The sequence below is a fragment of the Perissodus microlepis genome, chromosome 8 (genome assembly GCF_051167445.1).
Source record: "Perissodus microlepis isolate ML-2025 ecotype Zambia chromosome 8, ASM5116744v1, whole genome shotgun sequence".
In the NCBI taxonomy this organism is placed as follows: Eukaryota; Metazoa; Chordata; class Actinopteri; order Cichliformes; family Cichlidae; genus Perissodus; species Perissodus microlepis.
In genome coordinates this window covers 6,098,665-6,238,809 of record NC_140468.1, presented here as the reverse complement: position 1 = coordinate 6,238,809, position 140,145 = coordinate 6,098,665, and the positions used below count along the sequence as shown (strand labels likewise).

The window sequence follows — 140,145 nt, the reverse complement described above, 5'->3', positions numbered from 1 at the left end:
TAGTGGCAAGTGGTCTCCCATAGACTCAACACAGATCACGGTGATTGGTCTACAGTGACCTGAAAAGCACTGGCGGAGCTATAAGTAGATGTGAGTATGTTTGAGCGTCTGAATAGGAACATTCATTTTTGCACACCATCACTGTCATTCCAGTGAGCTCACAAAGGGTCATTAACCTGACAAGGTGGAGTCAAGCTCCAAAAGCTAAAGTATTTGGCCCCTACACACTATTTTCAACGGAAGCATCTGGATGGGGCCAATTTGATCTCAACCTGAGTGGAACCTAGACAAACCCACGCACGGGGCCCTGAGGACGAGTGGAAAAAAAAAAAGAAAGAAGGAGAAAAAAAAAATGCTGGCTGACCACTTGTGTATGATGGAAAAGGGAAATAATAGGTGGGTATGGGTGAAAAGACGCCTTCTCAAGTACAGGATGTTGTTGTAGCAGGTAGCCAGTCATCCAATTTCCTGCTTCCCAAAGAAAACAAGAGCTCGAGCATAGGAGTCCTCAGACTTACAATGGTGGGCCTATGCTCAGACTCCGGCCAACCAAACAAAGCCTTCAGAGGTTACTGCCCTTTTTGCTGGTCTGCAGGGACCGGAGTTAGTGAGAGGGTGGGATGGTTGTTCCACACACATACACAGAGTTGGGGTCAAGTGTTACTGTACGTCTGACCCCTTTGGGCCCCCCGCTGCAGCTGCTGGGGGGGAATTACTCCAAGTCGATCCCGTGCCCATTTCCCCCCCCCCCCCCCGTTGCTTAGCCTCTATTAGGGTCTATTATTGTATTAGTGGTAATAGCAGTCAAAATAAACCATGTCCAATTGTAATGATAGTATTAATATCAGCAGTGTAAACTAATGAAGCTGGAATGTTGTTTTTTGACCATGGTGGTTCCTTTTAAATACACTGGGGTGGCCAAATTTATGGATTAGATTTAATTTGGTGGTGTTGTGATTGTGGGATTTTTAGCCTTGCCAAAACACCCAAGCAGTCAGAATGAAATAGGTTTTCCTTTCCCCTTCGATCTGCAGGAGAACAGTTCATCTATACCTTAACAAATATGTCTAAACATATTTTCTTACACTGCTGTTTTCCTCTACGCCGTGTTCTAGTCTTATTTATATAATACGACTTGTAGATGTGCAAATTGAGAGAACACATTTCTAAGAATATCACTCCAATGCTGCATCCAGCTGACAGTCGACCAAATTGAAACCACCAAAAATAAGGATGGATGGTGTCCCAGAAATTTCTCCTCTGCTGTGATTATAAAAGCAGATTCAGTTGCAGGAAACATTCTTGAAATAACTCCTCTTCTTTGAACACAACCTTCTCTGTGGGCAAAGAGCAATAAGAAAACATTCGTCAGAGTTTGAAGCAGTCACTGACCTCACCCTCAGCACTCAACAGGCATATTCTTAACTTTCAACATACGGAAGGTATTGCCACTAAAAGCACAGATTACCAGAGATTTCAGCCAAATGCAGAATTTAAGCGAGCTCTCCAGCAGACCACGTCACCAACACAAAGCTAAAAATGTTGCATTTATGGACAAATTCAACATGCAGCTGTACTACAACATTTCCATTTTTACAGATTTCCAATTGTGAGTCATTCAGCTAAATGAAAAAAGATGGCTCACACCTCAAAACTTTTAAAAATATAGGCGATGACAGCCTAGTAGTTATTTAGTAGTTATTGGATTGAAGCATAATTCAGTTCACTGTCTATAATTCAACATTATCTAAATGATGCAGAAGGGTTACACGACAGACTCTTTTTTGTGTTGTTGATTTTTTGTAAAGTGGACATTTCAGATGTTTTTCCAACTGACTTTGATCATTTTGTTGTGAAAAGCCAAGAACACTATATCACCAGAGCAATACTAAAGCTAATTATCATTTTCATATGCATTTCAGAACTTAAATCCAAGTCCTTATTAGCTTTTTGGAGATCAGCAGAAATCTTTTTGTATATAGCAAATAAGTTGTTTTTTATTCAATTTTATTTTCTATTAGTTTTTTTCTTCTCTGGGGCCTCTTGTTTATGTTTGTGCTGTTGTCATCGGTCCACAACTTCCATTTGAAGTGGGAAGTCAGAAATCCAGAGTTCCCAGTCAGAATTTTTAGCCGAAGCCCCCCCCCCCAGTAGTATTTCCCACTTGAAAATTTGGAGAACCCACATATTAATTTTACCACTGTTGTGTATTCGTCCATCCATCTATCCCTCCTTTGTGGGCCCAGCAGTCTAAGCAGAAAAGCCTATACCTCTGTCTCTCTACCCGCCTCTTCGAGCTCATCCAAGGCGATACCAAGGCTTTCCCATGCCAGATAAAAGATATAATTCCTTTGGTGTTTACTGGGTCTTCCCTGGAGCCTCATTCCACTAGGACAAGACAGGAACACATCACCCAGAAGGTATCCAGGAGGCATCCTACTCAGATCTCCAGGGAGAGCCCAGCCACACTTCTGAGGAAACTCATCTCCAGCATTTCTATACACAATCCTATTCTTTCAGTCACTACCTGGAGCTCATGGACCGCAGGTCCCAGGAGGTTTTGAGTCAATAGCTTCATTGCATTAATTTGAGACTATATACACTAGTTTCCAGCACAAAGAAATGTGCATTGTGCTGTACTCCAGTGCTACTGGTAGATGAACAGCTGTAGCTTGCTAGGAAGCAAGAAAAAACTATATTGACTATATTGCTTTTCTGAATACTATTACTACTTGTGATGTCACTCCCAATACCTTCATCTTCCCAGGTAAAAGGAACACAGCAAAAAAAATATAACAAACGTCTTGGTAGTGAATTGAAACCGAGTGGCAAACAGAATTAAAACTAACCCCTATAGTTATTGTGAATAATCACACTGTTGTCTGTGATTAAGCTGGCAGCAAAGTACGAACATCAGGCATGCTCGCTATCAAGCACTGAGGGAACACGTACACAGCTAAGCTTTTACTTGCTCTTAGAGGCTGCAGGGGCCTTGACTTTTTTATTCAAACATCCAACTCAAGACTCCAAATGAATGTAAACTGCCTTAAAATATACATTTTCTTTTTGTTTGTTTGCTTGTTAGTTTAATTGTGAAGATGTGAGCAAATATTAAACTATCATCTCAACTTGATTCTTTAGGAAGCGGTGCACTCTCACCTGTGCTGCACAGAAAATGTTTATTTTACAAACCCAGCGCTCTGATAGCCTCCGGCAGTTCTTGGAGGGAAAACACTTGATGGATCGCCGGAGGTGTGAAGGTCAGCTCTACAAGAGGTGACCGTAGAAATTAAAGCATGTCCTTCTCCTACTGGTCCCTGTGATGTGGTCCATGAGCTCCATCTGCACACTGTTATTGTGTCCAGGCGGCACCTCGCGGGTCACATCAAAGAGTCTTTCTACTAAATTTGATAGGCTGATAAGGAAGGACGCTGCTGTGCAACCACGAGGCAGTGAGAGTTTAAGATAACATCCCAATGGAATAATATTGAAGTGGTGCATCTGACTGAACATGTGTCTCTGCATGTTTAATATATAAATGAAAAAATGAAATATCACTGGTTATATTCTGGTGCCTAATTGTCTTTGACAGACTTGTCCAACAGGACCTTGGGAATGCTCAGCAGACAGTCTTCTGTCTTTAAACTCTGAGTCTTGTTAATTCTCATCTTTTTAAATATGACAGTAAGAGTTTCAACCAGACATGTGCATGTCTTTCCCTGCATTGGGCTGCAGAAGATGACAGCACGCTGGAGTTTGTCAAAAGAAACGGACCCATGAGAAACTCAACGTAACAAGGCTGTTCTCCTTTCTTCCCGGATGTCTGCGCTGCCTTCTTCTCTGCACTCCTGCATCAAGTTACCTTGGAGTAGCTGGGAGCAGTGGATATAACATCCTCTTTTTCTTTTCAACCTTATTGTTAATCTGTTTCTCTGTTTAAGCCTCTCTGTTGTTCGTGTCTGGTTTTTTTTTTTAGCTTCTCACACATGTACAACCAAAACCACCAAACAGCAAGAACGGGAGGAGGAAGTAAGCACGTCTTCCGCACATCCTCCCAAGACAGCCGTTGTGTTGAAGGAGGCATACAAGCAGCGCGTGTTTGCTTGTCAGTCTGTACCTGAGGGTATGCGAGCAAGCCCTACATGTAGACTCATGTGTACTCAGTTGGACGAAATCAGCAGTGGACACTGATTCAGCTTGCCTCCGCTCATCCTTCTCTCCCAAGCCCCTTGTCTCCGGTGATTAGCGACTCCTACAGGAGCTATAAATCTCAGATTTCCATTTCACAATCAGTCAAGACTGGCCAAAACTGAGGAGCTGCACAACGTTAAATTATCTGAGACTTCCTGCAAAGGCTCCTTTTGGATGTTGCATCTTAAGCGAAGTGGATACCAGAGCCTAAGGTCATGGGATTCTTGTCTATGGCTCCCCTTGCTTGGTACTTTTGACCTGCCTGGTTTGAAACCAAGAAATCCAGAAGCAGTTTAGCTCTGAAAATCATCACACAGAGGAATACTCAATCATAGTGTTTGCTAAGCAAAGAGAACATAGAAGGCCTTGTTCACCTGAAACCACACAGTAACAAAACCTGGAGAGTGAGGCTTTGCTGTTTAGCTCAAAGACATCTGCAAAACTAGTAAAACGCAAATTCCATTTTCAGATCTGGCACTACAGGACATCTCTGATCTTTTTCAAACCGCATCTGAACAAAAAAAAACTCAGTTATGATGGCAGTACCTTACAAATAGATTCATAAAACCAACCTCCCACTTCTTTGTGTCTTCTGTCCTGTGTTCAAGATGTCTTGGCTAGTAGTGGACCATAGTTTAAGATCTCCTTCATTAGACCCGAATAAATTTAGTGCTATACCTGATCTTTATAAAAGTGTGTTCAAACTCACAGAAAAACTGAATTTACACTGAAAAAGATGTGACTGAAGACAAGCATTTTACACGTTTCTTCAGATTTTATCTCCTCAATTAAAGTTCCAAGATACAACAAATGCTTAGTTAGCATAAAATGTACATTAAACTGAGTAGTACTAACCAACTAGGAACAGTGACCATATAGAAGTACACTGCTGTGTAAAAGTCTTGAGCGACGCCTCATTTGTTGACTTTTTTCCTTCCAAAGACACAGACTGTTTTTTTCTTTTTTTCTAATGGTCTTGAGCAATAGTTCTTGTTTTTCTTTGGAAATTGGCTGCTTTTTCTCTCATTTTTCAGTGAAGTCCTTGTACCTTATTTTTTTAAGAAACTTGCCTGCGACCTATGAATCATTCATGCAAAAAAATGGCACCTTGCTCAAGGGGTGAACTAGTGTTGTATCTACACATATGAGAACCATTTTGCCTGTCCCATATAGTCTTAATTTGTTCACATTTTTTCGTTGAACCTACAAAAAATTACCAAAGATAACACGGCTACTTGCCAAAAAGTGGCATATTTCAGGATGGCTACGTGCCCTTAAAAGGTTTGAGGAGATAAAAGAAGTGGCAGGCCTAAACAAAAGTGAAAAAGTAAGTCGTGTCATTAAAAAATAGGAACAATATTCAGCAAAGATCTGACAGAACCTACAACTCTTCAAATAATCTATCTACTGTTCACTAAAGCCTAACCAGAAATGATCTCAGTGGAAGGGTGGCTGTAATGAAGCCATTCGTAAGAAAGAGAGATAGGGAGAGTTATCCCATCACACAAAGACCAGCCTTTGTCCTTTAAGTGCAGGACAAAGATGTTTTGAGGATGTGGATGCTCACATTTTGGACTGAGAAAACAAATGGTTTGAAAGAGGAGTGAAATATGCCATTTATGTCCATCGTGACTGACCATTGTTGAACAAAGGTCAGCCAATTACAATGCAGTCTTGGGCCATGTCCACACTAATACGTTTTCGTTTGAAAACGCCTCTTTTTCTCTCTGTTTTGGACTTCCGTCCACAGTGAGACGGCATTTTTGGTCAAGGAAAACTGAGCTCTTTGAAAACGCTCTCCAAAGTGGATACATTTTGGAGAGCGTAACCGTAACCGCAGGCTTTCGGAAACAATGATGCATTTTAGTCATATGATGTAATCATGTGACCAACTAAACATAAGATAGCAGAGGGAATTATACAGCAGTTTGCTCTCAGTTTTGACAGCCCTATTAAAGATTAATATCAGTTTGTACAGGCCCCAGATAGCTTTTCTTCAAATTCTTTAATTCTCACTCGCTTTTGCAACTTTGTACTTTTGTGTTACTCGCAGCAACAACTCCAACTCATTGTCAAAAGATTTAAAAAACTTTTCCTCGACATTTTGCCGCGACGTCTCAAAGAGCTGGAAAGTAAATAAACAGCAGACATTAATAACGCAGGTCGAATCGTCTTACGTTTCACTCATGCACAATACAGGAACGTAAGCGTTTCAGTCGTTTCAGGGTGGATGAACAACTGTTCTGAAACAACTGAAAACCATAGTGTGGACGCAGAGCGTTTTTAGATGAAAACTTATCTGGATTAGTGTGGATGTAGCCTTGAGATCCTTTCTGAGTCACTTAGGCCCCACTCACACCTTGCCTCATGCGTCCTCAATAGGCCATATGATGGGCTGGGCAACAAGTGGTTTCACATTAACCCCCCCCCATGGTAATGACCCATGCCTTTTTCTAAATCTTATCTGACCAATAGTGGGTCAACAACCCTAAGCACTCCCAAATGGTACAAGCCCCGCTAGGAGTTGAATACCTGGTACTCACCAACATTTGTTTTTGGAATTGAAGAAGCCTCTTGTGCAAGAAGTGAAACATCTTAGCAAACCTAAAGGGGTGCAAGTGTTCAAGACTACAATGAGTTGGATGACTGGAAAACTGCAGACATTTTACATGCTTCAGTAAATCCCAGCCCCTATTTCCAATTTTCCAAAATACTTCACAGTTCTGTGAATGAATCAGGTTTTCCAGGGAGAAATGGGATCTCGGTGTTTGGACATTTTATAAGGGTTAAAGTTTCAGAACCATTTTTTTAAACTACCAGGAACTTCATTTCAAGCTAGTCTCAAAGTCATATTTATGTCACATTATTGCAGCAAAGTTCTTCCCTGAGTCCACTTGCCATAAAATCTCATTTGTTAACAGCTAAACCTTATAAAATGCATACCAGCCCTTAACGGATAGAGGTCCATAGAAAAGCATATCAATCAAATACATCAGCAGCTTCTTGCTCTCCCTCCAGAACAGTAGAGTTTGTCTTCACAGTAAGCCAATCCCACATCTCGAACCCCTAAAACTCTGGTGCAGTCAGCAACCCTCTCCATCATACACAGAAGCTCATTCAGTCATTGTGACGAGGTCTCCATTCATCTGCTTACCTCACAAGTCACCTATCCAAACAGCCCGGGTTTGAAGTGCTGGGGAAATGGTCCTGGAGGCAATGGCATTGGCCAGCAAAGCAATCATCCATCAACACCAGGGCTCCCAGAGTGCACTGGGATCAGACTGCCGTCATAAAGGTGACAGGGCCGCCAGACAGTCAAACCCAGGACAACAAAAACACCCGCGTCTCTAAAGATCCAGTGTTAGCATAGTCTCACAGAAACTTCCAAAGATTAAAGCCAAAAGAAAAATCAGATGCAAGGCCCAAGGAAGACTTTCAATCAGGTTGCTAGAGCTCATATAAAAACATACAAACATTCTAACCACCTGTACTGATAAGATTGCAGCCATGTAGCTGTAACCCGGGTTAAAAGCTGATAATAATCTACCCAATCCCAGACCGTTCCCACAAATATAAATATTACGTTTAGGCGAGGTTATTTCCCCTTCATCTCACTCCTTTCGGCCTGTTTCTCAAGTTGCTGCTAAAAAGAAGAGAAGTTTCAACTTATTCTTCTTTTAATGTGATTCTTCTATGTGAGTTATACTGACATATATTAATATTATAGCATTGCTAATAAAGTTCCACTTGTATATCGGTTGGTATGACCTGTAAGCTCTTCTTCAGCTAATTTCACAAAAATGAATAATTTTATGTCTTGAAAAGTCTTAAAGTTTGCAAAAACCCTAAGTTACTTTATTCAGAAATCTTTAGCTAATACATTTATCAAAGCTTTCAATGCCCCCAAGCAGAACAAACAAACTTACCAGTTATAGTGATGCAGCTTTAATGTCTAAAACATTCCAAGTATTGAAATGATGGGTTACAGGAAAGGTTGCTGCCTTAGCCTCTTAGGACTACTAATAACGGCTTGTCCATGCACAACCAAATACTCCTTTAACACAATGGGTTAATAAATATCATGTAATAAATGCAAGTGAACAAACAGAAATCTTCCCCCTTGCCTAAAGATTCTGCACATGCATACAATTGCCTCTATATGCATTATATTGTAGTGCAAAGACTCTACAATATTAGAAAGAAACCCCAACAATGAGACAACATGAAGTAGCATTTTTTTACTACTTTTTCAGACAAAATAACCACTGGGAAATATATCGCTAATAATATGAAAACATTTGACTCCTCTTATTTTAACTGATTTAATATATTCTTTACTATTGTTATATTTTATAATTTTTTACATTGTGTCTGAAGAAAGAGTCCTTTGTCCCAGCATGAAAAGGTAGAATTTAAACACTCGCTGGCTGATCAATAAATAGCACTGTTATGGAGTATCAGCTGCACATTTACTACCTTCAGTAAATTCCAGGGATTTGGGTTTCTATGCAGAGTTTTAGGAGCAAGATGGCAGTTTTCTACTACAGTTGTTATAAAAGAGATGACTTTATCCAAAAATGGAAAGCCTGTGTGAGGCTCAAAAGAGCATGGTAGCAGCACAGCATGTGTTTGGACAAGTTGGCTTTTAGAAGTGCTCGAGGTAGAGCCTGTTTTTTAATAAATGTCAGTAGTGTGAAATCTTAGAAAAGCTTAGACCTGGTCTAGAGTTGCAGAAAACATCTGTAAGCATCATTGACCACATGTTTAAGCCAAATTTACTTTCAGATAAAATTTCCCAAACATCTGTTTCTCAAGCAGAATTTTTTAAAATCAACAGAAATGTTTACAAATAGTTTTTCCTCATAGGTCTGCGGATGATTTTAGTAAATGTAAATGAAGCCGCATAATGAGCCCAGCTCTACTTGAAGATATACATACTCCCCACTTCTGTCTTCTCTGCATTTTAATGATCTGTGGAGGTGTCGTGAGCCAACAGTGTGAATGTTCACCTGTGCCAGCATACTCAGTCTGGACTGAATCCAAACCAGCTTTGAGTAGAACCAGAAATTAGCTCAGCCGTTGTGAACCAGGATTTGTAAGAACTTCTCATCCATCCAATCCACCAGCACCCATCCATCTCTCCCGCTACCCATCTCTCCCCCACCCCCAAGTCCCATTGGCCCTCAAGTCTGAGCTGTATGAGCCTGTAGTGTGACAACGTGTGTATGTATTGCATGGATATCTATGTGTGGGTGTGTGTGGCTGGTCTGCATCTCTGCAGGTACGTGTGTGTGCAAAATGTGCTCTGTGTAGGAGCCTGGCATTTGTTATTCTCTCCACAGCCACACTGTCTTTCATCAGGGCCCTGTCCTGCAGCCCACAGACTCTCAGTATACAGTTTCACAGTCTTGGGCCCCTGTCTGCTGTAGCACGTGGGTGGATGATTTCTAACACATGGGAACCTTGGGAGCCCACGCAAAGCTGGAACAATAGAGGACCTGTCAGTATGCGGGCAGTGGAAGAGGACGAGACGGCAGGCGGTGATGATGTCAGAATCATTCACACCCTCCCACACTTCATCTGCCCGTCTTGGCTCTCAGTCAGAGGGATGGATGCACGCATACAGAAGCATCCACGAGTGCAAAACAATTCATGATAGTAATACTTAGTCCTCGATGATCATGCATACCATTCATTCACTGTAATATCTTCCACAAAAGGTGCTGCATATTTACACAAGTGTACCAATCAGTTATGATTGTTTTGTATATTTCCTTAGCTCTTATATCTCAGTTTACTTTCTGTTAGATTTCAGAGTATTTTTACTTTTTTTTTTCAAGGGTTCTTTTTTTTAGTTCATTGTTAATTCTTTATGTTTTTATTGTAGTGGGGGTTGTTGGGCATTTGTTAGCGGCAAGATTTAAAAAGTTTGGAACGGATATTGCTAATTACGCTTCACTCCCGAACAATTTTATTTTGCTTTATTTTGTACATTATATTTTTTCATATAGTTTTAATTTTTGGGGTTCTGGGATATATGGTTTCCAGAAACAACAGCCTACTGGCTTTGGTGATGCTTTAAATTTTCTGTTAGTTCCATATGTAGTTTTAAGAAAACCAAACAGGGGGTCTTTGGACAGGGGCCCTCTGGTGTCTGGCAGTGAAACTTTGTCAGCAGATCCTTTGAGTGGGGCCACCTTACCTCAGTTTTGCTTGACCGGACTTTTTTTTAAAATGGTGAGATATGAATCCTACTGGTTGAGGCCTGTGTCAATGGGGAGTGCTGGTGTTTGTGTTTGGTCTACAGTAATGTTTAGGTAAGGTACACGTCAGTAGTAAATAATATCCACAGGACCATCAGGACCCAGTGTTTCAAAGCAGCATTGCAATGTAATAAGATGGTAAGTGTTATTCACTTTACTTGTCAGTGGTTTAAATGTGGTTTCAGAACAGTGTACGTACCAGGTCTATACACTGGTTTGATACACTGATATTTTCTTTTGATTATCAGTAACTTAGAAAGCCTTTAAGGATGCAAAATGTTACCATTTTGCAGAGACTCGTTCAATTTTAGATATTTTAACATATTTTAGATGTTAGATTAATCTTTTTCCGGCATGTCTCACTTCAGAAGCAGGAAAAAGCTCACGCCTCGTGGTTCTAATCAATCATTATTAATAAAGAAATTATGAATGTGAAGTTTTAGTGGAAAAAAGGTTGACATGATTGCATCAGCAAACTCACCTGCAGTGACTAAATGCCTGACAAATGCCTGACAGTTTAAGAGTTGTAGCTCAGGTGGCAGAGCAGGTCAGCCACTAATCAGAAGGTCGGTGGTTTGATCCCAGGCTGCCTCCTGGCTGCATGCCAAATATCCTTGGGCAAGGTACTAACCCCATGTTTGCCTACTGGTGGTGGTCAGAGGGCCCGGTGGCGCCAGTGTCCGGCAGCCTCGCCTCTGTCAGTGCGCCCCAGGGCAGCTGTGGCTACAACGTAGCTTGCCATTGCCAGTGTGTGAATGGGTGAATGACTGAATGTAGTGTAAAGCGCTTTGGGGTCCTTAGGGACTGAGTAAAGCGCTATACAAATGCAGGCCATTTACCAAGAACTGCTGCTTTAATAAGGTTTAAACCAACGTTGTAGACTGCAAAAAAAAAAAAGTACATATCTTTTTGGTCCCTTACATAAAATTCTTAGCTCAGATCCAGAGATCTTGAAATAAGAAAACTGGGAAGCCAAACAGAACATCTGATTATTTTTTTCACTTCACTTTTTTGTTCCAAAAAGATGGAAATTTGTTTACGTACCTCGAGGAACCTTTAGGTTTATGCTACAATGAGACTAGAAAAGTCACGTAGCAATGCAGGTGGCACAGATTATGGCTTGATTACTCTTGTGATTAACCCATCAGGTGCCTCACACAATGCCTGAGAATGGCTGTTTACCATTTTTCCTGTTTGGTCCCTGATGAATGCAGAAGCTGAAGCTGTGGGATTTGATTCAACAGAACACTGACCAAATAAATAAGTTTATGATTAAATCTATTATGCTGTCACTTTATTTGAAGGCAAAATTGAAAGCGAGCCCCTTGACATCCTATTGCTGGGGTCTAAAGATTCTGTAAACATGTCTGCGTAGAGGCCAAAAAGTATGTCCCCATATGTTTGGGGTATGTGTGTGCACCCTGTATGTACAAAATCCTACTTAAACTCTATAGGATTAGGCCTCTCAGACCAGCCGTTCTCCAGCTGCAGACCTCTTGCACGCCCAGTGGATAGCAATCTGCTTTCCTGTGACACCTCCGCCTTTTTAAAAGTGAGACCCGACACTTCATCCCCATGTGGACAGTGGATAGTCTGTATGTTAGCAAGTTGGCAGAATGAGCAACAATAGGGTGGCAATTGTCTATGGGATTATGTTGGTACAGGCAGGGTAATAGCTAGCTACTATATGCCTCTCTTGTTACATCTTCCTGCTTCTTCCTTCACCTCTTGAACTGGAAAAAAAAAGATACTTTTTATACTTTGGCTCCATTTCTCTGTATTGTCTGGAAGTACATTCAGACCCAACAGCAGAATCCATCCTGCTTATCTGCCAAATGAAGAAAAAACAATGTGGTTAAAAAATGGAAGAATGTAGGTGGATTGCATGGATAATGAGTGGAGTTGCTGACTGTTTAGAAGTTTAGAGTCGCAGAGAGGGAAAACAGGACAGTTTCCAATGGTCTGCTGGAGTCCAGAGAGGCCACAGCACACGCCAAACACCAAGAGTGAGGAAAGCAATCCATCACTGGACAGGAGGAGGAGATGGGGAGGGTGGAACGAACGTTGGGCCAAACCATAACAATATATGTGTGTGTCCATTGTTAGCTGGCCAGCGTCATTGTGTGTTGCTGGTAGCCCCACGCCCTCTGATTCCAGTGGGAGTCAATAACTTCAGACAATCCCAAGAGGGGGGCAGAAAGGGTATCTGTGGGAATGTACAGCAGGGAAGCCTTTCCATTCATACACAAATATGCCCGGTAATGGGAATGCCCTATTTAAAGCATTTCTTTTTTAAAAAGTGGGAACACCTTTGAATGCTGTTTACTAACTACTACAGCTGTGAATAAAGAGCCCAATGCTGAACACTGCATTTCCTTTCTTTCAAGAGCAAATGCTGCCTCCCCATGTGGCATTAAAACTCTTATCAGTCATCGTGCCTCTTTATCTAAGTGTTGTTAATTGGTTTACTTCATCTGCCTCTTCTTTCTGTTAATCAATGGTTGTGTGTACAACATCAATTATGAGAATAAATGTTGCCCCAGTGAAAGGTTTTGCATTATTTTAAGTCTTCATATCTTCAGAAATATATTGAGTTGGTAGGTGTGCAAACCTTAGAATGATTCTATACATATGGGAATTCTGAAATTCCTCAAGGCAGCATCCCAGGCCCCATTCTCCTTTCCCTTATCCACGATATTTACTGATATATCAATTACTTTATAAACTCCAGTAGAGTTATGCTAAACCATAGCCTCATGATAGTCTTTACTTGGATTAGCTAAGTCTAAATGCTTAGATTGTGGGGAGAATCTATTTGCTTTATTTATATTTTACAATATATAGATAACCTAAGGCATATTGTGTTTGTTTTGAGTATCATTTCTTTGTAAGTCAAATTGAAACACAGAAGAGGAGATTTATAATAACTTTCATTTTTCAGAATTGGATCAATCAAGTAAAGCTATTGAGGTTACAAGTTACAAGGTACACAGCCTCTGACAGTCATGGGATCCTTGTTTGACAGGTTGTTTTGCCGATCAGCAGGCTATCTGGGCCTAACCTAAACAACCCGGGGGTTACTTCTGTGTTTGTTTGACTATTTGCTCTGGGCCAGGTTAGCGCCCTCCCCTCTGAAAGCAACATAAGCCATTACTGCAGACCATCTGTGGACACGGGTCAGTGTTGACTTATGGCTTTCTAAACACCATGCAGCATCACCCAGAGGGAATCAGTCGGGGCAGCAGCAACACAAGTGCAGTCAATAAGAATACATCGTGGCTGCCCTTACCTTCTAGTGCTTTCTAGTCTTTTGAAAAATATTATAAAGCTGAACTCTTCAGTTTTAAACAGTGTCTCAGATGATATAAAAAATACTTTGACACTTTTTAGTGCACTGATGAGATGATGAAATATGACGAAATATGAAGTTTATGGAACAGAGGCAGCGATTTGGCACACCAGACAAAACAACTGGATAGAAATAATTTTTTGTTTGCCACACTGAGTGTCGGGTAAACAGAAAAGTAGAGCTGTACACCTGCTAAAGACGGGCATTTTCACATATACATATAAACAAGGCAATACCTTACTGATGGCATTACACTGTGGCAAAGGTTTTGCATTTCTTTAGCACATCTGCATCTCTACCCACAGTGCTTCAGCAGAGTGGTCCCGCACAAATGAGGAAGCACAGTGCATTGTTTGTCTCACTGCAGCCGGAATCCACTGAGATTCAGATCCGGAAGACTAACAACACGCTTACTCATTAGCTTGTAAATCCTGATTGTTTTTGTTTTTTTAAAACAGGCAATCACTTATTAAAAAAATCTTGGACCTAGGCACTGTAAAAGGAGAAATGTATACCAGGAAGTCTTTGGAAAAGTATTTTAATTATTGTAGTTACAGCTTGGAAATAATCTCTTTAGGTCTCAACACTTCCTACTGTCAGATTGCTCGATTATTACGGCCATTTAACACCACATCAAAAACAGCGGTGCATAAACCAAATACATGCCAGAAAGTTGGGCACCAGCTGGTGTGAAACCAACGATCTGTATCCTATTTCTTAATCCCATCCCACAGAAGAAAGGAACTCTCACGGAGACTGCTGAACACCCTCGCCTTTCTGCAAAACACCTGGTGAAGCTGGTGGCCAAATGTGCCACCTCCATATGGTACATCATCATCACCAGCTTTCAAAGGCCCCATAGTCAGTATTCATCACTCTGTCCTCTTCCATCATCTAGTTTCCATTGCCTGACTCGCCGCAGGTCTGTACACACAAACGTTCATAGACAGGAAAGCTACCCTTACATGGATTACATTTAAGTTTGCCTCTGTCTGAAGGGGAAGTCTCAGCATCCACAAATGTCGACTGCCTTGGCTGTAAACCAATTCCTGCCAGGCTATCACCTTTCAGCCCCCCAGCCCCTGAGTTATTACAGTGCGGCTGTTCACAGCAGCTCCAGCCCAGCGTGGTCTGATGTGGTCCGGTCCAGCGCTGAGCTCTGCAGTCAGTCACCTCTCTCCTCGGCTTCACAAGACGTCTCCAGCCGAACAGTGAGCTGAGGGCTTCCGCCACAGGTGTCTGAGACTTTCTTCTCCTCCTCCTGTCAATCCTTCTCCTCTTTGACGAGCTCTTTAATTCCCTGTCCTCTCCCTGCCTCGCTCCCTCCCACGCTCTTTTTCTCACTCTCTCTTTCTTTCTGGGTTAGTCACAAGCAGTCCAGATTGTTCTCATTTAGTCTGGCGAGTTCAGGGCTCCTATCTCACTGCAGGCCTCAGAGCTTGCTTGCTCGCTGTCCATCTCTCTGTCACACAAGCATACACACACACGTTCCTTTCTTCATCAATCCTTCTGTTGGTTTTACAAGTCTGAGCAGCTGGTTTAACCACTAAATCTCTGGGGATTTGGGATAGTTATGAAGATAAAGCTTGAGGAAAGTGATAGAGGGAAAGTTCAAGGTACATTACAATGAGTGGTTTTGGAGTATGCATGAGTTGCTGGGTAAGGGTTTATATGGAAGTGAGTAAAATTGACCCTTAGAGTAAAATGTATGAACAAGTTGAAGTTGAGTTTGGGCAGATATCAGCAGAGTGTGCAAAAAAGGCAGAAAACCTTCATTTCCTCTAGGTTTACGCATCAGCACAGAGCTCTGTCATAAAACCAGCACTTTTGCCAAAATGCAAAGCAAAATGATCTTGCACCACATTTGCCGTCTATATGCGCATGTTTTTCCTATTACAGTAACTTCGGTGGTTTTATTCTATGTCTAACCTTGGAGTTACCACTTCAGAGGATCGTGTCTCAATGTGTCATGCACCACCATGCAGTGCCATCTGACAAACTTTCAGCTTCACAGATATGTGGTTTAAACTAGCCTTCCTGATTAGTATTATCCCTTGAAGAAACCAAAACTACAGGATGTTGCATTTTTTTTAATGCTCTGTCTGGTGAGCTTCCTGTTCTGTTTCATAAATATTCAGTATCTCTTTGGGTAAAATTTTTTAGTAGTTTTCAAACAGTAAACGTTGCCCTTTAACCAGGTGAATAATAGATGTGTAATAGATGTGCGTACTTGTGGAAAGTGATGTAAACCTGCATTCTTTCCTAGAGCCAGAAGGGGGCGACTCCTCTGGTTGCAAAAATATGTTTATTTGAGACCATAAACGACTTGACTTCCTGTTTGATTTGGCAGCAAATACTTTCCTGGTGAGTTTATGGTCTTGGTTACCAGTTTTAACTCTTACTGAATATACCATGACGTTTATTTTGTGAGTTATGGTTCTATTTAAAGTATATAGACCATAAAGTATGTTATGCTCCAGAGTGTGGAATGATTGATAAGTTCGTGCTGGATTGCACCTCATATATGCTCCTCAATTCTGCAATTGTGAACAGCAGGGTACACCAAAAGTGACGCCACAATCGGCGCCACGTGCCATGCACTGGTGTCATTTTGGCTGGTTGTGTACCTCTTGGCACATCGGGTTATGCAACATAACTCCTGTTATGACTATAAACTGAAAGTCTTGAGTGTTTTTTTCAGTGTCAGTGTCTGCCATATGTGGGTGCAAAAGGTTTTGTTCACGTCAGCACTTTAAAATGCAACTTTACAACTGGTATTGCTGTGTTCATCTTTTATATAGAGGCTATGGCATTACAATATGTCGAGAAGTTCATGTCTTACCAAAAATAAAAAATGCAAGAAGTAAAGGGGACCATTTTCTACTCAGATTTACTTCTGGCAGGCTTCTGTCTTTTCATTTTTCCTTCTAGAGCCTGCAGACAGTAGTTTTATATTAATTTGCTCTGCAGACTTAAACCCATGCAGGAAAACTAGTTTATTTTACACAAGAGCAAAACATCGAGTGGATTTTTCAAATTCAACTGCCTTAGCATAGACATACCAGCCTGGTATCCTGGGAATTATACAGATATTTGCTGATTTCACAGCACACAATTCAGTTGCAACCTCCAGTCCACTTACAGGGAGTAGTGTGTGCTGGTGTTAGAAGAAGAAAAATAAGAGTGTAAAACTTGTGGTAGTTTGTAGCAAGCTTGAACTAATTACAATCTTCTCCAGACCTTTTAGTTGCCTAATCTAAACTTCAGATTTGTGCCATTAAATATGGGACATTTTAAATGATATAGAGTTTTGTAAAACTTTCCAGTCGCAACCTTCTTCCCAGCAATGGTATTTACCTTTACGCAGTTCTGCAGCTTGCATGACATTTGCAAAATAAAGACAAGTCAATAAAATACCTAAAACTGTCATTTTTATGTGTGTGTTGTTTTTTTATGCCAGTTTCTTTTATTTCCTAAACACCAGCTGTGGCACTGCAAACACCCATAAAGTCACCTAAGCTCTGTGTAATTTCCCTCCGACACCATCAACAGAAAGTGAGAAAGTGAGAAGCTGTCCAGCACGGTAGCACCACCTCTCCGTCAGCTGTCCCACTGACTGGGAGGCCATGTTGTTTGTGCTGTGTAACTACCACTGGTGAACCAAAGCACCAGCGGTAATAAAGCCCAAAGATCACAGCCTTGAGTTGAATATTTACCTTAGACTAATCTGACCATGGTTTATATCATCCAAGCTCCGAGGGTGGATGGAAACAGACATGTCTGAGGAAGAGGAGGAGGGGGACTGCAGCACTCTGGCACCTCGTCGTGACCCTTTGTAAAAACCAGTAGACACTTTGAGGAAACCTGATCAGCAAGGAAAACAAGTATGAAGTCAGATCTTTATTTAAGGTAGTCAGCAGGAGCACAGATCATTGATATCCAGAGGAGAGGAGAAAGGAGGAGGGGGAGAAGGAGGTGTGGGAGGGTGGAGTGCCCCCCTTCCTCCTCCCACCCACTCCTCCCCTCCATCTTTCTCTCTTCTGAGTTGTTTTCTGAATTCCTGCCAGGAAAGTTTAATGGCTGTGGAATTTGGACAGGAAAAAAGCGGCGCTGGAAGTTTCAGAGGAAGTGGGGATTTGTGCTTCACGAAGGCAGCACCTCTGTTTGTGTTCTCCCAGCCTGAGAGAGCAACAGACAGAGGGAACGAAAGACAGAGGAAGCACGTCAGAGAGCTTTTCCAGTGAGCAGCACGGGCCTCTTGGGGAGGCAGACCTCAGACAGACAGGCCGTGATCATTTAACCTCTCTTATACATGACCACGCATAGAACAATACACAGACGCGCTGCCAGACACACAAACCGAGACGCTAAACGCATGCAGATGCACGTTCATGATGCACTATTTTTTTTAACTGCAAGCATACACAAAACCACACACATAAAGATTACACATGGTCATACACGCTTATCGCAAACCATTTACATCTCGCCTTGAACTGAAACATGATCTTCAGTGCGGGGCTCTTACATCCAAACGCAGTGCAGCTGTTTCTTACTGCCACCTCACACAGTAGTAGGCAGATCATTCATTTCACTTTCAAGATATGAAGACTGACAAGTGCATGACAAAAGTCCTGTTAGAAAAGTGTGTTTCCCTGTTTATTTTGCTGAATTATTTGTAAATGGACTACATTTATAGTTGTGGTCAGAAGTTTACTCATCAAGGTCCTGACATGCTAATTGGGGGCTTTTAATGACTTTGTTGAACTGTTCTCTTTCCAGGGTGGATTGATTGTACAGCATACATTTTCAACCTTGTAAACACTGAACCATGAAATAATTGCCAGAAATCTTTTGAAACTTGTTTGAAATTAATGACTATAAAAAAAAGAAGAATTGGGTGTAAAAGACTGAATTTATTTGGGATTTTCTCTCATCCACACGACGTCAACGTCTCCATCCATTCATCCAATTCAGAGTCACATGGGAGCCTATTCCAGCTGCCATACTATGAAAGGTGGGGTACACCTGGAGAGACTGCCAGTCTGTTGCAGGGCTAAAACCATATATACAGGCTCAAATATATACATACGCCCCACTAATATTTGGTTAAATGTCCCTACAACAAGTTGCATTTTAACCAATGCTTCTGGCATAATAGAGATAATTGTAATTGTTTGACAAGGAGCCGGCTTTTAAGTGTGGTTATTATATCTTCACCAGATTTGAGGTCTGGTTTTTGTGAAAGCCATAAGCTTAATGTTAGCCTTCTCGTTCTGTGCCAAAACCAGTTATAATGTGTTTTTGGGACCATTGTCCCACATGGTCCAAGTTTCAACCATCTACCTGTTGTGTTGAAACTTGGACCATTGTCCCACATGGTCCAAGTTTCAACCATCTACCTGTTGTGTTGAAACTTGGACCATTGTCCCACATGGTCCAAGTTTCAACCATCTACCTGTTGTGTTGAGGTAAAGTTAAAGAATATTGAGGTAGTCTTCCTTCTTCATTATTATCACCCCGGAGCTTGATGCCACTACGGCCGCGCTTGAGAGTCGGTACTGTATTCTTAGGTTTGCAAGCCTCACCTTTATTCCTCCAAACATCCTTTTGTCATTATGCTAAATAGCTCAATTTTTTTCCTCATCTGACTATAAAACTTTTCTCCAGGACATTTGGCTTGTCCATGTGAACTTCATGTGGATTCTTAGTTTGACTGTTGCGTTTCCAGCCTTGTGCTGCCTCCACTGTGTTGCTCATATCTAGTTACTCTGCCTCTGAGTCGGGTGTTCCCATGTTGTGGTTTTCCTGTTTCATTTTGATAGGCTGTTATCTCGTGCACATTGTATTTAGATTTGCTTCCCTTTTCTGGTGATCTCTGATTAGTTTCAGTTGTGTACCTGGTATTTCCCATTTCCCTAATTGCATTGTGTGTATTTATAGCCTCTGTTTCCCCTCTGTGCTTTGTTGCATACTTTGTCTGCCTGTAAGTTTTCCCTCGTGTATCACCTGTTTGGATTTACAGACTTAGTTTTCTGCTGCCTGTTAAACTTCTGCTACATCAAAATAAAGGTTTATTCTTTATTTATTAGCTCCACCCTACAAGTTAGCATTTGGGAACAGAAGTCTACAGAATCCCATCCATGACAATGTCAAATTAAGACACTGCAGAACCTTCAGAACCATTTATTAAAACATTTAAGTGTGCATATATGTATGTATTTTAACCTGGATGTATAGTTTTGATTTGAGAAAATCGTAAATAAATTTAAACTGAATAAATTACATTTGGAATAATAGACCGAAGTTAGAATCCCATCTAGGGCATGCATCCAGTATGCCCCCCACCCCCACGCTACACAAGCCTACCTCGGAATATGAGCAGGAAATAACTGAAGCGTGCAGACTTAGACGACGGCCGTATTAACAAGGTTCGTGTCAGGTGGTCCCTGGAACAAGGCATACATGGAGAGGGAATATGTGCAATGCATATCAGTCCTCTGAGGAGATGTAAGTCATTCAAGATTCACTTAAGGCAGACAAGACATTGAAGCTGCAGAAAAATGCTGTAAGCAACTTTGAACTTTTTCTAACCCTAAGTAGTTTAGTTGAGGTTTTGGAGAAATACGACAATAATATGAAAGGAAATGTGAAAATGATCTGTTCTGTGTGGTGCTTGAAATGTGTCTGCTGTAAAGAGTGAAATGACTTACCACCTCTCTACCCTCTAAATGCACACTTCTGCATCCTTTAAAACTGGAAAAATGTCCTTTGTGTATATGAACAAAAATCTATATGAAATCAAGCTGATTAAAAGAAACTAAGATAATAAGCTGAGAGACTGAGCTGATCCATGACTGGTGAATATCACTTATGCTGCCTACAGAACGTTTCTCACTCTTTTTTTGGTTTTATGTAATATGTTGTTGATTTATTTCCCTCAGAGATTTATGTCTCCAGTGCAGCACAATGAAGATGAATGGAATTTGCTTTTAGTGGTTTAAAACAATGAGAATTTAACACCAACAACTCTTTCCAAAAACAATGTCCTGACCGCTCTGGATAATCTACCATCTTTGCTGTGAAGAGTTGGAATACTTTCTACTGAAAGCCCCGTGAAAACAGCAAGTATTCTCTCTCTCTCTCTCTCTCTCTCTCTCTCTCTCTCTCTCTCTCTCTCATATATATATATATATATATATGGACCAAATTCAGCCTGGATTTAATGACCACCTGCACAAATGATCTAGCCAGTTCTCATCCACTGGGCATCAATTGTACCGCTTAGTAAAAGACACTGGTGTTGCTAATTTATGCAAGAGGCGTCCTTTGGCATGTGAAACACTTGTTTATGGCATAAATGACAGCGAGTGATCCTTTGTAAACAAGCAAGATTACTGATGTGATAGGGTGTGTTATAACTTAAACTGTGTTCCTTTCCTAACCCTAAGGAAGTAGTTAATGTTGTGCTTAAATATAACAAGTAAGTGGAAGTCAAAGTAACAGGTGAACAAGGAAAAAAGAAAAATGTGAAATGCAAAGGTGCCAAGAAGGATGCAAACCAGGCTCTCTTGTTTGATAAACCTTAAAAGTATGCCAAATACACCCTTTCAACCTCAAGTTACACACATTTTGTGAGAGTTTCACAGCAGCATGACAACCAGAGACCATAGAAAGTAAAGGACATTCACCAACTTTGTGTCACTGTGGATGAAACAACTGCTGGTAACATGAAGTGAATGGGACCCAAGTCGAAACCTTTTTTCAAATTCCAGCCAAGTGATTTTCAAGTCAATTGTATGTATATAGCACCAAATCACAACAGCTCAAAGTGCTATATATTGTAAAATAAAACCCCTACAATAATATAGAGAAAACCACTATAATAATAATAATAATAATAATAATAATAATAATAATAACTACTAATCAATTGTAGACTGGCATGACCCATTCTACTTTTAATTATCCTAGGAACCACAAATAAGCCAGCTGTCTGAGAAGTGCTTTATTGGGATGAGTTCGTACTATAAGGTCTTTCAGATTATTCAAGGTCTTCTATGTAAGGAAACGTTGATTCTTTATTCAGAATCACAATCAGAATACTTTATTAATCTCTGAGGAAATTATGTAAAAGCTGGTATGATTATTTATATTATGTTAATTTATGTATTTAACAGGGAGCCAACAAAACCCCAATCAAGAAGAAATATGCAGCATTTTGGATCAACAAAGGGTGTTCCAGGGTGCTTTTAGAACAACCTGATAATGAATTACAATAGTCATTCTAAAAATAATAAATGCATTAACTAGCTTTTTAGCATCACTCTAAGACAGGATGTTTCTAATTTTAGCAATATTGCACAAATGGGAGAAAGCAGTCCTGAATATTTGTTCCATATGTGTACTAAAGGAAACAACCTGGTCACAAATGACTCAAATTCCTCTCAGTGTTACTGCAGGTGAAGGTAATAATATCCAGAATAAGGATCTGATTACACCATACTTATAAGAAGCAGGAAATTAAATGGCATACAGGCTTTTGTATCTTTAAGACATTCCTCCAGTTTAAGTAATTGGTGTTTGTTATCTGGTTTCATTGATAGATAAAGCTGAGTGTCATCTGCATAGGAATGATAATGCATGCTATGCCTTATATTGTCTAAGGAAAGCATATGTAATAAAGAGTATTGGTCCTTGCATGGAACCCTGTGGAACTCCATAAATATTCTTAGTCTGTGAAGAGGCCTCTTCATTTATATGAACAAATTGGACTTTATTAAATATGATTCAAACCACCACAGTGTAGTACCTTTAATACCTACTGCATGCTCTGATGTCTGTAATAAAATATTATGGTCAATGGTATTGAAAGCTGTACTGAGGTGTAATAGGATTGGAGATTGGCCTTTAACCCTATCATGCCCTTTGTATCATATTTTATACATGAGATTCTGAGACCTCTATCTCATCAACACTATCAATACTTGCCATAGTTTCAAAATGTTATGGACAAAACTCTTTTTTTGTCTAAAGTTAACATTGTTGTTAACAAAAAGTTACCAAAAATGCCCAATTTATTAAATGTGCTACAAAAAATATATAATAAATATATAATAAAATTATTTCATACACAATATGATATAGCAAAAAAAATGTGGATTTTGTTATAAGGGTTAATAAACATCCCAGTTCCAAAAAAATCAGAATTTTCTGGCAATTTTTTGATGGGTTGGGTCTTACAGGGTTAAATTAGTTAAGACAGCTGAGTCAAGTAATGACTTTTTAATGATTTAATTGCTTCCATCTTAAAGGCTTATGGTATACAGCCCAATGAGAGTAATAAGCTGACCACATTTAAGATTGAAACAGCCACAAATGAAATCGCAGGATACTGTTAATTAATATATGACTTGGTAGTAAAATTTAAAGCCCTTTTAAATGGCCGTAACTCTTTTCATTTGTGTTAGAGACAAAATTGAGGCAATTTCGGGGGAAAAAAAAGAAAACAAGCTTTACAGGGATATTTTGTGTTTTGGGTAACATGAGGCATTCACAAGGTACTTCTGTCTGAACGTGGACAGAAAGAGTCAGCTCCTCCTAGAGTTTACCGTGTGTGCTTCACATAATTCAGATCGTCCCTGAAAGATGAAAATTATTTTATTACAGCCAAAATTACAAAATAAGTCCATAAGGTCTGGTCAATAAAGGGTTAATAGGAAAAGCGCTTGACAAAGCAGCGATAAAGAACGTGCCAGGATGAGAATGTAATTTATCTGGAACACAGAAATACAGTTTTTAAAATATGGCAGTTTCCCATTATAGGATTCTAAACAATTAATAAACCCTTGAAATGAATCATAAAACCAACAGGTAACCACTTGGACCACATAAAAAGCTTGCAGTGAAAACATATTAAAATCAACATGGGGAGACTTGCAGTAGTTTAATCTAGTTTGAATAAATGCATGCATGACACCTGCAGGTCTTCAAAGAAGTATTTTATCTCTTTCAACGTTGGTGTTCACCAGTTTTACTAACTCTATGGTTTGGCCTTCCCACAGGCTTTCAGAACCACGGCTCTCACCCATGTCAGCACTTAATGGCTGTACATCTGCCCGGCTCCCCATCCTTCACCTCACACTTCTGTGCAGAGACAGATGGGTAGACATGGGGACAGACAGGCCAGGCGCCCCCAGCCAGCCAGCTAGTCATTCAGTCCTGGAAAGAAGGCCTTGATGATGGAGATCACTGTATCCATTACACACTCACATTGCCTTGATCCCATACTATGGCACCAGCTACCAGGGGATTCCTTAGCACTCACATGGATGCACAGTTACACATACAAACACATACTCACACATGTGCATCCAGAGCCTCACATCCTCCAAATACTTAAAGAACTGATGGGGATACATCCACCTATCATCAGTCTGAGTCTTTCCAAAGGTACTTGGATGTGCATATAGAGGCCTCTTATCAGTGGATAAACTGAAGCACATGTCAGTCAGAAAGGTTTCTTAATGATGAAGACCCATGTGTGTTTCTTTGTTTTTAAATTACTTTGGGATTTGTTTTGTAGTTCTGGGAGAACTTTGTGGATCCTGTCACTGATTTTCTTTTTTTTTCCTTAAAAAGTAAAACAAATTAAATTTTAATGAACATTTTATTCAAATACCTGCACTCATTCCCATTTAAAGGTGAATAGGCTGCTTGACTTATAAGCAACAACTAGCCAGGCTGCTGTAGTTTGTGTGGCTGAATGTAGCGCAGCCACCGTTAGTTCCCTCCCAGCAGATTGTTCCGAATAACCAGGAAAAATGGAAGGCTGGGTGATGGTGAGGAGGAAGCATAGTCATAAACAGAAGCCCCCGGTATGCCACCAACCAGTCCACATCTCTAATTGTCTACCAAGGGCCAGAGCAGGTGACTTTGAAGGAACCCTGAAACTGCTGGCTGAGGGTATATGTAAATTCACCTGGTTATACCAATTAGAGGTCACTAAAATCAATATTAAATCAGTGTAACTTTGTCAAAACAACAAGTCGGTCTCTTTTCTCTGGTCCCCTCACCCATTTGGACCAGGAGTGACATGTTTAGCCACATATTCTCCTTAAATTGCTGGATGTCTGAGTGGTGTATAAAATAATGTGGGCTTTTTTGGAAACGTGGTCTTGTTATGTGAGATGCCATTTGGATGGAGCTGCTCTTATTTCTAGAAATCTGGCCAAATTGGTTAAACCCCCAATACATGACCAGAGTTGGGACCAGGAAGCAGAGCTGCTGTCTCACACACCTCTCTGCAGCTTCTCTCCTCCTGTTATCCCCCCAAGAGACTGTGACTTCATGAATTTCTTCACAAGAGATTAGATCATGACATATTAAAGGTATTACAGGTACTGCACTGCAGTGATTTGAATCATATCTATCTGACAGACTCAGTTTGTCCATGTAAATGGAAAGTCCTCATCATACACTGAGGTTAATTGCTAGGACCAGATCCTGCAAATTATACATTAGCAGAATCATTAGAAGACATAGCATACATTTTCACAGCTATGCAGATAATACCCAGCTTTATCAATCCATGAAGCCAGATGACACACACCAAGTTAGTTAAACTGCAGGAATGTCCTAAAGATCGTTTTCTCTTCTGATTTCAGATAAAACTGAGGTTATTGTATTCAGACTAAAAATCATCAAATGTATGGTGTCTAAGCAGTTGCTTACTCTAGATGGCACTACCGCAGCCTATAGTGACACTGTGAGGAGTCCTGGTATCATTTTTGAGAAGGCTACATCCTTCAGTCCCCATATTTCTTATTTCACAATCAAATCTCCTTAGTGATGCTCTTCGACTTGAGGCTTCATAACAGGACTTGACAGATCAATAGGTGTCATCACAGTGTCAAAGGTTTTATGCCATCTACGCTTAAAGGCTTTGGTGTTCACTCTAGTTTATCAGACATTTGTGTTCTTGTCACATATTTGTATTTGCACTTTCATTATCCCCTTTATGAAATCCAGAAACATGCAGTGCATGTATGAAACTGACTTAAGAGCCAAAACTCATGCATGGAATCACACAAATAACAGAATGAAGTGCAGTCAAAGGTGTAACAAATAATGAAGTCAACCTCTGGTCAAGTTTGTAATAGTGCATGGTGTTACGTTCAACACTTTCAAATACAAACACATCACAACAGGAAATGCCTGTCAACAAAAGTGAAATGACCATCATATAATGTGCCCTGTGGCATCACCTGTGAAGATAATGATGGGCGTTAATTCCACTTTGGGACTGCTGGAGGAGAAAGCTCCCCTGCTGGGTCTGGAACATGAGAAACAAACATTTGGCGCAAAGGTCTGGCCTAACCAAACTGAGAGCTCTTTGGGACGCAAGTGGAGGCTAATCTTGATAAGTAATAGAAACAGTACACACATCAGGAGAAATTTGTCATGAACGCAGATTATATTTGACACGTGGTATCCCTCGACTCGGAAAGTATTTCGTGTTCTTGTCTTCTGGTGGTTCTGGGAGCAGCTCCTGCTGAATAAAGCTGTTTTAAATTCCATATTCTGCTGGCAATGATGTTGTTTTCTACCCACAAGTAATTCCTTTGTCGTCTAGGTATCTGTTTTGATTAGCCATCCTGTCAGAGCATGGGGATCAAAAGATCAATCTTCAAACCTGCTGCCAAAAGAAAATTGTTGCTAAAATCTGGCATTACTCATGGTGGATGTATCTGCAAATAAGCAGACAGCATTCATCCCCCAAAAATTCATATGGTTTATATAAACCTCCACAAGAATTTTATAGGATTTATAAAATAGTTTTAAGAGGAGGTCCTGCCTATCATTGCCTAGTGCTCATTACTTGTAATTATAAAATACTTTTGTCTGATTCAGACATATTTAAGATTGCACTCAAACTGTGTTAAAATAAAGCATATTTATGTCACTGATTACTTTTGATTTGTCATAGATGTGTCATCTTTACATGGCACTGCACGAATTCATTTTACGCTATATATGAAGTCGCTTCACATAAGGCAGCGATCGTTTGTCTTTACATGACGTAGCGCGTTCCCAGCAGGTCTCAGAAACCACAACCTTAGTCACTGCATTCATTTCAAAGAATGATTAAGAAGGTAATAAATCTGCGGCCACAGCATGGGCTTTTTCCAGAGAAAATGGAGTCTCTCAGGAACTGCTTGACCATAAGGAGCCAACATGTATGAATGTCTGCCACACATGTTCAGGGAGACCGAGTATTAGGAGGACACATTGTTTTGTCTTTCACCCATCAATACTCAGATTAACTTTTGTTTGAATGTCTTCATAGACATAGACTTTAAAGGAAAGCACAGCACAGATTTGACAGATCTCGTGAGTCGCTACCTGTTTTAGCGAGTTCCCTGTCGGCCCACCTCAGACCAGGGGTTGGGGCCGCATGGTGGAACAGCGGCTGGGCTTGTTTACTCAGCTGTGGGGCTCCCCAGGTCCAGGGGAAAGAGAGGATGTGTTCAGGGTCTCATTAATCATGGCCATTTCGGAAGAGATAAACAGGCAAGGCCCAGCAGGGATGCTGCAGCTCCTGCCGCTGATCGGGGGGAAGGGATGGAGGAGAAGCGAACAGCATGGAAGGAAAGGAGGAGGTGTGGTGGGGTAGGTGGAAGGCCAGAAGGCGTGTGGATGGTGGGGGGGGGGGGGGGGGGGGGGGGGGACGGTGGACTCACACACTAGGGGATACACAATAACACTTGCGTTTTGGTTCCACATCTGCATGGCTGCACAGGCTTGTAAATCTACATTCCTCGTCTGGCCGGATGCAAACCCAGCGCGTGATACAAGTGGATGAACCAGCAGACATTTCTTTAGACAGAGTTCTTCTGTTTTTGCCTGGAACAACATTATTTAAATTCTTAAATATGTTTTTATGGATGAAATGTGTGTTTCATAGAAAACCAACAACATTAACTTATAGAAAAATCAAAAAAATCTGTGCCTGGAAAAGATAAAAGTTTGTCTTCGAGGTGAGCTATAGAATAAGTAAAAAGGGATGGTCCACAAAGGACTTTTTTTTAGCACAAAAAACCAAACAATCAAATGCATGGTAGAAATCAGATTTTTCCAGTCTGCTTTCACTGTGTACCAGCAGATGGGAGCATAAAAACCATAATCCTCTTTGACAACATTTTATTGGCTCCCTGGAACAGCCAGAAGGCCTGAGTCAGCTCATATTTGATAGAGTTGCAATGGAGCAAGGCCATGCATGGCTTCAGAAAAAAATTATAAGTTTAAAGTTCTTAAAATAACTAGAAGCCAGTGCAGAGACCTGAAGAAAAACTGATATGATCAAATATGCCACTTTTGGAGCTAAAGTTGTCCCACAAAGTTTTACAGAAAGACCAAACTCACAAACTAAACAAAAGAACAGCTGCAACAGCATCCCTTGGGTTTTGATTTCCTATTTTAAACCTTTGAGTTTTGGCAATTTGGCCATCACCATATGGGCTTTTTGGGTCCTGGAGTGGACATATTATGATACCAAGCAAGGTGCATGGAAAGACTCTATTGGTGCGTTGTTTTTAACTAACTGCTACTTATGTCTTCTCCCTTATTTTTCTATGATGCTCATATTTGATTTGAATCAGAATTTACCCCACATGACCTTCCTGACACAACCCCACAACCCAAAAGTCTGCTCATGGGTGTTTCCACCTGGTCTCAAACCTGTAATCATGTGTTAACCACTACACCGTGAGGTAACATTCCAGTAAATAAACTCCTTGACTAAAATTCCCATGTTATTTGTCACATAATAGTATTACCACATTAGAAACATGGATCATCTGCACACATCTCTACATCTGGTTGAAGAGTGATATTAGCTAAGGTGAAGCCTAGCACACAGTTAGTGACAACAACAGGAATCACATCCCCAAAATGTGCAGAATTTTAAGCTATTACAATAATTCAAAACAAAATTAGATAACTGTGACAAAAATTCACCCGGTACAGTTATTATGTAAGAAGGTCAGCGACACACTGCCAAAAAAGTCACACACTCTAATGGTTTGTTATTTGCTAAGCCTTTACAATGTAACAATATTTATTTCCATTCAGAGTTGCATGGATTTTTTTTTTTTTGCCAAGATTTTGTTTTGGTGATTGGAAAGTCAGACCACTCTGTAAATTCTTCTCCACACATCCCAAAGGTTCCCAGGGAGGTTAAAGTCTACACTCGATCATGAGGATGCTCTCTGAACCACTCCTTTACAACTTACGCCCAATGAATCCACTGATTAAAAAACCTGCTCTTTCAGTATACTCACATAGTGAGCTGACCTCATTATTTGGGCACATGATAATAATATGTTGCTCAACCTCGACTTCCACTTCAGTGGACAGCTCTTAACTTTTTGCTAAAGTTAAATCCAGGTGGTGACTTTTCATATTTTTTTTTGGCTGGGCAGTACACTATGGCGGCTTGTTTCCATATTACGCTATCCCCAAAAATAGGTTAATTAATTAAAAAGTTATTTATTGACTTAAAAAAATTTTAATGATGGAAATAAGCTTTCATAGTGAAAGAACCAGTCCTTCCATCATGTTAAGCATGGACAACGTTTTAATCATTCTTGGCTCTGTAAAGCGTCAAACATAGAAGATAATATAATCATTACTCAAGCCCACCCACCTGCCATTCAAACTTTCTGTTTGTTATTTTTGTTGTTTTTTTAAGCTATGAATCATGCAAACCTGCTCCAACAGGCTCCAAACATAATGATACTGAGCTGGAAATTCAATTAAGTTGTATTTATATAGCACCGGTTCACAACAGTCGCGCAAAGGTGAAGATACCACAGTATTAGGGTGAAAAGGCAGTTTTTCTGCTATGAGAAGCAATTGGGGAGGAAGCACTCCCTTTTAACAGGAAGAGGCCTTTGGCAGACTTTGTTGGAGGTGATGGGGGAAAAAAGAACATACACAGCACACCACAAACAACAAATAAGACTAAACTAAAAATGAGCATAACAGGCCCCCTTTAAAGTTGGGCTTTTGAACATGGGAGTGAGTGTGGACTGGCTTCCTGTGTTAGGCACCCTCAAGTGGCTATTCAAATTCGTGGAAATGTACTTTTTGGTACTTCTGCATTGCCACTTTGCTTTTTTAGCATCATCTAGTGCAGGATATGAGTAAAAGCTCCAATCTAAGACTGGTTTCTTGATTTTCTGCAACCATCAGAACAATATGTTTTCAATGCATGAACACAATCTGTACAAAAGTAATACTGGGGTTTGGCACCTGCATCCCCACTCCTTCTATTGCTATACAATATTAATATGTTTACATCAATCTGTCTGCTTAGAAATGACTGCTGTGATACAAAGCATGAGGTCTGTTTTATTTATTAATGGTAAAATCTGGGTTCCAAAGCTCTAACCACAAATATTGAGCTTTTTTGATATGAATAAAATATTCTCTCCACCGTTCCCCGCTAACTTGACTCTGTTGGCTTGAATCCCGCCAGATCTTTCCTTGTCTCAAACCTTTTCTTACTTCTCCACTTTCTCATTAGGAGAAAAGAATACTTTAATACTTGCATTCAACTGTAAGAAAAAGGCAGAGAGAAATAGTGCTTCTGTCAATCTGTCATGAGGACGAGACACAAGGTCACAGTACTGTGTTATTCTACACCCACAGGCTCCGAGACTGGAAAAAGAGGGACCTTGGTGAAACCTGCTCCAGCTACGGTCTGTTCCAAAAAATCCACTATTATTACCTGCTTCTCCTCTCTTTGGCCTCTATGCTTCCCTCCAGACCTCTTTCTAACAACCTCTGTTTATCAGAGGAGGCAAGATTTCACTCATCTCCTGGACAATATTTCATCAGTCTGAAGGAAAGAGGCAGACCAATCAGTTTGAGAGACCTGACAAATGCAATAAGCCAAAGGTTTATTTCAGTGTTCCTTCTAAATGGGTTTTAAGATATTGTATTACTCTGTTTATATAAGTCTATTTCTTAATGATATCGAATATGTAGATACGTGCATGTGTGTGAGTGTTTATGTACGTCTGTCTGCGCCCCCGTGCACGTGTCCTTGCGTTGGACACTAATTGTTCTTGATAGGCTCGGAAAAGTGACATCATTACCAGATTGTCTGGATTTCCCGCAGAGGTCAAACGAGTGGGCAAGACTGAAACACTGCTCCATGATGTGGTGAATGAAAGAGATATGAGATTAAAAAAAATATATATATATATATATATATATATATATATGTATATGTATATGTATATATATATATATAGATATATAGATATATGTAGGCTCTGCAGCACTACCATGATAACTTCATCAGTGGTGAATGTAACCAAGTCAGACACTGTGGATGATGGAATATTTCTGTTGACCTCAGACAGGGTTTGGAGTGTGCTACACCTCTTCAGGTAATATTGTCTCCAAAATAAAAATATTATCCAAAGCATCTAAAAGACAAGAAACAGAGGGAGAAAGAGGCCCCAATTAGAAGCAACCTCAGCTCTGTTTCTGATCTCCTGCTCTAATCACAGACTGTGTAAAGGCTGCATGTAGCCGCTATGATCTCACTTACTGGTTTCTGTACTCTATATATTTAGTTTTGGACGTTGCTGTGTTTGTTCTTTGAGGGTGGAGTACAAAGTTATCAGCATTTGTGACGGTCTGTACCACACACATATGTTATTTGTCAGATAATTCTACTGAAATGCTCCAAAAGACATCAACAGCACAAGTTCAAGAGACATTAAAGGAGGCCAAGAAGGACTGTCTTCTCCCATCTGTCACTCAATCCAGCCACACTGCTGATAATGAAAACTTAACAAAATCAAAATGGATGAGTTATGCAAATCCTCCCACATACAGTTGTTGTAGAAAGCCAGATATTTTAAGATGTTCATATTCATGGCTGAAGCTGAGGAGGGTAATATTGGAGTCTATGAGGATTGCCAGCCTCTAGTGGCCAGAGGAACCTTTGGCTCCAGAGGTTTCAGTTAGGATATTATGTGTCATATGAAAAATAAAACATCCAGAAAAGAGAGACAGTTTCAGGAAAAAGTTAGTGAATTACCAGAAATTACCAGGATTCCTGCACTGATTACTCAACTAGAGAAACACCATGACTACGCTAATAACAAGTACAAGTTGTACCTTTCATGTCACAGCGAGTGGACACACTTTAGGCTGGAAAAGTAACTGATCTTCTGTGCTAATGATTTATTTCCAGGATAACTGGATTTCCAATTAAGGATGAGTGTGGAGGCGTATAAATGAAAGCATGCAAAGTGTAGAAACTGAAAAAGTCTGATCTTCTCAAGAAAGAAAACAACTTTTAAAGACCCTCGGTGAAAGCATTATGGAGATGCAGGAGGCTACAAAAGCACTTCTTAACGTTGAGCAATACATATTAAGATATATTGTCTATAATTTCAAAATCATCACTACTTTCCCAAGTAATGATATACAGGGCATAACATTCAGTAATGAAAAAATAATAATCACAGAGACAAAAATGAAAAGCTAACAGCAACACGCCTGCAGAAATCACTTGCTAAAAAAATTCACTCTTAAGAAAAACACTGAGTATGAATGGTGTTAATGAAAGGACACCACAAAGGAAACCACTGGTCTCCAAAAAGGGGGGGAAAGTGCAGCAGCTTTCAATTTTGCAATAGACCACCTGGAAGTTTAACTACACTTCTGAGGTGATGTTCTGTAAGTACAAACCCTCAACAACACAAAAATACCAGCGAACCAAAACCTCATGATGAGAGGTGGAGACTGTAAAAGGTCCTCTAGCTCCTCAAAAACTGAGGAACCTTTTTGTTTTAATGATGGCTTTTTGTACAGTTTATGTGGGTCTTTAAATAAGAAAGCCTTTGACAAATTACTGTTTTAATCATCAATTATTCAAAAAAAAAAAAATAGTTTCGGATTTCATTGAGTGGCCTCTGAAAAATATTTTAAAAGCCTGTTACAATTTACCAATTTCTGAGCTGACAACTTTAAATATGTTCTTAAGTTGTTGATTAATCTGATTTTTTAAATCAACCAATCCTTGGATCAAAACATGAAATAGTAAACTACTTCTCTAAAATGTCTGAGATAGGTGGCTGTGGAACCACATATAAAGTATGACATAGATAATATGAATATACCAAATATCAAGCATGAATTATGACCTGTGGTTGGAAGTTATTAGTGTAATATCAGTTCATGTGTGAACACATGCAGGTGCATCAGTGACAAACACTAACTGAAATGAGTTTTATACACTCTTAAAATCCACAACTTGGACGCTTAAGAAAAGCCAAGAAAAACTTGACTTTTACTTGGCTTGTACTGTTGATTTATTTGTATTGTTTGATTTATTTGTATTATTATTTATATATTATTGTTTGTTTTTTATTGTTAGTAATATGCGAATTCTTACCTTTTTTTCTAGTTACATTTTTTTAACTACAAATACATTTGCAGCATGTTTCTTGTGCGATAATCATATTTTAGTCTGGATAAATATTTCAAAAGTAATACTATAAAACCAACATTCAAAACATCTCAGTGGGGAACTCAGTTTAAACTCAGTTTTGAGATAGTACTGACCAAAAACTACTTTTACTTTTAGAATTTAATTCAATTTCATGGAAGAAAAACAGTACAAGTAAAACATTAAACTGCTGAAGCAGCAAGGTTCATCTTCACCCGTGCACTACTGTCATCTAAAGGGGAAAAACATAAACATAGGTGCAGTTTGCTGTAATATGCTGTGTAAGGCAGCGCTCTTATTTCTGGAAAAATAATTCACTGACTCCACCTTGTGGTCAGTCACATCAGTCTTTGTTTCTTTGATTGGATACAAAACCAAACACATAGGGGACCACTGCTTCACAGATGCCTGTAGGATCATTTAAGCTGTCGTTAATTATTAGTTAGCATATTGACTTAGAAATTACAATGCACTCTATGAAGAATAAATAAAGAGAAATGAGAAATATTAGGTGCAAGTAACATTACTTCTTTTGAGACAGACATTTTGATTGAGAGGTGTAGAAAGCATTAAGGCCCTGCATAACTTCACAGGTTTTCTCAGGCTGGAGTTTTGTTGGTATCTGCATGAAAAAATAAGCTAGGTGGAACACCAGTGGATTAGTTAGCAAGAAGATTTGAACTTCCTTCTTGGATAAGCTGGTTGTGCAGAGATTACACGATCTATCTGTATCTGTACGAGCTTCCTCCAGCTACTCCAGCCTCTTACAGTCCAAAGACATCCCAAATGTACCTTGTTCCAACTTGATGATGCTATAAAAACCTATGATGCTGATTAAACGTCTAAAACCAGTGAAAAAAATGTCAGTCATAGTAAAAAAGCTTCAAAGAAAATCATCTTTTGAGGCCTCGCAGGTTTAGCACTGATTACATGTATACTTTTTCATTTAAATCACTTCTTTATTGATCTGCTTTTATGTGATTCCTTTGCAGATCATTGTTTTAAAATCTTATGCTTGTTGTCCTTTAGCTGTCTTGCTTATTGCCTACCTCCAGTCGTTCATTTATTTATTTGTATATTTTATTTTTGAGTGTGTGTACTTGTGTGATTTTAATGTTTGGCTTTCTGTTTAAGTCTACCTTTGAGTACCCTCAAAAGCAACCTGAGAGACTCTTTCAATCCTTCACTTATGAGAGCTTGCCCACAGCTTTTAGATCCATGTAGGTACTTTGGGCTGCTCCCATCTTTCCCAAAGGTCCCCACCAGATGGGATCAAAATGTTTCATTTGGTAGGGACTTTAAACCAGATGTCCTTCCTTTGCTTGGGCTGGGTTTTGTGTCTCCTCCTGGTCTCAGAATGGGGATATTTCATGTATAAAGCAAATTTGCTAATACCAATACCTCAAGGAACCACCAAGCTTTTAAAGTCCATGCATGTATACTGATTTTTTTATTACCTTACTGTTACCCCTAACTAAACGTTTTGTTAATGTGGGACACTCTATCTATCTATGCTAAATTAACAGCTTTTTAAATGTATCTAATAGAGTTCATAAAGTTAGGGAGGGATAAAACACAAACTCCTGCTTTTATTAAAATATACTACAAAATGCATGTTATAGTACTTACTAGATTTGTTTGCTTCTCTCCTCTTTGTCTTCTTCAAAGCATTAGTTCAATTTTTCAGTGTAACAGCCAGACATTGCTTTATAGGTAACTGACAAAAAAAAAAGATTTTAAAATTTAATAAATTATGTAGCTTCAAATACTTTTGATGAAAACAAATGAAAACGATACAACGACAAACAGGACAGATAATCATCTTGTCTTGATGCAAAACATGTAGTTAGCTTCTTTCAGTTATGAGTGATCGCAAAGGTGAAGCCCTTTCTGTCTTTTTTCTGGCCTTGATTTTATACTGCGTGGACTATTGCAACAGACTTTATGACGGATTAACCGACTGCAGTTGGTCCAAAATGCTGCAGCTCAACTTTTAACTGGCACATGCAGGCAAGACTACATTACTGCCATCATACTGGCTTCTTCTTCACTGGTTAACTGAGCAGTTTAGAATTGATTTATTTATTTTTTTTGCCTGTCCCGTTTGGCTCTTTTGCCATCAAAATTATTGTCTAAAGGCGAAGAAAGATGCCCAAAGGATTTACTTTACCAAATGGACCATCCCAGCCTTGCCGTAATGGTCTATTTGATTCACCTTTTATTGTTTATTTTATTTTTTTATTTTCACTTGCTAAATACGGGACAGACTTGAATGAGGAAAAGAAAAGGCAGAAAGAAAGAGGGGAAAAAACAGCGGAGAAGAGGGACGGGGATAAAGGCCAAAAAACAAAAACCAACAAAATAACCAGACAAAAAATACGTATATCAATCACCTGGATCACCTGTTGAGAAAGAAAAAAGAAAACAAGCATTTAACAAGGGATAAACAACATCATGATGATCTATGGGAATATAACAGTAAATACTAAGTGTTAAATATTATTGTGCAGCACGTAAGATCAACAGCGCACAGTGTGCTTTAAGGTAGGAGCCAAAAAGGGTGTAGTTTGTGTGTGTGAGCACCCGTGTGTAGAATGTGTTTAGAATTAATTTTAAATGGACTGGCACCCCACTATCTCAGTGATCTGTTGACTATACACACACCAGCTAGATCACTAAGGTCTGCTGACAGTATCTTGTTGTCGTTCCCAGATCCAGGCTGAAACACAGAGGGCAGAGGGCTTTTGCAGTAGCTGCTCCGAAACTGTGAAATAAACTGACCCTGCATATTAGAACCTGTCCTGCCTTTTAAAAGCTCATTTAAAACCCCATTTTTATTCACTGGTCTTTAAACCTCCCTTACAGCGCTTTGGTCAGCTCTTGTTGTTTTTAAATGTGCTTTATAAATAAAATTGACTTGACTTGAAATATTTTGAGATTGATTGTTATCTCAGCTGGTTCATATAAAAAAGACGAGTGAATAATGAAAAAAAGTGGTAATTCACAATCGATATTGATGTTTTCATAATGTAGCCCAGTTTTAATTCCACTGTTATCTTGGATTTAAGTGTATGTGGATATCTTTTATGTTGTGTCTGAGTAGTAGGTGACTCATACTGCATAAACATTCGTGTGCAAGCCTGCAGGAAAATCATGCTCTACTATAAGTAGCCTCACGGTGGCGCCTCTGACTACAATTTGACCTGCACTGACTGAATAACCGTTCAGGTCATCGGCCCCTGTTTCTTTTGAAAGGCTTATTACTGGAAACAGCCAGCAAACAATAACCAGACCAACATCATAGAGATGCTGAACATGTTCCACAATCATTAACATGAATATGACAGACTGGTCACGCAGCTACCACCATCCATCCTCCAAAAATATTTACTCAAACCAAACATGGCACCAGCAGTTTATCTCTCACACGCTGTGTTGCCGGGGGATGTCACCAATAAACCTTATCGTCTCCTCTCAGTTGATCACCTCTGCCATCTGCTCTTGCTCACATTTTGCATTGCCAGTCACTTGCTCAGGTAGCTACATGGTGTCAAAGTGGATTTAAGTAATCACGGTGTTGTTTTAATGCCAATCTTTTTTCCATTTCTTTGGCACTATATGTTGTGTTGACCTAGAAGCTGCACTGATAACTAGAAAGGAAAACACAAAGACTGCATGTCCACTTCTTCCTTTATATTAAAAGTGAAATGCAGTACTGTGCAAAAGTCTTGGGCCAAATTCTCATTTGTTTATATTTTGCTACCAAGAAGCCAGATTTTACTTTTTTATTTTAAAATGATCTTCAGCAGTAATTCTTGAGGCTTCAAAGTTTTCCTTTGGACATCATGGCTCAAACGGTGACCTGTAGATTATTTCAGCATAAAAAGAAACCTAACTCCTGGAATGAAACAGTGTTGTTTCTACACAGAAAAAGTAAAGAGCTGATTTTTAAATCATTTTGTAAGCATTTTATTACTAGTAGCATGTGACATAAAACATATTTCTTACTTTTCTTTAAAATAATATATAAAAAGTTTGACAGTAGATATAAGAAATATTTTTTGCACCAGTAAAGTACAGGAATCTGTAAAACATGTTGTAGGTCATAGTTTGAAGATCTTGTTGATGAATTTATGAACTATGGAATTACGACCTGTCAGATTTCCATCTGCCATGTAATACCACCTGGAAAACATCTAATTGGCAGCGGCTTAATTTTTATTTAGTATGACAATGATCACACTGTGGACAAGCATGCCTAGATAGAAAAACAGGTATGGACTGACCTCCCCGGGGCCTGGATCTCAACATTATTGAAGTGTTTATCAAATGCAAGGTGGTCTTAGCAAATATTAACATTCAAGTTTTTTGCCTAATGTCTGCATGTTTCAATAAACCACTGCACCCATTTCTCATTTTCCTAACAAAGTATAAAGAAATGAGGGATTGCTCAAAGACTTACAGTGGGGTAATGTATTAAATAAGACTTGAGATCAAGGAAAAGATAAGTTTATGTTACTTATAGGTAAATAATGTTATACGTATCTCATAGCCAGCTATCATATTTTATCTTTGAAATCAAATCTATGTATTTGAGTTTTGTTTTTAATTTTAAATAACAGCACTTATAAAGGGGGTATACCTGATGTTTGCTAGCTCAGCCACAGACATCACAGTGATATAACTGTGTAGTTATTTTACTACTTGGGGCAATGGAAATACACTGACTCACATTTTCAGCTGATAGCAGCAGCATTACCATTTATTTGGAGTCGTGTGTCTATCCACAGGCAAATAAAAGTCTAATCTTGTTTACGCTCTTCTGTTCTCCATTAACTCTCGAAGGAAAAGTCAGGTTTAGCTGCTCAGTTTTTAGCGACTCTGTTCTCCCGTGCAGTCCAACAGTCTTCCAGCCGATGATTTGGACTCACTGCTTTGATGTAGGCCAAGTTTCTTTTAGCATTATCAAACATCTCCTAAAGTATGACACACAAAGGGGAGTTGACATGCCCTGTCCAGCTAAAGCCAAAATAAAGGTAGCTGTCGCAACTGTTTTCAGCAGCTTTTTTTCAACCTATAAATGTACTTACTCTCTTTGCTATCAGTTTTTAATTCATCTGTGACAAACCCAACCCTAACCCTACTTCTACCTATGACCCTAGGCAATCATAATAAATCATTGTTGTTTTTATTAAATATCAGGGAACAGAAAATATCATTCTGACACACATCAAACACTAGATCAGTTTTTTCCAAAAAAGTCCATTTCGCCTTTCTCCGAAGTACAGGCTTAAGGTTGGGAGCCTGGGATTAAACAAGCCTAATTCCCAGTAATATCTCAAACTGTTATAATTGTTAATATCTCAGAAAAATATGAGGTGCTTTTTTTTGTTTTTGGAATAGAGACTATGCATTTAAATGACCCAGAACACCTGAGATCAAACTGAATCACTTGTGGCCAGTGAACCGAAATTGGTTTGAGACCCCTCCTTCACCTAGGGGAAGGGGTAAAGTATTTGTAGACCAATGCTTAGTCGTTTTAAATTCAGTTCTAGTTCTCTATAAAAATGACTCTTGGCTATAACGTGTAGTTTAATTTCTGTAGCTGTGATGCTGTTGAATATGAAGCTTACTGAGTCAAGCCAATCAGTCTTTCTATCTTTATCACACAATCAATTCCTATGTGAAACAGGACTCCAAGCCAGATCAATCGGCACGGCTGTCAAAACAGGTCCTCTGAAGATCTTAAATAACAAGTGCCTGAATGACTCATTTAGAATCACTTGTGATTATGCAATGGCAAGTGTAACCGAATAGCACAGGGAAAATGTTTTCACTGAACTAGACCCTCCCGTATCAGGTGTACTATGTGTCATAATATGGCGTTATTAGTTTAAGGGATATTGCAAGTTTGTTGTTTTTCACATGTCGTACAGTGGTAGGTCAAAAAGGGAGGTCACTTAGCAGCTATAAAGGCTCAGTGTGAGGCACAGTCCCACAGGATTCATCCAATGGGGACTATGAATATCTAGGACTGTCTATAATGACACGTTATTTCAGTTTGAATCAAAATAATGACTGGTACTGGCATCCATAACGCTAGACAGTCAGTGCAGGGTAATAAATGTAGTACAACTAAAGTATAAATCAGAAATGAATAAAAGTATATGCTTGAAATAATGGGTTGAGCATTCTTTGTCTCTGTTTACTTATTAGCTGCATCACCCATGAGAAACTAACGTGAAAGCTATACGATACACCTGCACTTGGATTATACGTACATGTCAGGAATGTGTGGGAAAGGCTGTGAACAATACAACCAAATGTATGGTTTAGCTGAAAAGGAGGAACTTAAGTTGTTGTTATAGCCATTTTCGGTGTACATCCTGTTCACAGTGGCTCAGTAAAATATCACTGAAGACATTAGGTTTCATCCGCTGGGAACTAGGAATATCTGTAGCCAACAAATGTCATGGCAGTTCATTTAATATTTGAGAGATTTTGAAGTGAACTGGTTAAAAGCTTGGGTAAAATGTTCCTATTCAAAAACTAAAAATCATAACTCAACTTCCAAAGTAGAAATAAAAGCAGGGTTTGACTTGTCTGTCTTGAAACATCAACTCTGTCAGTGCGCCCCAGGGCAGCTGTGGCTACAATGTAGCTTGCAATTGCCAGTGTGTGAATGTGTGTGTGAATGGGTGAATGACTGAATGTAGTGTAAAGCGCTTTGGGGTCCTTAGGGACTGAGTAAAGCGCTATACAAATGCAGGCCATTTACCATTTACCATAACTGCATCTCCCATGTGAAAGTAGCACTAAGGACACATGATACACCTGCACTTGTATTATACATATATGACAAGAATGCGTGGGAAACACTAACAAACCATGAAGCAATACAGGCTGTGAACAAAACAACCAGAAAATGTGTCGATTACCTGCCAGAAAATAAACAGGTTTGAAAATGTTATCCATAAATTTTGACTCATAAGCTTGTCAAAAAAAACAAACATCTTCTGCAATATCCTTAAAGCAAAGGTTCAATTTGTGAATAGTTGTGCTCGGTAACAATGAGTGGGATCCCAGTAAAATCCCTCCCCAGTGTTGCCAGTAAGGTGATTATGGAGTATCATTTCCTCTAGCTGTGGAAAGCCATTTTCTGGGTCAGTGGACCCCACCAAAGGACTGATTGAGTCTTAATAGGGGCTCCCTCAAGCATACATTTGCTCTCCTTGTATTTGAGACAATGGGCCCAACGCACCAGTTGAGCAACAACACCCTTACTGAGAAATGCTGTAACATCAGAAGAATAGAGCACTTAAGCCAACAACACAGCAATCTCATACAGCCTCAGCTGGATTTAAATGTTTACATTTTAAAGTGAATTAATGGAAGATTTTCAATTTTAAAAAAAACCTGAATAACCAAATAATATTTCGGGCATTTTGCTGAATGGTTCAAATGTCTACCTCCAGGTGGCAGTCAGTGTGATATTACCATATGGAGGTTGCTCCTAGAACAATATCATAGTTGCTCCAGAAGCATCAGCGCTTCTGGTCAGCGGCTCAAACTCATTTAGTCAACATAATTTAATTTTAAAGTAAAGATGCTTTTAAGGTTAGATAAAGAGTTTAGGATAAGGTGAAGGCAAGGGTGAGACTGGGTTTAAGTTAAGGCAGGGTTTCTCAAGAGGTTAGAGCCTCTGCAGGTGTGGCGTGAAGGAACAGAAGGAGTGAAACTGAGCTGAAAATATTTTTTAACCTTAAAAAAAAGTTACCGGCATTTATTTCCCTAGAATAAGCCTTCTTTATTGTTCATTTGTGATTTAAAGTAAAGAGGGGAAACGTGAACTTCATCACTTCTTAAAAATTGTCAATGCATTCATTTGAGAGCCATGCAGGGAGCAGATTGTGAAAAACAAAGAGTAATACTGACTTTATATACTTTTTGACTTTTAGTTTACATTTTTTGTATACTTACTGTATAGTTGGATTAGGTTTAAGTCTCACTAGGTGAAACTGGGACACATTTTTCTCTAGTGAAGTTGCCACAGGGTCACCAAGCCTTAGGAAACTCAACTCTTGGTTGGGTTTAGAAAGCAATCGTGAACTGTTATGGCTCCAGTGACGGAGCAGGTCAGTTCTCCCCTTTACTCTGAAGTGTCCAAAACACTAAAATCAGTGTTGTTCCTGCCATCCATGGCAGACCAGTGCCTTTCACAGCTTTAAATATGTTTTAGAAACCCTTGGAGGCAAATATCCCACATGTGCTTTTTCTCCACAAGTCACAAATTTATAACATTAAATGACCAGCATGGATTTCTGCTGGATGTCCTATGTAGAGGTTTACAGACCATTATCTTCATGTTGCAGCTATCTATCAGCAGTAATAGTGTTCAAAATATGTGGCTCAGCTGGTCAGTGGGCTTCTCTTGATGGTGTTTGCGGTGCTATTGGTACTATAGCTTAGCTCAGCTGCAAAGAAGACCAAAGTGAGAATACAGGAAAGGATATAATTTCTTTTTCACTTCAAAATTAAACACATAATTTTGCTTGAAATGTTTCCAAATTTATTAAAAATCAAAAACTAAAATATAACATTTACATAAGTATTCACAGCTCAGTACTTTGTTGAAGCAATTAAAGCCTCAAGTGTTTTTGAGTATGATGCTACAAGCTTGGCACACCTATTTTTGGGCGGTTTCTCTCAGTCTTCTTTGCAGAACATCTCAAACACCATCAGCTAGGATAGGGAATATCAGTACAAGTCATTTTCTGATCTCTCCAGAAATGTTCAATCTGGACCAACACCGAAAATTATCTATGTAGCAAAATATCTAAGCAAACAGACACAAACATGACATAATGAAAGTCATGATGTTGTAGGCAAGAAAACCATGACGAACTATCAATTCTAGAGCAGAGGTTAGATGATAGCAAACGTCATTTAAATATAAGATTTATAAGATGCTACAGTAATTTAAAAATTCAGATAAAAATAATAAGAAAGTCAAAAATAAAACATGCTGGTGCTTCTTCAGAAAAAGTCAAAAGACCACAACCCAAAAGCATTACAGCAAATTATTCAAGGTCTGGCTTTATGTCAGTGTGGCGAAGACTGCGTTTGACCTCTTTATTTTCTTCTCCATCTACTCATGATTTGCCCTCAGAAGCACTCACGCATGGCATCAGCAGTGGAGGAGGGAGGAGGAGGAAGAAGGGAGGGATCCGTTGCTCCCTGTGTAACGAGATTCCCAGCTAATCAGTGACTTTCCTACCTTATCTTTGCTATCAGGACACTCGGGAGGCCGAGTAACCCAGGATGAGCTGATGTCATGCCGAGATGGGTACAGAGGGGGAGGAGTGTGTGTGTGTGTGTGTGTGTGTGTGTGTGCGTGCATGTGTGCGTGCGTGTGTGCGTGCATGTGTGCGTGCGTGTGTGCGTGCATGTGTGCGCAACCCATCCATTTGTGTGTGCCAAGGCCATGTTTCAGACATAGTTTGTGTCTGTGTGTGTGTTTCTCTGAGATCAGGAGATGAGGTTAAGTCATATGACTAACGGTGCCCCCATGGACCTCATGATGTAACACAGTCAGACCTGGTGAAATGTGTGTGTGCGCATATGGTTCAAACCACTGTGAGGACATTGCTACCATGTGGGGACACTTTGGCTGGTCGACACAACGTCAGCGAGTGTCCTTTCAACAAAAGAAGCTGTGTGTGTGTGTGTGTGTGTGTGTGTGTGTGTGTGTGTGTGTGTGTGTGTGTGTGTGTGTGTGTGTGTGTGTGTGTGTGTCCGGCCAACACTGTAAGGGTTTTGTTTCATTTTGTATGCTGCAGTGTGCTCTCAGAGGTACTGTAAATGCACAGCCAGGCTATGCCTGTTAAAGTATGTCAGTAACTATACATGTCCTCAGTTTACTTTCAAAAGTAACTTGTTAATTCAATTCAATTCAATTTTATTTATACAGTGCCAAGAGAAGGAAGACAGGATAAAAGACATGCTGTGGAAGAGAGCCAGAGATTAATAACAAGCATGATTCAATGCAGAGAGGTCTGTTAACACATAGTGAGTGGAAAAGCCGACTGAAGAACACAAACCAAACCATACAATATTTGTAAAATTTCAACTATAAAATCACATGTACAGAAGTAACAAGTAACAGCACAAACTCAAAAACCAAAACTTAATAGGAAAAATGGCATACGTACCACTTCAGATAGAGCTGCTCTCATTTCTAGATATTTGACTCATTTATTAAATACCCCAAATCATGACTGTCCAGAGTTGGGACCAGGGAGCAGCGTAGCAGTCATACATGCTGCTCTTTGGATGTCCCCATCCCCATACAGACTGTTTCTGCTCCCATGAAACCAAAAACCAGCAAAAATAAAAGTAATAATAATTAAAAATTCACAAAGAACTATATGACATCCTCAAGTCCCCCAAAGGGTAAATCAGTTACGTGTACACTATTATTCATACATTCGATCTCTCTCTTCTAAGTCCTTCAGAGTTTCTATCTGATTTCTGACTTAATCACATTTCATGCTCGGTTCTGATAGATGAATTGTTGCAGGTGATTTTATGTACAGGTTGAAAATGACAGTCTTAACATTATTTATTAAACTCAACAAGCTACTCTCAAAATGTACCCGATCCCATTCATTGTTTTAATCATACTCTGGATCCTGTTCATATATACGGCATAGAACCTGAACAACCTGAAGTAGATGTCTTTCTGAACGTGCTGTAACTAAATTAATGGAAGTGACTCCTCCGCCGTTATCTTCTTCAATGCCACGCACACAATGCGGAGCAGCTATCTAAACTCTAAAACCACAGAGGTCGAATATCTTGTTAATAGAGTTACATCCTCACTGCATACAATTCTGTTTAGTGTAGTTCCTTTGAAAAAGAAGGCAACAAATCAGAGACGCTTGACTCCCTGATATAATGCTCAAACGTGAACAGATACGACGTAAGCTGAAGAGGAATTGGTTGAAAGATCTTCATTCAGCCTAAAAAAAGAGTGTTTTGTGCTGTAAAAACACTTTTCTTAAAGCTAGGACATCTGACTATTCCTCACTGTAGCTAGGCTGACAAAGACGTTCTGTTGAGCAAAGTATTCCTTTAACCTTAACTAGTAATGACTTCATGAATTTCTTTCCAAGAAAATGTAACCATTAGAGAAAAGAATATTCACAGCCTTCACACAGATGTATCCTTAAGTACAAACATTTTAATAATGGCTTTACTTGGAGTCTTTATTGAGTTTTCTCAGGTATCTTCAATAATTTCCTCGTCTAAACCATAAATGTGTCTTTTAGACCCCCATCCTAAAGACTGAAGTTTTATTATTAATTGCAGTTTTAAATATGACGTTGATCTTTATGAAAAGGCTATGTACAAGGTGGCAGCAATTAAACGATTACTTGAAAAACCTTACTTCATCAAGCTTAGCTAATAACAAATTATTTTCTAACCTTTTTACTTCAGAAATTCTTGTAAGAGTAGTTGCACAGGAACTGCACTAGTGAAGGTTCAACATTACCTTCTTGTGGCCTCTGATAATGCCTGCTTGTCTCTGACATCCCTGCTTGTCCTGCTAGACCTTAGAGCAGCATTCGATACCCTTGACCAGAGAATCTTACAGCAGACATTAAAACACATGGTTGGTATTGAAGGAAATGTGCTGCAGCTCTTTGAATCATATCTTTTTGGCCATAAATGGAAAGTCTTCTTCACACACAAAAGTTAGTCACCGAGTTCCACAGAATCCTGTGTTGGGACCAGTGTTGGTCAAGTTACTTGAAAAAAGTAATCGGTAACTAATTACTGATTACTTCCCCAAAAAAGTAATCCCGTTACTTTACTGATTACTTATTTTCAAAAGTAATTAATTACTTAGTTACTTAGTTACTTTTTAAGAACACGATTTACAACCTGAATAGGTGATAAAGCGACAGATCTGTCAACCCAATTCTACTTTTTCTGCATAATCCATCATACAAAATGTAATCAAATGGAAAAGTCTCTTTTTTTTAAACTTGTTTTATCTGTTTTAATCTTTTAACTTTATGCATCAAGCAAAAATTAAATTATATGCACCATTCTCTGACTTGAAGAAATTAGTTTAACATTTAAACCTATTTTCTGCACATTCCAGCACATAAAATAAAATATTTTTTGTGTTTACACTCAGTCTTTCAAATAGATGCAAGTAAAACAGAGCAGAAAGTAAATAAAATCAAAGACTAGCAGTCCTGTTGCTCTATTTTCACCTGTAAAGCAGGAGTGGGGTAGGCGGAGGTTTACCCTGGTGCAGGTGTGCCGCAGCGGTCAGTGGAAGAATCCACGAGTTTCTCTGTGAATTTCCCATTACGTCGTTGCGCACTCGGAGCTTGTTTAGGGTTTTTTTTCGGTGTAAAAAGTTTTCTTCCCACGCACAACGGACACTAATGTTTTTGTCACTTTTTATGGAATCAAACTCAAAGTAAGGTCAGTACTTCCACGCTTTAAACGCTGCACGCTCATACTCCTGCACTCCATATATTATCCATTGTTGCTCTGCACACAGCTGTTGTCACGAACGTCGCACTCGCTTACGTCACTGTCATGAGACATTCTCGCAAAAAAATCACGGTTTTAGTAACGCAGTAACGCAGCGTTCCTACGGGAAAGTAAGGGTAATCTAATTACCGTTTTTGCAATAGTAATCCCTTACTTTACTCGTTACTTGAAAAAAGTAATCAGATTACAGTAACGCGTTACAAGTAACGCGTTACTGCCCATCTCTGGTTGGGAGTAACGCGTTACAAGTAACGCGTTACTGCCCATCTCTGGTTGGGACCATTAATTTTTTTTATTATACAAGCTTCTCTTAGGCAGTATGATTACAAAACACTGTATATGTTTTCATTCCTATGCAGATGATACCTACATTTATTTATCCAGGAACACATATAGACAGAATTCAGCTAGTTAAAATACAGACATATCTTGAAGACATAAATACCTCGATGATCTCTAATTTCCTGCTTTAACTTCAGATAAAACTCAGGTTAGTGTACTCGGTTCTAAATATCATATCTAACCAGATACTTTAGATGGCATTACATTTGCCTCCAAAAACACTGTGAGGAATTTGGGAGTTTGGAGAAAGTTTCTTTGTTTTGTTTTGTTTTTAACCAGGCTCTGTCTTTCAGTGAGCACATCAAACAAATATGTTGGACTGACTTCATTTGCGCAATATTTCTAAAATTATAAACATCCTGTCTCAGAGCGATGCTAAGAAGCTAGTTTGTGCATTTATTACTTTTAGGTTGAACTGTTGTAATTCATTATTATTATGTTGATTTTAAAATTATTTGAAAAGCCATCAGTTGATCTAAAATGCTACAGCGAGAGTACTGACCGAGACTAAAAAGCGGAACCATATGGGAGGCAGAGGCTTTGGCTTCCAGGCCCCTCTTCTTTGGAACCAGCTCCTACTTTGAATTCAGGTGACAGACATCCTCCCTACTTTTCAGATTAGGTCTAAAACTCCTTTTTAGAAGTTCTATTCAAGGGAAAGACATTGAGATAGTGGACTCTTATAAGTACCTGGGTGTTCACCTCAACAATAAACTGAACTGGACTACAAATACAGACATCCTGTATAAGAAGGGCCAGAGTCGACTCCACCTGCTGAGGAGACTGAGGTCCTTCGGAGTCTGCAGGACTCTGTTAAGGACATTCTATGACACTGTGGTAGCATCTGCCCTTTTCTATGCAGTGGCCTGCTGGGGGAGTGGATGCACGAACAGGGACAGGAGCGGGATTGACAAACTGGTGCGGAGGTCTAGCTCCGTGCTGGGATGTCCCCTGGAGTCTGTGGAGGTGGTTGGCGAGAGGAGGATGTTAGTAAAGCTGACATCCATCATGAACAACCCACATCACCCACTGCATGAGTATGTGAGTGGGCTGAGCAGCTCCTTTAGTCAGAGACTGAAACACCCTCGCTGCAGGAAGGAGCGCTTTCGCAGATCATTCATCCCAACAGCAGTTAGACTCTATAACTCCTCAATCACGATGTCATAAGTCACTGGACACTGTGAACATCCACGGTCACCACTTCATGCATAATGGACCTTCCATGTGTATGGACATGTGCAGGTATATATGTATGTATATGTATACATATGTATAATTTAGTGTGTACATGTCTATAAATAGGAATAGTAGTGGTACAATAGCTATATCAAGCTATATAGTTAATGTCTTCCATATTTCCAACCATATCCATAATCACATACTGCGTATGCTACCATTGTATATAGTGTATTATCTTACTTTTTTTCATTGATTGTATTTATTTGTATTTTTGTATTTCCTTCTGATATCTGTACCTGAGCTGAGGTGACGCAAAAATTTCCCCGTTGTGGGATCAATAAAGTCTTATCTTATCTTATCTTATCTTCTAAAACCTTTTTCCTACATTTCAGTTAAAGTAGAATAGCTGTTACCTAGCTCAAGGTGTCGGCTCAGTTTCACTCAGCAGTGGATTTACATTGTAGACACACGGATTTAATACAGTACAATAGTATCAAGTCTAAGTTCATATTTACATAGCTAATCATATTTACAATTTCAAGAGTGAACCATTTTTCTTATTTGTTTTTGTGTTGTTTTGTATCTTTTTTTGGTATCTCTGTAGGTTCTCTTTGTTAGATCATAGAGCATGCGGTGCATACAGTATGTGCTTTCATTGAATTACCTCAAGCATTAGGTATTTTAAGGTCCACAGTGTATGTCGAATGATACGCCCACAAAGACCATTAAACAAAGAAAAAGAGAAACTAAAACCATGACCTGCATCAGATACGCGCCTCGTGTCTTTGGAATGAACTGAAAAAGAGTTACTTTCAGGCAGACAGCTGCAAGCAGACAGGCAGGTAAGTAGAAAGGCAGGTAGACAGGCAGGTCGATAGAGAGACAAACAGGCAGACGAGCAACATCTCCCTGATTGCCACAAGAGGTGTCCCTTACATTGCCCCACTCTCCAGTCAATGGAAAAATGATCTCACTCCTTCAAACGCCTCTGACTTCATACCCTGATGTTAGACTGAGAAAGGGCTGACATCAGTGCAGCTTTACCTGAGCAGAGCAAATAAATAATAATGACATGAGTAGGGAGTGGCCACTTCAAATCAGGCCAAGTTTTCTCAGGGGAATATTGTTTTTATTGCATCATGTTGCATGGTGTTATACATGCAAACATGGGCTGGGGAACAATTACAATAAGGTGACATGAAACATGAAACTGCTCAAAAACTGTTTCAAATGCACGTTTCTTAAATACATGGCCAGGCAATCTTTAAACAAGGACTCTGAGAAAATCTGGTATTATAGTCTTAAGTTGTTCTTATTTATTTTTTGTTTCGATTTCAATTAACTTTCAAGCATGTGCTCCAAGTGCTACATTCAACCAAGATGGCAAATACAAACTCTAAAGACATTAACTGTGGGCTTTTATTTCCTCATGACTTTGATTTCTTTTCACTCCAACAAAACTCCAAACAAACCAAAGTGCGTCACCGCAAACAGTGTGAGAACGTTAGTCTGTTTATTGGCCAGATACGTCCGTGGCGGGAGCAACAAAAGTAAATACAGGAAGAAGATGCTCTGTTCTGGATTTACTCCCAGCATTTATATTTATCTGGCAGTGCGTACTCTTCATGTCTATGGTCTGTTGCATCCCACAAAGCATCTTCAGTTACAGTAAGATGTTTAGCTGAAATTTTAAGTATTCACCTAGTAGTGGGGTCAGCTCTAGGTTACATTCTCACCATAAAAAAATATTTTTTGAAGTAGACCAAGACCAATTCCTCCAAGGGGTCTCTGTGAGGTTGTTTGGGTCCACACCCAGACCCCGAGTACATTTACTATATTCAGATTTGCACAAATGGACCAGAGTTTAAACAAACTGAACAGCAGAGATGTGAAAGCACCTTTAATTTTATAAGGACTGTAGCAGATTTCTTGTTTTAAGCTTTTATTTTATTTCAGGATAAAATAATCTTGTGGATCTTTTGTGCAAGCTATTTGGGGTACCTGTTAGCAGCAGCTGAGTAGACTGATGCAAAACGTGTGCAGGTGTTGTCCCATATTGATGTGGCAGAACTCGGAAAACTGGAGGTCTAAGATTCAAGGTTACTAATAAATATTTCTACTTAAACCATCTCTTCTAGCTTTAACCAAGCACAAAACATCAGCTTCCTAGCTAAAAGTCAAGTGTGCACCTTTCAAACACTGCATTCTTCCCTCTTTTAAAGTGTAAATACTCGTAAATGTAATTTACAATCTTAAAAATATTAGGAGCAAAACAACAGATATGACGGTTTAGATGAAATTCTTGAGAGAATTTGGTCTATTTCACTTTTTTACTTTTGCTTTAGCTTCCAAATATGTCACTTTAATAATTATTATTATCATGAATATGTCCGTCTATCTAATCAGTTGCAGTCCACATGAAATCCAGTCAAATATGATGTCGGGTATAGACAGATGTGTCCTGATAAATGGCAAACCCTGATTAGAATTGAACATGCATAATGTCACATAGAGCTCTATTTAGAGAAACTGTTTATAAGTTGTGCACTTACTTCTGGGGACAAACTGTTTTACTTCACTTGGAATTTATTGTATCAGGAAACCCAATAAGTAAACAGTATATGTTTATTGGTTACACTGGCTAAGCACATTTTCAGTATCAGGTCAAAGTCCCAAAGTCTACATTCATACAGCCCCTCCAATCAAGTCTCAGACAGCTCAAGACTATCCTGTGAAATCAGCAGGAGCTTAAATGCTTCTTAACCAGTTATAAACATTGCATAGGTTCATAGAAGACAGAAGTTAAAAGTTGGCATTGATGGACCCCAAGTTATTAATACCCACCTACGTCTGCAAGCATTCATTTTAACAAGGCTTTATTACCTTAATATCGATTTAAGCTGATTTGACACGTGCATTGCAGACCTGAACTTTTTTGTGCATGATCCAACTGAGGTGCATGGGAGAATGCAAAAGCCTGATTCAGTTAGATCTAACATAAAATGGTCTTAAATGAACTTAGTACCCAAAGGCTGTGTCATGTTAGACTTTTGTAATCTAAGAATAGAGCAGGGAACTGTCGTCTATTCTTACATGGCCAGTAAATTCACAGCGAGCATGTAGGGCATCCTGTTTCCTCCCTCCTCCATTGATGCAGCACCCTCACCAAAATCAAACGAAATATTACCAGTAATATTAGTATTGCATTTAATTCATTTTTGTGATGACTACTTTGTGGTTATTTCAACACTTTTCCTAAATTCTGCTCAGTGTCTTGCGACACTAACAGCCTAAAATAGAAGCCCCCAACTACTAGAAATTCATTTTTATTGTTACTGACAGGCATCCAGCATGTGTCAAAGAATATTTTTCATTGATGCAAAATTGTAGAATCTCCACTCCCAAAGACAAAGCTTATGTCAAAGGCCCTTAAACCACATCCTCGCTGCTCCTGGACAATCAGACCTACATACAGTGCATACTCCTCTATCAAGGGCAGTCATTCACATTCCTGCTCTGGTGATGGCCCAGATGGCACAGGATGGCGTGGGTGCTAGTCTGACATAGCCTGGTGGAGAACTTCAAAGACAGTGTGGCGTGCCAGGCATTTCATACATGTGGAGCATTAGCTGATTCTTACAGGTGCAAAAGGTCACCTTGTGTCTTTGGACTTCCTGTGACAGTTGTTTGCAGGGTGTGTGTGAATGTGTGTTTGAAGAGGGGCATCTCTGTAGTGATGGTAGGGGTGTCTCATGTCATTTACTTTTTAACTATAGCTGCAACTTCCATGTTTAAACATATTTAATATCCAATAATACTTTATTTGTCATCGTTTGAAAATAAAGGCAACATTTGATCTAGAAACATTATGGAAGGGTTTTAGACAAAGAACATCACTTGAGTTGGTGGGTCAGCCAGAGTGAAATATCTCGACAACTACTGGATGGATTGCGATGAAAATTTACAGACAGTTATGGTCTCCAAATAATAAATCCCAACAAGTAGAAGGCTGAGAGAGAGGATTTGGCTATGTTCACATATTCCACGCATGTTTCACGTATGAACTAAAGAAATTGTTGGGAGAATTAGAACGGGAAGTTTCTTTTGCTTGAATGTAGCTTACAAGGGGAAAGATTCCCTGGAAATATTTCAGGATCATCTGCCTCCATCTCACATGTCCTTCTTTCCTACATCCACAAATCTTCTCTATGGTCTCGCTTCCTCCTGTCAGGCAGCTCCATGTTCAGCATCCCATGCATTTAGATATTTAAAAGTCATGGTTGTACACTGTTTATTTACCATACACCTTTTAAATGAAATATTATTGTAAAATGTGAATATAAATTTTGATGTTTTTGACAGGACACAGGCTGAAATGTTGAAAAGTATGGTTGCCAAGTACACTACCAACCTATGAGGTATATTGTTAGTTGCATTATGTTAGCTTAACCTCCTAGGACCTGGCATCCACATATGTGGACATCACATTTTGGGTTATTTAGACCAAAATACTCAATTTTGCTCTACAAGGGCCTGATATCCACTTAAAAGGACATTATAGTGCTACTGTTCTATCAAAATGTAAAACGAATATCCTCATATGTGGCTCTCATTTTTCTTAGAAACAAAAATTAGGTAAAAAAATTAATAAATCTGGTAATTCTTTCTTTTTACATTTATCAGAACCCCAAGCAGCCCAAATTTCAAAGAGAAATGAAAAATGCATGCCGTGGAAGAGTTCGGGTCTTAGGAGGTTAAGCATTTATATAATGTTAGCAGACACTGTCAGCATTTTAACCTATGAAGCATTGTTGATTAGGACGGACCATCATCCACTTGCAACATTTGCAGAGGATAGACGAGGACATTTTCAGGCGAACCATAAATTGTAGTCCACCGAAAAAAAAGATTGGTGCTGTCATAAACCTCGTTACTTATTTCCATCTATCCTTTACATTACAGTCATATTGTGGCAGCAGTTTGCTATTGTCACTAAAAGCACCTCTTGCCACTGTACTTACTGAAACTGTAGCTGGCTCCAATTTACTGGCGTGTCCATCCACCAGTAACAATGACTTGTGCTTATTTTTAGCGGTGTGCACATATCCATTGTGGATCAACCTTCTTTCAAAGTAAACTAATGGGAGACCAGCATGCGAGGGAAGCTGTCACTGGTTCTACTTTCACTTCTCCAAGATTAGTTATGATCTGCGCTTTGTTTCAAAACCCAGTTAGCTTTAGCAAATAAATGAGCGTCAGTGATTTAGCATTGCAACAGATGAGTTTCCTCTTGATAACCACATTGGGCAACATGTGTGATGTAGAGGAGATCGAGTAATAAAACTACTTTAGTACATCATCAAGGAAATCTCTGACAATGAAAACAGCAACTAAGTCGACCAGGTGCAGGCTCAGCAGCACTTTCAGATTAGCATCTGTGAGAAATCACTTGGATTAACCAGCAGTTTTTATAAACACTCCCCCGCCAGTGTTCACCGTCACTCCCTTGTAGATATTGACAGTCACACACTGTGTAATATGGATGATTTTTTAAATTAATATATTTTATTTTATTTTTAAAATCAAGATTTAGGCTTGTGTTTCAGAGGTCATGAACAACTGTTTTATTGTTTGTTTTATTGTTTTTGTTTTCAGAGCTGCATAATCCTCATAGGACAGCAACAAACATGATTTATAGGATATGATCCTGAACATTAAACAGAATATAAAGTATTTTAGATGAGATAAACTTTAAATATATGCAGGAGTAATATTGATCATTTAACACTGATGTGGATCTTTTTTCTGCAGAAGAATTATTTTTACTTTGTATACTTTATGCACACGTTTTGTGCGTAGTGAAGTGTAGTTTGAAAGATTCCTCCACTACTTGTTGCTGTCAGCTACTAGTCAATAGTTTTTGGTAAAATAACAGGTGTTTATTTAGCTATACAAGTAATTAATATTTTACAATTCTTGACTTTAAGGTTTTGAAACTTAAATAAGTCTATCGCTTTTTAACCAAGCTCCTTAGATTACCATAACCTGGATGACTGAGAACCTACACAGAGATATCCAGCCAGGAAGGAGTGCAGAAAAATGAAGATGTCCATGCAGACTGCAGACAGTCAGCATAAAGGGTTTGTTTTAATCTGATCTGATTTGTCTTGTTAAATTGTTAAATTGTTAAATAGTGGATGGAGAAGTTTTTATTTGTCTGTATTTTGTGTGGGGAAAAAATCTACACAGACAACAAAGAATATACAGAATCATATAGAAACTTTAAGACATTCCTTGGGATAGTTTTCCCTGACCCTCACATCCTATTAAACTCACAATCACCCATAGTAGGACATCTGCGGTCAAGCTGCGTTATCAGGTCTCCTAGTACCGGATAAACCCAAACTAAACACAACCACCCACTTGTTCAGGCCTCCAAACAGGCTTGTGTGTTGTTTTGGTGGAAAGATCTGGAGGCATTGTTTACACCACAGAGTTAACAAGGATTTAGAGTCATTACAAGCAGGAATCCAAGAAAATTAGACAGGCCCCCTTGTGAAAACAGCACAATACAGGATTGCAAAACCATGAAACCCCAGCAGAAAATGTGGAGCACAGCTCAGGAAAGCTAAAATAACTTGTTATTAATCTGTTTTTGTTCTTTCAATCTCAATGCCAGGCATCCCATAACAGACATCTTTATCATCAGTATGCCAAACAGTCCTACCATCTACATGTCCTGCCTTTGATTTAACAGAGGAGGTTTTGATGAAGGGGAGCCCATGCCCCGAGGCCAGCCCCACTGGTTTTCCCCTTGTATGGATAGATAAACCAGCTGCAGCCCTATAAATGACATAACATGGGATTTTTTTGTCTCCTGAAATTAGCATGGAAATGAAGTGGAAAATGGGATATAAATGGAAATGTGGGTGAAGAGGGGGCTGCTGGCAACAATAAGAGGGTTTACTCAAAACCAGCCCGATGTGAGCAGTGGGAGAGTCAGAGAAAGAGACATAACAAGGCTCTCTGTGTCTTCTCAAAGCTATCCTGCTTTTAGAACAAAACAGCGTCTCCCACAACTGACTTTGGTCTCCATGATGGATGTCTGGCTAGTAATAGAAGCCCAGTTTTATGGTGTCGGTATGACAACCATGGATAAAAACGCATTTGAATGTATCTTTAACAGTCTATAAATGACCGGATGCAATAGCAAGTGGTTTATGTTGCGAATAATAAGTAAAAATATCCTCCTTCTTTAAAGAATAATTAGTTGTGATAATCTTTTGTATGTTTTTGCCATAATATAAAGAGTGTAGACTCGGTCATCACCGTGCTTAAAAACTCAAAACACCAGATTAACTTAATCTACTTTACTTTCTTCCTTTTGCATAAATGACTGAATCTGAATATCACAGTTCTTTCAACATTTTATTAACTTTTTCTTCTTCTTTTATTTATTTACTTTTTGATTTTGGTATGACACCGTGTAAAAATAACATGCACACTATCATCCATGATGAGGAATGTGCATTTGGGAGCATGTTTGGTTTAGTTGACCACCCCTTTCAGTTGGCTGTCTGTAGGCAAATACCACTGCAAACAGACCCGACTGTGGTAGTATAAATTAAGCATTAGGAGTACGAATGCACTGGAGCTTTATCTCTTAGCCTTACCTTAACCTCCCATGGCGTCCACATATGTGGACATCACATTTTGGGTTATTTAGACCAAAATACTCAATTTTGCTCTACAAGGGCCTGATATCTACTTACGAGGACATTATACTGCTACTGTTCTATCGAAATTTTAAACAAATATCCTCATATGTGGCTCTCATTTTTCTTAGAAACAAAAATTAGGTTAAAAAAAATCTGGTAATTCTTTGTTTTTACATTCATCAGGTCCCAATCAGCTCAAATATCAAAGAGAAATTAAAAATGCATGCCGTGGAAGAGTTTGGGTCTTAGGAGGTTAATGCAAACTTCCATGTCTCCATAGACTGGCCTTTAAAAAAAGTTGATATCACCCAGCCGTTTAAGTACTGCAGCGGTTAGCACTGGCACCTCACAGCAAGAGGGCAGAGTCGATTTGAATTCAATCTGGGACCTTTATGTGTGCATTTGGTCTGTTCTTCTTAAGTCTGCGTGGAATCTCTGTGGTGTCACCAGCTTCCTCTCACAGTCCAAAGATGTACATGGGGTTAGGTTAAGTGCTGATTGTAAAGGATTGTAAGGACATACAGAAGAAAAACGCAAATAAAATCAAATAACAAATAAATACGGGATAGATTACATTTATGTTTATGATATATTTTCTTCCATTTCAAAGCATTAAAATTGGTATTTTGTGTGTATGTATGTGTGTGTGTGAGTGGGAGTATCTCTGTGGGGGAGACTTTAGAGTCAGCTTTGTGTTTGTGTTCCTGGCAGCTCAGCTGGGACGGTGCAGCTGCATGGCAGCCACTTACAGGGCCACCAGTCAAAAACAACCCTATAAATGCTATTGTGCTCACCTGATTGATCTTTCACAAGCTCAGGGCAGGCCAGACAGGCTGACTTTGGAGAGGAATGGCAGGGAATGGTTGGTGAACAAACAAGCGAGCCAGTGTCTGCAGCAGAGGAGGTTGGGCCGCAGGTGGCGAGGAGGCACGCTTGGGTTGGCGCACTAGCCTTCGTCAGATGCCAACAGTGACATTTCCTGACTATGGCTATACACAAGCAGGCATCCCAGCAACGGTGCAGCGTCCTGGGGGGAATGAAGAAAAGGACCTTGGGTGGATTTTACAGCACACATGGGCAAAGGAGGAGGGGGAGTGCACATACATGGTAGTATGCATTAAACATGAAACAGACACTTCCTCATAAACACACAACCTCTTTTAACCTCTCTCTTTTCACAGACGCACCTCCGATGAAGCTCATCTGCTGCAGCTGAGGCGAGTGAAGCCTGTCTTTGGTGCTGGCTGCACATCACTGCCAGGAATTCCACAGGGTGGTGCACGGGTGGGAAATCACTTGGTATGTCTCTGTGGTCTAAAACCCAGCAGGCAGTAACAATCCTCTGCACATTGCCAAAAGGCGTAAATCAAAATCCTGGAACCAGCCTCAGAGTTAAGAACCAAACATGTCAAGCAAAGTGAATCACAAATCAGCTCTCAGCTTTCTTGTACATACAGGCTCAAATGCAGCATGATCACCATCAGTTTGTCAAAGCGTAGCAACGTGATATAGAGTCTTTTAACGCCTTAAACAATAGGATCTTTTCAGGAAGGTTCCAAGTTTCAATAATCCCGCATGACCTTTGGAGGAAGTGTCCTGTAAAATCATACAGCAAACATAGCTGGCTCTATTTTGTCTAGAGTTATTTTCAGGTATGTATTGTTTGCAAAGGAAATTGTCCTGGATGTAAATCAGGCACCTTGGGTTTTGCACAGGCAGGACACGAGGCAGCCCTGGAGGGTCTAGATTTGGCAACATAGCATACTAAGGATGTGAGATAGTCGGGAACGGAGGTGGAGCTGATATTATTTTTGGTCACCTTGGGGGAAAAAAACTGGAAAAGGTGTCTTGCGTGTTGCAAGGACATGTAGGACATGCACACAGGCAGTACACACAGTTGTTCTTGTTTGCATTATGAAGGATTTTCCAGTTGGCATGGCATGTCAAAGAGGCTGCTCTTCCTTGCAAGCCTATTCCATATTCCAAACAAACCGAGCTCCCTGTTAGCTTCCAGCCTCAGAGTGTTTGTTTTAACGGTCCACTGTCCGTGAAGACATCTGATGTATGCTTCAAGATATAGAAGAAATGGCTATTTTATTTCTGTTTTGCACTGGAAAGTTTGAGTTTGGGCCATTCAGAAGATTAGAATATACAAACACCAGAAGGATTATGAAATACACTTTTCTACTGCCAGGTTGGACCGTTTTACCTTCAGAACTGCCTTAACTGTTCATGGCACAGATTCAACAAGGTGCTGGAAACATTCCTCAGTCCTTTTGGTAATACTGACAAAAGTGCAGCGGATTTGTTGGCTGCATACCAATAACGGGAACCAAACAATGCTTTGGTGCATAAGCAATGCTCAGATGGTACCGAGGAGCCTAAAGTGTTCCCAGAAAATTTCCCTCACAGCATTGCATCGTCACGTCCAGCCTGAACCTGACCTTTCCATCCAAATGCATCAGCATAAATCGATCAGGCAACACTTTTCCAGTCTTCTGTTGTCCAATTTTGGTGAGCATGTGTGAACTGTAGTCTCCGTTTCCTGTTCTTATGTGATAGGAGTGGCGCTCGGTGTGGTCTTCTTCTGCTTTTCTCTGTTTTTTCCCAGTAGATCAGCAGTTTCTGAAATACTCAAACAACCCGTAAGTTTTTGATTCAGTCATGTTTGCATAAATATTTAAATATTTAGTCCTGATTAAATATTTAAACGTTTACATAAATATTTACTTAAGTAGCACTTAATCACAACAATAAGGCTTTTGTGGACCAAAGAAATCTTTTCATTGTTCCAATATTTCTTGGCGAAAGTCTTCGCTTCCTTGTGTATCGTCACTTCACACAATTCCTTAGAAGCCCATTGTTCTTTTCATGCTCTGACTCCAGTGACTAATGTTGGTGTGATGGGAATGGTCTAGACATAAGCAAACATTATTGCAGTGTCGGCATATCTGGAAAAAAAATCATGTAAACATGAGCTGAGCAAGTAACACTAAGGAGAAATGGACCAACAAGGAAGGCTTCACAAAGCAATTTTTACTCAAAGTGTACATTTTTACTCACATTTCTTCTTAATTTGCAATCTTTGGTGCTCACACACAGTGAGCACAAGTAATTCAGAGAGAAAATTAGGAAACTGAGAGTTCAGCAAGTTCTCTCTTGTCCTGTCTTCATTCCTTTCCCATGATATAAATATTTACATGAATATTCTGCTCCAATTACATACCTGCATGTGTTTTCTGAGCCTCTACTCTGCTTCCTTTAAATTCACTGTGTTCTGTCACTGTCCCTTTCAGGCCCTCCTCCTCCCACTCTCCAAGTCATTCAGATTGTCCAGAAAAATATCCACTTACTCAGCTCTACCATGAGTGGGTTATAGTCACTATCACCTAACTTCATCTGGGATAATGCTCTATGGAGTTGCATCTCATGGGAGTCAAACCACCACATTTTGCATACCTGGCTAAAACACTACTTTTACAAGTCCATTGTCAGCATGGAAGCCACAAAAGACAACAAACACATGTGGTTGTTGCTACGCTAACCTCCAGCTCCACCTTAGCATCCCTGTTCTCAGTAGAATCAGAAGAATTACTAAGAATACACTCTGTTACCCTCACTTAGACCTGTTTGATTTGAAAGATCAGCCATTTGAAAACAGAACCTTACAATGCTATAGATAGAAACTCTATGATCCAGTGATCCACTACAGGCAAGAACTTTGTGACAGCAGAGAGGAAGAGCTCACTTTTAATAGGAAGACATCTGCAGTAGGGAGCACAGCCAAATGGGTATTGTTAGAGAAATAAGAAGAGACAAAAGAGGAAGACAGAGAGACGACTAAAAGGACAAAGCACACACTGGGGGAGAGTGAAGGCCGACTGGTTGAAATGACATGGCATACTAGCATATAAATGCATGGGGAGGGAAAAAAGGAGCATAGAGGAGAGATCCTCAGGGGAGGTCTCTCAGCAGGATAACTAAAGGATGATTTAAGGTCGTCTGATCCAGCCTTAAGCTTTCTCAAGAAGGAAAGTTTAAAGCTTGATCTTAAAAGTAGAGAGGGTGTCTACCCCCTGAACCCAGAGTGGTGCAAGAGGGTATCTATCCCCTGAAACCAAACTGAGCGAGGAGCCTGACATAATCTATTTTAACTAAAGTGAGTGAATACAGTAAAAAGAATGAACAAATAAACATAGTTTTATTTGCAGGGAAGATTTGCAAGCATAGATTGAACCCATATGTTTTAGTTTTGGATTCCCCTTAACAACCACTGCCCAGCAAAGCAGAACAATAGCTGTTATGGGGAATCTATTACATTCCCAGTAAAGCTGCAGCTGCTGCATGCAAACTGTCAACAAATGCTTGGTGGAAATGGGCAGCTTTGTGAAATAAACTGGCAATGAAGGTTGCTAGCAAACCCACATATATACACAGGATGTGTTGAATTCATATTACTCAAGTAATGGAGACCAGGGTCAGAGTGTTTTTGTCAGAGAATGACTAATGGCTGGCAAGTGCTCAGGGTGGCGGCTCATCACATAACATTAGGAAGTAGAGTTAATATTTAAATCACTTCATCTTCATTTACAGCATAGAAGACAAGTCAACAAATACCATATTAACAACAAACTGCTTTAAACTTTAAAAAGGTGCTCTCTATTTAAATGTCATTGCAAATGTTTTGATTTTAAAAGATGAGACAATTCTATTCTATTCTATCCTGGTATATCAGAATAAATAAATCTGTGTTTTTTGTTTTTTATTCCCAAGTTAATGTTTTCCTACTAAGTCACAGGCTTTCAACAACTCACCTTCCCCTAATATGCTACATATACCCCATAACTGTTAAACCCACTCTACTAGGTTGGACTTTAGAATTGCCTCACTTCTTTTTGGCATAGATTCAACAAGGTGCTGGAAACGTTCCTCAGAGATTTTGGTTCATATTGACATGATAGCATCAGAGTTGCATTAGACAGTTGCTGCAGATTTGTTGGCTGCTCATTCATGGTGTGAATCTCATGTTCAAACACATCCCAAAGGTGCTCTATTGGATCATGGTCTGTGACTGTGGATGCCATTTAAGTACAGTAAACTCATTGTTATGTTCAATAAACCGGTTTGAGATCATCTGAGGTCACTCACTGTGGTCATAAAGGGATGGACACGTCAGCAATAATACTCAGGTAGGCTCTCACATATAAATGATGCTCAACTGGTTCTAATGAGCCTAAAATGTGTGAAGTTTCCCACACCATTATACCACCACAGCCTGAACCACTGATACGAGGCAGAATGGATCCATATTTCTATGTCACTCAAAGCAAATTCTGACCCTGCGATCTGAATGCTGCAACAGAAATAAAGACTCATCAGACCAGGCAACATTTTTCCAATCTTCAATTGTCCAATTTTGGTGATCCTGTGTAAACTGCCTCGCTTTCCTGCTAATAGCTAGGGCACCCAGTGTGGTCTTTACAGCCCATCTGCTTAAAGGTTTGACATGTTAGAAGCTCTTCTCTTGGTGGGAACCAGTGGTTATTTGAGTTACTGTCAGCTCAAATGAGTCTGGCCATTGACCTCTTTGACCTCTGACATCAACGATGCATTTTCTCCCAGAGAACTCTTTGGATATGTTCTCCTTTTTTTGGACCTTCTCTCTAAACTCAGGAGATTGTTGTGTCTGAAAATCAAAGTAGATCATCAGTTTCTGAAATGCTCACAGCTGCCCATCTGGCACCAACAACCATGCCATGTTCAAAGTCACCTAAGTCACCTTTCTTCCTCAACCCTATACTCAGGTTTGAACTTGAGCAGGTTGTTTTGACCATGTTTACATGCACAAAAACACAGAGCTGCTGTTGTGTGACTGGCTGATTAGATACTTGCAGTTGAACACATGCACCTCAAAAACTGGCAGTGAGTGTGTGTCCATTTAAAAAAAACATAAATAAATGTTGAACGCTTATACCTGCACGTGGTGCATTTATGCTGACATCGACCAAAAGTCTTTAAATTTTTCAAAAATAATCTAAAAGTTGCACAACAACATGACAAGAAATCTTCACGTGCTGATAAAGCTCAAATACAACAAACACTCAAACTTGCTCTGTAAAGTTGTTATTCTGGGGTTTTGCTTTTGTGATTTCCTGTGTTTAAAAAAATACGATTAGGTTAAAATGCCTGAAAGCAACATCATTTTAATACATTAATACATGCATAAGAGTTGGTGAGGGAAACTCTGTAGTATGAGTGTGATTGTTTTGATTATGCATCGTGATTCCAGTAAATCCTCGTGTGATGTTGCCCTTGTTTTATCAGAGTTCATTTTATGTTTATCAGTCACCATCAGCCTTATCAGGAGCGAGGGAGGAGAGAGGAAAGACAGAGAGGTGTTGTCGACGGCCCTTCCACACACACCCATCCCCCCACAGACGCCTTCTGCCCCCTCGTCTCCCTCTGCATCAGTTTGTCATTCCCGTCATGCATTTATGCTTTGATTTCGTTCTTTATTGAAAGCATCTCACTCTTTTGGAAAAATTTCTGCCCATCTGTCCTCCATTTCAACACACCTCACTTTTTCTCTCCCCATAGCGGCAACAGCTAAAGCTATAATAACATTTCATCCATCCATCAAGCACAGCCAGCTTTGATCAATAAGCACTTTGAGTCCACTCTGCAGCACCGCACTGAACTTAAAATGTCTCCCCTCTGTCTCTGTTAGTACTTATCTCTCTGCTGACAAAGCTATATTAGACTGAAGGGTGGATGACTATTACAATAGATTTCACAATGCTTTTCAGCACTATGCGTGTGTATGTGTGTTCTGTAAATGAAATAGATGGGAGGTGATCTATAGCCACTGCCCATGTGCTTCACTTCTCCATTCATCCTAAAGGACCTAAAGAAGTTGTAAATCTTGCATAAGCTGTAGCAACAGAACTGTATCAGCACAACGCTAAATGTAGGTGTATCACTGTGTAGGTACTTAACGCGCTGTTTCTGCTCCTTTCTCCTCTTTTATCCAATTTGAGGAAGTCGAATTAAAAACGTGTGCTTTCCGAGCACGTGCCACATCTCCAAAGTCAACTTTTTTTTTCCATGGTGCATTGTCTGGAAGCACATGTGACAGTTCCCACTTTAGATGTAAAAATGTTGACTCGTGGGTGAAAAGTAACAGTAAGCCAAAGAGAGAGGGGGTTTCCATGTGAGGATTTTGAAATAACAGCGTCGTTTTTCACATCTGAAAAGTTCATTTTGCATAAAGAAAGAGATCATTTACAAACACAAAGATCGTCTTTTTCACAGGGAAAATGGGGAATTTTCACATGTCTTCCTGTCACATGTGGATTGTCACATCTGACTTATTTTTGCAGGTATTTGCCAATACTCTGTGGTAACAGCACCATAATGTTGAGTGTTGCTTTAATAAAGCGCAGTGTAGTGCAACCATCAGCAAAAAATCTTTGTTTTTTTCCAACCGGTCACTGGAAAAGAGCTGGTTATGTAAAGCCCGGGCTTTTTAGGTTGTGACTTCTCTAGGGAACACTGGTGAGCTTTCTATGTTGGGTTTGACTGGGTTCGGCCTGTTTTTGCTTTTTGTGTTGTTGTTGCTGGGGTTTTTTGTGTGTGTTTCAAACATTGCTTTTAATACTGACATGAACAATTAAATCAAAAGATTTTAGATGTTTTAAAATATAGGTAATGTCAGAGTCTATGGGTTTCGTTGTGGGTTTCTCTCATTTTTAAGCATTTTCAGTTTGACCTTCTTTGCTATTGAGAAGCTCCAGGTTTTTGATTAGCAGTTGTATCGAGTCAATTCCAGTTCGTTTCTGTATTTTTTCCTATTATTCTAGTTTAGTGTTTATGAAGCTTGTCATTTGAGATTTGTTCCTTATATTTTGGTATAATGTTTTAGTCTCCCCAGCATCCTTCGTTCAGTGAGTTTTCTTAGTTTAAACCTCTAGTTATTTCCTATTTTACTTTATCAGTTAGTCTCTTGTATCTAAATCTGAGTTTGACTACCTTACCCATGATTGTCTTTATTGCCTTCACCTGTGTCCCCTTTGCCCCAGCTGTCTCCACTTCCCCAATTACTCCATGAGTATAAATAGTCCAGACCGTTCCCTTAAATGTTTGTATCTGGAGAAGGGTGGTTACTGAGAATTTGAAGGATTTTACAGTAGGTGCCTGGCCAACAATGTAATGCCAGATGTGCAGAAGTTGGATTATAACATGCAAATCTTAACTCGCTACAAGATCTTCTTACATTGTTGCTTTATGCAGGTAATATAAATGAGGACAGCCTGTGAAAAATATCCATTTATTATAACGTTTGGAAATTAAAAAACAACAGTAACACACATACACACACAGGGCCATATTTATTAGGTGTGTGCCTGTGCACCCGCTTTGGACTCTAGATCAACCTGAATAAAAAAGTTTGCTTCATTTTCAGTTACATCTACCAGATCTTGTGACCACAGGTGCAAGATTCATGGTTTAGCAAGATGGAAGTCAGAGCTTTGTTGTCACAAAAGTGGCTGGCCTTCTACCTGGCTACATCACCGTGATAAACTACTGAGTACTTAACCTGGTCACAAGCAAGTTATAGTCAGGTTCAAAATCAACTGATGCTGACTGTTATATTCACAGCATGTTTTCAGTGCATTGTCGTTGTTTTATAGGTGCAAGTTCTCAGGATTCTTCTCATAGTGTTTGTAAAATAGTTGCATTTTATGTTCTTTATAGATTTTTCATCATCGACCACTGATCGGAGTAGGTGGCACTCATTGGGATCATTTTGTGCAGAAGAGTCATATGATGGCCATTTTTATGTAAGTGCATACGGACCCTGAAGCAGAAAGCCCTGCTTAAAAAATAGAGAGCTAACAATCATCACCATGATACCCATTATTGCCAACTGGAGTTTCATGTTTTGTTGAGCTAGTGAAGGCAAAGAAACCCTGGCTATGTTGAACATCATTTGCAGTATAGCCCTCTGCATTTGGGTTCTTTATCCTGTGAACTTGACAAATACAATGACATTTACCCTCAGTGTTTTGCATATTAGCGTTCTGACTGACACTAGACACAAGTAGGATTGTCTAAAGAGATAAGGTTAGCTAAGTGATCACTAATGTACCAAATATTCTAGCGAACAAGTGCTTAGTACACGTTATCAGAAACCACAAAAGCCACCCTTGAAGTGGTGCTAGAGAAAAGGTCAGAGGATAACAATGTCAGACAGATCCATCCTCTTTAGCCCACAACTTATAGAACTTCTTGAGATATTTCACTGGATACGTCAAAACGTGGAGTACCCAGTAGAGGTATATGAAACAAATGACAGAATTTGTTTGGGATCATAAATCTTGGTTGAGTATTTAGCTGCAGTGCATATAACTGTTGGTACATATTGACCCAAATGGCCTGATATGTTGAAATGACTTGTATTTATGGATAAACAGCACACCCATTTTCATAACTCACACTGTGTGTTATCACAATTCATTTTTGCTTTTTATGTTTTATTTGACGATATACACCACGGACAAATGACTAATGAGAGCCTACGCCTGTCTAAGCTGTAGTCTTTTGACCTATTTAAGGTCATACACTGACACACAATGTTGAAAATCCATCAAAACGACACGTAAAACATCCCTGAAGCTGTGTGCTTTTATAGGCAAATCCAAAATGGACGCAGACTATCAACCTCCCCTAGTTTATGCAGTTTGAGATCCAACAAAGATTGTAAAGGTATGCTGCGTCTTACGCAAAAGAAAAACAAAATTGTGTAACTTGATGTTTTTTTTCACCACTTTATTTACTTTCATCTTCCAGCATTTTGAGGGGCATCAAACCCTGACTTGAGACCCACTGTACCATCTTATAGAAGAGCATTGAGCGGCTTAAATTCAATTAAATTATCAGAATCTTTTCTAATTTCCTTGAGTCTGTGTTCCTGTTCTGTAGTGAAACTGCTCAGTGCTACTGTAGCAGTACAGAGCAGAGCTGATGCAATATTTATAGCCTGTTGTGTACATCTAAATGTGCATCTAAATATCATTAAGCAGGAAATAACCTGTACAGTATCTCTTGTTATGGAGACTGAATATCAACAGAGGAGAAATGAGGACGAGGAGTGTGCACATGCTCTTATAAGGCTCATTGCTGTATCTCTGAATCTCGTTCACCACTGAAACTAAACGCAAATCCCTTTAGGACTTGATTTCCTGTCTCTTGACTGGCCTCGCTCTGTTTTTTTCAAACTGTTTCTGTGGCTTTAATTTGGCAAAATAGTTTCATAAGCAGTGAGCACTTCCCCATTCTCTCAGCCCCGAAGAGCTTTAAATCCTGTGGTTATCATGTGGCGTAGAGTTAAAACCACAAAAACGTAAGAATCCTTAATCCTGAATTCATTTGCGTCACTTTTTTAAAGCTTATTTTGATCTATGTAACTCCTGCAGGGCTAGTTCCACTTTTTCCTGGCCTGGCTGTGATCTCTTGTTATAAATATGGGGGGGAGACATGAAATGAGGTAAACAACATGAGGTTCTTTGAGTTTGTCTGGGCAGAAAAGAAAAACATGTCAGGACTTTCGTGCCAGGGCAGGTTTTTATGAATGGACGGGGTTTTTTTTCCTCTCTCTTTTTTGTGAATGAAAAACAACTGGAAAATCCAGTATAAAAGCTAACAGCCTGCCGAGATATGATTGGCTGCTAAGACCCAAACTCCACCTACGGTTGCTAGGATCCTGACTACCAGGCCTCTGATTGGCTAATAGAGGGGACCGAGACTTCATTCATAAGCCAGTGTATTCATCCGGACAAAGGCAAGAAATTCGAGCTCTTGAAGAGGAAATCCACCAATCACGAGTCTCTCTGGACCGAGCCAGAAAAGCACGTCTCCATATTACCCCCAAATCATCTATGCTGGAGAAGTGACAGCACAGCTGGCGTTCAAAGTCACCACAATTCGGTATAAACTTTATCTAAGACCGTGCGTCAATCAAATCGGGTTTAGTTTAGTTGTTGCCTCTCGACAACACACGCTCACAAAAAAATCCAACATCTGTTTTCCCCTCGCAGTTTCCTACAAAAAAAAGTGGAGCCTGGCAATCTGGGCAGACGTGGCAAGAAGCCCAAGAAAAGTCTCAAATACACACATCTTATATGTTGTGCACTTTTCTAAACATCCGAAGTGTTTTTGAACCAGAAAAGGGAACTTTTTGCGCATATTAACTAACAAAGCTGCATCCTTCTGCAAATACAAGTAAATAGGTGGTTGCTCGGGGTTTTTTGTTGTTGTTTTTAACTTTACCTGAAATTTGCAATCTGTCGAGCTGTCTGTCACATTCACACAGACACACACAAACGCAAAAAGAAGATTTGTAAAGAGGGCCGCAGCCCGCTGGGTAATCACTCGCCATCGCTTCCCCTCGGCATTTTTTGTGAATGGAGCTCATTATGCATGCAGCCTCCACGCAGCTCCATTCACAAGCAGCGCTCCCTCCTCTCTCTGCAGGCTGCGTGGATCTCACTCAACTCAGCCTAAATGACCACAAACGGTTAACGGATGGATTATAAGATGGATGGATATCTGGACCAGCAAGTGCCTTACACTTTAGCAAATGTACGTATATTCGGATTAACTCTCCACTTCTCTTTTGCCTGGTTTTTTACGTTTCTGCTACCGGGTTTTGTTTTGTTTTTGTTTTTTACATTTCTCTCGGCGTCGCGTCTGCACGAGTTTTGGCTGGAGCAGCTGTGTGTGCGTGCGCGCGATAGGAAACTGTTTGTCAAGCCGCTTAAAACTATGAAAAAAACCCACTCAAAGTAAAGGATATAATGTGGCGCATTTAATGTTTGTCAGCGGGGTTTCTTACGTGAACGAGTTTGTTTGGAGAACGTGTCAATGTGTGCCAAATGGTCACGTCGTTCAGACGCATACGGCGCGTTTGTTTTTCCAAGATTGCCTCCACAACTGGGAAATCAGTTGTTTTCAGTGGAGCTTGACGCTCACCAACTGCAGTAGGATCTCATTTGTAATCCATGACACTGTTATCATTATTATCATCATCAGTCCAAGTGGTAGCTTTTGCATCACTTCATGCCATTTTTCCTGACCATAGTAAAGAGCTGTTAACTGCTTTGACACTGATGTGCTTAAAATGCCCTGTTGGGAGTCCATTTCTCACTTCTTTTCCTCTCTTAACCTCTATGGCTTTTGCAGAAGTCGCAAGGAAATGGGCCCCTAAATAGACTGTTGATGGCAGCGAAAAGGAAATACATGGACACAGAATTGCCCCCTCAGGAATCTGAAGGTAAAGTGAAAGAGTAGAAGTTTTGTCCTCTGGTCTTTTTACATGTTATACATCATGATCTATGGTTAGTGTCAGTCAGTCTGTGTCGTAGTTACTGTGTGTCGATGAATATTCACTCTTTGTTTTTCTGTCTTTCTGTTCAGACCTCTTCCAGGATTTAAGCCAGCTCCAAGAGACGTGGCTCACAGAAGGTGAGACTTGGCTGACTCTTAATGTATAATTTCTGTGATGTGACTTTGACAGCCGTGGGGGTTGATGCTACATGTGTCTGGACAGATCTGTAACCACTGAAACCACAAAGAATAATTTTATTTGATACTAAGATTTGCTTGAAACATTCTGAGACTACTACAGATATGCATGGCTCCCTGTTTTTTGTGCTTATGCCACAACATTTTGCACTTTTATTGAACTGCTTTCAAACTTTATGACAAAGCTAATCGGGTTAGTTTTGCTGCCATACAGGATCTCGATTTTTCTGACTCAACACACATGCTCATAAAATGCTCAGAATCCCCCCCACCTCCAAAAAGTGAACACAGACGGGACATTATTAGCTTTGAGCATACCCTATTTTGGCCATGTTGGCATGTAGTATGCGTGCGAGTTAGGGGCCAATGCAAACAAACAGGCTGTTTGGCTTGTGTCACTCAAAGGCACATAGCGATGAAATGAGGCCCAGTCAGAGGTGATTGTCAGCTAGTAGACTTAATAAGTGCACTGATGACGTGAGCTGCAATGGAGTAATTATACTGTATGTCAAGAGGGGGAAAACAACACAACCAGTGAGTCACTGAGTGGGTTATTTTTTTTTAGTGGTAACCTGGAGCACAGCAGTGGCAGGACAGTGAGTTTAAATTTGCAGAAAAGCTGCAAGTAAATTGAGAAGATCATCACTGGGTGTGAATTTTGTTGTGTCAGTTGCTTTGATGGGGAAGATTAATAAAATATGCCGTTCACTCCAATGTGAGCCAGAACAACCTGATAAACGCTGCTTAAGGTCATTTTCTACTCTGTTTGCTTACTTGAATGTTTCAACTTCACCATGCAGAATGAATGTGCAGATGATTAAACTTGGACGCTTTTTCTAATGTTTGTCTGCTGCATATGCAGCTTGCATATGCACAAAACTAAGGGTGGTCTAATATGCAGCTTTCATATGAGTGGTGTGAAAATATGGAACAGTGAGAGGGTACTTTTCCTTGAAGTTGGAGATGCATTATATTCCTCAGTTAAATTTGGGAATTGAAAAATATTAATGTATTCATAGGCTCAAGATTGTTTCATGCGCTGTGCTTTGAATTTTGGGGAAAGTCGTGCACAAATTATTGCTCCGAGCAGTGTTTTTTAGTGTCTTTGGTTTCTTTCTAAACTATGGTTCTCAAAGGTTTGAGGGCCAAAGCCAAAGGGTCAATTTATTTATAAGTACATTTAAAAAAACAGGGATTTACTAAGGTGCTATATAAGTAAAAATGCATTAAAATAACATTAAAAAATGGATATCAGTCAGGTTTAAAAGCCAATGAATGAAAATAGAATATACAAATAAAGACAGTTTGTGCCACACTTTAGGATCAGCTCCTGTTAATTTAGTTTGCCATCAATGGAAAACTCATGATGTATCATTAAAACATGTATGCCTATAGATAGATAGATAGATAGATAGATAGATAGATAGATAGATGGATAGATATAGTGTCCATCACGTCCTCTCACGTCATCTTTGGGCCAATAGAAAGCTTTGATACATTAACCTATAAAGAAGTTAATCACTTTTCTCAAAGAGCAACAAACCTTCCTGTTGCTATATAGATCAATTAGCCAGCTCATTTTGACACTATGGACTCAACCTAAGCCACACGACAAAATGCCCTACTAGGGGATATTTTCATCTCCGTTGTGTTTCCCGATGCACATAAAGTGGTAGTAGTTGTTTTACATTTTTTGTTTTTGTTTTGTTTTTAAAAAATATTACTTAGTCATGTACAACTGTAAAATAAGCCAAAGCAAAGGGGGATATGAATAAAACTGCTTGGTCAAATAAGGCAGCCAAAATTATATTTTAGTCATCATTTCATGGAAAGTGGTAGCTTGCAACTCCTTCTTAACAACACTGTGCATGCAGTGAAAGAGTGATCGGGGAGTAGCGTGCAGTCTGTCATGTTTCTTAGTCACAAAAAATGCTTTAAAAAAAATATTGTTCTCTAGTTGGCTAATCTAGTCTAAGCCCATGTTTAATCAGCATCTGTTAACATTTTGGTCGACCAGTTAACTCATTTAGTAGGATGAAAAGAGTCTTTTTTTTCTTCCATGTTCCCCCCAAAAAATGTAAAATCTCCTGTAAACATATGATGAATGTGTGTCTTTTGACTTGATTAAGGATCGTTGGATTACTTTTAACAGTCAAATGGGACCCATTCTGAGTCATCTGTAGTACATAGGAGAATAAGGGAGGTGAAGAAACTTTGATCTGAGACCTTGGGGTGCGCTTGTGTCTGCCCAAACAGCAGACGGATATTTAAATAGATCCTGCTTCTGAGCCAGCTACTGTTTACAGCAAACAATGTCGTTTCCACGTTAGCTTCCACACCTTTTCACATGCGGCGTCAAATACCTGCAATTTCTCTTCACACCAGCATCTCCTTTAACAAAAAGACAAGACCCCAAACCAATAAAGTGCAACAATGGAAGTCACTTCAAAGCTGAGGCCCTATTTGTATTCACACATTTGGCTATTAGAGGCCACACTTAAATGCACCTTCTCCACTTACCTCCAGTGGTGTTAAACCATTTAGGCAGAAAGAGGTTTTTTTTTTTTTGGTGGTGTGTTAGATATCATTGCCAACAACTTCACTACATAGAAGCTAAATTAAGTTTAGTTTGTGGCGCTCACAGTCTTGAAATGTTGCTTCCCAGATAAAGTGTTGTGGTTACGCTGACTAATTCACGGGGCCTTTTTAGTTCGCATAGCAACTTCCTACCAAAGAAACGGTCCCTTTGAAATCTGATAATGGACGTTTGACTGTTTCAATCTCAGTTTTTCAGACATTTAAGTCACTTGTAGAGTTTTCTCTAGAGATCCTGGAACAATAAAACCTAAAACTGTCTGCATGGCTAAATACCACAGAAAGCAACATTTAAAGTGAAAATTAGGCCCTTTCTATAATTAGATAAACCAGGCGTTTAAAGGAATTTAAAACATTGTTTGGCAGCTTATTGTTGAGTCACAGAGAGTGAAGGAGGGGGTGGGGGAAAGACCAAACGAAGTGTGTAAGTGTAACTTTATCAAAGTGTTATTTAACCCTAAGTATGGGGCTTGTTTTCAGCTTTCAGCTAAGACCTCTCCTTTCCTGTTGCATTAATTAAAGACCTTATCATGAGTGATTGCAGTTGTGAGGGATTCACCGAGGTTGTAAAAGCTGGTTTGCTGGAGGGATTTTTTGTGAGACAAAAAGGGTGAAGCGCTGAATGGCAAGAGTTCAGGAGCTTGTCACATCTTGTCTGATTTCTGGGCCTTTAGGTTTGTATGTCTGTAGCTGTTTAGCTCCTCCCAGGATCTCCCACTGTGAGAAGAAAGGGGGGGGAAAAAAGTCATTCAAGGTGCCTGGAAGCATCGAGGAGAACATGCGTCTGTGCCCGAATAAACACACTTTCCTTCTTGTGCTGACTTGCATCTCAAAGTCCCTGATGAGGTGTTCCTGGAAACAAATCAGATACACGTGCAAGCGCTCATACGCACACAGGAAAGTGTGCAGACACAAACACACACACAAACACACAGGATGATGCCTGATGCTCATCATTTGTTTTCCCTCTCCCGCGTCTCTACGAGGTCCAGCATGTTCCGCTTTGGACATGTTGAAACTAGTGGAAATGATTGATTGTTGGATGTGCAGAACTAAATATTGGCCCCTGCTCTGTCTCATACGGCAGCTTTATTCCTCCCCCCTGAGGGCAAAAGACTGAAAAGTTAAAAGGGGGTAATATTATTATGGTATAGTAAACCACAGGATGCGGCGTTATATAAGAAATCGATGTCATTTATCAGAACATGCTCCAAAACGGAGTCATCCGGTTTCCTCTGCACAGGAAGGAGGAGTGTGACAACAAGAAAGTGGATTTGAATTTCTTATTTCCTCTTTTTGTCCTCTGCCTCTGCTGCTCGCTCGCTCGCTGTCTGAGTTTTGTTGTCTCCACTGATGAAGTGAGAGAGCGAGCGATGAGGCCACTGAGGTCGAACGCTGGGTCAGATTGTGGTTCTTGGGTGAGGTTACAATCAAAGGTCCTGTTGCAGAGTTGCAGTGCCATCTGCAAATGTCTTTTTGTAAGGTAAAAAAAAGTTGCTCTTTATCTAAAAAGTAGATACTTTTCCTCTTTTTAGTGGGTAAATGATGCTTAAGTACCTACAGTGTGTTTTTTGTAGCTCATTACACCCCTGATTGGGTTCATGATATTTAATGATACCCATCAAATTTTCCTTACCAGTTAGGTTGTACCATGACGTAAGTTTGAGTCCCAAGCAATGGAAACACTTAAAGTCCACACTCTTGTGTAGCTGGAGCATTGCCAGATTAAAAAGGTTGCGAGCTCTGGCTCTGCGCTACGATTAGGGTTAGGTCATTAACTCGAGGGTTGGCAAAAGAAATGCCAGTGCGTGTATCTGACCTCTTCACCCTTAGTAGGGTGTTGGCAGTCCAACGATTTAGGCTTTTCAACTGCGTTTGTGTGACTCAAAGTCCAAAGCTCCAAAAGGATAATTGTGAATGGGGTTTGGAAAGAGTAGCACAATAGCGTCTGTCTAGCTCTGCTGCACCTGGGCTTGGCGTCGCTGGCTCTGCTTATTCAGTTAGATCCTAGATGAGATTCATTATGAGAGAGTGCCTAATCAGGCCCACTGAAAATGTACACCACTGCAAGTCATTACAGATCAGATGGAGATATCACATATCACCGTATTGACTCGTCTATTTTTACAAATCAGTGTAAGTTGGGTGTATTTTGTTTCTTAGATGCAAACTTCTCTATCACTGAAAGGTAACTGAATATGATTTGGGTTAATATATTACTCTCATTAAATAGTATTCACTCTCACATATGGAGGGCGCTTTACTAAAGTCACATATCCATTGTCTCTAATGCCTTTTATCAATCTACACAATATTTGGGGGATTTAAATCACATCATTTAGCTTTTAATGGGACTGAAACTTGGCTGAAATTTGGGGATTTATGCTTGCCGATTCATTTTTATTTTAATTACTCACCGGCCACTTTAAGTATAACTGCTGGTCTACTGGAATTTTTGCACACAACCTTTTCAAGGGTTTACAGTGAACGGTGCAAAAAGCAAAAATAACCAACGAGCGGCTGTTCTCTGGGCAAAAAATCCTTGTTGATGTTAAAGGGATGAGATTGTTTTGAGGAAGGCAACAGTAACTCAAATAACCAGGCATGCGAAAGAGCATCTCTTAACGCACAACATGCAAAACCTTCAAGTAGAAAACCACACCAGGAGTCACTCCTGTCAGCTAGAAACACGAAACCGAGGCTACAATTTGCAACAGCTAGAAAAAATCGGACAACAGAAAATTGTACAAACATCATCAGGTATGAGTTTCTGCTGTGACATTTAGATGGTCAGGTCAGAACTTGGTGTAAACATCATGACAGCGTGGTTGCATCCTGCTTTATTACCGACTGAGCATTGTTTCAGTATCACATCATATGGACCAAAGTCTCTGAGGAATGTTTCCATCGCCTTGTTGAATTTATGCCGTGAAGAATGCAGTCCTGAAAGCAAAATGGGCTCCAACCCAGTGCTAGCAAGGTACACTTAATAAAGCGGTCGGTCAATGTAGCTCTATTATATTAAAGAGAATACAGCCAATATGGCACACCAAAACAATCTAGATCCTTGATAACCCTACAAGCAAAAAGAAAAATATCTAGACTTGATTTTGTGGGGAACTATTCACGTAATCTTCACTTGCTCTTGTTTCGCTCTTCCACTTCTTCTTTTTGCTTTTAGTTTCCTTGTTTTCTCTCTACTTCTATTTTAAGCCAGTCACCGTCTCTGCAGAAGATGAAATCCAGACTGCTTTTAGATTGTTAGACAAAAGTCCCCAACTCTTTGGAAACAAATCCAAAAAGAAAAGAGCTGGTTTGTCACACCATGTGACAGATCTCTTCACTGGTTTGGCCAGAGCGGCTTGTATTGTCTGTTGGGATTTCGAGTAGAAACTAGATAACACCTGCCTGTTAGTGTAGAGATGTCTGACGGGTTTGAGTTGAGTGTTTTTAAAGAGGCGGAGGGAACTTTCACTTATAGACAAAAACATTGTGAAATCGAAGCGGGCAGGCTGGGTGGGGGAGTGGGGGGCTGAAGGAGTTTATTTCCTCTATATAATAGTCTTAAAGCAAGGACAAAGAAAAATTTGTATTTTATCAGACTTGGTGTGACTGCTACAAATGCTACACAAAACCAGTTTGGCAGGTTAACATCTACAGTGTATCCATGTTGTTGTTTTATTGATTTATCGATGAGTAAACTGCTGGCATGCTACACACACAAATCATGAAGGTCACCTGAATGAGCACGACTCAGATTTCAAAGAAGAGAAGAAAGTTACACTATCAGGGATGAAAGAAAGGTAGAGAAATATTAGATTCTTGTCTAAAACACAATCTGTTTCTTCTTACTTTCAGCTCAGGTTCCTGACAGCGATGAGCAATTTGTTCCTGATTTCCATTCTGAGAACTGTGAGTACATTCAGTTTTTGTCCTTTAAACGAATGTCTGGAAATGCGCTCTGTGTCAGTTTCATAGAAAACAAAACTCTGGCCTTTTGACCACACTTTGTCACAAAATTTCTAATTCAATCAGGTATTGAGTCATGTAACACACAGTGCTGTACATGCCCGTCTAACCCCATCTTTCTGCTTTGGCATTTAGCCTGTTCATATAATTCCTGTTGGATTTTGCATGTTATGAGAAAGACGGGATGAAAGCAGCGGTCAGATTTGGGCTGTGAAGCCACCAGAGGCTTACGTGGGGATACTGTAACTCGCTGATGTTACAGTAATCTCTTTGGGAGGCAAAGCTATGCAGAAACAGAGGGGCTAATGACCCAGTCAACATGAAGTGAGTTTGGATCCCGGCGTTATGTGCTGCCGCCATCCATTTGCATGCCTTTGAAAAGTTGAATGGAGACGGCCCAGGAAACCAGTAAAAAAATCATTCAGGGCCCAGGTACAAAGATGGCCTTTTGTCCATATCGGAAGGTGTAAAATAGAAAAGCAAATTCCTGGGCTGCACAACTGAGCGCCTATTTGAATGAGTTTCCCTTTCTTGTTGTGTGTTTTAACAATGGCGATTCAGGATATGGGTGGGAGTACGTGTTGCCCTACAAACAGTTTTTTGTTTTTTTTTCGGCCCCATTCAGCACATTGAAGGCTTCTCCGTCTTAAGCAATGACACAGAAATGGCTGGCAACTTAAAGGAATCTTAAAGGGAACTTCTAGAATTAATCCCACCCCCTAAGTAAAACTGGCAGCTTTGGTTCCCGGTCAAAGGCGCTTCCTCCATGTGCCTTTTGTGTGCAAACATCATGTGATTTAACCAGCTCCGTGTCACCACTGTTCAGCCCCTCGGTGACACATGCCCTGCGCAATATTGTCACTGTGTCGGCCGACAATGTGGAGGAGGATGTGCGGATGATCCCCGGGCCACACAGAGGTCATGTCTACTTAACCCCCTGGACTGTCAGCCAATCAGCTGTCAGGCCTCCACTAAGGGTTGACCTGGGTATGATTTGCAGGGTCAGCGGGGCTTCAATTTGACAGGCAGCTCACTTATACGCAGCAGAGACACTCCTGCGTTGACAGACAGTGTCCCTGCTGATCACGGTCAATGGCCGCTGAGTCCACTTAGAGCATCTCTATTCAGCTCTGACTGGTGGAAAACTGAAGCTGACAAGCGACTTTAAATATTTGCGCTTGTTCTGTTCCCATGCTGAACTGAAAAGGCGTTCTCAGCAAGTGTTTAAAAAAGAAAGAGGTGACTCACCTGTTTTGGAAACTCAAAAACATTGAAAAAAAAGCATAAAGGAAAGCCTTAATCCCAGGTGACCGGAATATAATTGAGGCCTCCACTGAATAAGCGTCCTAGTAAAAAATTTAACATTGTTGTTTATCGAGTCAAGTTGTTACCTGCATGGGTGTGGTGCTGACGAAGGGAGGAAATGTGGAGCGAGTGAAATGGCAAAAGAGAGGCAAAAACATTGGAACATGTTGGAATGCTAGATTAGAGAAGAGGAGGGGGCAAAGCAGGGATTGTGCAATACCTGCACATCTGGTAAATCTATCTCATCTGGTCCATTCTCCCTCAGTTCACAGCTAACAAGCATGCTCTGTCTGCAGGCCGCCACTGAGGGAAGGTTATGCAAACATGCAACTTTTATGTACTTGCTGACCTGCCTGTGTGTGCTTAAAGGTAATTGAGCCATTGGTGATAACAGTGCACCCTATTTTTTTTTTTTTTCCCATCGACTTCATGTGATTGCCCGTGAGGATTAAATGCTTGTTTTTCTGTGGTGACAGCACCTTCAAGGGTTAGGCTGACGCTACTGTCAGACAGATTACTTTGTCTGTTTACTGCCTTCGGGGGAGAAACACATGGAGGTGTCAGTCAAATTTACAGTGCACAAGCGTAATTAAAATAGTTTAGACGCGTCACTAGTTTCGCACTAAAAGGCCACAGTCGGAGGGTTTGCCGAGGCTTTGCCTGCACTGAGAGCTTGTTCTTTGTTCAAGTATGTTGTTTACACTTGGAGCAGCTCGAGAGATGTGACCCATTCATAAATTTTCTTCCCTGTGTGCGTAAAAGGAAGTGTGCCTCTCCCTCCCCCCTCTTTCTCTCTCTCTCTCTCTCTTGCACTTTCTCCCTCTCTCAGTCCTCTCCTTCAGTCTTCATTCATAAAAAAGCCCTACAGTACTACAGACCCCCCCCCCCCCTTTCTGACGCCCCCCCCTGCTCTTCAAGTGGATACTCCAAACGCCTCCCTCCCTTCCTGTGTCTGTACAAACTAAGTCAAATTTAAAAATCTGGACTCCCCTTTCCCTTTTCTCTCTACCTCTCTCTGTCTTTCTCTCCAAACACACACATTCATGCACACACTGAGTGTTCCAAGATGTGAACTAATCCAGTGATTTTAAGAGTTGTGTGGGACGATTGTTTAGTTTTGTGCCTTGCAGTAATTATATAGGAAGTTGTGGCTATAGAATGCTGTTACAGTTCTTCTCAGCGAGTAAGTTTACCAAGGGAGAGAAAGCAAAATGACAAAGGGCGAGAGTTTCTGAGGGCAAAGGGGGAAGAAATGAAAAAGAGATGAACACATAAAACTGAAAATCAACTTTGTCAAAATAATTTTTACCTTTCATCCTTCTGGGGTCCTTAGAACATTGTCTACATGCAGCTGTTTTTCCGTTTTATGCTTTGCAACCTTTTCTTTAATTGTAGCACGCCATGCTATGAAATAGGGCTGCATGATCCGTTTCTATAGACTGTCCAGAAAGTGTCAAAAGGTGTCTGAAAAGCCCAAAGGCATCATTGTCAGATTGCTTGTTTTGTCTGACCGACATTAAAAGGCTGAAGTTATGCAAGATATAATCACAAACTGTGTATAAAACATAGACATAGCCACCGCAGTGGCACCTGTTCGTTTTGCGAACTCTTATTCTGAAGCCTCAGTTTTAGCATTGTGGCTATCTTGGTGTTTGGAAGCCAGGAGAGGCTTTATTTTGGCAAGCAGGTGGAGTGTTGGGTTATCTGGAAGAGCTGAGGAAGCTTGGTTAGCACACCGCATCTGGAGACTGTATCCATGCATTGCACAGACACCTGCAAATCTGTGCATTAAATTCTAGACATGTATTTATATGCTAGTTGGCACTAAATCTTGAGCAGAAGAGGATGCTGGCTAAAGCTACCTCTCACCACCTGTTAAGGTAGCCCAGCCTCTAATGATACATAACCTTTTAAAGAATTTATACTGGCAACGCATTGCAATCAATCCCAGTCAGTTTGTGGCACTGAGCACAGCTCGTCTGCCACCCATCTCTTTGCAATGGTTGACTGTAGTTGACTGAATTTCTGAATTTTGTTTCAGATTAGAGGGTCTGTCTAGTAATAGAACGAATAGACTGACTCCACCTTGCTGCCTCTTTGATCAGTCTTTGACAGAATCAGAATAGGGTTGACGCGTTTGCCTAAAAATATAACGATTTAAACTATTACTAAAAGTTGCTGATTCTCTTTCTAAAGAAAGGAAAGAAGGTAGAAAAAAGAAGAAAAGGTTCCAGTAACCCAGCTCTAACTAAATCCTCCCAGCAGCGTGGCTCTGTGGCTCCCTGTGTTCTGCTTTGTCATGAATTCACAGCGTTCCTCTTGTTTGGGTTGTTTTTCTGGATCCGAACTGGCCCAATCAGGCCCTATTTGGAGCGTGGGGCGATGGGTGAATCGAACCCATCCCCACCCCCTTTCCCTGCTCCCTCTTTCCCCAAAAGAGAAACATGCAGCTCTGTGTTCTCCACTTTCCAAAATACAGCTGCTATGCAACAAAGTGTGCAAAAACAGCCAGGTGCCTGCCAGACATGCACAGATACCGCTCGCCTTCTCGCTCTGGGGGAGGCGAGCCTTCCTCAATGACTGTGTTTGTTGCGGCATTTTGTTTTGTTTATGAGTAAAACACTTGATTTCTCTAACGTGAACATGTGATTTCTTTTGACAGCTTCTCCTCCACTTACTCACGCATGTACATAAACACACTTGGGCTGGTATACGTTTTGTTTTTTATACACAGGCTTCAGCCCTGCAGTTTTATGAATGGGTTGGTTGTGAAAGACTGGCTGAGGCAGCACATTGAGTTAGGGGGAGTAAACCTTCATTCATGACATTAACATGAGTTATTCCTCCACCAAAACACCTATAGAAGTACAGGCTTCTTTTCTGCCAGCCTTTCACTGACTACAGTGATACAGAGAGTTTTTTTTTTGCTAGGTCTTTATTCGTATTTTCTCTGTTTGGTGGAGTTAGAGCCACATGTTTGGTTTAAATGTCCTAAATTCAGTTAAGATGGGGCCTTTTAAATATACATAAAAGTTACTTTAGGTTTACAACATCTTTTAGTCATGTTTTAGGCAATCAAATCCACTGAAAAGGAGTTTGTAATGTCTACAATGTAGAGGAAAAGGCGTTTAATAACTTCCAGTGGGGAAGTTAAAGCTGAACTCCTGTGTTGATTCAGAACAGCCCTGTAAAAGCCAGGGGGCCATGGGGGATTTGAGCCAGGCAGCACAGCCCGCATGTCAGCAGCATAGTTCTGTGAATGGACAGCAGTATGTGTTTTATTACAGGAGAGTGATGGGAGGTGTATGTGCAAGGAAAAAAGGGTTGATGGGATGCTCATATGTCTCTTTCTGTGTTATTTACATGAACAGCTCCGCTTTCTGCAGCTGGAATTTTTCTCTTTTAAAGGAGAGCACAGACCAAAGTGGGGAACAGATGCCGTGGAAGAGGGTGAGGCCATAAAAACAACAGTAGCTTAACTTGATTGAATAATAATAGGAAGAAGCAGCAATTGCAATGACAAAGGCCAGTTTGAACATGTTGGCTGTTATGATAATCAGTGTTTATTACAACTTTAGTGTCAATTTGGATTTGACAATTAGGCATCTCTTTTAAGTACACGTTACACGTTCCATAAAAGCTAAAAATAAGTCGGTGCTTACTTTTGGCTTCACACGAGACTCTGTTACTTCCCCTTATTCCCTGGACCTTTAGAGGGGAACGTAACAAGGCATATGATTCTTGCTTCGGGTGCGAGAGGTCCCGGACGAGCCCCCACTTGTTACGTTCCCCCCTAAAGGTCCTGGGGATAAGGGGAAGTAACAAAAAGTGTCCGGATTGAAAAAGGAGAGAAAGAGGCAAGCTGGTTTAATTAAAAGGCTTTATTAACGTTTCAACAATACTAATTCAAAGAGACGGTCAAGCCGCTATCACTCTTTTAAAGGGAAACACAACAAAACTCAGTAGTTGGTCAAAGCCCTGGAAAGTAAGTAAAACAAAATGTTAATCACCAAACACACTCCTCTCCACAGAGCAGGAGTAATCGAGCAGCATGCGCGCACACACAGTTCACCAGCTGCAAAACCACAAGGCTCTCTGGCCTAGAGCTCACCTTTCTCTGGCCTTAAGTACCTCTAACTGCTGATTGGAGTCAGCTGTACCCAACGGACGGCACCTAGGCAGAAGAGACCACACCCACACCAGGGCAATTTCAACAGACTCGAACCCCATTCACCTTGGTGGAAGTCATCTGGAGACTTTACTCACCCAATCCGTATGAAAGGACCTGTGATTGGCCCAAAAACGGAACCCAGGGCAGGTGCAGGAGTCTAGTTTACCTTCAGTCCACTTCAATCACAATATCCTGAAAGTTTATAGGGTTAGGCATAAAAACAAGTTGTAAGACACTTTTTAAAATCAGAGAGAACTGGTAAAATGACCATCTACAGTACAGTTGTCCAGTATAATTACAATTATTCCCAACATTTTTAGCTCCACTTCTTCCCCCTCTTCTTCAACCCTTTCTGAAGTCATAATCAAGAGGGATACTTTAAGTTTTGTAACTTTCCCAAACAGAAGTTCGTGACTGTCCATGACAGAACTCAGACTTTAGCACTGTTTATACTTTACTTAACCCAACCCCATCTAAACCATTATTTGGTTTTGTCCCTTGTATGGTGGCCATCATCTCATGTGTACTGCAGCGCTCAACATTTTTAGACATTACCCAGCTTAGCTGCTTGAGAGAACACAAAGCTCCAACACAGTCAGTTGAGGCGTTAAGGAGTCTTTAACCTGCCGGCTTGTTAGCACAAAGTACTTGTTATGCCTAACTGAGCCCATGTGAGAATAACTTGGACAGTAAAAGTCTGGTGAATTCCCAGTAAGCAAGTAGGCATCATGTGCTCCCTTCTGCACAGGCTACCCAGACAGCACCGTCATCTAAGAGACAAAGCCTGACACTATGTGCTAGAACTGAGAGGGGGCAACTTCAGCTTTCACAGCTCATGTAAGAAAATGACTTTGATATTTTGCAATTTTGCAAACTAAATTTGTCTTTAGAACCACCTGTGTTGTCATTCCTCTCTAAATTTTTTTTTCTTGTACCAATGCTGCTGCCTTTCCATCAGTTCTACGATAAAACAAAGAAATTAGTAGATGGAGCATGGCCAACCAGACAGTTCAGCATACACAGTTATCAACACACCAAACACGTCCAGCTTCTGAGCAGAGGAGGTCAATGCATAGTAACCTGCTGACACACAGCAGAAGGTGTGTAGCGTGAGCTGAGAGCTGGCGTACGCTGATATTGATCCTCGCTAGTCCAGGAGAGGAACAGGAGGAGATGGAGAGGGTTGATGGATGACTTGATAAAGATAAAGCAGAGATAAATCAGTCTGAAGGAGAGGGAGGGGAAAGTAGAGGGCTAGGAGCGGGTCAAACGTGCCACGAAGCATTACGGTCAAGATCACTATCGAGAGGGCCGGGGGTGGGGGCTTTCTGAGAAGTGCGGGAAGAGCTGTGGATGTGGCATGCTCACTGATAATTTCAAGCAAGGTGTCCCGGCCTTTCAGTGTGTTATCTCCTCCTCCCGATGAGGCAGATTTCACCTCCAAATACGTAAAGGCATGCATTCTCGCAAACACGTGAACGACTGCACACTCACATCCACGAGATGCCCCCGGTGGGCAGCTCATTATATCATTTCAGTAACAGTGTGAGGGGGTGGATCGATCGCTACATTAAACATTAAGAGGGGACAGCTATATTGGGGGCCGAGGGATTGAGAGTCGAGAGTCAATATTGTTCCAGATTAATTACATCCACCTCTCGCCTGTGACGGGATGTCCCTCTCATGGCACGTCCCAAGACAGGAATGTATTGTATCGCCTGCACTAAACAGCAATAAGGCTCCAAGATTTATGGCTGTTCAATGGCCATTTATAAAAAGCCAGTGCTGCACAGTTGAAAGTGAAGTGGACACTAGGGAAAACATATGATTTCAGAAGATTTACCAATTAAATTCTGATCCCCTGATACTTTATTTTCTCTCCCTCGTACTCAGTTTTTCCCATTTCTCTTATAACGAGAGCAATATCAATACAAATTGATCCAGTTCACTGAGGATTCAAGGTCGTACTGCAGGAAGAATTCTGGGGGAAGAAATCTAAGTTTAGTTGTTAAGACAACAATTACACCCCTTTCAAAAAATATTGTTTCGATTTCAAAAAATGGGAAGTGATACTATGATGCTTGCAAAACTGTAGCGTCACTGTTGTTCCCATGTTTAGTGTCATTTAGATCTACATCCTTTTAGCCAATGCAACATAGTGCACCAGAGGCGTTTCAACGGCCAACAAAGTCCAGAAAACATTTGTCAGAAGTGCCACTGTGCTATCCAAAGAAATTATCTCTCCGCCCTACTGATACTATTGTACTTTCCATCAATCTCGTTAGGCTTGTTTGGCAGCTATCTGACAACCGTTCTTTAAATATTCAAGTAGCCTGAACCATTATCAGATGAGAGAAGATGATCTGTAAATCTGATAAAGCAGACACTAATGGAGCCAACACTCCTGGGCCTCCCCCGAGCAGACAGACAGTGAAGCCACTCCTGAGCCCGTTGGCTCCCAGAGACGAGGGTGAGTTCGTCTTCCTGATTGTGCAGCGGCCTTAAAAGCATGCACACATGCCCAACACATGTTTCCATGCACCACTGGACAGGCTCGAAACGGTCTGGATCACATTGGTTCGCCTAGCCTCCCTCGCTCTCTTTTTACTCTCACTCTTGCACATTTTCACACATAAGTAGAAACTTGGCCAAAGTCAGTACCACATTGTGACCAGATTTTGACTTTTTAAACTTCTTTTCCCCCCCTTTAAGGTTTTTGACGTGCACTAGATAAAGACAAGTAATTTGTGCAGTCAAATGTTACAATCTTGTGTTCTTAAATACATGTGGAAGACACTCGTTTTAGCTATAGTTATAGCTTATCTTTGATAAATGAGATTTAGGTGATTTTTAAGATTTGCCCTTGGTGCTCTATTTCACCATTACTGGGCACTTTTGACTCTTAAAATGCACATGTAAAATGCAGCCCTAAACTGGGAAAAATGAACAAGGAAAAGAATTGAAATTCATGATATATTTAAGTGTGTGATGTAATGCATGATACAGTGTGTGTTCTATACTATCAGTATGGAAGCTAATAGTTCTTTAACACATAACATGTATATATTTTCTACAAAAAGATGTACTTTAATTTTTAAATATCATTACAAAATTTAGTTTAGTGAAACGGTAAGGAAGACAATTAAACAATTGTTACTAATATGATTGCTTATAATATGGCACCCATGATTAAAAAAATGTGTTCTAGCTGGTAGCACCTGTATAAGGATGGGTCATTCATATTCACTGATCATGGTTCATTTTTAATGGATAAACTGATGTAAATTTCAATTCATTCATCTGAACTTTACACAGAAGCAAACTACTTCTGTTGTATTTGTCCAAAAAGTTAATTTCTTACCTCAAATTAGTTTTGCCCTTGAATTTCTGCAGAAAGAAAGTAACACAGCATTTCCACAAGCAGAGAGGGAATCCTAATGGGCATGTGCAATCACTCTAGCTCGTTTTTGGATTGAGGAATTGCATGTTAGCGCTATCCCTGGTCTCCATATGTACATCGACTTGACCAGTTTTTGACCATGACAAATGGTGTAAAAATTGAAAGAAGTAATGCAATAAAGCATTTGTTTCTCTGTTTACTAGGCCAAAACATTCACTTCAACATGCGGTATTAGTCATTTAATATGAAGCTCAAAAACCAGGTACACAGCTGCGATCTATTTATTTTTATCGGTTTAGTGTTTAAAAAAGAGAACCCACACAAAACAAACTATATAAGCTTAGAATTAGACCATAAGCTTGGTCTCACAAAGTAAAATCCACCAGTCTGTGCAAAACTTTGACTGTCAACGCATGCATTATAGGTTTGATGTAACCTACACTTTAAATGCTTTTAGATTCTTTTATACTGTGCCAGGCATTCTCCTATTATGTCTCCACCACAATGTATTCACTAAGCAAATAACGTGATTCACAGCCTCTGTAAATCAATAACTTCCTTTTTAACCTTTAAAACCATCGCGGCATAATTGGCATCCTTGTTATTATTGATCACTCACCACAAGAGATCAATTGGAAAGAGTGGGAGACCAGGTGTAGGCCATCTTTGCAGCTTGCTTTTAACGTGGCTGTGCAGCACGTGTCATTCGTTCTGCACATGTACAGCACATTTCATGTGAGACGGGAACCAGATCTCCAGATAACCCCGAGAAGATCCCTCCAAGAGTCCGACTTGAATCTTATTTGTATGATTGGACGCATTAAGTGTGTATTTACGTTACGCTTCACAAGTTCCTCGTTTTAGCAAGATCCAGTCACCCTGTTTGACACCGAGGCTGATGTCCAATGAGTTATTGTGAGCGAGCTGTCGTGTGCTGCAGACTTCCAGAGGCTTAGCACTTGGCCAAGCAGCATATAAACATCCAACGTAAGACTCTCCAGATGCACTCCTGTCTTCAGATTGGATTTCCCTACACTAGAGCCTTTAATGGTAGGAAATAATCTGTCCAAAATAAGATGGAAGAGTTCATAGCCAGGTCTCGTCAACTGCATGCAGCAGCTCCTTCACTTAAGATATTAAAATATTTTTGACTGATACAGTTTATGAAAGTTTAATCCCATCATTCTGTCTCTTTCAATCTAGGCAATCGTAGAGATTTTTGCAAAAACTGGTTTAAAATATCAGTCGGTGTCAGTACTATTTGTGTTTTTGTGTGGAACCCCAATAGTGTTTCCTGACATTTTCACCCCAACTCCATATGGCTCAGCTGAGGAGACCATTGTGTAGTGAAGAGTCTGTGTGTGGGGATCGTGCTTGCTTATGCCATTTGTTTGTGGTAGGTGTCTGTTGAATGGAAACCTACCCAATGTAATTATCCCTCTACTTCCTAAAGCACTCAACCATGACCATCACCTTTCACCCTGCATCTTCCCCCTCTAAGAGCCAACATTTACATATGTAAGAGCGCATCTCCACCCTGTCTTTAGCTGGGGGTTATCCCTTTACGTAGGGCTCAAAAAAGGGTGCAAATGGCAAAGAATACGACAAAATAAGGAAGGAGGAGATGAGATGTGTTTGGATTGAGGAAGAGCCCTTTGACCTTAAGAGGTGGTGGGAATCTAACAGACGTTGCACACATTTCATACACTCCTGTGCATGAAATGTGGAAAAGCATACACATCAATACACTCACATACATTTATTTTACTGTATATACTTCTGTGTTATCTCAAAATTGTCTGATTTACAACGCAAAAGCTGTTGTGTACTGTATCTGTCTCTTGACTTCTAAACACCTTTCAGTTTCCTCCGTGATCCATGTTTAAGTTCACAAACTGTCCCTCCCCCTAAAACCATGAAATATGAGGGTCTCTGTGATGATGTAACATTTAACAAAGCAGTTAGAGGAAGTTATACTGCCCCAAATAAAAGCAGGAAGAGAAGTGAACGTGGAAGAACATAACTCTCCCTGGATCCGTTTACAAGACTGCCAGCACCGTATAAACTTTAGCTGCAAATTTGACATCATTTGGACAGAGAGATTTACTGTGATATACCAGAGAGTTTGTAATAGTTGGGGGAGACCAGAGTTTGTTTTAATGACTATTCCTGGAGCTGGATGTTACACTTATTCCCAGATTATGTTTTTAGATACACCAGCAGCTTGGCTTTAAAGATGGCAATGTCCCAACATTTTTTTTTCTTGTGGCAATCCCCAATTTTTCATTCTAGTTCTAATATATCCAAGTTTTACTGTGTCAAGAAGAAGATTTTCTGCATGCACCCGTGCACCTTAAACAATATACACTACCTGTGGGGGAAAAAAAAAAGTCCCCACTTGGATTTAACTAAGCAAACAGGTAAGAGCCTTCCACTGGATAATTACTGCAGTGAATAATATGTTTCAGCTGGCAACAGGTTATTTAACCCCAACTGATGCACTCAATAGCTTATTTCTTAAAGCACCATGTAGGAAGACACATCCCGTGTTCGTGGAAAAGATGTTATTCCACGTCTGAAGAGTTAGTCATTGGTGGCCCGCATCAAGCAAAGAAAAAAAAAAACTAAGAAAATCTGATGAAACAAATAAAACTGAGTTAATAATGCTGTCCATTAAACCTGGAAGGACATAGTGGTGAATAATAGTCATCTCTGAGAAATAAATGCAGTCAGAAACTGGAGGTTCATTAAACACTTGGTGAAATAAAATCATTGAAATCAGCAATAAAACTCTTGATTGTGTTTAACAATGAAATTAAGAACATTTCCACGCTCACAGTGTAAAAAGAATTCGAAGGATTGTGACTAAACAGCTGTGTAGCCTTAAGAAAACCACTTATCAGTGAGGCTAATCAAAATTAAAGGCTTTAGTTTGCTTGGGAAGCATAAACGTTGGACTCTGGAGCAATGGTAAAGAAAACACTGTATGGTCTGAATCCAGATTTGCCCTGGTCCAGACCAATGGATGCATCTGGGTAAGAAGAGAAGGGGATGAAGTGACGTTCCCATCACACCTAGTGGCTACCGTACAAGCCAGTAGGGGCAGTCTTATGATGTGATGTTAATTCACTTGGTGAGATCTGAAATGAGGTCAGAAAAAAAGACCAGGTTTTTCCATTTTAAATGGCGTTTTCTTTTGTAATACGCTGCTGGCACAGACATATTCCAGGATGATAATGCCAGGATTCGTTCAACTCAAACAATGAAGAAGTGGTTCAGGGAGCGTTTTCACTCATGGGTTTGATACTACAGATACCAGACTTTAACCCCAATTGAGAAACAGGGATGTGCTGGAGAAGCCGTTTTTAGCTCCAGTCAGCCCAGTGGACCACTTTATCTAATGCAAGTTAATATGTTAAAGACTTAACTGGTCTTAAGGGTTAATTACAAAAACCCACCCTTTTCCAATTACGTAAGTACACATGTGAAAACTGTTAGAAGTGATACATTTAGCTCATTGTATGATGTCTGAAGCATCAGCCCGTGGGGGTATTTCTTTTGGGGAAGAAAAAACAAAAAGAACTTTCTTTGTACAAGAACTCTATGACAAGTTTCATGAGAAATTCGAAGCAACAAAATGTCCACAAACGGAAACAATACAACTTTGTGTGCTTCCTTAGCAGAAAGATACAAAGTGGCCCTAACCAGAAAAAAAGAGAGGCCATCAGAGCCTTACAGGTCCTAAAACTGATGTCATGGTACTCTTAAGAACTAGATTGTAATGTTTGGGGAGTAGCACACATTTTAGCATAACTGAAAGAATGAAAAAATGTAAGATGATAAATTTGAGTAATGGAGTGCAATCTGCCCCAGGGCACAGGAGATTTGGCTGCAAAAAATGGGCCTCTGAACACTTATGTATAGTAAACAGTCCCCAGATTTCATAAATCATTGTCACTTGTTAGTGTAGATAAACATTAACAATAGATAGTGTAGCTGGATCCGTGTTTCTAAGAGACCCAGCATGTTTAGGCCATTGTCAGCACAGTGCTTTTCCAAATCACACGTTATCATTCATTGCAAGTGTGATTGTGTTCCTTTAGTGAAAATGACTGCAGATTCTCTCAGAAATTGCTGTATTCATGTTTAACCAACTCTGTCTGTGTGTGTGTGTGTGTGTGTGTGTGTGTGTGTGTGTGTGTGTGTGTGTGTGTGTGTGTGTGTCTAATTGAAGTCCCCATGCAACAGCAGTCACACTCGCAGGCAAATTACACAAACACACAAATCTGCATGGTGCTCATTTACCAGATTAATTAATATTCCAGAAAGGTCACACACAACTCAAACACACACACATACCCAGACCCTTCTGAGTACAGCTGACGCCGTTACCCGGCCGGTCTCTTTGAAATGGAACATCATCATGAACTGAAAGCCACATCAAGGGCAATATTCCTGCCAATCGCATTAGCAGCTCTGCTTGGCCGCGCTGTGAGTGGACACTCTCTGAGGATTGTCTGCAGTTCATGACCAAGACAGAGAAAGATGGGGATGTCAACAGACAAACACGGCTGTATTATTAGAGCAGCAGTCATGTGCCACCCTCTGTGTGCTAGCAGACAAACTGTCGGAGACTTAGAGGAGGCTGGAATCCCATCGCGTCTGTCTGGGAAATCTGGGTAAATGCTCTCTAATCCTGTTGATCCTCCACTAAAGCCAACACTTCCTCACCTGCCTGCCTGCCATGGGAGAGTAAGTACAGACCAAAAATAGGAAGGATATGATGATGAGCAGCGCTCTGAAATCACATAATTTATCATTTAATGTGTTTGCTTTCTCAAAGGCATTCAGGTTAAAGTAAAACAAACACTCGAACAGGAATTGCAACTTTGAATCCACAGCAGTTGGCAGAGGATTTTGGATATGCGTAGGTGTTATTGAAAATGTTTAAAAAGGGTATTTGTGACACATGCTCAGAGAGGGAAAATAATTCAAGGGCAGGGCAAGGTATATTGGACAGCAGTTGATGTCACACCCTGTAGTATATTTTTGTTTTGTTGCTTATTTTACTGTAAATGGGACCATATATAAAATGTCCTGCTGTGTGTGAAACTAGTGAGTGAGATTGCACTTATCGGAAAAAGTTACTCTGTACTCAAGAAGCAAAAAACTCGGGTGAATTGTTGGCATTTCCAACTTTTTTATCAACTAAATATTCTTATTATTACTTTAGAGATAGCGTTGTGTAAAGGTATTACACTTGTACAGTCCTGCAAAACTAAGTACGTCCCATTATTCAGTAACTTGTAAAAACTACCTTTAGCAGCAATGTTTTCAGGTAATTGTTTTCTATATGATTTCATCAGTTTCTCAGGTCACTGTGGAGGATTTTAGCCCTCTTTTCTTTACAGTGTACATGAGTTCATCAAAGCTTGCAGACATTTGTTTATATCAATTTCAATCAGTCTTATGGTCTTATCAGTCCAAAGAACATTTAACACACCGAGGCCTGTAGAATCTGAGATGTAGCTCTTGACTTTTTTTGGCAGTTTGTTAAGCATTGAATGGTAGGACTATGGGGTGGAATTGTGTTAGCACACACCGGAAAGCTTCAGACCAGCAAAATAAAAACTCTTTTCACGTGACTACATATGTTTGTTGACCAAGTGTACAACCATTTAATGAAAACTATTTTAATGTTGCCATTTTATTTCTTTTTTAAGAAGTAATACTTCCAACTTCCATCTTAACAGCAGATCCCTGAGGCAGTTTGTGGTTTATGTCACTGTAATGTTGTGTCAGTTTCCATTTTGTTTCACTTTCTACCTCCTGCTTTAGTGGGACAGTCATTTTGGGCTTCATTCAGTAGAGCCAGACTTTTTTTTCTTCCTCTTTTTGTGAATGGACGACGCTATATAATTACCTGGGTTGAGCTTTCAGTGTGGTCTGCTCCGTCAGCTCCACACCCACTGAACACACACCCACACACAAAAGGGATACACACTTTTATGCACGCAGCCCACTTAGAGACTAGCCGAGATTGCTAATACACACGCGCGCTCCTGCACACATGCGCACACTTAAATACATGCCTCCCCAGCTGGAAGTGCGCAGCTGCTGCTGTTTACCCTGTCGGGACCAGAAAAACATCCTGTACAGTTCTCCGGGTGAAAACCTCCCCTCACATAATAAACACAAGCCCTCGGCACATTTTGAAGCTCCACTTTGGGTGGTTTCTGTGGCCGTCGAGGCAAAGGTCCCCTCCAGCAGTCTGGCTTGATGGACAGTTTGGTGTGTTAAAGATTGAGTAGATTCCTTTGGGGGATCATCATATGGAAAAAACATTTAGTCAAAAAGACGCTGAAACTTTTTTTTTTTTTTTGTAGCACATGACACATTATCAGGTTATCTGTTATCGCTGTCTGTGCTTTCTTTTTTATCTCGCCATCAAATGCAAAAAAAGAAAAAGAAGGATACAAGCAAAGGCTGACATCTGGATACCAAATCGGAAAGAATGCTGAGTGTATATGCCGTTCTAACAGAGCTGTGACATTTGCTTTCATCGCTCCATAGACATTTCTCTGGCCCGTACAGTTGTTTAACTTGAAGTTTAACATGAAGCTTAACTTTGAAAGAGGAAGTTTTGACTGCTGTTGTGTCTGGAAGAGCAAAGAAAAGTGGGCGAGGACACTCTGCGCTTTCAAATGACTGCTGGAATGTGGTCGTGTGCGAGCATGTGTGCTTTTGTGTGCCTGTCCCTGTCAGTGTTTATGTAAGTGTGTGTGTATGTGTGTTTATACGTGTCTATCTGCTGCCCTGTGTTTTGCAGTTGACAGTCACTAAAGCATCTTGGCTGGCATGTAAAAGAGATTCCTGTGCAGACAGACGAATTTGTTTTTGCCGTTTTTGCCTTTGAGCTTAATAGCAGTAGTATCAGGGCAGGGCTGGATGACAAAAGAATATACAAAAGTTGTCCTGTGTGTGTGCCAAGTTTCATCTCTGTTTACTGTCTCTTGTAGCGGTGGCATTTCACAGCCCTCCAGTCACCATCAAGAAGGAACCGCAGAGCCCGGGCTCCGACCCCAGCCAGTCTTGTAGCCACAAACCGAGCTTCAGCTACCCCAGTGGAGAGCAGTGCCTTTATGCCAGGTATTTACTGTAGTGCATGTTTAGTCATGGATGACTTTACCCAAATAAAAACTGTGTATTCCCTTATCTTTATCTCACTATGAAGATAAATTCTTGGTTGAATCTGTCAAACTTTTAATATTTTATCTCTGGGATTTCTTCATCAACAATGCCATCAAACATCAAAAATTACCTTCATGATTATTCGAGACAATCCAGACAAAACAGTCTTCTTTCTTCAATATAGGGTAGTTTCAGTCAAAGTAAGTTTTTTGTACAGCACCTTTAAAAAACAAAAAACAATGGAGATCACAAAAGTAATAATGCAAAAAATAAAACGTCAATTAAAATAAAGAAAATACGATGTCATGTCACGAACTTAAGTGTTTTGAAGCTTGATATACAGGAAATCACTGCAAGCCTCATCCCCCTCGGGCAAACTGTTCAAAAGCTGAACCGCACCGCCACCACCATCGCCTCTAAATTTAAGCCTCGGCACGCAACAGCACAAACAAAAGCAATGTCACCACTACTCGTGCTTTGGTGTTGTTTTTGGCTTATGGTTGACATATTAGAGACTGCTCTCGCTTGATGTGCGCTCGACTCGCTGCAGTCTAATCCTGGTAGTAAACCTGAAACACACTGGAATAAGGATACAAGAAGTCAAAACAGGGAGGGAAAAAAGTTTGAAGATGGTGAAATTTTTCTGCAAACTTTCCAACTGTAGCAACAACTTCTCTGTGATGGTGTCATCTGTATCAGAGAGATGTCTGTGGAGGGGAATCAGCAGGCTGGCACAGACTTGTGCCACGTTGCACAAAATGGGAGACAACACCAAAGTGTGCAGTATACCAGCAGTCATTGCATCACTTTTGTAAACGCTGCCATGCATGATGATAACAATGGCAAGTCTTAAATTGCCTTTATCACACCTCCCAATTTTGTGAACTTGCCCACTCAATGGGGCCAGTGTAGCTGACCTGGAATCAAAAGTGTGCAACCAGGTCCACAGCTATAAGCATTTTTTCTGCTAAATGATGGGCAATGAGTAAGCACACCTCAAGCAAGCCATGCTTGGAGTTAATGCAAGCAATGAGTATTTGTGGCAACCGTAACGACTAATTTCTGCTGTATGAAAGTGGGGGAGGAACTCTGAAGTGACACAAAAGGATGATTAATTGCCTCCTCAGATATTTAGACATCCACTCTTACCAAAGACAAAATAAATGCTTATTTTACTTTTTCTCTCAACAAAAGTGTACAATGACCAAGCCCAAGTTGGTCAACCCACATGTAAACTCTTATCACACGTTATTGACTGAATCCCTGCACATGAACTCCTTCTGTTTGCTTTGTTTGTTGTATTCATTGAAGAAACAGCTCACCCCTGTTGTGACATGTGTAGTCATGCATGGATGGTTTTTTTGTCATGAGTGTATTCATGTGTTATTTGACTTCACAGTGCCTATGAGCAGAAAAGGGCAGCAGGAGGAGCAAAGAGCTCCTGCCCAGGGACCCCCATGTCTCCCATGCAGCAGCATTACTCCCCCAAACCTGCCACGGCCGGACGGCCTGATGCTGGTTACATGAACCCAGGTGCCACCTCCCAGCCACTTCCCAGCAACAGTTACCCCATGAACGCCAGGTGACATGGCACTAAAATCTTACCATTGGGAATTCTGGATATTATGTTGATTTCTCATGACGAATGCATCCTAAACTGCCTTATTTCATTTCCCAGTTCCAGGTTTCAGGGACCTTCAGGAGACCCCATGTGCCCTCAGTTCCCCCAACCAGCGCAGGCCTTTCAGCGCATGCCATCTGCCCCAGCTGGCCACTGCACCACTGGTGGAGGTGGGGGTGGCGGTGGGGGGCCAGGGGGCGGAGGGGGTGGCGGTGGTGTTGGCTACCATCGGCAGCACTCTGACCCCTGCATGCCTTACCTGCAGCAAAGCTTTAAGCAAGAATACATGGACCCGCTGTATGAGCGGGCAGCCCATATGGCGGGGCCGGGTCATGTGAGTGGACAGGGACACGGGCATGGACACGGACACAACCATGGCCATGGACCACACCAACACCCACAGTTACACTCGCACCCACATCGGTTCCCACCAGCCCACATGATGGTCAAGCAGGAGCCCACAGATTACACCTATGAACCAGGTGAGCAATAAAGACACTCATCTGTCTGAAACGCATCGTTTTAGCTCCTGTCCAAGGACCACCAGTAAAGACAAACCTGCTCTGATTGGTCAGGTGGCATTGCAAAAACAGGACAACACTGTTTAAGCACTTGCTCTGCTAACAAAAACATTTTAGCAACACTAAGACATTCTGACATCTCCAACTTTTCTTCTAAGTGATCCAAGTAATCAACACCCAATTACTGGGTGTTGATTAAAGATGTCAATGTTCAGGACTTAAGCAGTGCCGTGGACTAAAAAATGACTTGAAAGTAACAGCTGCTTTAGTCAGATTTGTTCCACTGTTTAACAAATTCAACTGAAAAATATGTAAAAGAAGAGAAAAGCTTTATTTGGGACTTCATCCATCTTGAAATGCAGTGGATGTGACCACAGAGATTAGGAGAGAAGGAAACAGATGGGAAAGTGAGACACATTGTGCCAGTATGTTACATAGTGATGGAGATAAGGACCGTATAAAAAACCTTCTCAGCAAACAAGGCATTGCAGGCACAATGATACAGTGTTTTTTTGTTTTTGTTTTTTTAATGGGAGATTATAACTCTGTTTGGCATGGACACAACTGTGTTTTCTTTTTCTGCGCATGAGCCAAAAGATACAATTGAAGAGTATGTTAAAATTCTTTTACTCTATTAATTTCCAAGACCTGGGTGGCATGTCCTAAATCTTTTTTGTCTTTTGGTCCAGAAAATAGTTCACAACCAGTTAATGGTCATATTAGAGGAAAAAAAGCAAAGAGAGACTCAAAACGGCAAATATAGAGCATTTCTCCTTGTTAGACTGCTTGCGAATCAATGGGTTGAAAACCCTCCCCTGTGTACATTGCTTACTCTAGAACAAAATGTCCAAAAGGCAAACAAACTTCTTCACTGTATCTGCACTCCTACTCAACTCCCTCTTAGCCTCCAAAACTCCTCCTTTCAACCCTCTGACACTTTGCAGTGAAAAGGGAGAAAAAAAAATGTTTTTTTCTGCTGTAGCTACACCCCTCCCTCCCTCCCTTCCTCCTTCCTTATCCCGCTCCCTCCCTTCACCGCTCTCTGTGAGAGAGAGGCAGAGGAATTTCATTGAGAAAATGGAGGGCACTGGAAAGACTAGAGTCCCCGGTGGAGTGCTCCAGGGTTTCATGTTGCACCAGCGGCTTCCTTTTTCTGCAGGCAGATGAACTCATAATGGAAAAATGAGCGTGGCCACAGTAACTCGAACCTCTCACTGGCCGGGCTTTGGGAGTGGGTGAGGGGAGGGAGTGGAAGGGTAATGGGGGGAGGTAAGGGGTGGGGTAGCCAGCTCAGGCACTTTAACAACAAGCACTACCAGCAGCGAGTATACAAAGTAGCTCTTCTGTTGGCTTCTCCCTGAATCTAAAATGAGCGAGAAAAGTAACACTTAGCATCCTCGTTCACCTGTATTAAAATGGCTAAAGGGCTGACAGCGGTCCACATGTGCTGAAAACGGCTGAAATCCAAAGAAAACAGAATTTAAGACTGTTTTGACTTGCTGTTTTTACAGTTACAATGACAAGAGTCACACAACCTTGAGAAAGAAATGGGGGAAAGTACCAAAGGATGTTTTTCTGTGGATAACTGCTAGGTGGAGGAGCAAGTTTTATTTGGTGGGGTTTCCTTAAAAGACTCTCTCTGATATGGGTTTTAACCAATCCAGAGGCTGATCTGACATGAAAGATCAAAGTTTATCTTTATTTTTGTAGACGATTATACAACAAGTGACTGGACTGTGTGCAGGATAATAGAAAGTGACAGGGGCCTAAAACTTGGATGTGATTACCAGTAAATTTTCTGCACTCAAGGACATGTACTCTCTCTCTCTCTCTTACTGAGCAGTGTTTAACGTCTGTATTGAAAAGTCAGTCACTGGATCTCAGGTGGTCTAAAACAGCGGTCCCCAACCCCCGGGCAACGGATCGGCACCGGGCCGTGAGAGTTGTGGCTCAGGTGTGAAATTTATGGTTTTCAGGTTTTTTGTAGTTAACTTGGTTTCCCTGGGTCTTTTCCCGTGTTGTAGTTGTGTGTCTTATTTTGAAAGAAATATTTACGCATTACCATAGCGACCATAGAGCGCTAAAGGGGCAGAGAGGAGGACGCTCCTAATAAAGTTACACAATTACACAGCGAATTCACGTTTATTATTATATTTACAAAATACCACCGTTTTTGTCTTGGTCGTATCATTTTATTTTGTTGTATTTATCTGCGACACCTTAAAAGTCGGTCCGTGAAAATACTGTTTGTCATTAAACCGGTCCGTGGCTCAAAAAAGGTTGGGGACCGCTGGTCTAAAAGAACCTTTTTTTAACATGTCAATAAAAATCCAAAAGCATTTTGCAAACATTTAAATGGAAAATGATGTTTCTTTTAGGTAGCTGACCAATAATCTGTATTGGAGTCTTCACGTATGGTTAATAGCATCCATTTACCTGATAGAAACCACATCCCAAAAATGTCCTAAGCAATGATTGAGGACAGTTGTTATTGCCTTTTTTTTTTTTTTTTTTTTTAAGTGATCAAGTAGTACATACTACATACTTGTAGATCGATCTTCTTGAGCTTCTTAATGTGCAGCATACCCTGGGTATGGGCATGTGCCCTGTGTAAAATTCACCTTAGCCTTAGAGGTCTACTTTGGTCACCTCTTTTGGTTGTATCGTGAGCCATCTGTGGCACTGAGGTCGCTTGTACTCACTGCAGTAGTCTCCTATACAACATGTCCTCCCATATAATCAGGGAATCTTTGAGCTTCTGCACTGATATATCAACAAAATGCAGTTGAAAGGCAACTTAATCATATACTGAGGTTTTCAACCCAGCCATGCCAGCCGCAACATCTGTAAGGTTGCAAGCAGGTCTGAAGACATACTTTCCTTTAGTTATTTTCTGCTGAATTACAGTGTCACTGTAAGAAATTCTATCCCAAAATTTTGATGTCAGAAGCACATAATGGAAAGAGAGTAATAAAAAACACCACCAGTGTTTCCTTTCACTCTGCACAATGTGAACAATGACAGTCAAATGCCGCAAGTATACAGTCTCATTTTAAAAGCCGGGTAGATAATGAGACTCGTAGTTTCACATATAAATTGGCATTCCATCGCTTAATCACTGCTATTGTGTTGAATCAAAGACGCAGAATGGTCATGCCACGGAGCAGACAATTAACCCCAGTGCTCTCACACCCAGTCTACCCATCAATCCCTGGTGAGAGCCTGCCATCTCTGGCAGACATATTATTTACAGTATGATCGAGCGCCGCTGCCCTGGAATGGAGGTTTGATTTTCCCCAGTGGCATCTTATCACAGTCGCAGAGCTGCAGCTGCATTCCCCAGGAGTGAGTCACGGTCAGAGCCAGAGGCAAAGAGCTGCACCTTTCAGTTTTATACACTTGCTTGGCTCATTGATACAGTTGACAAACTGTAAAAAACAGACAAACAAGCTCTTATAATAGGCAATGAGTCACCTTTTTTTGTATGCTTAGCCAAAGAAAGAGAAAAACACACAGACAAAGGTTAGTGGCTCGGTCACAGGAAATGGAAAACAATATTCTCACATTACATGTGAAATGCACTTCACAACTGTCCCAACTTGCAGAGAATTTTGCCGGAAGGTTTATGAGGAGCAGTGTAAAATCTATATCAGTGATTTGAGCGAGCCAACGATGTGCCCAGACAAAGTGCAGACACTGTATACTGTACCACTTTTCTGGTCTGGTGCAGGTGCTTGCTCATGGCCTAAAAATACCACCAGGGACTAGAGAAGTGATATGATAAATGCAGCATTTGCCCTTGCAGGTTCACAATGATCCCACTAAATCCAGCTAATACACCCACTTTTCTCAAACAGGTAGTGCTTAGGAAAGCACATTAGCAGCCATCCTTGCATTTTAATTTGACTTGACACCTTACAGGGATTTCTAAATGACACTTTATGCCATAATCTAAATGTCAGTTCATTTTGTTAACCTGTAGCTCGGTGTTTCTGTTACAGATGTGCCTGGATGTCCCTCTATTTACCACCACAATGAGGGCTACCCAAACCCCCAGCATGGCAATGAAGGTAATGTGAATGTTTTGCATTCTACTGCAATAATGCCCTTTAAAGGCCTCCAATAAATGTTATTATGGAGTTAAAGGAATTTAAGTGATGTCAGTATACAGAAATTGCATGTACCCAATCTGCCCTGTCTCAAAAGCTTTATCTACTCTGGTTAGAGGTCTGCGGTCATTGGCTAACCGGCCTAGAGTGTGCGTGCTTCCATTGGCCAACCAGTGGTGTGTCTGTTTCCATTGGCAGAGGCTCTCGCCTCACCCCTGCCTCAAGAATCCCTGAATAAACATAAGTCCTAGAAAAAGCACACTATTTCCCCAGCAAAAAGGAAAACAAGCCCTCCCTTCTTTACCATTGTTTGCAAGACCATTTTCGGCAATTTGAAATTTCATTCAGATGCACTCAGCATATAAGATATCACAGGTCTTGCCCTGCTGAAATGCTCCCCCTGTTAAACAAGTAATATAGTATACTAAAAGGGCATTAATGTTGTGAGTTATTTTAGTTGAACAATATTTAAGGCTTGCCACTGGTTCCAGATGAACAACCTTGTTGTGCCAGGATGAAGGCCATTTGAAATACTGACACAATTCTCCCCCCTCGTCTCTTAGGCTATCTGTTTGAAAATGACTCCCGTGTGGTTCCAGAGAAGTTCGAAGGTGAGCCTGCTTACCACATATCCCCTCTGCATGCACACACAACTTCAAATGCACAGCACACAGGTGTTACTTAGTGACAACAGGAAGAAAAGAAAATCACAGGAAACACAGTCACTTACTTCAATCTCTTACATGACTGATTCTCTGCCAGAAGTAAAAGTACCCCAAGGGTATCACTACAGTCGCTGTGGGGGGACATGAAAGGATTAACTGGACTATTACAATTTTTAGTGAACCTTAACAAGTTTGAGCAGAAAGGTTAATGGTTTATTTAAAAAAAAAACAAAAAGAAGTAAATGGCTAAGCAGAAGAAAAAGAAATGCGTTTAATGATGGTCAAAAAGCAAGAAAGTGGTATACATTTGCAATTTGCTGCAGAAAGTGAATTGCACTTTAGAATCGAAGTGAACAGAGCAGCAATAATTATTATTTACACATGTCATTTTAATGTTCACAGTGTACTGACAGTATGGAGTAAAACAACGTCTAGTTTTTCTTACACAGAAGCCAATTTTTCCCATTTTATCTGCATGCTAATTGGTTAACGTGGGGTCATGGTGGTTGCAGAAAATGAAACTGCTGGAAACCGAGGTACATCATAGTACAAAAAAAAAAAAGTTGGGAACTACTGCCTTGCTGTCTATCATATTATACACACATCAGAAGGATCCCGGTGTCCTCAGAAACTGAGTTAGTGGGTTTGGTTTCCTTGTACCCTCCAGGCAGGGCTCCTCTGTCACAGAAACAAGCTTTTCCCATGGTGTTGTTGGTTATTGATGCTAAGGGAGATTGAGTGAAGAGCCTGAGGCCGTCAGCACTCGTTGAACCAGTCAAGTGTGCAAGTTCTCTGAGAGACGACAGCAGTAACTTAGCTGTGCATCTCGTGTTCCAACACCTGTGTACAACATATCAAGTACCTGGTAAACAACCGAGAACCAAACACCAATCAGTGTCCATTTACCTTACTAAGTAGTAAGCTTCATTTCTTTCTTTTTGCCCTGTACTGCCCCTTACTTTTATCTCTATTTGCCTCTAGTTCAACATGCTCTGGCTTTTTTAGCTGCAAGCTGACATTTATGGGGATTTGGGTTTACGTCAGTATGCAAACATGGGGGAAAAAAAAAAAATCAAGATTAGATGACCTACGGATGTACTTATCCTACTAGAATTAAGCCACTTTTAGGCTGTTAGGGGTCAAGTGTTTCTTGTTTGCACAGCAAGAAGTACTTTAGACCATAATTTAGTGATTGAATCTTAATGGTCGGATGCATTAATGTGCTGAAAATATATCAACTATCACATTAACTGGCTGGAGATAAACCACAGTGCACATAGGGCAACAAATCTCTAAATTCCTGGTTACATGTAATAGATGGAAAGCATTTTGACACCTATAAACATACTGAGTACCTCTGTATTCCTCGTCCAGGTGAGGTGAAGCAGGAAGGGGGTGGTCTTTTCCGTGAGGGTACACCTTACCAGCGCCGTGGCTCTTTGCAGCTCTGGCAGTTCCTGGTGGCCCTTCTGGACGACCCAGGCAATGCCCACTTCATCGCCTGGACAGGCCGCGGCATGGAATTCAAACTAATTGAACCAGAAGAGGTAAGTCTGAACTGTAAACTACTTTTTTTTTTTTTTTCTTCAATCAAAGTTGGTGGGGAAACGTTGTCTGTAGGCGCTATAATCGACCAGGCTAGCCATCATGATGTCACCCACTGGTCTTACTATTTTAACCCGATTTGACAACAGAGGGATGAATCAGACTGCGAAACCACACACTCATTGGCTAATGATTTGTAACTGAAACGGCATTATCTACTCTGGTTAGAGTCTGAATTATCATCCTTTCTAACTATTAGAATGACCATAAATTGCAAACAAACTTAAGGGGCTTCCACACCGAAAGCGATTCTCTCATTTCCCGTTTTTCTTGTTTTGTACTTGTTTTTGGACAGTTGATTATAACCAGCAGACAGGATGTTGCTGCTTAGAAAAGTGTAGTGTAGTGTAGTTCCCACATCACATGTCTATTACCAGTATCCTTCACCATCACCGGTAGTCACGTGGATTTAAACTAACGACTAAGCCCATAAAATCATCAGGAAAGAGTTCGCTGGCATCCCAGTTAAAGTGAGTCAATGGTTGTTTCCAAGACTTCAATACAAAATGAAATTCTTTGAAACAAGAAGAGCCGCCCCCTGCTGGCCATTACAAAGAACAAAGGTTTAAGCCACAGCCATGCTTGCTAAACTTTTTAAGGTCCAGTAGTCACGTCCATCTTTTACACTTTTGTTTACAGAAGTACAGGGGCAACCCTTCAGAAGCTCATTCGATCACTGCTGCAGGTCTCTTCCTGTTAAACAGGAGTTCTTCCTTCCCACAGTCACCTAGTGCTTGTTCAGAGGGGATTGTCTGATTCCTGGGATTCTCTCTCAAATGTTGTAGGGTCTTTACCTTAAAGCACCCTGAGGCAGAAGATGTTGCGCAGCACTACATAAATAAACTAGATTTAATGCATCTTTGAAAATGGCCATACACAGATGCAGAGGCTGTCTAGCTCTTAAGAGAGACATCTTTATGTTTCAGTTTGCTAAGTTCCTTAGCAAGTAAATTCAGACCTGTAGCCAGAGAGTAAACTTTGTAAAATGTTGGGTAAATCAAGTCAGCAGCATGCAGCACACAACAGGAGTCCGGTTCAGAAGCATTCTCACTACTAGAAATCACCTTTGGTTTAAAGCAAGGGTGCTTGCTGGGGTATAGCTTGCTGGAAGCCAGAAACAAGATGTCCATTGACTTGCTGTGGATTCAGTGGTCTATAACCTGCAGAGTCTTTGTACTAGAGACTTTAATATCCAGTGAGTGTCAGACATATGTGATCTCACATCTCACTTTGTTGGGTAACTTTAAAAAAAGTTCTAGTGTAACTGGAGCTTTCTCTGCAGTAACAATATCACTTTAAATGTTTGAAAAAAAGACTATTGCGATATAAAATGCATTATTTTTAACACATTACTGTGTGGCCTTGTCCACTGATAGTGATTGTGACATTAATATGATAAGGATACTCTTTAAATAAATTTAGTGAGGGTTTGAAGGTGCTACCTAGATTACAGCAATGAGAAGGGGGATTTGGCCACTTTCCTCATAGGCCTATTTTCTGATCCATCTTCCATTAGGCCCCCATACATTATTCAACACGCACTGGATTGATAAATGAAGGACAAGCACTATCACAGAAACATCCAACACCCCTGTTCTCTCTCACCTCCTCACATTTCTTAAGTCCAGACATTTTTGCAATGTTTAAGTCTGCAGTTTGATTGGATATCAGAGCGCCTCCATTTAGGTGGGCCCTAATACAGACAGGCCTATATTGTGTTTTCCATTATCTTTTTACTGTACATTAAAAATGAATGGGGTAAGAGTTTTACAAGCGCAATTAGAGCTGAGAGCGCACTCAGAGATCAAACGGGGCTGCTGGGCCACTGTGGGATACAACCTGTCTTCCTGAGTCATGAATATCAATGCCCCCCCCCAATCCCAAGCTTTTCGGTTTTTTCCTACATCCAAGGTGTTTGTCAACAGAAAATTTATCCACTGATGCACAACTCCTTGATTTATTTCCCCTTGTTTGTGGGGGGGGGGGGTTAATGTGAGGCATTCATTTTCTATAAGAGGGAGAGCTGCTTTATCAGCCCAGGGTTCAAATTTTGGGCGGTATTTTATGGCCTGCCCCCGACAACCCGCCCTGACTCCTGTTTCACTGCAAACACTGTGGGACTCTGGTTGCATTCAAGTGGTAATGGTTACATAAAAAGGAAGTGAATCCACATGTGAGGACTCGCCCTGGTCTTGGCATGTTGACACTGTCGAATTTAATAGCAGAAGGAAGTTTGGCTTGCTATCGAGGCCCTCTAGTGGGCAACCTGTGGAATTAACTACCTGTGTCCAACTATTAGGGCAAAAAGACTCGATCTTCTTGAAATGTAATTTGAGGAAGGTTATGTTTTACACTATTTAAAAGCATGCAAACACATTTTTTACTGATTTATTTCTTCTTTCTCAGGTTGCCAGGCTGTGGGGAATGCAGAAGAACCGTCCAGCCATGAACTATGACAAGCTCAGCCGTTCTCTGCGCTACTACTACGAGAAGGGAATCATGCAAAAGGTACAAAACGCAGCCAGCACTAAATCTACTGGAAACCAAAGTAATCCCAAATAGGTTTTCAGTACAGCGCCTCCAGTTGTCAGAGGGCAGTCAAAGATGCACAAAAGTGCCCTTAATATCAGTGCCTGATGCACTGGCAAGCTATTAAAAAATAGACCTCTTGCAACTTTTCACGTATGAATGTTTGCAAAGGAACCCCTGGATTCATGTCTAAGTACACTAAATACACTGATTTGCTTTGTTTTCACTCAGTAAAAGGCTGGAGAGGTGCTGATTTTGAGATTTGCCCTTAGTCTAAATATCACCACACTGGATGCTCCATAAAAACAGGAACATAAACTCTCACACCCAATATTCCAAAAAGGCATCTTGTGCATTTGTCTGTGACAACTTAAGACAAAAAGTTAGTATCTGACGCCCTGGAATAGGAATATACTTGTGCACTAGTCTTGCTGGATTGCTAAAGAAAAGGAAACAGTTTGGTGTTCTCAGTCAAAGTGGACATAACACATTTCCAGCACTTTTATATTTATATACATCTCCCAATTTTCTCTTATACTGGGTGCTTATTCTCTGCAGCCCTCAGAGGCTACAGAAACTGTGAAATATTAGTTTACAAATGCATTTTTTATGTCATTTTAAATAATCCTCCTCTCTCTCTCTCTCTAGGTGGCTGGGGAGCGCTACGTTTACAAGTTCGTTTGTGAGCCCGAGGCTCTAATCTCCCTGGCCTTCCCCGACAATCAGCGACCCAGCCTGAAGGCTGAGTTCGAGCGCTACGTCAACGAGGAGGACACAGTGCCTCTGTCGCACCTGGACGAGGGGGTGCCTTACACCCCGGAACAAGCCCCTCAAAACATGGGCCCTCAGCCCTACTCCAAAGGCTACATGTACTAAAGCCAGCCCCAACACGCCCTCCTTTCTACCCCACCTTCAGAGATGTTCCCATTGTACCAACCCACCATCATACATGCCCCACAAAACCCCATGCACCTCTTGCACATGCCCACCCCATCCTCTTGTATATAAGGATATGGTGTTTTTATTTTAAATTAATCGCATTAGGGATTTTTTTTGGTTTTGTTTTATTTTTAAGAGCTGTATTCCTCTCACATTCGAGGCTTATTCAATCCATAAACCTGACTGTGGTTGAAGAGATTGCTTAATAAATACTCATAATAATATTCAAACCGAAGTCCTGAGAATTCTTTAACACAGCTGAAAGAAATGTTACTGAATAGTGATGAGAATTTTAATCAAGTGTTTCTTAATTCAAATTAGACTGACCCGTTGTAGTCAGGTACTATTCGTCATTCAGGAGGTGTGGAGCTGCACCATCTGCTGGTAAAACTGGTTATGGTACCAACCAAGGTATGGCCGCATACCTTTGAGCTTTAAAAGATGATATTTTAGCATAACTGAAATATTCTGGTTAATAGTGGGGAGGATAACATTTGTGAGGTGGTGAAAGTTTTTCGTTTGGAGACAGCAACACAAAACCACAAAGATGAGGGGAAAAAACAAACTGCAAAAGCTACCTGTTACAAGTTCAGTTGTAAAATGTCAACAGCCTTCTGGCTAAATGCATCATTTGGAGTTAACTAGCACTAAAATGATGCAAAGTCTCTACAGACACACTTTAAAACCCAAAGAGCTTTTAACTGGAGGTAGCAATAACGATTGCTACCTCCATTGTGTGCCTTGAAATTCTGGCTTGCCCTTCGATGTGCCTCAGGCAGGACGTTTGAAAACCACTGCAGAGAACAAAAGAAGTCGATTACAGGTGTTAGGCACCAAATTCAAGAAGGCACACTAAATCATTGCTTACTAATATAATAAATGCCATTTGAATGTGATAATTCATCTGACTCCATAATGTTATCTTAAAGTGACTATATATATACTATTTAATACATACTATTTATGGCCAGCTGTATAGCGTAGTGGCAAGACTACACACCTTTGGAGTGGAGGATCACAAGTTCGGATTCCTATCTGGAGGCATCTGTATCCATAAAATAAGTAAGGGTCGGCGAAACAACGAGTAGCTCACTGTTCCAACATGGTATGGCGAGGGGGAGCCAGGACGACAGGTCAGGGGGGAGATATCATCACCCCCACCTAAGATTGATTGATTGAATCAAATAGCTTGATTTAACTTTAAGTAAATTACTTCTAAAAAGTACTGGTAGGGTTGTGGACTTTGTCTAGCAAACTGAGTCGTGTCTGGGTCCATGTCTCTGCAGCACACCATGGGTCATGTACTTGATTGATACACACAAAACTGATAAATTAACCAACTTGAAATTAGGGTTGCTAATAGATGCTAAGCCTAACAAAAAAAAGCAACTACTTTGAAGTGGATAAATAGCCCTAGAGAGAAAAAGTTCCAAGTAAGATCATATACAGTTGTGGTCAGTTTACATCCACTCATCAAGGCACTGAATGGTAGTAATTTCTTTCAACTGTTTTCAGTGTGGAATAACCGTATAGATTACACAGACCCAACAAGAACTGGGTTCATAAGTTTTATTTTATTTTGGGTTTACTCTAGTCCTCACCAGATCAAAATCATACATGTAAGATGAATTTTATACAAACACTCACTGAAATCTTTTGATAAGTAGTGCTGAAGGGCCTACAATGTCTTTTAATTTGACAAGGCCATTAAGTTGTCTTAAGTGATCATGATTGGCTACAACTGGTAGTTTTTCTTTGCTAGCATAAACTGACAGCACTCATTGGATTGACCAATACTCCGAACAATAGGAAAGACCAAGGAACTCAGAGAAGATCTTTAGGTACTCTTCTAACCTTGGCAAACTATCACCCTCAGAGACGAGACGAAATTACTTGGGACGTTCAGGAACAACCCAGGAATCAACCCAGGCCTACCATGAACTGGAAACTGCTGAACACCAGTGTCACTGTCCAGTGAAGCGAGTTGTACATCACCATGGACAAAGAAAGAAGCCACTTTTTCAAAATTAGCACCTTTAAGCTCGGCTGAAATTTTCAGCTGCCTACATGGACAAGACAAATGTGTTTTGGAGTAAAGTTTTATGGTCAGTTGAGGCAAAGACTATTTTGCCACAATGACAAGAGGTATGTGAGGCTTTCAAACCTAAGAGCACCGTCAAGCACAGTGGTGGCAGCATCATGCTCTGAGGCTGTTCTGGTGCCATTGGTACTGTTACATTGCACAAAGTGGATGAAATAATGCAGGAGGACTACCTCCAAATTCTTCAACTTAACCACAAATCGCTCGATTGTTGAAAACTGGGTGTTCTAACAGGACAATGACCCCAAATATACATCAAAACTAGTTTGGGAACGGGGAAAGCAGGCTAACATTAAGCTTCTGGAATGGCCCCAACCTCAAAAGCCCCGACCTCAGCCCTACTGAAAATTTGTCGACTGCGCTTAAAAGCCAGGTTCATGCCATTAGACTAACCAGTTTAAATAAACTGTGTTAAGAAAAGTAATTAAATATCAACAAAATTATGCCAAAAGCTTGTTGATAGTGAACAAAAGTATCTGGTCAAGGTGCAACTTGACATTTCACCAGATATTAGTAGGGGGATATGTATACTTTTGACCCTGTGTTTCTTAGAGAAAATCCAAAATAAATTCAAACTTGTGCAACCAATTCTTGTTGCTTTAAAGTCACTAAAGATACATGCTATACAGTCGTTCCACTTTCCATTTTTCTCACCAGGCATTGCGACACTGTGTTGGCACTGATCTTCCAGTGAGTCTGAACATGTGTAAATTTCCAGCTAGATCCATAGAACAGTCTTCATTTTGTTTAATTAAGATGTACTGCCAAGATAATGAACTTCCCAACAAGATCATTGTGTATTAAAGTATGAGTCAGAGGTAGTGAGCAGGGCTGGAAGGAACTTGTAAAACCTCAGAGACCCCTCAGGCTGCTGAAGACAAGAGTGCATTACGCCTCTGTGTGCCAGTGGAAAGTCAGAGGAAGCCCTGATAATCATCTCCAGCTCTGAGGTCACAATGGAATAGGCCTGGCGTAGAAGAGAAATTAGAGTTTGATTTCTTTAAATTTCAAATCTCAAACAAGAGATTGGTGGTGTTGCATTTTAATTAAGTTTCCGGCTGGAAGTAAGTTTCTTTCAAGGATGCTTGAGAATTATTGCAAGAGAAAGACACTGTAAAGGTTACACAAATTTTGGAAATGTTCATATGTGGGCATTTTGAAGATTTTAAAAATCCGGCAGTTTTTTGTTGATTCCTACCAGTTACATTTCTCACCTTGCTTAGTCAAGAGGAACACAGGGAAGGTACTTAAAACTGGTCCTCAATCGAGGTTTGCCACTTAAATTTGCGCTATTTTTCTAGCATTTGTGAGCTCTCGAGACTATAAATATGGGAGATATTCACAGGGGCTGAAAAAACATACGTTCTGTTAGAAATTGAAATCAAATCAGTCTGTGTCACAAACTCACAGCACAATTTTTCTATAAGCAATTTTGAGCATCAGTGCAGAGTGAGAAAAACAAGCTACCCTGGATGTTTTTCTTTTTTTGTAACTCAGTGCAGAAAACCTTCTAAGTGCATTTTGGGTAAACCTTCAGAGAGTTGTGTTACTAACTGAAGTAAGTCAAGAAGGAGAGCTGTCATATGCTTTATGTTCTATATGAGTGTGGCCATGGAAGGAATTCCTGCAGTTCTGCTATTTCAGTTATGATAGACTGATGTTCAAAGCTGGTTATAGAAAATCTTTGACTTGCAACACTGGCAGATGTGTGAAACGTCTGTGTGACTATCTCCTGTACTTATGAAGTTATGTGAAAATGCTGGAAAAAGCAAATAAGGCAAAACTAGAAAGTACCACAACTCCTAAATATTCAGAGTATGAATTTTGCATGGTATCATTAAATATGGTTAAATATGGTAAAGTTATTGTACGATAATTGTAAATAATTTCATTCTGAGGGAGTCAAGAGGGAATTCTTTTAGATTTGGTAGATTTCATATGAAGTGACCCTTAAAGTTTCCATATGTAGGAAATAACACATAACAGAACTGGAAAATGTCAGTAAGTAAGAAGTACATAGCGTTCACATGGACAATATCAGACAGTATACCTTGAAAACTGTGACTGACGCCTGCTGACCATTAGTCTGACCCTCAGGAATGGTGAGTACCATTTAACCACCTTCATCCGTTTCATCACCTGCAGTTTGAAAGCATAGAGTAAAATTTTATCCTGCAGTCCAACTTCAATTGAATTTTTTTGCTGTTTCTTTTATTCACACTCCTGACTCACTAAAATATGGAAGCTTTTTTTAGGAAATACACTGACAATCAAAACAAAAGGCCAACAACACACCCAATGAGACTTTTCTTATGCCAAGGCCATTATATTTAAGTATAAGTAACCAATACAGCTATACTAAAAATGAACTTATACAATTTTTTTTAAAAAGTAATAAAACAACAGCAGCAAATGGATAAAAAATAATAATAATTTAAGGTGTACTTACTATAAAGACGGCTCAACTTTCTGTCAGAAAAGTCTTCAAATGTTGGGATTCTCGGTAAGACTGATCACAGATTCTGCTCCAACACAGCAACCTATGCTCAGCAGTTCATCCTACCTTTACACTCCTAGGACGAACTTTATCACGCATCTTTACAATTAAGCAATGTCAAGTTAACTAATTATGTCTTTATAAGTAATGTTGTCATCAAGATTCTCCAGCTCTGTGCACACCAAAGACAAACATGCAAGTTATTACACGTCAAACGCCATTTCGCTTCTCGTGATTGAAGCTAAATGTTTCAGCACTGCTGCCCCCTGTTGGGCAACTCTACATAGCTCAAGGTTAATATGCATTAAGCGTGGGGTTTTAAAAAAATATTTTTTGGCTTATGCGCTTATACTCACCTAGCCTTCACGTTTTATTTTTAACTCATTAATAACCCAATACTATCTATCTATCTATCTATCTATATATATATATATATATTGATAATCCCATTATTAAAAATATTGTAAGTGGCCTGTGGAATAATTCTGGTAACGAAAACCTCTGGTTACATTTAGTGTGTCTCTTTTGTAAACATCCTAAAGTTTTAAATCTTGAGTTTCCATCTTCATATAAGACTTTTCATATATTTTCTTAGGTGTCCTTAGGTTACCTGTTAGCTTGTTACCACCACTGATTCTTAATCCCTAGAATATCCACCCTTAATAACATCAAAGTCATCAAATTGATCTTTTTCGTGCATTTTTAAACATTCTCATTCAAATTTCTGTAATTGTTTTTCTTCCATTAACTTCTTTGGCTCATTTTTATTCTCCTCTTTGTGCCTAGCTACAATACCACAATTTCCCCCTCAGGAAAATTTCCAGTGTACCATTCTCTACCTTTGTAAGAAGAGCTTACGAGTCAGCGCCTCCCAGTGTGAAGAGAAAGCTGAGCTAGAAGTTGAAGCTTTTAATTTACCAACTGATCAGGAAGAGTAACTTGGACATGCAGCGGAAGCTCAGAGCAGCCACCCCCACCTTCCCATCCAAAAGAAATCAGCTAAGGTGGTTTGGGCATCTGATGAGGACCTCTCCTGGATGACTCCCATTGGATGTTTTTCTGGCACACCTAACCCACAGATCTGTCTGGCATTCGGCATCCCTCAGGAGGAAGGGAAAAAGCTCTGACTCGACTTCAGATAGCTGGATAAAAATGGATGGATGACAACAAAATCTTAACAGGCTTAGGAAAATTCAGTATTTAATGAGAACACGTTTTCATAGTTTCACTGTAATTCTTTGATACACCGACAAGTGAAAGTCTCAATTCCTGTACAAAATACATCAAACAAATGTTTTTCCATCCTTTTACTCTGATATCAGTCGATTAGTTAAAATATAAAAGCCCATTATGATTTCCTTTAGGTCATTACTTAAGACTTAACATTGCAGTACAATGTTACTGTTACAATTTAGAGAATAGAAATAAATATAACATTGTTTTGCAAAATCTGCAAACAGAACATTAAAATCGCCAATTTTTCCTGCTAGTCTTAAACAAAGGAAATACCTCTGGTGTTTCTAAAACAACTGACACCAAGATTCCCATCTCAATTTTTTTAAAAGAACAAAACAACAAAAAGTCAAGAGTCAAGACGAATACAGAAATGTGATCAGTAAGTTTTGGTGGAAAATGTACACTGTTTACAAAACTGAAAGGAGGACTGACTGCAGCGTCAAATCGAACTGTGACGCAAACCCTTCATCCTGCAGGGTTTTCCCAGTGCTGGTACGAGACCACACGTCCGACTTTGTCACTACTGTCCAAGTACCCGAGTTGCACGTTTGTGATGTCACACATATTATCGGCGTCTGAAGGCGCGTGAGATTCTCCAAGCGTTGGGCTCTTCGTAACGGTTGTACAGGGGCTCGAGGCGCTGCTGTTTCTTCTGCTTGCTGAGGCGGGTGGGGTCGGACACTTTAAAGAAGGCAGGTGCGAACTCCACCAGCCAGCGAGGGTCGATGGTGGTCACCTCACGCATGTACTCCTTTGTAGTCAGCACCAGCTCGTGGTACACAACCCTATCGACAAAGAATTTGAGAAATCAGACAGTGCTCAACTTGCAAGAAAGATTTACTTCCTCTTTCGCTGTGGCACAGTAAAACTGAAATGCTGACATACCACTCAGGCTGCCGGTTGAACAGAGCACTGGAGGGGTGGATGTAAACAACTTGCTGGTCTATCAGGGTTCTGTAGCCCTCCTGAGGATCTTTTTTGGCCGCATTCCTGAAGAAACCACTGCAGATGGCTTTCTGGACTCGCACAGTAGCTTTACCACAAGATACTACATCCAGTTTATGTCTAGAGAGAAAAGAACATGTTAAATCTTTATAAGCAATATAATTTCTTGTGCTACCGTTAACATTTAAAGTGATTTTTGATTTTTAGTGTTTAACATTTTGGCTCTAATGTACCTGTCCATGATCCCCAGCATCTGTTTGCGGATATCCTGGGCTCTGCGCAGGGAGCGAGCCTGGATGAAGTTCTCGTAGCACCAGGGGTTGGAGAACTTGTTGTTCTTCCAGGAGTTGTAGACAGCTAGCAGGGTGAGGTGATCGCCCTCAGGTTGGTGGAACTTTGCCTTCTTCTGGTCAGCCAAGGCCTGCTTGTCCTTTAACACAAAAAATGGGGGGGGGGGGGGGGGGGAATCATTGAATTCAGAATACATTTCAAAATAAATAAGTAAATAAGTCCCGAGGTTGCTAAAGATTTCCCAGAAGTGTTCATTTCCACTGGACATCCCCTAATCTGTATAAAGTGGCCTTGATCTCAACTTAATGCAGTTAAACCGTAGTGGATTCAATGCTCCATTGATTCAAAGGAAGCGCTACCACAACACATTGCATGACTGCTTACACAGATAAGGAATGAGATGTGTAGAAATGACTGGATGGTGTTCAAAGCATACCTTAGGCCTGTAAAAGACATTCTGCACAGACAGCATCGACACGATTGTGAGCATCTCTTCGCTGCAGCCCAGATGGACGGACATGATCAGCATCTTACACAACATGGGCTCCAGAGGGAACTCAGCCATCTAGCAGACACAAACGCACAGGAGATTAAAAGTCTTATCAGAATAACAGAAAGACAAGAAGTTAAAGAAAATACAGCTACATAAATCTGATTACATGTAGATTTATCTGCTCTTCTTTGCAGCAGAGAGAAACCATTGGGTAAAAACATCCTTACCCTTCGACCCAGTCGTGTGAGTAAGCCTTCATCGTCCAGAGCTCCTAAGGTGTATAGCTGCTCCATGGCTGTGATCAGAGTCTCCATAGGAGGAGCGTCCATGAAGTCAAAAGACAGCAGATCATTGATGCCCATTGCCTGGAGGAGTCAATATTAATATAAACGTTAGTGATCTGAAATGTTAAAGCAGAGGTCAAGTTTACTTCTCCTGTCTGTTAGGTGTTTTTTTTTTTAACTCGTTTAATTTCTTCTTCTCAATAACGCAGGATGTCATCCTATGCATGATAAGAACTGAAGGACAACAGCTCCTACCTTCAGCGACAGCACAGTGCTGGCCAAGTTGGTTCTCTGGATTTCAGGTACATTGGTTGTCAGCATCTCATCTCTGTAGGCTCTCTCAGTGTACAGCCTGTAACACTTTCCAGGGCCTGTTCTGCCGGCACGACCTGCCCTCTGCTTAGCCTGAGCCTGGAGCAAATACAATAAAGAGTTTTATCTCACACTAAATCATTTTGAAGCACTAATGCCTTCAGCGAGGCTCTAAGAGCTCCTTTGCTACAACATCAAGTACATCACAAAGCCGCTGTACCTGTGAGATTGGCGTCACCACCAGCTGATCAATGCCAGTCTTAGAGTTGTACACTTTCTGCTTGACAAAGCCTGGATCTACAACATAATAGATTCCATCGATGGTCAGAGAGGTCTCTGCAATGTTTGTGGCGATGACAACCTGAGAGAAAGAACAAAGGACGTTATATATTTGCTCTGAAGCAACAAAATATCCTGAATTGACTTTACCCATGTCAATATAAGGCCACAAAAATACTAAACACACTGACTAAATCACTGAAACATATTATATGAACCAAACTTTCAGTTCTACAGACAAATGAAAAGAGACAGTTACACAAACTGTAATTTTTGAACAAAACAAATGTTATATGTTTCTATAGATTCTAAAGATTTACTGAAGGTACCTTTCTGCTGCCTGGGGGTGCTGGGTCAAAGATTCTGGTCTGCATCTCACTGGGCAGGGCAGAATAAACTGGCAGAATGATCAGCTCAGGAACATCAGGCCCAAGAGACTTCATTCTCTCATAAAGGATCTCACAGGCTGTGTCGATCTCCTCCTGTCCAGTTAAAAACACCAGGATGTCTCCTGCAAAGGAAGAGTCACAGTAAGATGGATGACATGGACTGATACTAGAGTCCAAAGGTGGAGAGAGCATCCATTTTTCATGACTTAAAGAGAAAAAACATACCTGGAGGCTCAGTCAGATGAATCTGCATGACAGTGATGAGGCTGGCATCCAGGTAGTCCGTCTCAGGTTCTTTGGTGTAAAGAACCTCTACTGGATACGTTCTGCCGGGGATGGTGAAGATGGGTGCTTCATAGAAATACTGAGAGAACTTCACAGCATCCAGTGTAGCTGATGTCACAATAAGCTTCATGTCTGTGCGTTTCTGTACAGTCTGACAAACACAAGAAGAAACACTCAGAATCCCTTTTGTCTCTGATTCTCCATTAAGTCAGAGATTAAATGTAGGAAACCTTTGCTTACCTTCTTGAGGAGGCCAAAAAGAACATCAGTGTGGATTGTCCTCTCATGAGCTTCATCTAACATGATAATGGCGTACTGGCCCAACTCGGAGTCAATCAAACACTCTCTCAATAACATACCGTCTGTCATGTACTTGATCACAGTCTCAGGACTTGTGCAATCCTCAAAACGGATGGTGTAGCCCACCTGGAAAACACAAAAAGATAAGTCCCAATGAGATTAAGCAAAGCTGCAGTGTGCAAAAGGTGCTCAGTAATTATATACTGTAACCCGATTGCACTTTACTTAAGATCAGAAATATTTAACTCACCTCTTGTCCCAGACAACAACCGTACTCCTCAGAGACTCTCTTAGCCACTGACATGGCAGCCACACGACGGGGCTGCGTACAGCCAATCTTCCCCCTGGCTGTGTAACCAGCCTCTGCCAGGTACTGGGTGATCTGTGTGGTCTTTCCAGATCCCGTCTCTCCAATGACGATCAGGATCTGGTTGTCGTGAACAGCCTGCAACAGATTAACAAGGACACAGCAACAGTTAGTAACTGGTAAACAAAAAGCATCCATCCTTATTTGGGTTTATTTTTTTAGAGGGAATAACAGAGTTTTTGTTGGGGGTGTTATATTTTACTTTATCAGAACCAGAAGAAAGAAGACACCAGCTAAAAATCTGGTCATTAACATTACTAAAAGCTCAATTAACCTAATCATCAACATCAAGGACCAAGTTAATGTAAAACATTTTAAGAACTTTTACATACCAACTTGAAAATGTCATTGCTAAATCTTAGAGAAAACGTGAAAATATCCTCTTTAGGATAGCTATTTGTTATTAGACTTGCACATGTCAATACTTCCACCCCACTGGGCTGAAGCTTTGTGGATTTTTGTATTTTGAGGATGTTTTTAGGCTGAGGATGTTTCAGTATTTTATAAGTTTTTTATTACACAACATACCCTGAAAAGCTCAAACTATAAATGACCAGATTAGCCCTACAGTCAGATTGGGCAATCTAAACTTTCAAAGTCCAATTTTAGTCATTTCATTTCTTTTTAAAAGGCCATTTATAGGTGAAAGCGTCTGCCCAGGACGTTTTAACAACCTGCAGCCATCTTTGAATAGATTCAGTTAGAAACCAATTTTTGAAACGTGAAACTAAATCTCAGAAATTTCTCCCACTGAGTTTAAACTGTAATGAACCTGAATGAGCTGCTCTTTCAGCTTGTAGATGGGTAGGCTCTCTCTCTGCTCCAGGATAGAGAGTTGGGTCTTCTTTCCATAGGATGCCTTGTTCCCTCCAAACGCATGTTTCTTCCACTCTGGGATGTCATTGGGCATCATGCCAATGCCTCTCATGTTAGCGGCAATCTGTCGACCATCAGCTGTAAGAGAGAAGAGGAAATATATCTAGCTTTACAACTCAAGTTTGACCGCATATTAAGCTACATCTCTGTTGGGTTGGCAGAATAATGCCCACCAGTGGAAGCTATCTAGACCACCTTGTGCTTAAGGAGGGCACACAGGCACACTAAACCATGACAAGACTATTCCGGCCAGATGGGGGGCTGCAGGAAACCAGATAACTATCTCCAGTACCGGCAAGCCTGAGGGGTGCTGTCTGCCAGCATGGAGGAAGTGTCGTGTCTGGGCTGTGGTTTTTAATAAGCAGGGCTAGCATACATGCTACAGTGCTACATTAATTTAAAGCTTATCCAAAAGCAAAGATAAAGTATTGTCCAATAACATCTGAAAACCCAATTTAAGATACTTCCTCATGTCATGATTGCAGATGTGTTGCCCAACAAACTCCTATTTAGCATTAGTTTAAAACTGATTTAATGAGGACGTCCAAAAGATTTCTAACCATCTGGCAGCGGGTCAACCCAGTGTTTGTTCAGCCCCATGGGGATGGAGTCCATCTCTGCTTCCCGTGCCGCCTGCTTCAGTTCTCGTCTCTCTTTTGCCAGAGCACTCTGCATCATGGCTGCCTGGGACAGCGAGCCATCTGGATTCTATGAAGAGCACAGGAAGAGATCATAATTAAATACCATATAAATCATTAAATCCAAATTAAACAACATACTGTATTGCTCTGACTATAAGATCACTATCTGCAGGAGATGGTGTTTTATGCACCAAGTTGTGCCTTTTCCTGAATCAGTCCATGGTGATATATTACAGAAACTCATTTACTTCATAACATTAAAAATTTATAAACTCATCCATCTTTTTTCACCATTCTTGCTCAAGGCTGTGGTTAAGCTGGTTGGAAAGGTTCACCAGTCTATCCCAGCGCTGACACAACCACTCACACCTACAGCCAAGTCAGCATTACCAATTTACCTAATCTGCATGTTCCACTGGGAGGAACCTAGAGAGAACCCACGCAGGAAACACATGCAAATTCCTTACAGAAAGGCTCCAGCTGGCCAATGGATTCAAACCAGGGACGTTCTGTTTGTTTGACTGCCGAGATGTTTAAATTTAACTATTAAATATAAACAAGAATATTTCGCCAGAATTATAATATAATTAATTCAATTTATAAATCACAGCAGGGTGCTGGAAAACTTTATGGCCTGATCATTTTTTGAAAATTTACTCCTAGTTTATTCTTTTTTTCCCTTTCACTCAAACTTCTACTGTTACCTTGACAATCTTGACAGGGCTCATGTCCATGCTTTGCTTCGTGTGGCCTCTCAGAAACGGTGGTTCCTCTTCAACCAGCTCAATTTCCAAGTCTTCATCTGTATGAAATGAAACCAACCAGTTAGCAATCAGGTCACACTTAGTCATGGTTCACATGAACAAGGGCAAATACACGATTTAAATATTCAAGAAGAACAAATATACAAGATAGTATTAAATATTTATACTTAATGCTAAAAAACTGACATTGTTTAAATACTTGATGACTGTTTTATTAAGTGCCTTTACTAGCCTGAATTACTCATTTATTAAAGCAGTTCAGTCATAGACAAAACAATTTCTTACCCTCTTCATCATCAACTTTAGGAAGGATGCCTGTCTCATCATCAAAATCAGGAAATTCTTCTTTGGACAAAACATTGGCAGCAATCATCTGAGGAAATTTACACAACAAGAGCATTTTTATTTTTTTTAAACAAACACCTTTTAAAATTAGATAGATGCACAGACATAAACGAAGCTTCAGCCACTTCAAATGTGAACCCACCTGTTTGATCTCCCACTTCTCTGGGTCTGAGATTTTGGTGAGCCTCTTGCGCTCCAGTGTGTCATCCTGTTCCAGCTCCGGCGCGTGGCCGAGGTTCAGGTTGCTCGGCCGATCAGGATTCCTCATGGAAATTTCCTCCCCCCCGTCGGGGCCAACGTTCCTCCTCCTGTTGGGGTTCAGGTCTTCTCCCGTCTCCTGGTCTACATCCTGGCAAACAGAGGAGGAAATAAAAACGTTCCATTATCTGTACCCGGAGCTGAGATACAACGGCTGAAAAATCTCAAGGAAAATTTGATTTAGTTCCACTGGCTGAAATTCACCAGAATGAATAAATACATACATTTATAATATAATAAATGTGAAATTAATTAACCACAAATTATTTGATAAAAATCTTATTTCTTCAGGCAGGATCAGAAGGAAGACATCTGAAAACTTCCTTCACTTTAACACAGAGAATCTCTACTACTCTACTATTAAAATCAACTGAGCACCACACTGTTATGTTTTGTTTTTTTACCTTCATACTGAGGCTGGTCTTGGACCCTGTGAATGACAGCACCTTGACTTTGACTCTTTGGCCTTTGCTAACAACGTCGGCCACGTTGGCCACACGGCCCTCCCTGCGCAGCTCAGAAATGTGGACCAGACCCTCCCATCGCTTCCTAGAAATTGAGAAGATAATCATGGACAACTTTAACAATGAAATAAGAGACAGGACAAAAGAGGAGACATCTCTAAATAGTATGCACTGAAAACATCTTTAGTAACCAGCAGGCCCCTTTAAAACTGAAGGTATATTTATACAATGTTTGCGACCTTATACTAACCTGAGTCCCTCAAGCTGAACAAAGCATCCAAATTGCATGATGCTGGTAACCTTTCCATTGTAGATATCACCAACAGAAGGTTCCTCAGGTGGAGGGCGATCCACGTGTTTGTCCTTCCAGCGGTCAGACTCTCTCTCTTGGTCCTTTCTCGGACTAGGTGAGCGCTCAGACCAGCGGGAAGATTTGTCTCTTCTCTTGCCACGGTCTCTATCTCTATGCCGATCACGGTCTCTGGAGCGTGACCTGGATCTGGAATAGGATCGGGAACGATGCCGTCTCTTTCTGTCCTTTTCCCGATCTCTGTCTCGATCTCTGTGTCTGTCTTTTTCTCTGCTTCTGCTGCGACTTCGCCTGTTTTTTTCTGATCTACGAGAGGAGAAAAGCCAGAAATACATAATACAATAAACACAACAATAATATCCTGAATTCAAACAGCCGTCACAAGTTTGCTAGTTGGAGCACAGGTATCAGAGATTTAAATAAACCCAACAGGACAATGAAATGTGACCAGTGACTTGAGTCTTACCTGTTCTTGCTCCCTTTGGACTCTGTCCCACTGACACTGGGCATGAACATTTCCAGTTCCTTCATGGCATCAGCTGCTACTTTAACATCATCTTCATCCAGGAGAGCCTACAAAGTTCAGTATAACAAAAATCAGTCAACATAAATTGGTCAACGTTTCTATTTAGTGTTTGTTTTTTCTTTTATTTACCCATTTTTTAAACCCACATAGGATACTGGCTGAATAAACTAAAAACCTGATGAGATTGTGAGTGCTTCAGAGCAACGTATGTTAGACATGGGAGGATGAAAAATTACCTTTCTTTACTTACAATTACAAATCCTGTTGCCTACCTACAAGCATCAATACCACATTTGGTATTTTGTGTATATATTGTCAGTATATATTGTATTATCATCGCAGTTTCTTAAAATATTGTAATTTTGAGGCTGCATCTCCTAGCTGTACTGCCAACACCAGCCCTTTCATGTAAACACAAAGAGGAAAATCCTGGGTTCACTTATCAAAATGATAACCAGCTTAGTGACACCGCTTAACCTGATTTCCAACAGAAGACACCCTGTGTGTGTTTAGATCGTTTCTTTGTACAGGGCCCATGTGTACAAGCTTGTATTGCAATAAAGATATTGTGGACACTGCAGCTTCATGACAGTGTGATAAAGCCACACACCTTCGGTGCCGGCTCATTTGGTCTACACAGTGCAGGAAACATCTCCCTCAGCTTTTCCTTTTCTGACTTCGGCTTAGCCACGGACTCGGATGCTGGAAGAGGAATACACGGTTAGAAATGTCACTTTTAAGGAGTAAAATATGTCCTTGGGACCATTAGCTGCCCAGTTTACAGTTAGCCTAACTACTTTACCTTTACTTGTAGATGCTTTGGATGGTGGTCGCATCGTCTGAATGAGCCTGAGCAGATTACTGATGAGAGAATCCTACAATAAGCGAAGAAAACGTTAATGTTTAGTTGAATAACAATGAGCTTCATGAACAACTCGTAGAGACTAACTTACTGTGAATTCGGCTCCATTTTCGAGTAAAAGTGCTTTGAATCCATCAAAGCTCGGTTGTTTTTCGGCAAGGCTGATGACAAATTCAGCTATAAAGGAACCACAAACAACACATTAACGAAGAACTAGATGAGACTCATAACTGTCGAAGTTTATATCCCAGCATTAAAAAGTGACCCACAACGAATTTATTGAATGATTAGTATGTAAAGTTTTTTTAATCTAGTAAACGACACAATACATCCAAAAAAGAACTCATATGTTTACAGTAAATACAGATGCTAGTTTGCTAACAACCGCTAGTTAACATAAGCTAGCTAGCTAGTTTTGGCAGAAGGCGATTTTTAAAGGCATAAAATACGTACCTAAATCTTTGTCATTTATTCCCAGATGGTTGTCAAGCTCCGTGCAGACTTTCGACACTAAAGACAGATATTCGAGCTGCGATAGCTCGTCGATTCCGATGTCTGCCATCGTCCACGAGTTGTTTTTGTTCACACAACGTAGACGCCGGCAGACATATTGGATATGGGCAACATCCCCTTCCGCCCTTTACGGAAACACTTAGTAGAGTTCAAGGTCTGGCTCCTACTTGCCACACGATGGCACTCAAGACCCTCACAATAAATTTGAATTGAAACGTCTCCACCACAGATGTCTTCACATGTGGGGTTTTCATTTCATGTCGTTTGCCAGTTCTTAGCCCATATGCTTTTCTCCTTATTTTGCCTTTTGTGCTTGTTTTATAAACTGTATATGGTTTATTCGTGCAAATGTTTAATACATTATTTTTTGCCACAGTATAGATGATAAATTGACTTTTTTTCATGTTTTATGTTCTTTCTTCTCAAGTGGCGAGTAATGAAAAAAATAAAGCCAGCACCAGCCCCTCTTATGTTCAATTGAGGTTTCTCTGAAAGCAAGTTAATGCCCATAGACTCCTTTATTAAAGCATCTAAACTTCGCTTCATTAAAAAAAAGCATGTTTAGAACCTAACACCATAAATGAATTTGGTATGTAATGAGTTAGGTGCGGCTGTTTTGACTGATAGGTGTGCTGACACAGGGAGCTGTAGCTGACAATTGTTTTCTGTGCTTCACCCCCACTAATCTGAGGCACTGAAGTGAACCTTTCACCAGTGAACCTTTCTCTATGTTGTGAACTTCTTTCGGCCCATTTTAGTGCAAATATCACAAGAATCTGGTACATCGTTTTGGTGAGTGAAATTCTAGTATATAGCTGTTCTTTGCACCCATAAAGTGAATAAATACAGCATGATGACAGGTAAATATGAACACATCTGGCAACAAATATCAACATAAAAATGGGCAAAATCCTAAAGATGAGGCTTTGAAATGCAGATCCAAAAACCAGTGGGTGATGTTATGATGATGGGCCATAACTTGGGATGCATTTCAAAACATAAATGTCTGTTGTTGCCTTGTTGCATAAAAAAAAAAAACGTTGCAGTGCAATGAATAATTAATTGCCACTGATGAGTGCAGGGTATTTGAAATGATAAAAGAAAGCCTCAACCCTGCTACTAATGGTATGTGGACAGGTATAGTTGCCGTCTTGACTTTTATGGTTTTGGCCAGAGAATGTAAAGGCACTCCTCTGTTTCAGCACGTCATGCACATACCCAGTCCATTAAGATAAGGTTTTTTATGCTTAAGTAGCGAGCAGCCCTTACCTCATCCCCATCCAACACATTTGCATGAAATTGCAAATGCTTGTGGGAACTACTCTCTGCAGTTAGATCTTTACACAAGAGCAGAGGCCGCTAGAAAATGAACGACCAGTGATTTGGCATGAAATGTTCAGCAACTGCACATATAAAAATGTAACCTCCTAGGACCTGGTGTCCACATATGTGGACATCACATTTTGGGTTGTCTAGACCAAAATACAAAATTTTGCTCTACCAGGGCCTGATATCTACGTATGAGGCCATTATACTGCTACTGTTCTATCAAAATTTAAAACGAATGTCCTCATATGTTGATCTCAATTTTCTCAGAAACAAAAGTCAGGGGGGAAAAAAATCTGGTAATTCTTTGTTTTTACATTCATCAGGTCCCAATCAGCCCAAATAGCAAAGAGAAATTAAAAATGCTTGCCATAAAAGAGTTCGGGTCTTAGGAGGTTAAAGATTACCCACATGCACTGTATGCTGAACTATGTGTATGGGTCATGAGAAGCAAAGTGATTTGCAACAGCAAGAATTCAGTTTCTAGTAATGAATCACGCTGCACAATCATGAACGTTTGAGCAGTTTCACGCTATGACTTTACTTCTGTTTTTGTTTCTGCCACTGTCGCTGATTCATAGTTCTTCACCCACCAACTGTTTTATCTCTTGTGGAGTCTTGAGAACGTTTCACTGAGGTAAAGGTACAAGGAAAATCAAGACTGTATGTTGTATCACCTGCATCTTAACTTACTGCAAAAAGCTATGTTTATATGATAAATTAAGGTATGCACTGCACAGGAGATATCCTTCCTCGTCTACTCCTTGGATACCTCCCAGCTTTGATCTCATGACTGATAAATCGCCTGCACTCTTATAGCTCTTTTAAACCTCAGCTTCGCTCTGCAGAACCCTTTGTTTCTCATTCTCATTCATATATGCGCCCCAAAAGGGGGCAGAGCTCCCATGTAAGCTGCTCGTTTACCATTGGGAAAAACCCGGAGTTCTAAGTTTTACCCAAGGACACTTCGGCACAGGGTGGGACCAGAGATCGAACCGCTAACCCTGCGATTAATGGACACCCCACCCATCTTATGAACCCTAGTGCATGTTCACACACACACACGCACACACACATACACCACCACCATCTGTCTGTTTACACATTTCCCTCAGTTGGTGTCTACTTGGCTCCCTCCTCACAAGCCTCCTGCCTGTAATCTCCTTATTAAAATCAATCCTCATTACCATTCATAAACACACTACTTATTTCACACACCACTTTAATCCTGATTAAGAGCCTTGTTTTCACATAACATCCACATAACTTCTGACATTTTATCATTTTTGAAAAGAACATTATCTCCTAATGTGTTTTGCCGTGTCAGACGAGTCCTGAATTTCACTCATGTTTGATCTTTTTTTTCCTTTTACTTCACTTGACATTTCTGCCATCACATCCTTCCATTTGTTCCTGTAGTATGACTTAGCCAGAAAGGGATTCTCATGGAGAATCTCCCATTGTAGCAGTCTGCTTTCCTAATAAATCCCTCATGATCTTTTGCAAGTCAGTTTCTCCCACTCTCACACTGTTCAAAATGCAATCTGGAATTTATTTCACTGTTTATCTCTTTGGTACTGTCTATGCTGCCAAAAGTTCAACGCATGTACACAGCGCAGCCAGAAATATGTGGACACCTGAACATTACACCCATATGTGATTGTAAAAGATCTCATTCCAAATGTATGGGCATTAATCTACTGGAACAATGGCCTTCAATCTTCAGGGACAGGCTCAGATTCTGCCACAATAGTATTAGCGAGGTTGAGCATGGAGGTTGGGTGATAAAGTCTCACTAACACATACTGCTCTGATTCATCCCAAGGCTTCTGAATAGAGATGAGGTCAGAAAATCTGCATCTGGCTTTGCATGCTATGCTATTGTCATGTTGAAACATGCAGTTGGCACTTATTTTTCTAAAGAGCCCTTACTTAATTTTAAAGCATGGGTGTCGAACTCCAGGCCTCGAGGGCCGGTGTCCTGCAGGTTTTAGATATCACCCTGTTTCAACACACCTGAATCAAATGATTAGGTCATTACCAGGCTTCTGGAGAACTTCAAGATATGTTGAGGAGGTAATTTAGCCATTTGAATCAGCTGTGTTGGATCAAGGACACATCTAAAACATGCAGGACACCGGCCCTTGAGGCCTGGAGTTCGACACCTGGGAGCTAATGGGTATGTTCAGTAAGGAACACCAGTAATCATGCTTCTGTGTGGTATCCTGTGTGTTCAGGCTACAACTCTATTCTTTACATTGCTTCTTCTTTCACACGCTTTCAAACTCAGTACTGACACCATGTGTTGGTGCATGCTTAAGAAAGGAAATCTGAGAAAGATGATTTTGTTCATGTAGACGTAGTGTTTTCATTTCATCTTCTCACACTGAAAATGTTATGTCGAGATGGACAGAATCAACTTTATGGGATCAGTAATGGCACCGTTACTCTAGACCAGTCCTTTTCTTGCCCATCTTCTGTGAGCCAATAAGCCTCTTTCCTGTGTGCTTCAGTAATCTCAGTACTCTTCTGTCATTCTGCTTTTAAGAGTATCATTCGTGCATCCCTTTTTCCCATTTCCACCTCTCCCTGGTCATTCAGAGCCTCATTCAAGCCTACATCGTTCACCTTTACCAGCACCAACATCTAGACTCTACAGAGATCCTTACCAAAATCCAATCATCGCTGGGACTCAGAACTGCTATGATGATTCAATGGAGTATGATCAAGAAATATCTTATTAATCATATTTGAATTATTACTAAGCTTATTAATTAGAATCAAATGTTAATAAACCACATTTGAAAGCATCTCACTTTATCGAACTTCATATAAGAGATGAGTGCACTTTCTAAATCTAAAAAGTGAAGTCAGTGCGATACTGCCTTAAACTGTCATTTTTTCTAATGACAACAAGTGTCGACTACTCCAGTTGCAATGACATTTCAGGTAGTGTAGAAGTTATAGGAAAATGGCACTTGTCTCCCATAAGACTATGGGCTTAGTGCTGGTTCACGTTGTCCTGAATATGACAAAGACGGTCCCCATTACAGAAATGTGGGGATGTACTTTGCTGCGTTCTTGCTTCTCATGCAGATCTGCACCACACTCACCAACAATGACAACAGCAACAACAAAAAAGTCCGCTTAGGGCTTCATTAAGGCACTTCACTAATCGGGAACTTCACGGTGACTACACCCATCTTTTATACAGTTGATGCTGTTGCTATTTAAAGCTTGTTAGCAAACACAATGTCTCTTGTATGTTTAATCTAAATACTCAGATGACAGTTTATGCTTTCAGGGCAAGTTAAGTGCTGTAACTATTTCTTAGTGAATAGGTGCAGCGAGTCTCTGGAGTCTTGTTACAATCATTTATCAACTATTCAACTATTGTTTGTTGGTGTTTTTAGATGCTTTAAGGAGAGATGAAATAGCTGTTTCCAAAATGTTTTCCAAGCTCTGTAAGATGAATGTCTTCATGCCAAAATATTTTTGGTATAGCAATGAGTAAATCCCCCATCAATGGTGTCCTGCTTATCAGAGACAGCAGCCTAACCAAGATCTAATCTCTCCAGTGTGTCCTGGGGCATCCTTCCAATAGAACATGCCCAGAACCCTGTGGGCTAAGGCCCAGCCACCAGGCACTCTCCCTCAAGCTACCTCCCCAGGCCTGGCTCCAGAGTGGTGCCCTGGTAACCCTATACTGGGCAGGATAAACTGGTCCCATGATTTTTTCTTTTTCATGGGGGTCCTCTAAATCACTCTTTGTCTGGCCCCCCACCAGGCCAGTTTGCCCCAGGAAACACTGTCAGGGGCAAAAGGCAACATAGCCCCTAGGATCATTGGGACACAAACCCTGTACTGTGGTGAGGGGACTCTTACTCCATATCTAACAAAACACACAAGACTGTCCTGCAAGCTTATGTTGCACTGTTGTATATACTGCATGCCATGGATTTTGTTCCATGACCAAGAGCACAAACAGTGTACTATAAAAGCTACTTTTGGCTGCTCTCTTTTCACAAGGGGTCACAACAGTTAGTAGTCCCACATAGCTTGACTTCAGAGAGTTCTATGCCAGATGCCTTTCCTCTGACACAACCCTAAAGGGATTTGTGTCTCCAGCTAGCATCAAACCAACAACCTTTCATTTGTAAAGCAAATATGTTAACCACTAGACTATGAAGCAACCATCTTATGTACTTGAGTATTGGTACAACGACATAAAAGCTGACTCAGGTAAAGTCCAGACAGTCAGTGGTGGTCTCTTGTCTTGAAACTGAGAAAAGTTTAACTTGGGACTTCCACATTTTACATCACGAACAGTTATTTTACCTGCTGACTTGAACTTGCTGAATGCCATTGACTTTTTATGGTGTTGTGGTTGCCACATTGCTAGAAATTGCACATCCGTTTTACTGATTATGGTGCAGCTAAGTTACAAATAGCTCCAGCATCTATCAGGACCTGGGCAATTTGCCATAATTGAAGGGCGATGAATTCTGGTCTCTACCATAAAATACTGGACGGGGATGTCCATGTAGCAGGCCAATGATCTGAACCCTAAACAGGCTGGTCATGCTTGAAAAAGTTACTTTTTCACATAGGGCCAGGTAGGTTTGGATGGAGTTGTTCCCCATAACAAATGAAGCCATCACTTAAAAACGGCATTTTGTGTGTACTTGGGCTATCTTTATCTAATGTTACAATTTGTTTGATGAACTGAAACAAACCTGCAAGGAAAGAAGGGGGAAAATACTATTTCACAAAACTGTATTTGGAAACAGGCTGCACCATCTGCTGTGTCAGACTGGGGATTCAAAGATTCATAGAGAACCGATTTGTTTTTCTCTTTGTCCATTTACGCACATCTAACCAATGTTTATCAAACATGTTCCTCAAACTCCTCATTTTCCCCCGTAACTGCTTTCTCTGTCTGGTGTAGACTTCCAAGATTGTACATATATTTTCATTTAGGGGCCGTTTGAGGGCAATTCTCTCAGTCAGCAGTCCTCACCTGACCTGATTTGAGAGGAAGCAGGGAAACGTATGGGCTAAGGGGGAAGGGAAGTGGGTGGGCTCTCACTTACATAACAGCCCTCCAATGTAAACAGAACACATGCTAGATGTGCATGACTGTCCTTACGCATGATTTCTATGGTGAGTGATGATGACGCAAAAGAGGGAGAGACTGTGAGGAGCGAGAAAAGGAGAAAGGGAGAGTGTGCTGTTGTTGGAGGGGATCCATGAAAGATTCTTGAGAAGGTGAGAGTTTAGAAAAGAGTGAAAGAAGGGGGAGACAGCCTCCTCTGGATCCCAGTAGTTGGATTTGTATTCTTCTGCTTCACTCGTCTGTTAAAAAGCACACATTGATCTTTGCATAAAGTTCTTTTTAGTTTTTCTTGCAATATGTAGTTTGTAGGTTAGAGTCTTGCTGCTAATAGACATCAACACACTAGCACGCCATGTGTTTTTCTGCCCCTACAGTTGTGTGCGTGCCTGTATCCATACACATGAGAGAAGACAGAAAAAGCTGGTTGGGAGTATAAGGATGTCTGCAAACAGTCTTTGGGATTTGAGCATATACTGCAATTGACAGCACAGCTGGCTGCAATGTTCTCCTGCTGCTGAGTGGAAAATTCCTACTATGACTGAGCATGGAGCAGTAAGCGTGTATATGTGAGCGAGAGAGTGTATGTGCATGACACACACACCAGTGAGAGCGAGAGAGGAAAAGAGGAGGGCGATCCAAGGGGGGCTGGGCTTGCGTCCAAACAGCAAGTGAGGGATTGGTTGGCGGAAAAGCTGCCTTTGTGAGATCACAGCCCCCACAACAGCTTCCACCCACATGGCGGACTTCATGTGAAAAGGGCCATGCTGCCTACACCCAATTAAAAAAGTGGAACCTTCTAGTCATTCACACTTACCTGCTTCATGCTAACAGACCCATTTATACATTTCTATTGATGAGTCAGTAAAGACTTCTCACTGGCAAACTGCGGCTGGTATCCTTCATGGAAATGAAAGTAGCACAAAACACTATGATCTTTTCAGTGCATGCATTGAATGATAATAAATCCCGATATGATAAAAGAGTTGATGTATCATCTAAAAGAAAACTTCGCAGATCGTTTTTTTGGTGTGTGTTTCATTTAGGTTTGGTTTTCACCCTCTCAGCGGAAAAGCAGAAAAAAGTTGTCATACATCCTGCCCAGAGTCAAGCAGCAGAAACACACAGTTAGGAGGTGACTGATAAGAACGTGGTATTTAGTGAACTGGCAATTTCCCCAAATGTCAGCTGATTTCTGCTGAAAAGTCAAAAGTTCTCCTCAGGAGCTGCTAGAGACCACAAATATATCTAAAAGGAGTATAAATAGCTCACAAGTCATTTGATGCTATTCTTACTTCCATTTATTCCACATCTAGTCCAGTTGTGTAAATAGCAGCTGCTGTTTAAATCACAACTATATAAAGTGGAAATATGGCAGCATTTATAGTGTGATTTCAAGAATAATCCAGCTTTAAAAGGTATCAATTTAGTTTGATAATAACTGTCACCATCAATTTAATTCTTTAACCAAAGGAGTTAGTGAGCAAACACTGAATAACTGTCAGCAGGCAGTCTTTTTTCAGCATTCAGTCATAGTTATGGCATTGCTTAAACCTACTTTTTAAGCATCACCTGGATGTCCTATATAGACTTTTGAGCAAGAATTTCTTACATTTTAATCTATTTATTGATTACATTAGAATAAAATAAAGTATGCAAATCACAAGTGACTCAAACAACCAACTCACACTGGTTTAACACTTCCTTATGAGCAAACAGACCTACATGAAGTCACTTGGGCCATTATTATTTTCATTAAAGTAGGAATCCAACTCTTAAAAGTTCCTGTTGTCTTGAAAATGAAGGATAAGACTTTCGATCTTCTTGGGAATGTGATAACTGAATAGGATTTTTCCACCAGCTTGGGTGGGCTTTGGCAAGCTCCACAAGCACTATTCCCAAGTACTCTCTGCTTCCTAAAGCATTTTTGATCAGTCAGGTTACCACACCCAGCCTAAAACACCTGGGACTCCTCCCTTCTGTACTGTGGTTTCAATATAGGAGTTCTTTAGGAGGAAACCAATGAGGATAATTGTAACAATCTTGAACAAGATCTTGCATTCCACACTGAAGAGCCAGATGCTCTTCAATCACTTGATGTTGCCAGCGTTCTCCTCCTCTGGAATCCATACACCCTCTCCATATCTCTACTACTGCAGCACTCTTGCTCTCCTCATGCACTGCTTGAAGGTCTCATGTGGTACAATTGGACCTGGAGCTATGGTTGGATGGTTGGATGAATGGATGGATGCAGTTTGAATCTCAAAGACTTTGAACTTAAGGTTAAAGGTCAAGTAATATGGAAAAATTGTGAATGTGATAAATTGAGAAGAAAGCCACCTAGGATTCTAAAACTGATACCAGTTTTCCACTAGGAGGCGACTGAGGGATAGCTCTGGCGGTTGCCAGTATTTTTACTTAATGCGCTCAACAATAAGCTGGCTTGTTGGGCTGCTATATCTAATCCAGAGTGCCCCAATCTATAGCAAGAGAACAAATCATCAACCCACCAACATTAAAAAGATATGTTTATTTATGTTAATTTTAAAAAAAAAAAGATTTTGCATCTCTAAATGTAATTAATACATCAGCTGGAATCTGTTGAATTCCCCACCAAGCAGGCGGACACCTTTCCCATCTGTCATGAGGAAATTCACTGTGAGTTAAAGAATTAGCAGTCATAGCCCTGTGACTCACTGTACCTCACTGGGAAACCTCACAGCATGCTGAGAGACATCTGAGTTGATCTGTCAATAAATCAGACAGGATGTGCTGTGACATGCGCTGATGAACTGAGCAGTGCTGCCAGCGCCTGTCCTTCTCCTCTGATGCTGATTTGAGCAGACAAATCTCGTTTACTCCTCATTTAGCCATTATTTCAGCACACTGAGTTTATATAGTTGCTGCCTGCAAACTGTAAAGAATGTTGTTTTCAATTATGCAAATGTATTTCACTAAGAGGAGGTACACACAGACCACTGGCAAACATCGTTGTCCTTCATCTAAGAAGGACAACGATGTGTCCCTGTAAACCATAATCCAAGTGTTCCTCTTGGATTATGGTTTACAGGGATATTTACATTTTCTGATATTAATACCAAAACCTGTCTCAGAACTGCATAGCATGCTAGACTGGTCATTAAAAAGAGTTCAAACAGTGATAATGTTTTCATATTTTTTTGGCACAGTGAAAATAAACTGTCAAGATTTTATGTTTACTGCAGCTCTTATAAATTTAAGATATTGAAATAACATTTTAATTTTATTTCTATTCACGGTGTGTACAATCAAGGGAAAAAGTATTTGGATGGTGACTTGTTGTTGGCTATTTCGCCTCTGTACACCATCACAGTGGATGTTAAATCAATATGTGATTGAAGTGCTGACTTTCAGGTTTATTTAAAGGGGTTTAGGAAAAGTATTGCATTAACTGTTTAGTATTACATCCATGTTTACACATAGCTCACATTTTGAGGTTCAAAAGTAATTGGTGAAGGATTGTTTCTAATACTTGGATGAAAATCCTTTGTAGCCATTGGCTATCTGAAGTCTGTTTCCTCCCTTGAGATGCACTGCTAGGCCCTTTAGTCACTGCTTGTTTGTGGATTTCTCTGCCTAAAGGTTTCTCTTTAGTATCTGAAAAGCATGCTCTGATGGGCTGGGAATGGATGACTGACTAGGACATTGAAGACTATCAAATTTCCTTGATAAACTTTTTGGGCTGCTTTTGCAGTACATTTTTTTTGTCATTATCTCTCTACAGTGAAACAGTTTTGGAAAATGTGGCTGAATCTGAGCAGAGTATAGTCCTGTATGCTTTAAAATTCATCCTGTTGCTTCTATCAGCACTAGCAGCAGCTTCATTAATAAACAGCCATGACCCAGGTCACCTGCCTACTATACTACAATGTTGTGAAGTTGTTTTTCTTAACAGTGGAAATAATTCTGTCATCATGCACTTCGGTTGCCTTCTGTGGTCTTTCAGGTCTTTTGGTGTTTCTGAACTGGCCAGTATATTGTTTCTTTTTTTTAAATTGCACAACATTGCTCATTTGGAAAAATGTCCTCTGACGTGTTTATTTTGTTTTTCAGCCTAGTGATGGTGTCATTCACTTGCACTGTAATTTCTTTGGACCTTCCTAACGTGGAAAGTTCCAGCGAACGGCTACAAAATGCATTTATAACAATAAGAATCAACTCCAGATGTCTTATCTGCCTAATTTGTGATGAAATAACAACCAGCCACGAAAGTGTTTACTGGCAAATAATCCAATTAATCGGGACGCTGTTTAAAAATTACAAATTGTTAATGGAACACTTTTGCCAAACCCCTTGAATGAAATCTAAAACTCTACAATTCAATCACATCTTGATTGTCTGGTGCATACTTGGCAGTGTGTAAAGGCGAAACTACAAAAAAATATGTCATTGCACATATGGATCTGATTGTAAATCTAAGAACAAATCCCACGCTTATACAGCTGTAAAAAAAACAAAGAGACAATGAGAAAAAGGTTTTTGTGAATTCCATTTATTAGTCCATTAATGAAAACCTTCCAGCACATGGTTCAGCTGGAAAACCGAGGGCTAATAACAGACCAAAGAGCCAATGAGATGTAAATGTACTCACATATTTATTACATAAATATATAGTAAAATAGACCAGCAACAATTACCATAAAAAATATCTTCCTTTAAAACCCTGACCATAAACAAAGATTTGAAAATCACACACTGACATTTACAAACACGCTGATTGTCTGGACCTGTCGTAAGCAGCCCACCATATAAACCTGACAGCACACCACCCACTGGACTCATGTTGGGGGGGGAGGGGTGGAGGGTGTAAAATGGAGGGGTGGGTAATAGGTCCAGGTGAGGAATGGTTTGGTGTGATGAAGTTGTGGGTGGTGTGAGAGGAGATCACAGTAGATATTCGGATGTTTCCTGCGTGTATATGCGTTTATCTGCAATAAGTGCTGCCAGTGTGGATTTATTTAGCCCGGAGCATTGCCTTAAGCTTCATTGTATGTCTTTGCATGTTTGTTTACCCCCGTGCATCATGGGAATGAATCCTGAACATTGTTCCTTTGCTTTGCATGCCAGTGACAGTGGCGTCAACTGAGAGGTAAATAAAGAGAGGAAAAGGAGACAAAAAGAACAAAATCTGGGTTTCTTAATATTTGTTGGTATAATGTTATTCTTGTGTGGTTGAACTGGCACCAGATATCCAGAAGGTGGGGTTTGTCATACCAAGGAAATTTACATAGTCTCCCATATGTCAGTAACATAAGAGTAAACTTTTAAAGACCTTCTGTAACCCTTTTATTACCCTGATAATACATGACGGTCTGGCACCTCGGGATCAAGATTGAGTGAGAGATCTGTACTCATACAGTTAATGGCCTTTATTTTCTGTACACTGTTTCCTTTAATGCAGCAAAGTCTAGCAAAGGCTGTACCTGCAGTCTCAATGGTTTTCTATTGAAGCTTTCCATCTCAGTGTTTATTTCCTTTGGAGTTGTATTCTCTCCCCTTGTCTAGTACTGTTCCAGGACCTCGACATCAATCCTTCAGTGACTCATAATATTCAGCTCAAGAATAATAAAAATAAAAACTCTTCCAGTTTTAGGCAGTCTTCGTAGTAACTTCTAAGATGAGGGATATCAGTGATTGACAAGTGAAAAATAACCATGAATGTGTTTTAATAACTGAATTCCAAGATGACGCTATTCTCTTGAGCCCATAAAAAAGAAATATCTACCAACTTCTGGATTTCCTTTTTTTTATGTTTGCACAGTGTCCTAAAAGCAGCACAATTGCCAAGTTCTTGCTAAACAGGAGATCTCTATTGTTCTGGCTTACAATATAAAGCAACACTTTTTTTCTTTCTTGGAAATTGGCGCCAACTTTAAAGGTTCTCGTGTAACAGCCATAAAATTGTTATTATTAATGACACCCACCATGTGAAGTCAAGTCCGAATCTTGTTTCCGTTTGCGTTATTTCCAAACTAGTACTAAGACACACTGTTATCGTATGTTGTGTTTACTGTATGACATGTGTGTCGCGCTGACAGATACACCATTTATCTTTGTTGGTGGGATCATTATAGCAACAAACAATCAACCAATCAACACATGGCAAATTAACCACCTGTCGATTAGCAGTTAGTATTAGCCAAGTTAGCTACATGTTAGTAACTATGTTCCTATACAACAGGGTGATAATTCACAGCAATGTGCAACTTTTCCCACAAATTGGTGTTGAACTACACAGGCTACCATGTCGCTCTCTTAGTATATTTGCACAACATGATTTAATTAGCTAAAATCAACAATGTTTGACATAATACATAAGTTAGTATCACATATCAAGTCAAGCTAGCGGTAGAAGTAATTCGACAATTGATTGATTTACTTTGAAAGTGAAGTGCCTGTGTTTTATTACAGCTCAGAGAGTAGTTGGTGACTATTTGCAGACAAGTTGGTGTGTTTTATTCAAACTGCGTCAACCAATCTGATAGCAACAAAGCAATCGCAAGGAGGTTGCCGGTGCAGCAGTATATACCTTTTTGCAACCAGTTTCACCTAACAAAGCAAGCAACCTCTTTGGCGATACTTATTTTTCCCTAGTTACTGGTGATTGTTAATCAGATTCTAGGCTAATTTTTTTCAAAATTGGCAATATAACTAACAGACAATATAAAACATGGACATAGCTTCCGAGTGGAAAAAAATAAAGCCTATGCGGAAGTGTCTTAAACCTGCATTCTATTTAGAGGCCACCAGATGGCGATAGTTGTGGTCGCAAAAAGATTTCGAGTTCTATAGAACTGTAAGGGAAAACAGCTTTCTGTCTTGACTTCTGTTAGCACTGTCCTGATGAGTTTCTGGGGTCATTCAGTCGCTTTAAGTCATATTTAATAAAGTAATCTATTTTGAACATTAATTTTGTGCATCAAAATGGGACTGTGTAACAGTATGACCATGTAACAGTAGCTATGCAAATCTTTTTCTAATGTTACAACTAATAATCACTTCATTACGTGAGGTTTTGTTTAAATTAAAATGAACTAAAGGAACTTCATGAGCCACTGACTTGATGAAATCCTACACATTATCCTGGATTGGGGTAAGTAACAATTGTTTCTGGTTGCTCCAAAGATAATAACCCAGCTGAAAAGTTTCAAAATAACTAACAAAAACACCTAGCATCCAGTCTTTGGCACCTTCCAATTATCCCTGACTGGTCAGGTCATCCCCTGAGTGTCTGCAGAACACATCTTTTTCTTTTTTTCCCAGCAGCTTCTGCAGTCACAGTGAAACAAGGAACATTTGAAAGAGTGGTATCAAACAAAGAACAGTGGTTCCTTTTTTGTGATTTTGTTAAATGTATTGTAGTGTGTTTTTCCACCGACACAAATATGCAGGCTGAAAGACTGTCCTTGAGAAGATCAGAGGAGAAAGAAAATTCCCTAAGAAACATCAAATTAAAACTTAACCCAGAGAGCGAGAGAGAGAGAGAGAAAAAAAGAGGGAGAGAGCGAAAGAGCTCTTCATCTCCGACTGTGAGGTTACTTTGCTTCTATTGGCTGATTCTTCTGTAATATTTACCACATGAGGTTTGTAAAAAGTGTTGCGGTTAATGCACAATACAGACCTTGAAACTGATGTTTTCATGTTAAATCAAGAAAAAAATACACCCTACTAAGTCGTTCAGTCTATTAATTGCAGCTCTAAAGACTTTACTTGTTCTTGATTTATCATATGGCCTCACACACCCGTGTTGCACAAAGTGTCTCTTTTAAATAGGACAGTCAATAGTAAAATAGTGAATACAGACACATATAGCTCATAGACATTTGTACATGACAACCCCATCTAGAAATAGTCTGACACAAAAACATCTAGCACGAGCACCAGCTGCTGCATACTGGATGTAGAACTGTCTGCTTCCTGGTAAAATGAAACCTTCCTTGAAACACAGTTTTTGCGAGTTTCACAGAACATACTATAAGCATGCTAAGCTTTCTGTACATGCAACACTGAGACCTATCTGTTACAAACATTGTGGGCAAAAAGGTGTGCAGTAAAGACGATGTAAGCAGTGGGCATGGCGCCTTGAAGCCGTGGTGGTTTTTGGTAATTTGCTGGTGCTGTATAAAGTGACTTGGACCTGCTACATAGTGAAATAAATGGATTTCTTTCCTTAAGGTTCGCTGACCAGAGAGCATTTTCTTCGGATTTTGCGTACAAGAATGGGCTCGTGGGCCATGAGAGCTGATGGTGCACATGCTCTGAGAGCGTTTGACAAAACAGGACAAGTGAGACATCTTGGACCAATAGAGTGGGAAAGAGAGAGGATGGATGAAAGCACCCTTTGAGGCCTTTTTATCAAACCTGAGCAATTTTAAACCAATTTTTCAACCTGACAAGCATTGCATAATTTTCTTATAAGCAGCTCCCACCTCCGTACAACTACTATACAGTTTATATATTCATATATTCTCTGATCTGTATCTCTGATTGATAGACTGTTAATAAATGAGCTAATCCGTGTACATTCTTATCTGTCTAGGCATGCATTTTACACCCGTTTACAAAAAACATTGCTATAAATCTCCATGCAGACAGTCAGAGCAGCATAAAACTTATTCCAAGACCACACCACTGTACCACCTATAAGTATCTTCAGGTCTTACTTGATATTTGGTGTAAAAAGGAAAACAGTGTCCACATAAAGTTATTCATAGTGGCCAAATCATACAGCACTGAACTGAGCTTACAGGGGACCAACTATACTTTTACATATTTTCTGTCACATATATTCTCTGGATACTCATATTAAACATGATCAGTGTTTCAAATAATGAGGTTGAGATAAGTTCAAGTAGTTCCTGTGAGCCGTAAGCTCAAATTTCAGATAGTTTTCTCTACTCTTGGCTATAAACTGCATATAAAACATAGGTGTGACTATTAAAGGCACTGTGAAAGTGCCTTAAACCAGCATTCTTTCTAATGGCCACAAAGGGGTAATTCCTGTGAATGTCACAAGATGGGACTTCCCTAATAATTGGGTACCACGGTGACAAAGTTCATCTTTTCTAAATAAGTGTGCTCTTCACTTGCTGTGATGTCGCTGAGAACAGATATCCCCTAATATGGTAATTTCAGGCACACAGCTCAGGCTGCCAGCACAGAAGTTTCCTTTTTTGTTTTGTTTATGAGGGGCAGCCAATCAGAAGAAAGTTGGCTTACAGGGTAAAATCGTAAAGTATAATAGTGGCAGAGTATGAGTATGAGTCACATGAGAGTAAAAAAAGGCAGCCTCCGTGCGACAAAGAAAAAAGGGCGGTTGCCCAGTGATTGCATTGATTGTTGCAGCGGTTGAGCGTGCAACACCCTCAACTTCTCAGTGACCACTTTTGATCACAAGGCGATTGCACAGATTGCCGGTTGGGAGGCGACCGGTCTCCAAACAAACGTGATCTGACTCGGGCTGCGTGCAATCACTCTCAAACAAACTGGAACAGGTTTGCAAATAATTACAGTCTGATTTATAAATGCAGACAGACTGCCAACACAATGCAATCAGCAATAGTCTGCGCCAATCAGCAAAACTCATCTATGACACGTCTTTGCAGCAGGGGAATTACCTCAACCGTCTTCCAACTAGCTGCATGTTTTCTTAGTTGCTGAGCGCCTGTGTCATTCTGCAGTTAAACATGTCATCTATGATGATTTAATCAATGAGGTTCTGGGACTGATTGTAGATACTTAATAGCAATTTCAGTGTATGTGGACAGCCTAACATGGTATTTGCGAGAGATTTATGTGACTTTATCATATTAAATTGCCATGTTATCAAAAACAGATTGCATGTAATTGGAGTCAGAAACTGAAAGAAGACTGACTTCATCTTATGGCTGTTTTATCATTGTCTAGATGGCAGCAACTGACGAGTGGTTGCCCATCTCTAAAGCAACCATTTCAAAAGTAACAAGATTGCAAGTTCATTGCACACTGTTGCAATAATTTTTGTCTCCAGCCTCTGTTTTCTGTAGTGTGACTGGAGCATGAGGTAAACAAGGATAATAATGAATTGTGACTCATTCAGAGCAACTCAAGTACAGACCAAGAATAAAAAATATTTAGCTGGAAATGAGGATAACTGTTCCCCTTTAATGTAACCTTGGATAAATGGGGTGACTTTAGTCTCTTGATCAATACAGCTTAATTTATATGCATCTTACTCAGCTATTAATGCATAGCTATCCAAACATATTCTAATAGTCAATTATAATTCACGCTTACTGAACATTGTCAGAAATTTGTAACAATGTTTGTAGCTTGTCCAATAAATAACATTTGGTGCTTTGATTACATTGTTTAGCTCATGGGTTTCAATTTTCTCTTCTGATTTTCTTGTTGCACTAATGCAGCCACAAAGGGAGTACTAGCTTGGACATAGTCATTTAATATTGTATGTAGTGATAACCTTAAAGTCACTCTTGGGAGTCCTCAGTTCCTACCATGCAGCATATTAATTCATTCTTTTCCCCGAGAACAAACTCCACAGCATTTCTAAGTGCAAGCCTTCATAATAAATCCTCTGGAGTCCTATGAAACATGCTGTACAGCAATGCCACACAGGAGGAGGGATATAAAAACAATCGATAAGGCCATCATTGGAAAGGAGAACCCAAAATTGCAAAGCCTCGAAGCGCAGCCGTGGCTGCTCTTTTCTACAGCAACAGTCCATTTGTAAGAATTGATGCAGCTTTTAGTTTAAAATATCACCCACTCCTGAAATTCACAGTTTTGTTTTGTTTTTTATCTCTTGCAGTCCCGCCACACTCAAGTAGAAATGCTTCCCAAGTGACCCCTCCTTCTTCCTCTCTGTTAGCCCGCTGAACACAGTGTTGGTTACATTCTTCAAAGGAAATAACACAAGTATGTGACAGGAATCTGTTTTACAGACTTCCGTCACACACCGTGGCCTGAAAAGGTGCTTTAGGGATTTTTGGAAGGGGAAGCAAAGCAGGTCCATCAGACATTCAGCATTCACACACTTACACTCAACGTTCACTTGCACACAGCACAGTTCTCATGTGAAACAGCAACATCCACGTGCACACACTTATATACATGCACAGCCTTGGTTTTAGCCATACAACTGAGAGTTAAACAGAAAATAAAAGAGGCCTGTGGCTGGAGGACTACAGCCAGTTCATTTGCCCCGCTGAGGGCAAATAGTGCCTGGCTTGGATGGGAGCCATGCACTGCTGTATGTACACCACAAGCAATTGGATGAGGAAAAGCTGAATATTGCTCCTGGCACTTTGACCCTAAAGAGTGCAAAGACGCTAGAGTGTTGCTGACATGAAAGGATGAATTTATTTTTGCACACAGTTTTTCTTGCACATATCTATGCGAATGTAATTTATTGATAATCAAAAATAAAATTGTAACCAAAATCAATCATTATGTATGTCTTTACTGTGTTATGGTAACTCACCTATTCCATGAAAAAACTGACCAAACTGAGTCAAAAACAACAGATCGTGACTTTCTCTTTTATGATTTTTTTATGAAAGACGTGTTTCATGAAACATATGTCACTTTGATGTTATAACCCCGTAATTAATACTTTAAATTAATCAAAAGTCAAAATTAAGTGATGATAATCACCGTGTGAAATCAAAATATACGACTTGAACATGTGAGTCGATCTCCTTTAAGTAAAAATGATGACTTCGTCTTATCAATCTGATGCTTTAAAAAAATAGTCCTAATATTTCAGATGTTTTTCTTTTTTTCTGGCAGGAATGGTCTTCCATATAGTGCGGCACAAAACCCAAGCGATACACAAAAGCACCCAAACCCAAACAAACAAAAACCAACAGACAAAACACTCCCCACACGTAAAGAAATCGATTTCGATTTAGGGTTAAGAAAGCAGTGAGGGCCTGGTTATGTCTGCCCGAGGTTGGACTTGGGGTCCGATTTCTGGGAACCTGGATGTCTACTCCTTTCCATCCAGGAAAGGATGACAGAACAAGTGTAAAATGAACACTGGTGATTGCAAATTGAGACAAAAAAGAGGAGCTAACAATGGTTTTTTCATCCAAGGTTCATCATCATTTATTAGAAAATGTTCTTTTACCTGAGAGAATCCTTCAATAGCTTCCTTTACCCATTCACAAAAAGTGGTCTGTGTTTGCGTGTGCGTGCACGTGTGTGTGTCTGTGTGTGTACTGGGTCTTGCCAATGCTCTCATGCGACAGTGCATTATTTTCACCCAAATGTAAGAAAGAGATCTGATTAGACAAAAAAATCAAATAAAATTCACAATGTTTACTCAGCCACTTATTGCACTTGATTCAAAATAACTGTAAACGCTATAATTGATTATTTCATTGCATGGCTTTGCCCAAAGGCCTCTGCCGTTTTTACTTTCAGATTGAACAGAAATTTAATGGTGCAAAAGTCATTTGGCTTGGGTGCAATTTAAATATACATATATATTTTCATAATTATAGTATTACCTCTGAAGAATCTTCTACCTACTGTTGGTTTGGTCAATTCAAAGTGCTTCTAAGTAAGTGCTAAAGGAAAATGGATTTTTGCTATCAAACACTTGCCTCACATTTCAAAAGCAGAGGTAAGCACATGGTTAACTAACCTTACTTATGCTACATAAAATCCACATATGAACGTCAACTACTTTGAATACATAAATTTCAGCAACTTGGTCGCGATATGCAAAGATTAAAGCTACCTTTTCAAGTAAGACTGAATTTAGGGCCTGGTTTTAATTTTATAATTTGAGGCTCTGAGACGCACCAAACAATGAGAGCATCGCATTCGACGCACACAAGCAAAGTTTCAAACAACACACATATACATACACACACCACTTTCTGAGCAGTTTACAAAAAAACAGCACGTCTCGTAGAATCCTTGTTCTCCACAACATCCCCGGAACCCCTCCTACTTCTCTGAGTCCCAGACGACTGAAGATTTACTGAGCCTAAGGACCAGCCAGCAGGCTGGGCTAAAGGCCAGCTAACCCCAACAGTCCTGGCCCGCACCCACACAAAGTAGCAAGGGTCTCTGGGTCATGCAAAGAACCTCTGGAATTCAAGCAAGGGCCAAATCTGATTTCATAAGCAAGACCGGCTCACAGTTGTTACAGTGAGCATGTCCTTTGGAGGGATTTGGAGGGAAATTGCATAGACATCTTGCTACTTGCATGTCTTAACAAACTCTACATTTGGCATGGGGGAGGGGAGAGGGAAACCAAAAACAACCATAAAACCAAAAGACATTACAGACAATCTCCACCCTTGTCCAACATGTCAACATGTGAGAATAAACCAGGATCCATGGAGGGGAAGGGCTGAGAAGCTCCACAAAGCCAGCCTCAAAAACATCAGTCTGCTTGTTGTGGTGAGGAACAGCATGATTTGTTTGAGCTCGGGGTGTCACCAATTGCTATAAACCAAAATTACTTTCAGCTTTAAACAGTTGGAGCTGAAAATATGATGCTTGGTTCAAACTTGCATCATTTAAGACACCATTTGTACTTTCATTTAGGCATTGTGGGAAGGTTGGTTAGCTATTCAATCTCATAGAAGCAGAAAAAAGGAAATGGATCCAGAAAAGCATTTAAAACTGACTGAGATCTGATTACTGAAACTAATTCGAGAGGTGATTCCAGACTCGTTTTAGCTAGTTACTGAAATGCTATACATACACATTTGTCTCTCCAAGATGCACAAGTAATCTTTATGCCTCACAAGTGCAACCACATCAGCAAATGACCCATGGAAGAAGGCCCCAATGGCATCTGAAATGACTTGTGTTAATGAGGCCTCAAGTACTTGTTGCAAACTACTTCAGGTTTTAGTTAAATTGATCCTCACAGAAAGTTTGGATTCAGTGTATTTAGGCTGGCTTTTTGGGGCATTAGTGGACAAATCCATTTTAGACTTTGACAACTACGATGTGGGTGTTAAACAGCTGTTTCAACTGGCATTCATGCCCAATAATAACCTGCTCCCTATCCCACTTCCCACTTTCATTTGTAAGTCACCCAAAATCAAATATACACGTTTATCTACCTGGAGTATTTGGTGTGAGTTGCAGAGTTTTGGATATATAATTTGTAGATATGCCTGTTTTCTTTTTAATTATAACACAAGTAAGTGCCCCAAAATCTATAAAACTCAGAAGTAATGTGAAGTTACTTACAGAAAAGTCAGAAACCTTGTTGCGACATGACCAGTTTCAGGTACAGACTGTTTTCTTTGCACTAAACTAAGCCTGCCATTGCAAATGAAAAGCATTAACGCTCAGCTGAAATGAATGCCGGTCATGTTCACATTCTGTCATAGGCACGAGCTTCTTGTCACATGGTAGATGCATGCTTCCCTTCAGTGCAGCGACTTGGTGACTGAAACCTCAGTTGGACAGGGGAGTTTTTAAGTAGCACAAAGCAAATGGGCCAGTTAGAATTATTGTTCCTCAAGAGAAGGTTGACGTTTGTGCAGCTCATATCTCTGGAAAAGAAAAAGGCAACTCACACCAACATAATCTCGGTCAGGGGTTCTCGGTGTTTTGATGACCAATTGCAGATTTAGGGAGCACAAGAAAAATGCACATTTAATCAAAGGCTTTTTAAGTGTGTGTATCTTCAGAAAACTAGTTGATTATTGAATTTTCTTTTCTTTTAACATGTTCTGTTGATTGAAATCACCTGTTGTTTATCACCCTTACCTATCCGTCTTGGTCAAGCCCCATTTTTCCCAAGTCTTTTCTGTTGTTTTCCTTTTTCCCTATTTTTCTGTTGGGTTCCCTATTGCTAGATCGACCTGCCTCTTTATCCACTGCTCTTTGACACTGTAATAAAGTCCTTGCTTTCCTGTCATGTCTTACTTTTGGCTTCTCAGTCCTGATAGAACTGTGGATGAATAAAATATATGCAAATATATAAAATTAAAATAGTAGTGGATTCTTACTTGGGCCACAAAAATGCCACTGAGAGCCACTGGAGCACACTTTGAGAACCCCGGCTCTACTATGGGCCATGTAGATTTGACTTTGGGGTGAAGCGTCTCTTTAATAAAACATCCCCCACTGCACTCCTGACCTTTAACTGCCGCAGCTGCTGGCAACACTCACATCAATAGTTTGGAAAAACGGAATCTGATCCCATAGGTAAACGCACACTCACACACAAAACTATAGTCATTCATGTGAAGCGTGAGAACACGAGGGGTATGCATCCATCTCTTTGCAAACAACACGAGGCACAGGGCTTACGATTAATGTCACAGGGCACTTCTGAATATGGATCTGCATGCACATGTGAGAGGGTGCACACATAAAATAAATGTAACAAGCATTACACATTACTTTGCTCTTTTTTTTCTTTTTACTTTTATCCACTTGCATGACAATGGGATGGAGCGGTTAAATTGACTTTTTACAATGAATCTTCGAGTGTTGTATGTTTTTGTATTTACATCCTTGGTTATGGCCAAAATAAGCTGGAAATGAAAAAAACAAAACAAAACACAAAACATAGAAAAATACATAACATAGTATTGCACCTTGCAGACGGGCAATATATATATTCTCAGTTTTGTTGGTTGTTTTGTAACATCTATGTGACACCACTATCCTCTCTGCTGGTGTGTGGAAGTTAGGTTGTGGGTGCCGGGCTCAGGTCCAGCCCCCTCCTGTCAGCTACATTCAATTCCATAAAACACTCAGCTATTACAGAAGTCAATCCCTCAGTCTCTGGGCCATTCACATTTTAGGTTTACCGTCTAAAGACTGTGCCTTTAAGGTGGAGAAGTGCTCACGTTGGCAGAGCTCAGAGCTGATGTCTCGACATTTTCTTGAGTTTAAGTTGCACTTCCTGTCATTCGAGAACCAAATCAATAAGGTAGAGGGCACCAAAGCTTGAGGGAAGAGTCCTTTTGTAACTTACACTGATGCGTACACAAG

General features: G+C 40.3%; 2 protein-coding genes across 2 annotated transcripts; one reads left to right on the top strand and one right to left on the bottom strand.

Annotated features, from left to right (window-relative positions):
• The first annotated feature begins 66,616 nt into the window (after positions 1-66,616).
• etv4 (ETS variant transcription factor 4) lies at positions 66,617-102,581 on the top strand. The gene is made up of 12 exons (XM_084937181.1): positions 66,617-66,789; positions 67,390-67,480; positions 67,624-67,671; positions 74,185-74,238; positions 90,191-90,320; positions 91,762-91,944; positions 92,041-92,465; positions 96,506-96,574; positions 97,177-97,224; positions 98,653-98,825; positions 101,290-101,391; positions 102,061-102,581. The coding sequence occupies exons 1-12, from the start codon at positions 66,733-66,735 to the stop codon at positions 102,286-102,288; spliced, it is 1,608 nt and encodes a 535-aa protein (XP_084793307.1). The 5' UTR covers positions 66,617-66,732; the 3' UTR covers positions 102,289-102,581.
• A 5,551-nt stretch (positions 102,582-108,132) lies between these two features.
• Positions 108,133-117,802, bottom strand: dhx8 (DEAH (Asp-Glu-Ala-His) box polypeptide 8). The gene is made up of 23 exons (XM_084937180.1): positions 117,630-117,802; positions 117,268-117,353; positions 117,117-117,189; positions 116,925-117,016; positions 116,255-116,361; positions 115,729-116,094; positions 115,419-115,563; positions 114,899-115,105; positions 114,697-114,784; positions 114,352-114,449; positions 113,567-113,714; positions 112,903-113,084; positions 112,014-112,208; positions 111,704-111,889; positions 111,404-111,614; positions 111,119-111,300; positions 110,731-110,871; positions 110,454-110,609; positions 110,142-110,279; positions 109,858-109,986; positions 109,364-109,560; positions 109,071-109,250; positions 108,133-108,970 (listed from the first exon to the last, which is right to left on the bottom strand). Exons 1-23 carry the CDS (start codon positions 117,736-117,738, stop codon positions 108,751-108,753), a joined length of 3,636 nt encoding a protein of 1,211 aa, XP_084793306.1. The 5' UTR covers positions 117,739-117,802; the 3' UTR covers positions 108,133-108,750.
• Positions 117,803-140,145: the final 22,343 nt, after the last annotated feature.

Coding starts and splice junctions, on each gene's coding strand:
- etv4 (XM_084937181.1), top strand. CDS start 66,733: ATGGATTATAAGATGGATGGATATCTGGACCAGCAAGTGCCTTACACT. Junction 91,945..92,040: donor AGTTACCCCATGAACGCCAG/GTGACATGGCAC, acceptor TTCATTTCCCAG/TTCCAGGTTTCAGGGACCTT. Junction 101,392..102,060: donor AGAAGGGAATCATGCAAAAG/GTACAAAACGCA, acceptor CTCTCTCTCTAG/GTGGCTGGGGAGCGCTACGT.
- dhx8 (XM_084937180.1), bottom strand. CDS start 117,738: ATGGCAGACATCGGAATCGACGAGCTATCGCAGCTCGAATATCTGTCT. Junction 110,872..111,118: donor CACCCCCAGGCAGCAGAAAG/GTACCTTCAGTA, acceptor TCTTTCTCTCAG/GTTGTCATCGCCACAAACAT. Junction 108,971..109,070: donor TTCAACCGGCAGCCTGAGTG/GTATGTCAGCAT, acceptor CTTTGTCGATAG/GGTTGTGTACCACGAGCTGG.